This window comes from Silurus aristotelis (assembly GCF_946808225.1).
Source record: "Silurus aristotelis genome assembly, chromosome: 8".
NCBI classification, from domain to species: domain Eukaryota; kingdom Metazoa; phylum Chordata; class Actinopteri; order Siluriformes; family Siluridae; genus Silurus; species Silurus aristotelis.
This window is the reverse complement of record NC_139581.1, coordinates 5,697,649-5,830,148: the sequence shown is the minus strand read 5'-3', so window position 1 is coordinate 5,830,148 and position 132,500 is coordinate 5,697,649. Positions and strand designations below refer to the sequence as shown.

The following is a 132,500-nucleotide window of genomic DNA, read 5'->3' as shown; positions in this document are numbered from 1 at the left end:
AAAAGGTAAAAAAACACATGAAATAGACAGTGAATGTGTGGAAGGAGGTTCTGTGGAGTCAAAATGTGACACTTTTTGTTCAAACTGGAGAACTTATGTGAGACAGATATCAGGTAAGATGTTGTGATCAGACTGCCTCACTCCCACAGTTAAACAGTAGCTTGTGGAAGCTTAATGGATTGAGGTTGTTTTGGAGCAAGGAACGTTGGAGACTTTTTCCAGAAAGTGAAAGGAATCCTGAACCAACATGGCCACCATTCCATACTTCAACACCATGCAATTTCGTCTGAACTGCAGCTCATTGGAACCAACTTCAACCATACAACAAGTCAGTTAGTTGAAGCGTACGTCCGAGTTATTTAGAGAACAAACAGTTGGCTGGAGTGATATCTATCATGGAATGGCCTGCCCAGTCACTGCACCTAAATACTGTTAAACTGCTCTGGGATGAACTGGATCACAAGGTCAGAGAGAAATCGCTAACTACCAGAGGTGGGAAGTAACGAAGTACAAATACTTTGTTACTGTACTTAAATAGATTTTTCTGGTATCAGTACTTTACTCCACTATTTATTTTTTAGACAACTTTTTACTTTTACTCATTACATTTTTACACCAATATCTGTACTTTTTACTTCTTACATTTTTAAAACCGGCTCGTTACTTTAGTTTTAATCCATTGATTTGGTGAAATATATATTTTTATTTTCACTGCACGCCGATTTCAGCCGAACAACCGATTTCCTGTTACTGCGCGTCTTTTTCACTCCGCTGGTGTATAAAGTCCTGACTCTCAATCTTTACGAAGATAAGAATCAGCAGGCAAACGGCAGTAAGAAATTTGGGTTAACGTGGATGAGACAGAGGGAGTCAGTGATGACTGAGAACAGACACATTTATGATCATCATCATCTTTTCTCTGCTTGTGTTCTATATGTGGATCTTCAGTCTGAAAACATTCATTCGGTAACAACATTTTTAATTAGTTTTGCATTAATATATATATATATATATATATATATATATATATATATATATATATATATATATATATATATATATATATATTTGTCTGTCAAAATTAAAATTATTGTAAACGGCACTAAATGTTATTAACGCGCTATCAATTCAGTGCGCATTTCTGTTTTTAACATTTTTATAAAAAAATGTAATTACATAAATAAATAACTAAATATAAAAGATGCGAAATTAAAACCTCCAGCATACCATACACTTATTAACGACGTCCTTTCTTTACTTAGATATAAAATAAATAAATAAACTCCAGATAAAAATTATTTTAAACAGAAAACTTTTGTTTTATTTCTGCCCCAAGTCTCAAATCAAACACCAAATCCGCCATGTTTTACACAATTTACCCTCTGGGTGGCGTTTTGTGGGTTTTTCCCTCATAATGGCGAAACGAACCTAAATGACTGTCTTTATTGATCGTACAGATAAAAACAATACATCATTCAAATTGTGGATGTGAAGAGGTGCACTTTCTCCGGTATCACCTCATTAACTGTCCGTGTGGAAACATAGCAAAGGCTCTTAATGATGTCCACACATCTCTGCACTGTTATAGCCTTTATATTTAATCACTGTACATATGCTTACATATATATCACATGCTGTACATATGATACATATTTATCTGCACTATTTGCACGATTGCTACTTTTTGCACTTCTGGTAGATGCCAAACTGCATTTCGTTGCTGTGTACCTGTACTATGCAATGACAATAACGTTATTTCTATCTATCTATCTATCTATCTATCTATCTATCTATCTATCTATCTATCTATCTGTCTGTCTGTCTGTCTGTCTGTCTGTCTGTCTGTCTGTCTGTCTGTCTGTCTGTCTGTCTGTCTGTCTATCTATCTATCTATCTATCTATCTATCTATCTATCTATCTATCTATCTATCTATCTATCTAATATTAATATGATGTGAGGTCCAGTTAACAGCTAAAACATGTAGAAGTAATAACTACTTTTTACTTAAGTACATGTCAGAGCCAAGACTTCTTTACTTTCACTTAAGTAAAAAGGTATAACCAGTACTTTAACTTTTACCCGAGTATTTTAAAACATGAGTATCTGTACTTCTACTTAAGTAATGGATGTGTGTACTTTTGCCACCTCTGCTAACTAGTGAAAAACATCTTTGGCAAATTTTACAAGAGGCATGGCAATATATTTTAGCCAAATGTTTGAAGAAACAAACTTTCCCGATGCCAGTTTTGTGTAAAGCTGTTATTCATGTTATTCAATAAAATGAGTGTAACATCTGCAAATGCATTTGTCTCTCAAAAACATTGAGAAAACAATCTTTTTTCTCCCTGTAAATGGACTCTCATAGAAAATAGAAATCAAGTCTTTCCATCCCATTCCATGGAAAATGTCTTTCCTCCCACACCAGAGACAATCTTGATAAAATCTTATTTGGTTGTTTGTTTTTTCCACTCAAAGGATTTTAAGCATCTATAACTTCACCAGATAAGGAAATTGCATGTTTGTCACTGCAAGTCATTTACTGCTAGTAAATGCTAGTGAACATTTACAGTTTATAGGCATGGATGTTGAACTCATTCTAAAAAACAAAACACCTTAGGAATAGTAATAGAAAAATAGACAACATTAAGATATAATTTTTTTTAATATATTTATAGTTATATTTATTGCTGTAGTTCCTGTTATCATTTACAATATACTGTAGTAGGTGGTAGTATTAGTTTTCTTTTTTCTCACTTAAAGTTAAATAGACAAAAAAAAAAACCAACAACTCCTAATTGACTAAAAAACAACAACATTTAGGTTTTTACATCTTTTGATTTTACGTAAAAGTGTTACCTGCAATTTACAAGTTTCATGACCAAACACTGTAGACCAGAGTCATGACCCAGTCCCGGACTGTGGAAGAGGTGCTATTGTGAATTAATACTCTGAACGTTCGCAAAAATGTTCTGTCATTTACATTATAGCAGATACTGTATACACATTTCTTCTCTCTTGATGTTAATAAATAACAAATGCAGCTTGTCATGAAAAACCACAAAGCTCAAATTCTTTTATCCTGACCACCATACTTCTGACTCTACCTATTTGTATTTTTTATACAGGTAGATCAAATTTTACATTTATTTTTACCACAACTTTTAACATAAACTTTATATAATCATATCAGACTAACAAGTTAGAAGGAGTGCATTAATATATCCGTGTGATTCGCCTTGTCGACAGAACTAATGCCAGATTCACTTGCTGGTATAGAAAATGTATCAACATCTGACTAATCTAAATAAAAGATTTACCAGTAATGTAAAACTACATAATATATTACCTGACTCTATACTTATTATTTCATGAATATAAAAGTATGTTAGGACAGACAGTGTTAAACTAGCAGCCTTTTTGTCTTAAATTTTAGTTTTTTCATGATTTTACTTCTGCTTTTGTCATGGCATTAATTACCTGCAATTTCAACACAGTCTCACAGCATTTCCTGATACAGTCAAAAACTTAAATCTATTGATTTGTGTTCATAGACACGCATTTCCCTCTTTTTAGTGTCACTCAGCACTACTGCCTCCGTCTGGATGAGGATCATGGGAAATGCTGACAAAAGTGCCAATGGTGATCTTTTCCCCCAATTTATCAATGGATGATGCACAAAACAATATACGATTAGTGTTAGAGTAAGGGTTATACTGTAATAAATGTGTATGTCTCTCATTAACGCAGTCTCCAGGAGAATATATTTACTGTATTTTGACTGGAAGGAACCACTGACAATGGTTTATAATAGGGAGTAGATTACTGAATATACAGTAAAGCAATAAAAACAAGGATAAAATCTCCTGCTTAAATGTTGAGTAATAGTGCTTGAAAAAAAATCTATAAAAAAATGAGAAATAAACAATATCTCGTCTGTGATATCCAGTGGCAGAAAGAAGACTTTGGTGGAGGCACCAAAAATACTTGCGACTGATATACTGTACATTAGATAGAAAGTCATAGAAAAAGAGGGAAATTTATGTCTATGAACACAAATCAATAGATTGCATTTCGTGACTATATCAAGAAATGCCTTGAGACTGGGCAGGCAGTATGTAATAACAAGATTGTTAAAAATGAACTGCAATGTTGTCTACAGCATGCTTGTTTAAAAACGAATTTAGAGCTCAGCTTTTCCAACATGGAAATTACAACCTCTTTGCTGGTTGTAGCAATGCTGCGATGTGCAAATGTTGTGACAGTCAGTCCTGTGTTGTCTGCATTTTCTTTAAGCACCCACTTAAAACCCAGCTGGACAGAAGCTATAATTACGAGTGCTGCCAGCATGCGGTAAACAAGATAAATTTAGATGCTAAAAATAGTCTCACAACTGGTTGGGGGTTGGTCGTGTTGAACATTCTCACACTTCTTGGTGTCTGGTGGCTCTCAAAGTGTGTATATATATATATATATATATATATATATATATATATATATATATATATATATATATATATATATATATATGTATATATATATATATATATATATATATATATATACACACTTTGAGAGCCACCAGACACCAAGAATAATATAAATATATACTATATATATATATATATATATATATATATATATATATATGGTATATATTTATATATATATATGGTATATATTTATATATAAATTATAAAATCTATATCTGAGTAAAGAATGCATGTTGTGAATAAATGTGTAATTTTTTTTTTTTAACTCGTGATTAATGCAGAACGCTTTCCTCTTTAACCATTTTTACTAAAAATATGAATAAATAAAGATAAAAGAGGTGAAATTAAAACCAACCCAACAGTTTATCAGTGTATCAGAGAAGTATGTGAGGGTGATGCAGGATATGTATGAGGACAGTGTGACAGCAGTGTAGTGTGCAGTAGGAACGACAGACTGGATCAAGGTGGAGGTTGGACTGCATCAGGTTCGGCTCTGAGCCCTTTCCTGTTTGCAGTGGTGATAAACAGGTGAACTGACGAGGTCAGACAGGAGTCTTCATGGACTATGATGTTTGCCGATGATATTATGATTTATGGTGAGAGTAGGGAGCAGGTTGAGAAGAGCCTGGAGAGGTGGAGATATGCGCTGGAGAGAAGGGGAATGAGAGTCAGTAGGAGTAAGACAGAGAACATGTGTGAATGAGAGGGAGGGCAGTGGAGTGGTGCGGTTGCAGGGAGAAGAGGTGGAGAAGGTGGAGGAGTTCAGGTACCTGGGGTCAACAGTGCAAAGTAATGGAGAGTGTGTTAGAGAAGTGAAGAAAGGAGTGCAGGCAGGGTGGAGTGGGTGGAGAAGAGTGACAGGAGTGATTCCCACCTCGTGAAGATTATGGACCTATGGATGATCATGGAGAAGTAGATGCCGAGTGTTTAAAGGCCCTGGCATGGAGAAGCTGATGCTGTATCTATGATGATCACAAATTGTTCTGTATTGTTGAAAGATTTATGATCAAACTCTTGATGTCACCCATATGAGGATGGGTTCCCCTTTGAGTCTGGTTTCTCTCAAGGTTTCTTCCTCATATCATCTAAGGGAGTTTTTCCTTGCCACTGTCGCCACGGCTTGCTCATCAGGGACAAACGCACACCATTCACCTTCACTGTTGTTTTCTGTAAAGCTGCTTTTAGACAATGTCTGTTGTGAAAAGCGCTATACAAATAAACTTGACTTGACTTGACTTGACTTGATTTGTGATAGTAGAGTATCTGCAAGAATGAAAGGAAAAGTTTATAGGACTGCGGTGAGACCTGCGATGTTGTATGGTTTAGAGACAGTGGCATTGAGTAAAAGACATTGAGGTTTTCGTTGGGAGTGATGACGATGGACAGGATTAGAAATTAGTTTATTAGAGGGACAGCGCATGTAGGACGTTTTGGAGACAAGGTGAGGAAAGCAAGATTAAGATGGTTTGGACATGTGCAGAGGAGGGACATGGGAGAACGCTGAGGATGGAGCCAACAGGAATGAGGAAAAAGGAAAAACCAAGGAGGAGGTTCATGGATGTGGTAAAGGAAGACATTCATGTAGTTGGGTTGAAAGAGGCAGATGTAGAGGACAGAGTATTGTGGAGACGGATGATCCGCTGTGGCGCCCCCTAATGGAAGCAGCCAAAAGAAGAAGAAGAAGAAGAAGAAGAAGAAGAAGAAGAAGAAGAAGAAGCTAATGCATTAAAGCATGAGTCTTTTGTAGACATCAAGCAGAATTTTCAATAAGTACTGAATTTTCACAGGAACCAAAAACGTCAGCATTACCTGTTTAATAGCGTATTTTCAATCTGTGATAATTGGCAGTGGGTCATGCATATAACCATGATAATTTTTATTGCATTTGGTTTGTAGGAATGTTGTTGTTTTAATTGAAATAATAAATCAATAAATAAATCAATAAATAAATCAATAATGAAAAAAGTATACATAAACCAATGAAAAATTATTTGCAATCTGTCTGAACATGGAGTTGTGGAGTCCAAAGTGTAATTTATTTTCTGCTTGATAACCAACAACTCCTTTTTGGGGGTCCTCAGAAATCTCTTTTTGTTCTTGCCATGATGCACTTTCACATTTTGGACATATTGCGATATGCAAAGAAAGAATTTCCCTTCGCTGTAAAGTACATACAGTATGACAAGTGTAAAGATTTTCTTTCCTTTTCTTTTCTTTTCTTTTCTTTTCTTTTCTTTTCTTTTCTTTTCATAACATCCAATTAATAGACTCCAATTTGAATTTTAAAATCATTCCTAGAGGTTTACACAGTTTTGCCACTCATAGATATTGGTAAGTTTCACTAAATATTGATGACCATGTATTATATTTTTGTCTTATATGTCTGACTGGGTTTACTTTCTATACTCATAAATTTGATGAGGTTTTGGGTCAGATTCTTGTAGAAATATTGAATAAATCTTAAGGTTTTTTTATTGTGGTAAATGTTGTTAAATTTATTATCTGTTTATTACATTATCTTTAATAACCACTCTATTCTATGTACAGTATACTTTGCCATCCTTGAAAGTGTTTGTAACTTAAATACAATGTATTTTCCTGTTGGTCGTATTGAATAAAAAATTTAAGCCGCGTTAAGTATGTTTCTGTTGTTCGTCTTACTGGAAAAACTGCACACAGCCTTAATTTACATGTCTGGATTTAAACCGTGTTTACGTTCAGATCAAAACATCCTTTTCCAACAGCTCCTGCCAAACTCTACCCTTGAAGTCGTGACAGCAGCTGAAAGGAATGGTGATGTTGAGAATGAGAAGCATTTCACCAACGAACCATCACCAACAAAGGAGCTTATAACAGTGAAAATCTGGAGCTCAGCCCGGACACCATGTAAACTTTTCTCCCTATTAGGTTATCTATCCTGTCCTTATCAAAGCTTCGCCTATCATGGGAACACAAATGAACCCTTCGGTGATGTTGGATTTTTTGTTATTTCTTTCAGAGCTCATGGCTCTGGTGGAGCTGCCACATCGTTTACTTTGGAAAACAATACATTCCATTCATGTTATTTATGTATCTCTTTTACCAACAGCATAATACACACACACACACACACACACACACACACACACACACACACACACACACACACACACACACACACACACATTATGTTGTTAATATTTGCTTGCTTGGTTATTTTAGGAATTATTTCTGAATAAATCTTTCTTGTACTGTATATCATGTGCAATGAAGATCATGATGATGGTGGTACAAATAGTATCTTGAACAATGCAAACAAAAATGGGTTTTTCATCACAATTAAATGTATTCATTCTCAGAACGTCAGTAGCTCAGGTATGCAAACAGAGTTTTATTGCGAATGATAAATAAGTCATGTTTAATTCATGTACAAGCATTAATACACCCCACAAGGGCACAGATTTAAACTCAGTGTGTGTGTGTTTTGCAAATGTACACCTTGCCCTTTGTACATGTCTCTAGTGTCTCCCTGTTCCACCCAGACCTACAGTACAGAATTTAAAGCCAGTCTGTTTTCCTTTGGCTTAGTTGACCTTGTTAAAGATTTCAAATTGGCAAATATTTTTACACTAAAACGGCACTTTCTGTTTTATTTAAAGATCCAAGGAATCCCTACTTGTTTAAAGAAACAGAAAGTGCTGTTTTCAAATATCGGTGTTTTACCTTTGCTATAACTCATAGCTATTTGCATATAGACTTATAGACCTGTTTATTTCCTTCCATCTCAAAACAACAAAACACACACACACATACACACACACACACACACACACACACACACACACACACACACACACACATATATGTATGTATATGTGTGTGTGTGTGTGTGTGTGTGTGTGTGTGTGTGTGTTTTGTTGTTTTGAGATGGAAGGAAATAAACAGGTACAGGCTTTATGGGCTGCACTCAAGGCACTCTGCACTGAGACACACAAATGGACATGTAATTGTTATAGAAGCTGTTTGGTGGATAACTACCAAAAGATCTTTTACAAAAGTTGCATTTCCAGAACTATAGCACAGAGAACAAGTTATCATCATACAAACAGAATCTCTAGTTTGCAGGTTGAGAAATACTAACTAGCATTATGTAATATTGTGCAAAACACTAGTCAGCTAGTTAAATGTAGCCAATGAAAACGAAGGGAGGAAATACCACCGGACAGATCATGTCACAGACAATGTGTGTAGTGCAGCAGGTTTTATATTTACAGCACTGCGGTGTGACACATGACTATTAACTTTAAATAAAGCAAATGAGAAGCTGATGAAAAGTGTCGTTTATTTTCTTTCTTTGAACAAATACGTATGCAACAGCGAGGACATCATTCGTAAGGTTTACTTACTTGTCCACCTCTGATTTTTTTTAACAATGATCTTGTAGCAGCAATCTGTTTTGTGGGTTCCTCATTACTCACTTGTGTAATAAATAAATAAATTAGCGTAACAAATTGGTAACTCATATGCTTATGTTTTCTTGTATAAATCATGTTGTCTTGACTAAATCTACAATCTGTAAATAATAATGTCCCTACATGTCTAGTCAAAGCACAGACCTGAATCACAGGTAACTACAAGTGAGAATAATTTTTTTATCAGTGACGTTTTTTTGAAAGGTACTTTAGGTCATTAAAATAATGAAAGTGCTTATTACCACCACTATAAAAATGCAAATCTGCTCATCAAGTGCTCCCAAAGTCACCTGCCCACGCCGTCTATGGAAAGAATGCCATGAAATGTGATACAGAGGTGCTCACATCTGCGGCAGGAGGACAGGTAAGCTCCAGCCTCCCTCTGAAAATAATGTGTCAGAGTCTATAAATAGAGTCGGACTGGCCAGGCACACAGACATGTTCTTTCATGTATTCGCTATTTTGATGTATTTTTGACCAGTCTGTAAGATATAATACAGATTGGGAAAACCCTGAAAAGGAACTGAAGACCCCTGGTTATTATGGAGCATGTTCGAATGTATACTATTATACTGAAGTGTCTGAATTTTACATTGAGTGATGTGCTGTATGTAGAGAGCTCTACACATCTGAACAAGGATGGTTGTTGTAAATGAGATAGCATGGCTAAGCTACCTTGACATTCATAATACATTCTTCTTATTATTCTATTATTATTGTTTTGTTCTTGGCATCCGCTATCTTATTATTTGCTGTTAACCAGCTTTAGAAACTGAATGTTGTTATGTAATTAACTGGGGGCAGATGCAAGTACAGCTATTTTATTAAAAAAATTGCAAACATTAATCAATAATATAAAAAAAAACCAACAAACCACAAACTAATATAGAAATAATACCCTGAGCATGAACAATATTCATTCCTGAATGTGTGAGACTAAACACAAGTTCTAATTGATAGATAAGGTGATTAAGGTGCAGGCAGACATGTGAAATAAAACCTGAAAGTGCAGTGGCTAATAGGAAGCATACAGTAACCCAGAGTCTCCCTCAGCATATCCCTGAGAAGTACAGCACGGCACAGACAGGGCTAAGAAGAGAAAGTGTTAGATTCCCACCTTGACTAGGTCTATGGGTGAGTAGAAACAATAACAACAAGAGGTTGGAGTGGTTATTGATTTAATGGTCAAGTGTAAAGGTGGTTGACACAAAGAATGGTAGAACACACAGTTTAAGGATGACAGGAGGACTAGATTAGAAATGAACATAAAAGTTTACTTAACTAACGAATAGCAACAATCTATCTGACTACACAAGGCTTTGTGATTCAAAAATATACAATGGGTTGCACCTGCCCTCTAACCTAGGGTGTCTAAACAATGATGAGACCTACATGGTGGAACGTAGCTTCACGCACATTTGTACCTGTTCTCAAACCAAGTATGCTAGTATGACAGCAAAACTAGCAAAACTAGCAACTCTTCTCTCTCTCCTGCTACTTTCTCCAGGACAGGGTTTTAGGTTACTGCTTTTAAACCTTCGGTTCTGACTCCTCTGGTCAGGTTTTTGCTCTTCATTGGTCCTCTTCTTTCCAGCCACCATGTAATTTTGATTGACAGGTGACTCCACCTATAAATGACAGCAGAGAATCAGAGCTAGAGCAAACACAAGTGCATAGATGCATAAATAAAAAAGTGTTAAATATTAATAATGGGACAGACTTTTCTTCTGTTCCATTTTCAATAATAAATTATTAAATATTTATTAAAGGCTTTACTATTCAGACAAATTACCTTCCTTCCAACCTTATACGTTTCTAGTTAAGGAACAAGAGACTGTTGACTGTGGAGGTGGTAGCTTAATAATTAAAGCATTGGATTCTGGCTCAAAAAGAATAAGAGTTCAAATCCCAGCTACACCATACTGCCACAACTGGAGCCTGTCTCTTCTTTGACTTATTTGGAAAAATTTCTTTCAGAAACTACTTATAAAGCAACATTTCCAAGATATATGTCTAATAAATAAAGTCAGATTGATGACTTGTTTGTACAATGAGCGGAGGAACAGCAGAAGAAAAAGAAGCTCATATTCACATTTAGTAAATTTCACTTGTTTAGGCTCGATATTGTAATGAGAGGTTTGATCTTTTGGATATTGAAATTATTGATACATTAGGATCCATCCACTAGTCCATAGTGCATACTGAATTTGCTTTCATTTTGCCTGATGCGAAACACTTCCTTCCTAAAATGAGCTCTGATGATTAAAAAGGTCAATGTTTCTGTTAATTTTATATATTGGCATACTAGTCATTTATTTTTTATACTGACCTGCATAATTCATTGTAGTGGATTTATTTATTTACAAAATATACATAGATGAATTGTTTTGATGCACTACACACTCATGTACATTAAACACTATATAGTTAAAGATTTGTGGACACTTGAACAGAAGATTTGTACATCCATTTTTTAAACATCCTATTCCACATTTATCAAAGTATAATAGTATAATCTAATAACCACTAGATTTTGGAGTGTGCTTGTGGAAATTTGTGCTCTTTCAGCCACAATGGTGATAGTAAAGTCCTGGGGTGCAGTCAGCGTTCCAGTTCGTCCCAAAAGTGTTCAATACGGTTGAAGTGCTCTGTAGCAGGAGCTTTTCCACTCCAAACCATGTAAATCATATGTTCATGGAACTGGCTTTGTGAACAGGAGCATTGTCCTGCTGAAACTGGTTTGGCCCTACTAGTTAAATAAAGTGCAAATGTAATGCATTTAAAGACATCCTGAACAATTGTCTACTTCAACCTTGCAGTAACAGTAAAAGGACAAACCACATGTGGCTGGAGAAGTTGGGTGTCCCAATACTTCAGTGTATCTTGCAATTTAATTGACACAGCAGTCTGTTTTTCCATGGCATCACAATTATTTCTTAGTTTGGGACACTATCTATCAGCTTTACAAACATCTCAATCTGTTGTCTGGCCTGAGTCCCATCCCATCTGCAATGAAAAAGCAAAGCACAGGCCTCCCATGAGTGAATATGTAAATCGAAACTCAGGGAGAATTTCAATTATTCCACATTGTGCACAGTGGCATGACAACCACAGCCATTTCTATACCAACCTTCTCCTGGCTTAATCAGTATGCATGTTGTTGTTGTTTTTTTTTAATTACATGGTACATTTTGGCTACTGGTGTGATTAAAGGATGAATGTGCATGTGTGAGACATGTGCTAAATATGGTGTTGTGATTGTAGAAAAACAGAGTTGACCTCTGTCATCACAATCGCAGATTTATTACAAATGTCAGAGCGGATTATGGACATTTCTCCTCATTGCCAGATTCACAAACCCGCAGCACTCTGAATCCGGTCACTGTGTAAATATTATCTGCAGCAAGGTTTATATAAAGCGTTGCACATCGGTTTGCTTACACAACATTCGCTCGGGAGTTTCATGCTCCCTGTCTGTCAGCATCGTGAATCACTGCATCAGAAAGAAAAATGACACCACATTAATGCCATCCTTAATACTTTGAAACCAGTACAAATTTAGGTATAGTGATACCCAGAAAGAACTGACATTCCTTACTTAGGTGCAGGGGAACCTAAGTAAGAGGGCAGTGGTAGCCCAGGGGTGAAGGTTCTGGGATCAGAAGGTCAGGGGTTCAAGCCCAAGACAAGCTGCCACTCTTGGACCCCTGAGCAAAGGCATTAACCCTCTGTGCTCCATGGGCTCCGTATCATGGCCGACTCTGCGCTCTGACCCCAGCTTCTGAGCAAGCAGTGATGTGCGAAAAAAGAATTTCATTGTGCTGTAATTTATATGTGACAAATAAAGGGTGGATCTACTGGGGTGGCACAAGGTGGCAAGTGCCACCCCTAAAAAAGCATTGACACCCCCAGCACTTGTATCCCAATGTATAAAATATACATTTAATGCCGGTTTACAGCAGAGTCGCTTAAAAATGAGGACATAAAACCTGTGAAAAATCTTATTTTTATTAAAGCATAGTCCAAACAAATGACCCGTATGAACTGCTTAATTTTAGTTAATCAAACACATCCAATGCAACCAGCCTGACCACAAATAAATGAATCCCTCCAGCTCTGTAAAAGAAGTGAAGAATTTGTATAAGTACATGCATGTAAGTACCGTATTTTTCGGACTATAAGCCGCTACTTTTTCCCACGTTTTGAACCCCGCGGCTAAAACAACGAAGCGGCTTATTTATGGATTTTTCCTGGGTTTTTCCCGTTTTTACAAACTTCAAGCCAAAAAACTGAGCGACATAACATTAGACCAATGAAATTTCCAAACGGAAACGAAAAAACACACCTCACCTGTGTTCTGAGCTGCACGGCATCGGGAGAAAACACGTTTTTTTTTTTAAACGCGCGGCGATGCCAAAAGATAAACTCTCGAGAGAAATAGTTGTGAAAGGAAGGAGGAAGACAGTAAACAATGACTTTCTTGATAGGCTACTGTTTAGACACAAGCCGTTGTAGCGCGGTGAGTCTGGGTGAAGGGAGAGCTCACTAACAGGTTTCCTAAACGCGTGCTTTTTTATTATTCTTGGCAACAGCGTTACGGGTTAGTCAAAGAAACTTAGAAAAAAGCATCAGAAAATAATAAGGACATATTCCTCGGTCTTGCACACATGCAGTAATACCGGGAAAATGCGGCGGCAGGCTATTCCCAAAATACCGCTATGCTCCTTAAGGAGCCACAACATATTTCACATGTTACACTGTGTTACAGACACTGTCTTTCGTTAAAGCCTGTGTAAAGTTCATTAGTTTCAGTGTAGACAGGTGTTGCTTATTTATGTTTAGTATTAAACTCATGGGTGCGCTTTATAGTCCAGAAATTACGGTACTTCTATTCTACGAGTGTGTGTTTGGTGGTCTGTTATAGACTGTTATGTCCTGTGACAAGCTCCAGATCTACAGTACAGTTATTGAACGTCAGTAAGTGTGTAAGATAAAAAGGCCTTTTATTGGTATTTATTTGTAATACCAATAACAAGTAAGTTTTCCATTTCACAAGTTTCTGTTTATATTTGGAGAACATGCTAGTTTACGGTATACACATTGTTTAAATATAGGTTAAATAATAAAAGAAATACTGAACCAACATGGCATAATTGGAAAGAACTGCATCATACAACAAGACAATGACACAAAGAATCCGTCCAAGCTCTGTACACATTATTTAAAAAGCAAACAGTGGGCTGGAGTGATATCTATCATGGAATGGCCTGCTCAGTCACCACACCTAAATCTTATAAAACTGCTCTGGGATGAACTGGATCGCAAGAAATCTCGAATTACTGTAGAACAACTTTGGCAATGTATTTGAGCTGAATATTGAAATAAATTAATTGTACATATGCCAAAAGTGTTCTAGGCTGTTATTATGTTATTATTATATGCTAGGGGAGGATTTGTTTTCAACGAAAATAAAGTGGAACCTCTGTACACGTATATATTTGTTTGGTCAAAGTAAACCTTCATACTGTTACATTACCTAGTTTGTTGCATAGAATTGAAAAGAACATGCATGTGTTTCTCAAAAAAACTATAAAAGACTTCCTGGAATTTCCAAACATTTAACAGACTTCTGTAAGTAAAATATGTGACATTTCTATATTTAAACCTATTTATTAGTACTGATATAACATTTCCTGGCTTCTAGATTGATAAATTCAGAAAATTCAGAAGCTGAAATTGATGCTACCTGTTCTCTCACACTCTTTTCAGTCTCAGTGTGGTTTGTAAAGTCTTGCCTCATGACACTTTTATTTATTATTTCACTATTCACAAGCAAGGCAAGAACCATGTAACCAGGGTAATCCAGTTACTCTCCATGTTCTCAATTTAGATGATGCCTGAAAAGATCCTTTACATCTTATTCACAACTCCATTTCAAACCGTCACCTTTTATTCAGCATTTTAAAGCTGTAGCTTTTCACAGTCTTTAAGTGATTTTTGTGATATGTCATATTCATGTAGCAGAAGTCCTTTAGAAACATTTTAGCTGGAAAAAATTGATCTACATATCAAATATGGGTCACAAATTATTGGACATTTTCTAAATAACAAAAGTATACAGCATCTACTAATAATTATATTTACCGATGCAATCATTTAAAAAATGATGCATTGCAATACAAATACCATGTTGTATATGGTGCACACTTTTTAAAATCATTTCAATCCATTTTTTTCTATCTTCTCCCGCTTATCCGTAATTCGGGTCGCGGGGGCAGCAGTCTAAGCAGATTCCCCAGACACTTCTCCGTGTCCAGGGATCGGGCTGTCAAGGCCCCCGCCTTCGACTGCTGCCCAATCCTCTCAGTACCGGTCCCTTACGGTCCCTCCTGCAGGTGGTGAGCCTACGGGAAGGCGGCCCCACGTCGCTCCGACGTCACGGTCCTTGATTTATTTTTCTCGTAAGGGTCCCCTGGAGCATAGAGGGTTAAGGGCCTTGCTCAAGGGCCCAAGAGTGGCAGCTTGGCGATACCGGGGCTTGAACCCCCGACCTTCCGATTGGTAACCCAGCGCCTTAACCGCTGGAGCCACCACTCCCCCCCACTTTTTTAAATCGATGCATCAAATCGTTAACTTTTATGCCAATGTTCGACCTCAATGCTAATGTGTCTATGATTCATTAAAAAGATTTCTTTTCATGTCTACTGATAATAACTGCCTGAAAACATCTTCAACAAGCAGCCATACAGTAGTTCCTTTGTAATGCTACCCCATAGTTGTGTTAGCTAGCTACCATTAGCGGACAGCTTAGAGGTTTCTTTCAGGAACAAGTATTGCTAACATTAGCAAAACATTAGCACTTGTGGTCAAGAGCTGGGACATTTTGTTCCTCTGCCATTTCAAATAACAAACTTTAATGTGACACAGTATAGTAGAGAATCAGTTCATTTAGCATTAATGAACCAGAAGGACAACGCAATGCTTAAGGTAAAACAACTGCTCTGAACATTTGTGTCCGAAATCTCATTTATTATTGAACATGTAATCCTCTGGACTGCAACCATTGTGTTGTTTTTAGCTTATCTTGTAGCTTGTTAAAGACTGTAAGGGGATAATATTGTGTAACCTCTTAGGATTGCACTTATCAATTAATCAGATTTTAGTTGCTAGGTAACTCTGGACTTTACAAAGACATTACAAGCACTCACATTGTGTGGTACACAACATAAAATAAAGCTTGCTCCCCCCCTATGCTTGTTCATTTAAAAAAAAAAAATAATAAATAAAAACCTTTTTAAACTATTAGTAGTGAGAATCAAAGCATATAAAGGGCTAAAATAGCCTTTCGCTGAGTCAGTTCATTGGGATCAGTTCAAAGTAAATATTTCAAAGTGTAATTAATTTGTTTCTTTTATTTTAAATGCCCCATGGGTCCTTAAGTACACTGTGTGTACACCTGACCATCAAACCCATGTGTGTTTGCTAATCAAACTGTTGCTACACAAAATTTACGTGTAACTTCACAAAATTCCCTTCACTGGTACTAAAAAGACTAAAGCTGAACCAGCATAATAATGTCTTGGTGCACAAAGTGAGCTACATGAAGATATGATGTGTTAAGATTACCGAGTTGCTCTGTAACTTCATGGATCTTTAGGCTGTCGATGTGCAACCATCCCCAGCTGCACAGAGTGGTTTCCACTTGAGGAGAACTCCATCCAGATGTACGGTGTCGGGATGAATAAATTCTTGTCTCATCTACTTTATCTGGGAATATAATTTTATCCATAAGCTTTACATTGTTTTTAAGATTAAATGCTATAAAACAGGTATTTTTCTTTTATTATATCAACTAAATAAACCAAATGCCAAAGAATAAAACAAAAAGTAATATTTTTTTAGTGCAAATCTCATTTCAAAACTCCTTCAGTTTCTAACACTCTTACACTACCTCGTCATGACTAATCCACCAGCAAACATGCTCTACCTAAGACAACTCGTCAGATTTTCATTGTAGTTCCATGGCTCACAGCTGAGACACACAGAAAAGGTCCACTGCAAAAGAGAAATGCTACAAAAAATCAACATGCGTAATTACGACACTGCATAGATTTTTATTTATTTTAAATAAAGATTTTTTGGATAAGAATGATTACCTTCCACTATCTGCAGTAGGCTGCGTTTTGCAGATATTGTGCATGAGAAGAAAGATTTGTTACCAAATCTAATCAAAAGCAATTAAACACGTCTCACATTTTATTTGATTAATACAATTTCCCACTGGATATTCAAACACAGTTCCACTCCCATTTGATCCTGATGGGAGTTGGATCGATATTTGATTTTCATTTAAATGTTCTAATTTACAAAAAAAATTCTCCCACTGACTTCCTAAGCGAGGGGAACCCAGCCGAGCTGATTAATGAGCTAACTGTAATTATGCTTTGAGACAATGTCCATGGTTAAAGGAGCTATACAAATAAAAATGAACAAAAAAAGAACTGCAGGACCGAGTTCTGACAGATTTCTAGCAAGAACACACACACAGACATGGTCTACACACTTGCAAAGCTAACATGAAGGGCTGCAAATGCTATAGTAACGAAGCAATTAGAAAAATAAATGTAATGGACACACAAGCCACTTACTACTACGTGTAGTAACACCACGCTAGCATCCATTTTTTATATCTGTAAAATTAAAAATTAAAAAACACCGCTTGTATATTGTGTCATAAATGACCATGACAGCTGAAGCGAGAAGAGAGAATCAAAGAGAGGCCAAAAATCATCATCTGCCAGCAAGGAACAACACAGGAAGCTGGTCATTGGTGATTTACATGTTAAATGCTATAACGTGAGCTGCACACCTTGTACTGTTTATTTAAATAACACTGATGTATATAGAGTAATGCTTCTATCAGGTGTCACCAAGAACAGGATAAATTTTCTTCAGAGACTCGTTCCTTTCGAGAATTTTACCTCACAACTACTTCGATGTCTCTGTTTTCTTCATTAGGGGTTTCTGAAAAGCTGCTTTCTGACAACATTGTTAACCTGCTATACAAAAAAAAGACTTGGAATGAATTAAAGCTAACAGCAGCAGCGAAGCGGGAAAGCACAATCGCCTCGCACTTTCACGTATTTGATTTCCTACACGCCGTCATGCAGTTCAGCTGAAGCAAACAACGAGCACACGCTTCTTTTAAAGCACAAGCTGTTTTTTTACCAGGAGTCAGAACAGGAGCAGGAACATACTGTGTACAAACGGAGTAGACTTTCTTTTCCTCCACATTTGTGTTTAAAATTCTCCAGATTGCACACAGACAGTTAAATAAAACATGGTGCTTTGATCTCAGGAGAAATTTGCATCACAAACGCCAGACACCAAAAAAAGAAACAGATTTGAAAGTGAACTAGTTGATTTAAATAATCTAGAAAAAGAGTGTGAAATGGAGTTGTTTGATTTTCAATGCCTTTTTGTATAAACACTACTGTACTACAACCAAAGCAGGACCTTTGCTTCCTGCTCATCAATTATAATGGCAAATAGTTACTGGTCGTTCATAAACCATTTGTTTATTCTGAACGGGTTTTTAATGTGATTCAGAAGAACTAGTAGTCTCAAAGAGCGATTTGTTTTCTATTTTCTACTGGATGCGTATGAGCAAATCATCGCAAAATCTACATGATTTATGGACAGGAAACAGAATTATGTAGTTCATCGCTCGACTCTTCTTTATCACGTGACTCCCATAGACACTACACAATGCAATAAATCAGTTTTTTTTTTTTTCAGAATCTGTACATTATAATTACAGAAACTATAGTCTATAGTCAGTGTTTGTAGACATTCTGCTTATTGAAAATTTTACATTTTATTTTATTTGTGATCAAAGGAATGAAATTACTAATTGCTTAAAAAAAAGATTTGTTCATTTTCATGAACCAAGTCACTAAAATGATTCGATTTTCCAACCATTAATGGCAGTGGAACTCGTTTACACCCAGTGTCTGCTGGAGTCCTTAAGTTCATACTATACTGTAGCTGAGAATGCTTGCAAAGCTCCCATTAATAATGTACGATTGTTTGCTTTGTCTGTACTTATATAAATATCTGTAATTTCTATTTTTTTTATATCCAGTTACCAGCGTGACACTAAAACAGTTTTTACCTACAGTAAGTACATGTCAAAGCCCAAACTTCTTTACTTTAACTTGAGTAAAAAAGTATAGTCAGAACTTTAACTTTTACCAAAATCTTTAAAAACATGAGTATCTGTACTTCTACTTAAGTGAAGGATGTGTGTACTTTTGCCATCTTTGAACATAATTGAATGCAAACAGTGCTATCAGAGCGAAGATTTGTTTGATTTCGAAACTGTTCCATGCTTTGTTGACATCTAATAACCAGATACATTCACGAGGCACTGAAAAGCTCTGCTACTTCCTCTTGAACTTTATTTTCCTTTGTAATGTTTCCACAAAATGATTTCTATATGTGCATGGAAACATTGCAAAGAAAAATAAAGCAGACATTTTTGAGTCTAAGAGCAGAAGTTATATAAGATGAGGAACAGGAGTGAAGATGATAGCAGACTTCCTCACACCCACACATGGAGCTGGAAGCTTAATGGTTTGGGGTTGTTTTGGAGCAGGGAAGGTTGCAGACTTATTCTGTTTAAAAGGAAAACTGAACCAACATAACTCCTATTCCATACTGCAGCACAATTCACCTTCCTTCAGAATACAAGGAAAAATCAAGCTATTTATCATGCCCAGGCACTGTGTGATATATATATATATATATTTATTATTTTTTTTATATATAGATATTCTTAAAGCAGTAAGTGATTAAAACAATTGTACTTTCATGATTCAGTGGCATTTGCAACGTATGAGTGGTGCAAGTTTTTCCTTTGTCAAATCTTTGAATGTCTGCAGGTATTGTTAAGGTAAATATAACAACAGAACAGAATTTCAGTTCTAATTTCAAAGACAAACCAAAGAAAATTGCCCAAAGTTCTGAAAATGTGGAAAATAATAGATACAAAAAAAAAACCCACATCCACTAAAACACATATATAATAGAAATCCAACAGCTCGACACTATTACTCCTCATCCTAAGCACATGCACAATGAGCCAGCAACTGGGATAAGGACAGCTGTGACAGGTGCTGCTCCTAAACCTGATGGATGTCCTGTATCTATTTTCTGCTCTTGTGTTGTACCTAAAAATCAATAAAGACCAACTAATCCATTAACAACAAAGATATTTAGAGTAAAGAGGCCAATTCTCACCCATAGGCTTTGTAGAAATCATGCAACGGCCTTATAACATACTTTTAAATTAAATGTTTTTTACAACCAGGATATACATTTCATATTATATTATTGTAGCCGATCAATTATGCATTCTCATGTGAGAAAAGGCAATCAACTTGTTTTATGGATGTTCTTTCACAACACAATCAATTATAGTAATGGATATATTATAACAGCAATGAATAGAAAAATAGTATATGCGCTTTAATAAAACAATGTTATAATTGTTGGTACTTTACAATGACAGGATGAATAAAAGCACACATTGTAATATGGTGCTTATAACACTATATACTGATAAAGTAAACAAGTGTAGTAAATTTCTCTGTTTAGCCTCCAATGATGAATTTGGAGTGGAATCTGAGGTGACTCTTGTACTCCTAATTTGAACTGGTGTCAGTTCTGTAATGCTTTTTTGCTCACCAAGGTTGTAAAGAGTGATGATGTAATTTAGAGTAAATGATAAATAATATATAAATAGATATAGAAAGAATTGCATATTATCTAGAATTAATATTATTTATTAGATATAAGATTGGACTTAGTTGCCAGATGTCTAAAAATCAATCATGTTTAAAAGACATGAGAAAGTTTTGAGTCACATGGGCTGCTACTACTACTGTTGTGCTTGCAGCATAGACAACATATTGTACTTGGATAAAACATAATGTGTTTTTAGCAGCCGAATTAGTGTGGGGCAGCGCCGACTTTAATTAGCCCTTAACGTTGAAATAGGTCTGCTGTAAGAAAGCCAGGCTCTTCCAGTAATGAACTTTCCAATTTGATTATGGCACAACTTGATTTCCTGGAAAAAGATCAGCCTGGATGGCAACTTACTGACAATGAAATTCTAGTAAGATGTCATGGTTTCAGGACAGATGCATTTTATGAGCGTTCTGTAAATATACTCAATCATATTTTGTCTATTTTTTTTTAAAGCCATAGAACGTTTTTATAGAACCTTCTTCCAGAACTTTGCACACAAATTACATCCAAGTTGTCAGGATTTATTAGCCGCTTGTTTTTGAGTTGATTGGATTAAACCTCAACTCAATTTAGTTTGAGGAGAACGCAAGGATAAATAGAATCATTTTGAAAATTGCAGTTTTTGATTCCTACGACTCTAACTATATAAAAATATAAATAAATTATTATTATAACCTCTTTGCTCTACTGATCTCGCATTATGGTTGTCTAAGGTCATGTTTTTGTACTTTCGGTGTTGCTTTAACTTTGTTCGCTGGGCGCTAAAGTCTTTTTTGGTACTAAAATGCTATATAAATTAAACTATAAATTATATACATTTTACTGTAACTGCGGAATCCATTAGATTTTAGAGCATGACATATTTGTCATATTAAAGCAGAAATTTGTGATCAATCAGATACATAAGCATGACTGAGATCAGGCACTTATGTGAGGAGGTCATGGCAGGACATATGATTTCTTACACACCAGCATCAGCTAACCATGTTCATGTGTTACACACTGTCAAACAGCTCCAGTAAAGCAACATTGTAATTCTATACACCAGCTAATATACTTGTGGTGAAATATATATATATATATATATATATATATTATTAAGAAATATATATAATATAATATAATATCAATAAAATAGAATAATATAAAATATATGTGTATATTTTATATTATTATATTTTATTTATATTATATTATAAAATAATATAAAATGTAATAATATAAAATATGTGTGTATATTTGTTAATTCTTTTAGGTGTATACCATTTTGGGAGGATGGCAAATACATGATAAATGAATCAGTGCCATAAGATCTGTGTTTCATGGAGGAAGTTCATTACCCAAAGTAGTAGAATCCTGTTTATTTAAGCAAAGCCCCTGAGATAAGATGAGATGAGATGGGACCACTTGAAATGTGTGCAATGCAACTCAAGAAGCATGTACTTTGGTGACCTAATTTAATTCATAAATACTGTATGAGAGCAATATTCATGTTTGGATGAACTGTGTGTGTGTGTGTGTGTGTGTGTGTGTGTGTGTGTGTGTGTGTGTGTGTGTGTGTGTGTGTGTGTGTGTGTGTGTGTGTGTGTGTTAATGGCATCATCCTGTCCATGAAAGACACAAGACGCGTCAACAAGTCTCCACTCCAAACTGTATTAACAGAATGGGTGTGTTATTTCCGTGCCTCTTGCGCTGCTGCGTTTTAAACAGAGCATCCGCACTCTTCCTCCTCCTCCTCTCCTCTTCCTCCTCATCCTCTTCCTCCTCCTGTCCGTTTCTCAGATGCTCATGATACCGGGCTGACCGGGTGCAATGGCGCAGCTCTACTACGGCGAAGGCGGCGGCGGGAGAGGAGGCGGCGGCGTCGGCAGCGGGCGCGGCGTGTTCGCCTCGCGCCGCGACCGCATCCGTTTGCGCGTGGTGCGCGCCGAGCCGGAGCTCTCGGCGCTGGAGAAGGCGTACCTGAGCGCCGTGGAGAAGGGCGACTATGGCAGCGTGAGGCGCGCGCTGCGCGAAGCCGAGATCTACTTCAAGATCAACGTGAACTGCGTGGACCCGCTCGGGCGCACCGCGCTGCTCATCGCCATCGAGAACGAGAACATGGAGATGGTCGAACTCCTGTTGGCGCACGAGGTGCACGTCGGGGACGCGCTGCTCCACGCCATCCGCAAGGAGGTAGTAGGGGCCGTGGAGTTGCTGCTCAACCACAAAAAGCCCAGCGGAGAGAAACAGGTGAGGAGCTTCATTCCATCTCACCTGAGTGATCGTTCTTTTACTTTTAAAGCACAATGATATCCAAGCCATCCAAAACTTATTATACCACACTTTTTCTTCACTCTGGCATCTTTTTTTTATCTATCTGTAAACTTTATCACATGTACTATAGTCAACTTTTCAAGTTAAAACTATGAACTAAAGTTACAAAACTTGTAGCATTACAATTGTACAATATCTACTGTTTCAAGAGACACACATACTGTATGTGTTTGTGTATCCTTAATTTTAAAAGGGGAACCACATATTGGTGTGCGGTTTTGCTAGAAACAGATGGTCAGTTGTCCACATACTTTTGCTAGAAACAGACACTTATCCCTTTTGCTCACATGCTCGGCAAAAAAAGTTTTTGAAAGCACATTTTCTTTTCACTTTGAAGTCATTCCAGGAAAATAGTTGAATCTATGGGGTATGATGATGTCTTTGTTTTTCAAAAGTTTTTATGAAGCATTAAAAACACAAACAAACACACACTTCTATCTATCTATCTATCTATCTATCTATCTATCTATCTATCTATCTATCTATCTATCTATCTATCTATCTATCTATCTATCTATCTATCTATCTATCTATCTATCTATCTATCTATCTATCTATCTATCTATCTATCTATCTATGGTGTTTTATTAGTAATTAATACCAAATGTGGTAATGTTTTCTTTTGAATACTCAATGCCAATGTGCTGGTGGTTTGTGTTGACGCTGCTTTGTGACACTGGGATGGAAATTTCACAAATTTTTTTATTTAAATATCACAATGCTGATTAACAAAACAATTCAAAACTAAATTAAATCAAACTGTTTATATTCCAACATTTACTGTAACCTCATGGATCAGGTCATGGTCATCAAGAGGCTGCTTGGTAGGGGTGTCAGGGATTAATATTAGTCTGATTAAAACACACGCTAGATAACGTTAACTAGAATATATTTTCTCGACAATGGTGGGATTTGAACTCCAAATCTTCCCAATAGAAGTCTGAAATATTAACAAGTGAGCTTTCACTATTCATGTACAGTAACAGTTTTCTGCACTTTCAAGTTCAACTTTCACACAGAATTGTTACCTAGACAATGTGTTGTTCATGACACAAAAAAATGTCATCCTCTTTATGAAGCCTTAAAATATAAAGACAAATTGAATATAAGTAAAAGTAAAATACAATAACACTAAACAGACAAAACCAGATTCAAAGCAAGAAGCGATGAGTATTTTTAATGGTTTGGTCCAGAGCACGAATCAGACAAAGCAACCCCACAAAATATGGAACCAGGATTGCATAACAATTAAATGTTCCAAGGAAGGTGAATAGCCTGATTCAGCAATATAAATATAATAATATAAAAATAGATGATTGTGCCTAAAATCTCTGTATTTAAAAAAGGTTACTCCCTAACTAAAGACTAATCTTGCAAGTTCTCCAGTTGTAAATTTATTGTTACTGTGGTAAAGTAACATGTGCAGATGGACAGTTATTTGTAAAAGTTATAAAAATGTTGTAGGGCTTCTAATGGCTGTGTTTTAGGGCTGGAAAAAAAAGCTGTGATGAACTCTTTTGACATAATAACACAACAGCTTTGCGATCTTTCATTTCAGTAAGTACAAACCACTAATGGCAACACCATCACCATCACCACCACCACCACCACCACAAAATCCAGCACTATCTGTTATCAGCTACACATCTAAAGTACCAAATGTGTCCATTTCCTCACCGAGAAACTCTCAGCTCACTCTCAATGTCTTAGATTAAAAGATTAAATGGCAGTGAGAGGCTTCACTGATGTACCACAGCTCAGGAAGCATTGTTTTTTCAGGCTTAATTCCTTCCATTATCATTCACGGTTATTTAGTCCAATTTAGTGCGACTTCTCTGGAGGTTAGACGAAAGCAGAGTGGGTGATTCTGAGAAATGGACAGGAAGGAAGGGAAGGGAGGACCACTAAACCACTGGTCATTTAGAAAGACTGCAGATGTGATGTGTGGTTCTCCAGCCATGTGTGTCAATCGAATCCCATTCCACTGCTATTCTTGTGACCTTTTGATATGCAAATAGACTAAATTAACATGTCAATAAATCACAAGCAGGCAAATCAGTAGATGGGAGCAGGGTTTTTTAAAAATATATTTTACTTTTAATTTCCATTAGTGGACAGATACAGATGATCATAAATCATAAATATACTACTTCCTCAGTAAAACATATAATTCATAAAAATATACATTATTACAAAATAATCAATTGACCCAGTTTGTTACTAAATTCAATTCAATGAGCTTTGCAAATTTACAGAAATAAATTCCTATTCTTACTTCAAATCTCCTCTCAGTGATGATTAACATACTCTGGGTTATTGGTTGAGGGTTCAAGCCCCAGTATCACCAAGCTGCCACCATTGGGCCCCTGAGGGCCCCTCCAGGGTTGCTGTATCATGGCTGGCCGTGTGCCCTAACCCCATCTTGTTGTATCTGTTTAAACCAGACTGTTATGTTTATTTCATATTTATATTTAATTCTATATTTTACAACGATATGCTAAATTCAATTTTAATATGTAGCAGTTTATTCTTTTTTTTTTAGGAGGCATTTCCTATTACCTAAAAGGCCTTATTTTCATTTATAACTTTTGGCAGACAGCCTTATAAATCACCTTATTAATACAACTAAACAATTAAGGGCCTTGCTCAAGGGCCCAGTAGATTTGAACACCCAACCTTTGAATCAGTAGTCTTATGTCATAATCACTGCTTAAATTTTACCATTAATATAATTTTTTGCCATGCCGGTCTGGATGGAGTCATCATTATATTATGCTTTTGCCTGATAGCTTGTCCTCATCTCTCTGGGAGTTTCACAGCTTCTGCTCCAGGATGGATATTGCAAAGAGACGTGCTAATCACCCCATCCTCTAATCACCACTTGCCTCTCAAATTCACAGTCATGCTCTCTTGGGGGTTCTGACATGCACAAGCATTCATAACATTTTCTCCCCCACACATTTCCCAACCTATTCTGTTCATCAGACTCCTCTATTGTGTTTTCTTTTTTTTTTCTTACAGTATATTTATAGGATCTCTTTTGCTTCATCTATATGTCTCTCAAAAAAGTTTTTTTTTCAGCAGTGACAAAGTGCAACTTTGTTATTTCATTGTTAACATTGTTATATAGTTGTTATTTCATAGCATAACATTGTTATTTCTATGATCATATATGTATATATTATTAGATTTTTTGTTTGTTCATAGACAGGCAAAAATCCTTTCCATAATATGTGTTTTTGTATATAAAGCATGTGAAACGCAGAATTCTATGTCTATATATTTGAAAGCTTTGCCATATTGCCTATTGAGATGCTTTCTCAGACTTTGTAGATAAAAATACTGTCATGCTAGAGATTGAAAGAAATTACTCCAGCTGTTACAGGGTGCTTATAGGGTGCTTATATTCGCTCTGCTCTTTTTTTAATTTAACCTTTTCAATTATTATTTATTTAGTGTCAAGACCCACTTACTAGCTAGTTCTCTGCAAGAACATAACTTTAATACATTTGGCTATCCAATTGACATGACCTACATCTGAGAAAGGATATACATGAGCAGCTGATAGTTAAAGGTCTTGGTCAAGGATCCAGCAGGGGGCTGGATAGGAAGGGCTGTCAATGTAGAAGGAACAGTGCTTTCCCCTAAGACTCTGAGTCTTTTAGACTTCATTTTAGGTCATGCTGTATGGTAGATGAAAACACCTGCATTAGATTTCGAATTGTTTGTGTTATATACAGTCATGGTTCCTGCCCATCTTGGAAAAGAATGGAATTTGATTTGAGTGATTTCCAGGTCTGGATTAGATAATGGAAAAAACAACACTGTGTATTGAAAAATGTGTTTCCATACTATTGCCCTATTCGGTTTTCTAAAACATAGGGTTGTATAATGAGGTGGTAGATTACTGTTTAAAGCATTTGGCATTCAATTGGATGGTCACAAGTTCAAATCCCATCACCACCAAGATACCACTGCTGGGCTCCTGTGCAAGGCCCTTAACCCTTAGCTATTTTATGAGTTGCTTAGTAGATCCTGGTTCCATAATCTCAAATTACTGTATAAGCCTATAGAAAAGACATTACTCATAATCACACACTCCAGTGCTCATGTTAGTTTTCACTCTCCAGTGTTCTGTATTATTTAAAGACTATAATCACACTCTTGATGTCACCCACATGAGGATGGGTTCCCTTTTTGAGTCTGGTTCCTCTCAAGGTTTCTTCCTCATAACATCTAAAGGAGTTTTTCCTTGCCACAGTTGCCACGGCTGCTCATCAGGGATAAATACACATCGTTTACCTTAATTGTTCAATTCTGTAAAGCTGCTTTGAGACAATGTCTGTTGTGAAAAACGCTATAGAAATCACGTGTTTTCAAATGATCCCGTATTAGTGTGAACATGGCCAAAAGATGTTTTTTGTGGCATTAGGAGCAACCACTCAAGACAAAAGTTCGGCACTACATTGGATCTGCACAGCTCTGTGATTGGTTGTTATGTTGTGAGGTAGCAGTTCAGTACAGCGCCCCCAACTGTGCGACTAAACACATGGAAAACATCAGAGATTCTGACTCTGACATACATCAGAGATTGTAACGTAACACATATTATAGTTGAAATTCAAGACCAGATGTTAAATATGGTCTTAATAATCTTTAGAAAAGTCAGGAAAAGTATAGAATTTTGAAATGAAAAATAGGAACCCTTCACATTACATAAGAGAGTGATGGCAAATGGCTAGTGTTTTATAAATGACTTATTGTCCAGAAACCACAGTAAATATCTCTTGACCACTAGGTTGCATGTCACATCTGAATTTTATGTGTTAAATTAAAGGATCTGGCTCCATTCTTTCAGCATACCTGCAAAGCTTAGCATAACTGTCCTTCACTGATGGAGATTAATATCTTCGAACTTTGTGCACGTCTTGAATCTGCAGAACGTTTTTTGGAAACTTTAAAGTGCAGTTAAGTGAGAGCATTTCAACATAAATTTGTGTCAATCGTTACACCTCTGAAGGTTGTCCAAAAAACCTTGAACCTGAAACATTCAGATCACTGTTGGTGACTATCTGAGGGAATGGTGTCGTTAGATATTATAAGCATATGTATGATATGATTTACTCACTCTTCTGAGAGACTTTCAAAACAGATAGTCGGTAGCTAAAGTCAAGGGTGAAATAAATGCCTAAAAAAGATTTTGAGCTCAGCACTGCAAGCCTGATTTGTAGTTAAGGAGTGTGCATATCTCAACCACTATTTCATCAGCCTGCTTGAGGGTTTCACTCGAGTTGTTTAGAAGAATAGGCAAATATTTACCATCTCAGCTTTCACCCAGTGCTGATCCGTGCGCATGCGAAACGGTATTTTAACAAGCACTCCAGAGGTAACATCAAAACTGTGACCGTATTTTACCTCCTTGTATTTGATATAGAAATCTGATTCATGGGGAGGTCAGCAGTCACCTGTGTGAGGAGATTTATAAGTGTGAAAAGAAATATAGTGACTACATGCAGTCTCGTGAAAGATCAGCAGGTCCTCTTTTGGATGGCGGTGAGACTGATAGCTTTTTGGTGTCTTAAATATAAATAGTAGATTAGAAAGAAAGCTTGTGGTCCCCTAGACGGGACCAGGAAGTTGTTGTGTCTTAGATGGGAGAAGGAATAGACAGAAACACTATTTGGACCAAAGTATTAGGACAAGAGACCTTTCCTGCAATATGTAGATCTTTTTTAAACTGTTACCACAGAACTGGAGGCACACAATCGTATAAGACGTCTTTGGATGTGGTGAAATTTCTGTTTTACATCAGCAATAAAAAAAGAAATGTGCAAATATATAAAAGAAAAGTAGAAACACCATAAAACTATATACATTACAGTTTATAAATACACAAAAAAAAAGACCACCAATAAGTAGTTACACTTTCAAACATATTGCACATTATTGTTTTAAATTAGTTTTATTGTACATTTATTGAATAAAAAAACTTTGTTTTTGTTATTATTGAACAGTTAAACACAATACTAGTGTGTATTATGGTGACTGGTTCACTGGGAGCAGCTCTGATTGTAAAGTCTAATAGCAGCAGGGAGAAAAGACCTTCTGTATCACTCTTTCAGACACTTAGGAGGTAACATCAAATCAAATCAAATCAAATTTTATTCATCACATACACATACATACAGGGTACGACATGTAGTGAAATGTTTTGTACGATGGTCCGGCTTGAGGGAATAGGATGGGGGAAGAAAAGGAGGCAGATAAATAACTATAAGGTATAAGAAAGGCTATTAAAATAAAATAAAATAAAATAAAATAAAATAAAATAAATAAATAAAATAAAATAAAAGAATATAAGGTATAAAGATATATAGATATATAACAGGATAATGTATGAGCAAATATACATATAAACAGTAAACAGTGTGTAGTGAAAGATGTAAACAAAATAGAAATGTAAAAAAATGTAAACAATATGTAAACAATAGGCAATTGTGGTGGGTTGTCCATAAAGTGTCCGTGTGCGGTATGGTGTGGTGTAAAGGTCCGTAAAGTGTCCATGTGCAATATGGTGCAATATGGTCCATGTGGTATGAATAAAATAAAAGTCCAGAGTTTAAAGTGTCGTGGTGCGAACGGTGAGATATGTTTTAAAGTGACGTGGTGCGAAGGTGAATATATGTACAGAGAAGTGTGATGATGATGGTGGAGAGAGTGGGCCAGTTCTAGATCCTGGGTGTTTCCTGGTTTAAACACCAGATGGCCTGCGGGAAGAAGCTCCTCCTCATTCTCTCTGTGTTCGCTTTCAGGGAGCGGAAGCGTTTTCCTGAACGCAACAGAGAAAAGAGTCCATTGTTGGGATGGCTGAGGTCCTTCATAATCTTCCTGGCTCTGGTCCTGCACCGCGTGCTATAGATATCCTGCAGGTTAGGGAGCTCAGTGTGGATGGTACGTTCAGCTGAACGCACCACCCTCTGGAGGGCTCGTCTGTCCTGCATGGTGCTGTTCCCGAACCAGGAAGTGATGCTACCCGTCAGGACGCTCTCAATGGTGCAAGTGTAGAAAGAAACATGTAGTCTGTTACTGAAGGAGCTGCTCAGAGAAGAAACTGTTTCATACAGGGGGTGAGAGTCGTTCTTCAGTTAAGATAATAGTTTAGCTACCATCCTTCTTTCTGCCACCTCCTGTACAGTGTCCAGCGGAATCCCCAGGACTGTGCTGGCCTCCCTGATCAGCTTGTCCAGTCTCTTCTTGTCTGCAGTAGGGATGCTGCTGCACCAGCAGACCACACCATAAAAGATTCCACTCTCACAATGTCCTTTGCCTGAATGTTCACTGGTGGTAATGAATTTTGTTTGTGTCTATGGAAATCCACAACCAGTTCTTTGGTTTTCCACGTGTTTATTTGGAGGCAGCTCCATTGGCACCAGTCCACAAAGTTCTGGATCAGTCCTCTGTACTCCCTGTCATCATCATCATCTATGATCTGGCCGACAATGGCAGAGTCATTAGAGAACTTCTGCAGGTGACAGGTGGCTGAGCTAAACATGAAGTCTGCAGTGTAGATGGTGAAGAGGAACAGGGTCTGAACTGTTCCCTGCGGTGCTCCAGTGTTGCAGACAACCATGTGTAACTTACAGTCACAAGAACCCGAACCTGTTCCAGCATGACAAAGCCCCTGTGCAGAAAGAGAGCTTCATGAAGATATGGTTTATATGGTTTGAAGTGGAAGATCTTGAGTGGCTTGCTATAGAGCTCTGATCTCATCCCTACTGAACACCTTTGGGATGAATTGGAACACTGACTGCACACCAGGCCTCTTCACCCTATATATATATACACTGTATATACCTGACCCTTGTGGCTGATAAACACAAATGTCTACAAGCACACTTCAAAATCTAGTGAAACATCTTTCCAGAAGAGTTATGAGAGCAAATTGGGACTAAATCGTGGAATGCAATGTTAAAAAAGCACATACCGTACTTAATCATGTCTGCAAACTTTTTTAGATAGAGTAGATCGAGTAGAGATAGAGATAGATTGACAGATCAATCAATAGATCAATAAATAGATTGAAAAATTAATAATTAGATTGATCGAGCAGGACCATGTGGTCCTCTGGAAGGAAGAAGGCCATTATGGTCCCCTGAATGACTGGAAGTACCTGTAAAAAGAGAGCAGAACCATGTTCCACTATAAATGAAAGGAATAACATGTAAGTCTTTGGTTTAAGGGTGGGAGATTTTGGAAACAGGACCTTTAGATAGGAGGAGGATACAATCAGTAAAATACTGTTCCCTTGGAGAAGAAGCTTGCAGTTCCCTGGATGGAAGGTAGAACTTGTTGGCCCTTTTATAGAGAAGGAGCCTATAGTCCCCCTGCATTGTGGCTAAAACTTGTAGTTCTCTGGATTTTAGAAGGCCATAAGGGGTCATTAATATAATATGCATGATTCTTCAGGACTATGAATGTGACTAATCGTGTGCATTTTTATTCAGTCTCTGATACTGACCAGGTGACAGAAGAGATCAGTGTGAGGGTGAATTGCTTTCTAAAGGTTTCAGATTTACAAAGAAGTCATGTAGTCTGAGAGAAGGGATACAAAACTATAGAGATCTGACTGTACAGTTCATATTTCTTCAGTATGTGGCATCCTGTGGGAGTCACTGGCTCAGTCAAATCATTGCACTTGAAGTGATGACTGCAGACTCTCATATTAGAAGTAATAAAAAGCTGGTACTGTGAATACATTTTTTGTCATCTATAGAGAATTGATCAAAACTAAGTACAAAATGAAACCTTGAAGCAGTAATGCGATGATGCACCTCCACACCATAAGGGATTTAAAGCTTCTTAAGCTCATTAGTAAAATGTTTTTTGAATATAATATACGTAAATGCTAATATATACTTAGGAAATGTATAGAAAGTGTATATTTTATTGGAGTTTATTAAACCTGTTACTTTTGGTACTTTTTATGGGTGCAGAAGCTTGAGTTCCTTAATGGAAACAGTACTGTGCTGAATATCCAGAGTTGTGTTCAAATGTTAATGGAAATTCTAGGCTTTAGTGTCATAACTGAACAAACTGAAAATTATAAATGGGCTCAGAGGCACAGATTGACAAATAACAGACAGCTTGAACCACAGTTTAAAGGTAGTTACTTTTTTGTGGGAAGAAAAGGAAAAAAAAAGGCCCTTGTTTAAATTCATTGCATTGCATTAATTGAAATTTTACTGTATATATCAGGGGTCCACGCGCTTTTTCAGCATGCAAACTACTTATAAAATGAACAGGTCAAAATGATCTACCTACTATAAAAATGCATAAATAGATATCTATTTTTTAATGTCATGCAATCTACCCACACTACCTTTGCGATTGACCAGTAAACGTATTGGGCCCCCCTGGTACATATAAGCATACAAAATATCAATGGTGTTAGGCTGGAGCATTGATTAAGCCTATTTTGTTATGTTATTTCTTTTACAATTTGATAGCAAATAATTAGTCAATGTTCCAACAACATGTAACCGAGGTTAATTTCCAGCTAGCTTAATATCTGAATTTAAACATGCTAATCAGTTTTCCCTGGTGGTCTAGTGTTTAGGATGCGGTGCTCTCACTGCTGCGGCCCAGGTTCGATACCCGGTCAGGGAACCAACCCCAGCCACTCTAAGTGTCCCAAGCCCGGATAAATGGGGAGGGTTGTGTTAGGAAGGGCATCCAGCGTAAAAACATGAGCCAAATCAAACATGCGGATGATCCGCTGTGGCGCCCCCTAATGGAAGAAGCCAAAAGAAAGTTTAAACATGCTAATCAGTTTTGAGTTTTACTACAGAAAATGGCAGAGGAAATTACTATTAATTCAGTAAAAGAGTTAGGAACATGCTGGCCTTCAGTGGGATAACTTAAAAGGTCTGACTGTATTACCGAAATAGAATCAGAAACTATTTTGATATTAGTATTTCAGCAGTAATTAATGTTTATATTGACATTGTACAAAATGTTCTAGTCCATATTATTGCACCTAAATAAATCAGCTCTCATCCTTCAGCTGTTTTCACATATTCAATGTTTCTTCTCATTTATTACCAGGTGCCTCCGATCCTGCTGGACAAACAGTTCTCCGAATTCACCCCAGACCTTACGCCCATCATCCTCGCTGCCCACACGAACAATTACGAGATTATTAAGATGCTGGTGCAGAAAGGTGTGTCAGTGCCTCAGCCCCATGAGGTGCGCTGCAACTGTTCCGAGTGCGTATCCAGCTCGGATGTGGACAGTCTCCGCCACTCACGCTCACGCCTTAACATCTACAGGGCCCTGGCAAGCCCATCACTCATTGCGTTGTCGAGCGAGGACCCGTTCCTGACCGCCTTCCAGCTCAGCTGGGAGCTCCAGGAGCTCAGCAAGGTGGAGAACGAGTTTAAGGCTGAGTACGAGGAGCTATCTTTTCAGTGTAAGCGCTTTGCAAAGGACCTTCTGGACCAGACACGTTCCTCACGCGAACTGGAGCTTATCCTCAACTTCCGTGATGACCTTAGCCTTGTAGAGGAGGAAAGCAACAACGAGCTGGCTCGGCTTAAACTGGCCATCAAATACAGACAGAAAGAGGTGAGATCATTCTTTTAGGAATATCTGTTTTCTGGTATATTATCGCTTTTTGTAATATTTTATAACAGTTAGTTTGCAAGAAATGGGGATTTATTGATGCTTTTCTAATAAGAAAAAAGGCTGAAAATGAAGTTTTTAATAACACCAAAGAGGTCATCTGCAGTATCACTATAAACCAAAATATACATCAGCCCAAAAAGTGAGCAAAATCATGCCAAAAACTGTTTTTCACAAAATTCCTCGAGGATAATTTAATGATCAGTGGCCTTGAAAAATAGCAACAATTCAAAATTTTACTAATAAAATTGGTAATGCAAACAAGCTAAATAAGAAAAATACAGAACACGAAGTAAAAGCCTGGAATTAGGCATGATTAACTGAATCTTAACTTAATGTTTTTGACATATATGTGTTGTTGAAGCCAAATCTTTTTAAATGAGTGCAATAAAAAAAATAAAAAAATAAAAAAAGATACATAGATTAAAAATGGGAAGCCAAACCTGTTATTGCTTTGCCTCTCAGTGAACTTCTCAATGAATACTTTCAATATAATAATCCTACCCCAAAGGATTTGCTAGCAGGTTTCTAAGCAGTAAAGCAAATCCAGGTTATTATAATTTATCTGAAAACTTTATACACAGCAATACAACAAGATACAGAAGCTGACAAAAAACAAGTAGAAAAACAAAACAAGACATTTGTGTATTTTAGCTTCGATAGTGGGAAACTAATATTAGAGAGTTTTGTGAAAGATGTGTTTTGATTTATAAAATGTTTTCAATTATTTATTGCTTAGTAAATAATTGATTATTAATTACTTATTTTATCAAATATATTTATTGACTTATGTACGTATTTAATTTAGATTTGCATTATATGTGATTGACACCTGTGACCGAATGTCTTTTATATCTATGCAATGAAAGCAGAATCTCTGGCTGCTAATGAAATTTGCAGCTCTTTCATTTGTACTAATTTAATTTGGGAATAAGTGTGAGCAGCGCTTACTGTTCTTTTCTTTACCAATAGTTTGGTCATAATAACCCTCAGTGGCCTAGAGATCCCATAATGGGCAGTTGTTCCCATCAGTCTCTTCGGACTTATTACTGCATGACCTACTGCTGTGAAACCTGACCCCACTGCAGGGTCTGAATCAATGTGTGGTCATGCAAGGGTCTTTGCAGGACACTTTTTTTTAACTCATGTTTATAGATTTTAGTGTTCAATGGGTAAAGGAGCTATTATTGCATCTTCGAGAAGCAAGAGTCTATTTTTACTTGTTTGTTACTACAAATTATGAAGAACATGAAAAAAGATGCTGAAGCAACAACATCATTAGCAGAAGTGTATAATGTCGTTTAGTAAACCCATTTGGAGAGCTGCATTATGGGTTGTAGTGTTTGCAAACAGCTTTGGTCCTGTAGGCAAACAATACCGTGCTTATAAACAAATGCCTAAAATAAAGCTTAATGACCAGAAACACAGTTAAATTAGAATCAGTCTTTGATAAAGGTTTACACACTTTATATATATATATATATATATATATGGCCAGCAAATTAATAAAATATTTAATCACGAAACTGGGAGTAAAATACGTCTTTTATTGGTCTAACATTTAAAACACAAGAGAGCTAGAGATGAGACTGTAGCAGATGGCAAACTTTACTGAGTGCTTCCTACGAAGTGTAGTCAGGAGCATGGAAGCACAGGAAACAAGAGCGGTAGGAAGTCCGGGTGATCTATGGTCGTAACTGGTAGATCGGACGGTGAGTGAAGGCAAATAGGGACCTTGTAAAGGGTAAACAGAAGACAGGTGTAGATGATTTGTAGGAGGGAGCGGCTGAGCGTGTGTTGAGTGAAGGAGGGAGGTGTGGCTGGTGGTTCTCTGATTAACTCGTGATTAATTGCAACTTATTCACACATTTTAATTTTTTCTAAATGTACCTTGAATACATTTTAAGTTTTTAATTCTTTAATCAACAAATATACAATATAGATGCTTTATGCTAAAGTATGTTTATTATCAGTGAAACCAAACTCAACATAGAGCATGAAGACAAAATATATTTTTGTAAATGTTTTAAAGTAATTATTGTGTTTAATCCTCCTCTTATGTTTTATGCTTTATGTGACTATCTCTTATGTTAACCGTTCGGTTTTGACCCGTGTCTTAAATCAGCCATAAAATAATCTCAAAACAATTATTAATCACCCAATGTGTTTCTTAATTCTTGGTCACCTTTTTATATTTTCTTATCCATAAAAAATTGGTTTTAATATTTTTGGTGTGTCCCCCTGGCCCTTTCTTTTGACAGCATGCCTCTCATTTTAAAAAAGAAATTGTAAATTGAACCTCAAGAGAATGATATAAATAAATAAAAGGTTGTTATGTTACCTGACTATTACTAAGGGGTATTAAAACACATCTCTTAAATAAATGTATTTTTTAATTGTAATATTATTAACTATAGTAACAGCTATGGTGTTACGGGTCAATTTCCACTCAAATATTTTTACTTGTAAAAAAGACAAAAAAGTATTTTTAGAATTAAAATATAACTTTAATACAAATTGAAAAGCAGAACAAGTTATAATACAAAATGTAGATTTGCAGAGTCAAACAAACAACAACCAATCAAGCAAATGTGTCAGCAAAGTGACCATTTTAGTGTGTTCCTTACAGAGATATTTTTTTGGCAGTAGAAGCACAATATATTGGTCTTTTTGTCGTTATCGCTAGGACAGACGGACACCTCTTTCTTTTAGAATCAGGTTGCTTTAGTCAGGTTGTGGCTGTGGCTGTGCTGGTTGATGTTGAGGCAGGGCTGGCTGAGGAGGATGCTGGTGCTGATGCTCTTTGTGTTGCTGATAGCATAGATGGAGTGCTAGGTAACCTCTGCAGCTCTCTGACCAAGGCCGCGGCGGTTGGATCTCGGGGCACCCGTTCCCTTCGCTCAAATTGTGCCTTGACAAGGGTACTTGCTATCTCCTCCTCCGCTTGTTTTTTTAGTTGAGTTCCATCTCAGGTGAATGGTGGTCCAAAACACAATGCAAACACATCTAGTATGTTATAAAACAATTGGCCATGTCCTGGTCATTCGCTAGCAAGTGTAGGTGGCAGTCATCTTGTCCAGGTTGTCCACTCCTTCTTTGTTTTTATTATAGTTCAGGATAAGTATGGACTTTTTCTCACCTTATGATGATAGCTACATCTTTGTGAAAAGTGGACATAAGTACAGTAATCCCCGTTTATCGTAGTGGTTACGTTTCAAAACCGCCCGCGATAAACAAAATAAAAAAAACAGCAATAAACAGAAGCCACCCCAAAAATGCTATTTTTTGAATACAGTACTGTATTAACATTTGACCCTATTTCATAATAATACTTATATTTTTATTATTAAATTTCATTATTTCAACATAAAACTCCATAAAACCAATTCCCTATACGTTTTTTGGTGCTATCCACGAGAGACTGGGAAAACCATCTAAACAAATGAGTGAGTTATGTGGCAAATTCAATTCCGCAGTAAACCAGGGGTGTGAGATTTGAACCTACTATTACACTATTACTGTGCCACATTTTATTTTTTTGGATAATATGAAACAACAGTAAAAGCTAATTTTGAGGAAAGTGGAGCCCTGTCCTTCACCTGCAAAATTTCAGCAGGCAGCTCAGGTTTATTTATTTTTTATTGTGCCCACCATGGTAAGTTTCCTTCTTAGAAGTTCTTGTCCAAGGTCCTAGCTGGTAAAAAATTGTCACACGTGATATTGTAACCCCATAGTCCAGTAGTCATTTCGAGAGGTACACGTTTTCCTTGTTTTTTTCTTAGGGATGCCACTCGCAGGTTTGCCTGTGTAAATCTGTAGATTCCATGCATAGCTGTTTTTTGCATCACAGGCTGCACAGCTTTTTATGCCGTATTTGCCATCTTACTGGGCATGTATTACCAGAAGGAGCATTTTTTTCACGGAAAGGGAAAAAAAAATTCATCTACTGTCACCTCTGGCCCTGGGTTGAACATCAGTGGAAGAAGCTGCCACCATCTCTCCCAGACAGGGTTGGGAGAGGAGCTGGCTGTCAGTGGGCTGCTGTCTGACAACGCTGTCAGCCAGCTCCTCTCCCAACCCTGTCTGGGTGAAAACCCTAGTGAGCTGACAGTGTGTTTAGGATTTAAGTTTTGAGTTTTGGCACTAAATATTGTTTTTTATATTCTTATATTATAACTAGGTAAAAACCGGCCCTAACAACACAAAGGTCATAATATTCACCAGAGCATTTTATAATTTAGTGAAATAGATTGATTTTTATTTTTATTTTCCTTAAATAGATGTTCCTGACAAAGTCAAAAAGCCTTGATGCAATAAACTAATTTATGTGGTACTTTTATGCATTTAAAACCTAAAAATGGGTCTGACCCTAACAAAAGAGGAAAGTTAAATTGCGTAAAACGGAACATTTGCTATGTTTTCACTCGGACGGTTTTAATTGGCGGATGTGCGCATCATGGCGGATTCTGTTGGTTGAATTGAGACTTGCAGCATCAGTAAAACGAATGTTTAGTGGTTTTAAATAGTTTATATATATTTTTTTATATCTGAGTAAAGAAGGAGGTTGTGAATAAATGTGTGTTGTGTTTAAGGCTTTAATTTGACTGCTTTTTTTTTCTGACCATGCTTATAAAAAAATACAGGGTGAATTTTTGCATGTTTGTAATTGTCAGGGATCACCCTGCTTCTTCTGCCCTGCCCGGAGCACTTCGCCATCATACTGATTCCACACACCTGTTCCTCATCACCCTCACAGCTATTTAAACGCCTCACTCACACCACTCCGTTGTCCGTTATTGTTTGTGTTTGGACTCTGAGTGTGTTCTATGTTTTCTACGTTTTCTACCGGCCTAGATGCTCTTGGGACCCCTGTGACATCCTGAAGTGGAGTCCCCGCTGTAAGGCACACTGCCTCTCACATCTCCCCACGCGAACCCCTGGAGCCGTGATCGGAGCCACTCGTGTGGAGGAAGCCACAACCGCAACCCCTGTGGAGATCCCGAGAGAGTATAGGTCGTATGGTGATGTGTTCAGCACGCAGGCCCCCACCCGTCTCCCTCCTCACCGGCCTTGGGACTGCTGTATCGACCTGCTGCCCAGGGCAAAGCTACCCAAGGGTCGTGTGTATCCCCTGTCCGTTCCTGAGCGCCAAGCCATGGAGGAGTACGTGCAACAGGCGCTTCGTCAGGGGTTCATCACGCACTCTTCCTCCCCTGCTGCGTCAAACTTTTTCTTCGTGGGAAAGAAGGATGGAGGTCTGCGGCCCTCCTCGCTCACTTACGCTTACACTTACACTTACGTTTTTCATCTCCCTCCTCTCCGGGAGAGCGCTGGCATGGGCACAATCGCTGTGGGAAGCGGCCGGCCCGGTGACGCACTCATACGCCCGGTTCACCGAACACTTCCTGGAAGTCTTCTGCGCCGCCTCCGGGACTTTCACCACAGCCGACCAGCTGCTCAGGTTACGTCAGGGAAACAAAAGCATCACCGATTACAGCCTCCGTTTTCGCACCCTGGCGGCATCTAGTGGCTGGAACGAGTCAGCGTTCCTTTTTCTTCGTGGGAAAGAAGGATGGAGGTCTGCGGCCCGCCTCGCTCACTTACGCCTGACAGAATAACGGACCGAAGGAAAGAAAGAGAGAAAAGGAAGGAGAACCTCGAGATCTTTGCCCCGCGCTTACCTCGCGATGGAGGATCAGGCAGTCGCTGAGTCTTCGCCGATACAAGATCTCATCGCCGCGCTCCAAGCCGCCTTCCCATCCGCGGCGGCTCAGCAAAACCCCCCCGCGCTCACCAGCAGCCCCATGGCGCTTCCGGCTGCGTTTTCCGGAAAGGCATCAGAATGCCGCGGCTTCCTGTTACAGGTGAATCTCTACATCGAGATGCAACCACAGCGTTTTCCTACGGAGCGGTCGAAGGTGGCATTTTTCATCTCCCTCCTCTCCGGGAGAGCGCTGGCATGGGCACAATCGCTGTGGGAAGCGGCCGGCCCGGTGACGCACTCATACGCCCGGTTCACCGAACACTTCCTGGAAGTCTTCTGCGGCGCCTCCGGGACTTTCACCACAGCCGACCAGCTGCTCAGGTTACGTCAGGGAAACGAAAGCATCACCGATTACAGCCTCCGTATTCGCACCCTGGCGGCATCTAGTGGCTGGAACGAGTCAGCGCTACTGGGAGTGTATCGGATGGGTTTGAAACCGGAGATACAGCAGGCAATGGCCATTCATGAGGATTCGGTGGGGTTGGAGAGCTTCATCCAGAAATCGATCGGGCTCTCTCAGCGCCTAGCGGTGGAGGATCTCACTCCACACCCACCGAGCTCTCCACAAGGCACATCTGCTGCCCCAGAGGGCGAGCCGATGCAGCTAGGATCACAAAGGCTGTCCAGAAGGGAGAGGAATCGCCGGCTCGCAGCCGCAGGATGCTTGTACTGCAGAACGGGGCATTCCATCTCGCAGTGCCCCACACGCCCTGCTCGTGCCGCGGTGAGTACTGTCGAGTTACCAACCGACATCTCCTCTCTCCCTAAACTCGCAGTGTCTCTCATAACCCCCACTCTCTCCATCTCTGTGCATGCTCTAGTCGATTCCGGCTCAGCGGGGAACTTCATCTCCCAGGCCTGCCTCGACCGACTACGCCTCCTCCGAGAACGGGGTTTCCAGGATCTAGCCATCCAAACCATCCAGGGAAGGCCGCTGGGTGAGGGGTGGGTGAAGTACTGCACGCCGGAGGTGACTCTACAAGTGGGGCTATTCCATCGAGAGGTGATCCGGTTCCTGGTCTTGGAAAGATCCACAGTCAGTGTGATCCTGGGGAGGCCCTGGCTGCAGAAACACCGGCCTAGATGCTCTTGGGACCCCTGTGACATCCTGGAGTGGAGTCCCCGCTGTAAGGCACACTGCCTCTCACATCTCCCCACGCAAACCCCTGGAGCCGTGATCGGAGCCACTCGTGTGGAGGAAGCCACAACCGCAACCCCTGTGGAGATCCCGAGAGAGTATAGGTCGTATGGTGATGTGTTCAGCACGCAGGCCCCCACCCGTCTCCCTCCTCACCGGCCTTGGGACTGCTGTATCGACCTGCTGCCCGGGGCAAAGCTACCCAAGGGTCGTGTGTATCCCCTGTCCGTTCCTGAGCGCCAAGCCATGGAGGAGTACATGCAACAGGCGCTTCGTCAGGGGTTCATCACGCACTTTTCCTCCCCTGCTGCGTCAAACTTTTTCTTCGTGGGAAAGAAGGATGGAGGTCTGCGGCCCTGCATTGACTACCGCCAGCTAAACTCGCAGATCGCACCTCTTCCTTACCCCCTGCCACTCGTGCCCGCAGCTCTGGAGGACTCAAGGGAGGCGCGGGTGTTCTCCAAGCTTGACCTCCGGAGCGCCTACAACCTGGTGCGCATCAGGAAGGGGGATGAGTGGAAAACAGCCTTCATCACCCCCTCGGGCCACTATGAGTACCGGGTCATGCCATACGGCCTCTCCATCTCTCCCACCGTCTTCCAGGGGTTCATGAACGAAGTATTCCGGCCTTTCCTCCAGAGATTCGTCATGGTCTACATCCACGATATACTGATCTATTCCCGGGATCTGGAGGAACACCGGCGGCACGTGCGAGCGGTGCTTGAAGTACTTTGTTCCCAGCATCTCTACCTGAACCTCTCGAAGTGCGAGTTCCACCGCCCTACCATCCACTTCTTGGGCTACATCATCAGTGCGGAGGGTATCCAGATGGAGAGTCGAAAGGTAAGGGCAGTGAAGGAGTGGCCGGTTCCGGAATCTATCAGGGAGCTCCAGCGCTTTCTAGGGTTCGCCAACTTCTATCGCCGGTTCATCCAGGGCTACAGCAGGATCACTGCCCCACTCACCTCGCTCCTCAGGGGAAAGGCCCGCACCTTGAGGTGGAGCCACGAGGCTCAGGAGGCCTTCGACGAGCTTCGGCGCCGTTTCTGTTGCGAGGCCGACGCCCTTTCCCGGATATACGGCCGGACGAGCCTGGCGAGCCTGAGCCCATCCTCCCCCCCGCACTCATCCTGGGGCCAATCGTCTGGGAGGTCGACCAAGAGATCGCCTCCGCTGCTCGCCGGGCGGCGGTTCCGGCCGGGTGCCCAGCTGGATGCACCTTCGTTCCTGCCTCGTGCCGGCACCGTCTCTAGATCTGTTCACGAGGGACCAGGCACCGGCCATCCAGGGGAGAAGCGGACCATCCAGATCCTCCAGACTAAGTACTGGTGGCCCGGCCTGACCCGAGAAGTAAGGCGCCTCGTGGAGAAATGTCCGACCTGCGCAATGTCCAAGGTCCCACGCCACCTGCCGGTGGGAAAGCTGATGCCACTCCCCATCCCTCAGCGTCCCTGGTCACACCTGGGGATTGACTTCGTGACGGATCTCCCCCGGTCAGAGGGCCACACCTGCATTCTGGTGGTGGTAGATCGCTTCTCTAAGGCCTGCCGATTCATCCCCATGAAGGGGCTCCCCACTGCACTCGAGACAGCGGAGGCTTTGTTCCATCACGTCTTCCGGAACTTCGGTCTCCCGGAGGAGGTCGTGTCGGACCGGGGCCCACAGTTCACGTCTCGGGTCTGGAGGGCTTTCTTCTGACTCCTGGGCATCTCGGTAAACCTCACTTCAGGATACCACCCCCAATCCAACGGCCTGGCGGAGCGAAAGATCCAGGAGTTGAGTCGCTACCTGAGAACCTATTGCGGCCAGGATCAAGAGGACTGGAGTAGGTTCCTGCCCTGGGCCGAATACGCCCAGAACTCGCTACGTCAGGACTCCACGGGGCTCACCCCGTTCCAGTGCGTGCTGGGGTTTCAGCCACCCCTGTTCCCTTGGTCGGACGAGCCCAGCAGCGTACCCTCCGTCGACTACTGGTTCCGGGAGAGCAGTCGAATCTGGGAGTCAGCGCACACCCAGCTGCGTCGAGCCCTCCGCAACACCCGCCGACACGCTGACGCACGGCGGCTGGACGCCCCCCGCTACCGTCCTGGGGACCTGGTGTGGCTGTCCACCAAGGACCTGAAACTCAAGCTGCCCTGTCGCATAATGAGCCCCCGGTTCATAGGGCCCTTCTGGATCACCGACCAGATCAGCGCAGTGTCCTACCGGCTCGCACTGCCGCCGAGGTATCGTATCCATCCCACATTCCACGTGTCCCTGTTGAAACCGTGTGCCTCTTCTGTCTCTCGCCCTCCAGGTGGCCCTGTAGCGCCCGACCAGCTGGAGATCGTGGACCAGCCCAGGGTCTACGTGGTCAGAGAGATCCTGGAGTCCAGACGGCGCCGGGGTCGCCTCGAGTATCTGGTGGACTGGGAGGGGTTTGGCCCGGAGGAACGGTCTTGGGTGGCCCGGCAGGACATTCTGGACCCGGCGTTGCTGGCGGAGTTCCACGCGGCTCATCCTCGTTGCCCGGCGCCTTGGTCTTCTTCTCCGGTGCGCGCTCCGCCCGCCCGGAGCGCTTCGCCATCATACTGATTCCACACACCTGTTCCTCATCACCCTCACAGCTATTTAAACGCCTCACTCACACCACTCCGTTGTCCGTTATTGTTTGTGTTTGGACTCTGAGTGTGTTCTATGTTTTCTACGTTTGCTTTTGTTTAGTGTGCATTAAAGTCTGTTTGCTGTGCCTCGGCTTCCGCCTCGCTCACTTACGCCTGACAGTAATCCAGTTTTAAAATGCTAAAACTGTGACCTTAAATAAAATGATTAGAAAATAGAAACAGATTAAAGACACATTATTAATTATCAGAATACTTTATTGATCCCACTTGGAAATTGTGGTAGTTGCTGTTTCTCACATTACAATTAAAATAAAATAAAGTAAATTAAAATATATTAAGTTATATATTAAGTATAGATTTATTAATTTCCTTAAGATATTCAAGCAGAAAATGTCAGACTACATTGATTGTGGTAGCTCAGTGGTTAAGGCTTTGGGATACAGATCAAAACATTGGAGGTTCAAGCCCCAGTATTGGCCAAGCTGCCACTTTGGAGCCCTTGAGCAACGCCCTTAAACCTCTGCGCTCCAGGGGTGCTGTTTCATGGCTGAACCCAGCTTTCAAACATCACGGGGATATGCGAAGAAAGAATTTCACTGTGCTGTAATGTACATGTGACAAGTATAAAGAGTTAATCTCTAATCTATAAAGAAGAAAGTGAGGGAATTAACCTCTTACCTCTATGCTTGAAAGTGTTACCATGATAATCCTTGGAAATGCTAATCCTTCATGATGTTCCTGGCTGGTTTCTGGGGGTGTGGCTTTGAGTTCAAAAAGGGATAAAGGAGGTCAAATAAATCATTTTTGTTGAACTTGTAATTTACTTCTGCAATCTTTACACATTTTGAGCAATCACATCCTTAAAGTACATATTTGGTTTTCAGAGAATGTTTTTCTGTATCCAGTTTAACCCCACAAAATGTTTAAGATTTACTATAAAGTTTTCTCAGAAGTGTACCGACCAGTGCAGATGTTTGGACTTTCTCGGAAGTCAAGGCTCATTAGTTCTAGTGCTTGAAGGCAGGACAGATGATTTTTATTTCTCCAATACCTATACCTATAAGTCTGGGAATTACCTAGTGAGTTGAATTGTGTGTATTTAAGCATTAAAGAGAATAAAGTAAGCTTGGATTTTTATCCCCCCAAGACTGGAATCGATGTTTCCTGGACTAAGCCACATGCTCTGCTGGTGAATGGCCCCTTAAGGGCAAAGTTAGCTGTTTGCACCATTGAATATAGACAGTGCTTTATTTGAGAACATTAGAAACAAAAAGGGAAAAAAACAGCACCTTTGGAAATAAAGGAAGTTATGTTGCCTCGATGCAAAGTAGTGATTGCCAGTTTGTGACAATGACAAATGGCTGCTATGTTGTGATTTATATTTTGTGTAAGCTTTATCTCTTGGTTATCTCCAAGAAGATTTAATGCTTCTAAAATGCTTTTAAACTTCAAATTAGAAAGCAAATGAGGGTTTACATCTAGAGTTCACACTAGCCACAAACAACAATGTTTCCAGACTAGTCCCCAGCAACCGATCTTGTAAAATCTGCAGAACAAACATTTAGGAGATGCTCTGGCTTAACTCAGGGCAACAGTGAGAACTTGGCTCAATGCATCCTGGAACCCTTGGCTTAATCCATCATGTGTCCATATCTGTAAAATACACAGGCTTGAAATTATACTTTCCCTGGGAGTGCAACATTCTCCCGCCCGCATCCTGTGTAGTTATTCCTGAATGAATGACCGATGTGAACTTAAATGGGATTCCATACATCATAACCTGCAATGCTAAAATAAAGGGTAAAATCTATATAGGTTTCAAAATGAGTTATAAAGAAGCACTAAAAGTTGTAATCACCCATTTTAATGAATTATTTCTGATGCTAAAAGTTTCAGGAGTCACATAAATAGTTGCATTTACATTTACATTTGCGACATTTAGCAGACGCCCTTATCCAGAGCGACGTACAAAAGTGCTTTGAGTCTCTAGTAATGAATAAATCTACACTGGTACGCAAGATTACAAACTTAATATAAATATAACTCTTGAATTCTACAAACTTGGAAAGTGCTAATTTAGGTATTTCAGGAAGAGGTAGGTCTTCATTCGTCTCTTGAAGATAGTCAGGGACTCTGCTGTATGGACATCTAGGGAAAGTTCATTCGACCACCTCGGTGCCAGAACAGAGAAGAACCTTGAAGTGTACTTACCTCTCATTCTGAGAGAAGGTGGCACCAGTCGAGCAGTGCTGGAGGATCTCAGACAGCGTGGTGCAGTGCAAGTTGTGATGAGGTCACTGAGGTAAGATGGTGCTAGTCCATTTTTGGCCTTGTAGGCAAGCATCAGTGTTTCGAATCTGATACGTGCAGCTACTGAAAGCCAGTGAGGGGAGCGCAGCAGTGGGGTGGTGTGGGAAAACTTGGGCTGATTGAACACAAGTCATGCCGCTGCGTTTTGGATCATTTGCAGTGGACAAATAGCGTTCAGGGGAAGACCTGCAAGCAGAGAGTTGCAGTAGTCGAGTCTTGAAATGACAAGAGACTGAACAAGCACCTGGGCAGCCTGTATGGACAGAAATTGTCGAATCCTTCGGATGTTATAGAGAAGAAATCGACAAGAACGAGCAACATTAGCAAAATGTGGGAAAAAAGACAGTTCATTGTCCATAGTTACCCCAAGGTTACGAGCAGTGGCTTAAGGGGAGAGCAGAGAGTCATGAAGTGTTATTTGGAGATCTTGACCTGGAGATGAATCACCTGGGATGATCAGCAGTTCTGTTTTGCTGGGGTTGAGTTTTAGTTGGTGAGCACACATCCATAAAGATATGTCTGACAAGCATGCTGAGATCCGAGCGGATGGAGTTGTTGGATGGAGTCCACAAAGTGCTTTGATTGTTAGAATCCCCTCATTGGTTTCACCCTAAGAATAGTTTTTTTCATGTAGTGAATCATAGTTGTTGGACTGTACCATTATTTTGTGGCGGTTGATTTTCAGTATACAATATATAACATGTAGACAAGTGGTGGTAGCTAAGTGGTTACGGCATTGGGCTTGAAGATCACAAGTTTAAAATCCCATGGGCCTTTCACAAACTTCTGCTACATGTTATAACCACACAATTGTCTTTCCCTTACTGGAAATAAACAGTCCAAAAAAGAGTTTCATCAAAGAATCTCCCTGTACTCAAAGCATGGTCCATAAAGACATAATTCACCTACGTTCTCGTTGAAGAATCCGAGAGCCATGACCTGAATCCCACTGAGCACCTTCTGCAAAACTCTTTCTGACTTCTGATTCTAGATGAAAGCCTATTCTGGTCAGCAAGAACATTGAGATTGGTGGAGTTATCCCTTCCAGCAGGACAGACATTTATCTCTTGCCTCAAAATAAAGCACAGCTCTCCAGTTCCCTCTCTTCAGCCTGACAGCGCTTGAGAAATGATTGCCAAGAAAAAAATCTAAAAAATATACCAGCATCCAGATACAGTATGCAAAGCTGATTGAGACAAATCCCAACTGCTACTGCAACCCAAATAGCTCCAACCTAGTATTGCCCCAGGGGTGAATACTTATGCAATACTCATGCAAGGCACTGCATACTTTAAAATGGCAACCCAAAAAATGTCAACAAACATGGATGTATCTCATGTAATTCCGGTGCTAAAGTTAAACAAGCTGGAAATAGAAATGGATCAGATTGTGTGTGTCCTTAGCAGTAGAATGAGTAAAGCTATTTGAGGAACTACAAGTTCAGCTGTTTACTGTAGTGTTGTCAAGTGTGTTATGATAGATTCATTGGCTAATTGGAATCTACTTCATCCTACAAGAAGACATTGAGCTGAACTGTACGTTGAAGCTCTGTAAGATTTATCAATGGAAAAAACAAGGCAAAAGGAAAAAACACACAATAATTTAACAGTGAATAACTGAAAAAAAAGATCTGTGGACAAATGGATGCAATTTTGACATTTCTGGCTGTAACAGAAAAATGTATGCACTGTAAAACATACAAAAAAGTTCAGGACAGAAGATCTTAGTAAACATGGAGGTGGAAGCTTAATGGTTTGGGGTTGTTTTGTAGCAGGGAAGGTTGGAGACCTATTCCAGGTGAAAGGAATACTAAACCAACATGGCTACCATTCCATACTTCAACAATATGCAATTCTGGCTGTACTGTGGCTAATTGGAGCCAACTTCACCATACAACAAAAGAATGACCCAAAGCATACATCCAAGCTCTGTAAGCATGAGGGAGCAAACATTTAGCTGGAGTGTTCTCTATAATGGAATGGTCTGCCCAGTCACCACACCAAAATCTTATTAAACTTCTCTGGGATGAACTAAATGAAGGTCAAAAAGAAATCGCCAACTGGTAAATAAGACCTTTGGCAAGTTTTACAAAATGCATGGCAAAGTATTTCAACTGAATGTTTGGAGAAACAAACTGTGCAGATGCCAAGAGTGTTTAAAGCTGTTATTCATGTAAAGGGAGGATTTTTTTTTTTACAAAAATATAGTGGAACATCTGTACACAGGCATTTGTTTGGTCAAAATAAATCTTAGATCTTTACATAACCTAGTTTGTTGCATAGAAACAAAATGAACATGCACCTGTCTTTCAAAAAACATAAAAGACTATAAGTTGACAGACACATATATATAAAACATTTAAAATGTTTCCTTAACCACACAGTAAATTTGCCAGAGTAAAATTGACTCAATTCGAAGAAAATTTTACTCTATTCCATATAACATAAGAGTAAAATTTACTCTTTTGATAGAGTCATTTTTCCAGAGTCAATTATGCTCCATGTAGTGTTAATATTTTACTCTTTCAAGTGATATTTGACTCCATTTAGTGTGTTTTCAAATTAACTCTTGTACTATTTTACACAGTTCTGAGCTACTTGAAATTGGCTCTGCTACTTTTTAACTCTATTCAGAGGTACTTTGACTTTACTCTGCAACAATTTCCTTCCCTTCCAGAGTTGTTTATCCTCAATTCTAAGTGACCTCTGAATAACTTACTGTATTCAAATTATTCTTCTGAATTACACCATTCATGTTTACCCATTAAAAGGACCTAAATGAAAAACCTGCTTTTTAGTCTTAAAAGAAAAATGAACAAACTATATACTCATGTCTCACAAATTTAATTTTTTAAGCTTACTTTGAAAAAATAAAAATAATAAAAACATAATGATTCTGATATGACAAACAGGACGAATTACATGTAACTATATAGTACAATAAACAAATCAGAATCACAACCATAAGACATCAGAATGTCAAACAGTTTGTGGTGCAAGATATCCTTAACATCCAAAACACAAGGTGCTTCTATGGTATGTGCAACATTGTAAGCATGAATATGTTCAGCTAAACAAACAGTTTTCAGTGCAGTTGTTATTAAAAGGACATGTTTATCTTTGACAACAATATTCTGGATTACATGAAATACAGGCTTGTCATTTTGAACCGGAACACAAACTGCTAACCCTGACCCATATATATTTCCACAGTACTTGACCCATTTCACATTTAGGACCTTAGTCCACATGGGCACAATAAGTTTCTCAGCCATCTCAGTGCCAACTTTCATTTTATTCAAAGGGACCATTTTCCCAGGACCTAATTTCAAGTGATTTGGATCATATGTTTGCCAAATGTAAGCCATTTGGCACTGGTGTTTCTTTGCTAATGTTTTCGTTATGTTTTTAAAGCTTTTCAGCTGCTTTATAAAAATGTTATGCTTTGCTTTATAACGCATGCACCAACAATGTAGCAGTGGTCCAATTTTCTGCATACAACTAGGGTAATGCACAATAAAATGATGCTTTGGCAACTATTTCTTCAGGGAACAAATGCTTAAACAAACTGTGGTGCTCTGCAATCAGGTGTTTCAAATAAATGGTAATACCAGGGGATATAAATGAAGAAAACACTATACTGACTATCTGAAAGAATAAAATTAACAAATACCAGTGCTGATTATTAGGACACACAATATCTGCAAAAATAATGGGCAGATAACGAAGTAAACACCAACTCTGAGTGGCATTTTAGCCCAAGTCATTGGAACCCTCTCTTAATTCTACACCAGGAGGTTTGTTGTTTTTTTCCATAAAGCCATAGTTAAAACTCTGAATTATTCTGTGCACTTCTGCTGATGTGGTGTAATTGCCAATCAGGTGCTGAATGAGTAATTTCATCTCATATTGTGCATAATATCAACTGAAAAATTTGCAGTGGTGTGAAAATATTGCAAAGAATTTAAAAGGCAAGACTTTTTTACTCCCATTACATAAGGAAGACTGGGATTGCTCTGCATTTTCTGGCAGTGTTCTGCATGAAGTTCTTTAGTTCGCATTGGCATCCTTGGACTATCTTCACTGAACACTGTCTGAAAGTCCTCTTTCTCTAGTAGGCAAAAGTGGCAACAGTACCTAGCACTAAACGATTCCACAAAACCAAATATGGAATGACACCAAGGTTGTCACCAGTAACTTGGACAATGGTTCCATAAACTGTATGATCAAATAAAGGAATCTGAATTCCATTGGTTTCCAATGTTGAGGTATCATGGACAAGCGGCTCTAGTATTTTATCAAACCCGTGTATTTTGATATCTTGTGCATGAAATAAAGTGACTAAATGGATATTTAGTAAACTGGAGTTGTATTTAGGAGAAATATTTCTAAGGGTAAAATAGATAGCTCCTAACTTATGTATTCCTCGTTTTGATCCAAGGGGGTTTACACATTAAAATTCATCCAAAAAAAAGTTGGATCTGAACTGCATGCCTTTGTTTTGAGAAGAGTTCATAATTCTTAAAGAACTCTCCATCGTGTATGGCATAAATCTGGTTTTTGTTGTGAGTCTCTCGCCATCATATCTTTAATTTTAGGGTGCTTATAAATAGACTGTAACGTCTCTAGAATTGGTCTACATATTTATCCTTAACAATGGTTTGGGCAAAGGTTCCAGTTGTTCTGTTCTACCTTGTAGCAAATCTTGTTCCGAGAACAAATTAAACAGGATCTATTTTTCCCCATTTCTCTGAAAAGTAATGCATTCTCTTGCTCTCAGTGTTCATTGCCACAAAAGTATTTAGCATTTTATTAAAACACTGGTCAATTTGTGACTCAACAATACTTTTTATGGGCTCCTCTAAAGATAAGCTGTTTTTCACAGATTCTTGAGTTTCACAGATTCTTGAGTTTCACTATGAATGTCTCCAATCACTTCTTCTAAAGCACTAACAACATAGTTAATAATTGTCTCTGCGACACCAGCAACTTTAAGTTCAGCTACCACTGTTGCACAACTGTCTACTATATTTGTTTTTAGGGGTACAGACTCACAGTTTGAATTTGTGTTTGGTAAATCACCTACATTCCCTAATAAAATGGAGTTGGCAGTGGATGAGCTTTCACCAAAATCGAGGCATGAACTGTCAATTGCACAACATTTGCTGAGATGCTTTCGTAATCCAGAAAAACTATGGTAAACATGTGAACAACCTCTTTGAGCATATTTTAACATAAGTCTTTTCCCTGAACAAAGGCCATGGACTAACTTATAGTGCCTTATAAGGGAATTGGCATCGGCATGCCCCCTTTTACAAATATAACAAATCATCTGGTTACTGGAGCATTCTAACTCTCAACTCAGCCACTCTGGGATTCACCTTGGTGACTTCAACATCTAGATCATAAACAGTGGTTTGCAGAAAGCTATACACATTGGTCAATTGCTGACAGTATGAGGTGCCAAAGACAAAGTGAGCTTGAAAAACACAGGCCAGTGAATTAGAGGCCTTGCATGGTAGAGCATGTTGGTCAATTATAATAAACCAACTCTGGATCCTACTTTTCTTTGGTCCGACAGCAAGTAAATACGGCTGGAGACTTTCTCCAATTCCGTCCAGGTGCTCTTGGATACTGGTACCAGTCTGTGAAAGAATGAAAACATATTCGAGCCAACGTGGCCCAACTGTTAATGTCAATATGCATCATGAATAAAGATGCATTGATGTCTTCCACTGAAGTTTCTGTACATACTTCCAAGAGATTTCAATAGATTGTTACTAAGTTTGTGTGAAGTAGAAAAGAATAAAAGAATTTGGAGGACAGATGATCTTCAAGGACCTGTCTGAGAAATAAGCAAGTTCAAGGTTACACAGTAAAGGAACAGTATAAAAAGTGTCAATCGATCTGCTTTATTCACCTTGATGAATTTCACAAGACTATCACATGCTTGTATAGCTGAGATGTATTTCCCGGTCTTTTGCGGCCTTGACTTGAAGGTGGCAAAAGGTGAACCAGAATCAGAATTGATGCCATGTCGCTGTCCCAACCTGGAGACATGGAAAACAAAGTGATTTCTTTTAAAGGCCTGTAATTTTGGTTTTTAGCTAGAAGGTGTTGAACATACTATCCTACTTAGTTTCACTTGACTTAACATTACTTGGAAGATGAGCCTGTATAAATACATTAACTAGTATTACAGTATTGACTAATTATGAACAGTCTTGACTACAGGTGTACGATGTCATACAGTATGCTGACAGTATGCCAGTAAGACATAAACCATGCTTTTGTTATTCAGAGCTCCAAATAAAAACTATTTCAGATTGTAAATCTGCAACTCCTGTATGTGGCCCTTGTGCATAAAATGGTAGATCAGGGTAGAAATGTTAGAGCAACAAGTGATTTTCATAAAGTTTACCCATTACAAGTTGGAATGAAACATTCATGTCTAATGGGTAAAGTTGTGACCACATGTAAAACTTTTGCCATGAATGCTTAATCGCATCTTAGTTAACTTAAGCTATAGCTTCAACTTCATTGGCTTTAGCATTTTGGATGAGGTCTTGGAGCTCACAAGTCTGTGTGAGGCCACGGCTCTGGGCAATAACCTTTGGTTTTATGTTGGTGCACCACTTCTCCAACTTTGCAGAGGTTGCATCACCAAATAAAAGTCTAAAGTCTTGATCAGTCTGCCAAAGATAATAAAAGTCAGTACCACAGTAGGAACTAAGTTTGTTTACCGAACAAGTGTGTTACGGCAGAACAATAGAAATTGATTTTATCTTTATAATTTCTTACATACCAAGCCTGGTATATCCTGGAATTGTGGGAAAATTGATAGAATATCAGTTGACTCTTTAGGGTCGTGAAGCAGCTTCTGGCGATAGGCCAGCGTTAACCTCATCTTTTCCTTTACCACTGCCTCGTCAGCTGTATGCTTCATCAGGGCAATTGCTTCCTGACACTGAAATTCATCGTTTTACAAACTATCTCCTTTGCGGGGATACCTTTTAGCAGTTGGCCCTCTTAAAATTGTTTAGGACAATATGAAAACCACATTTGTAATTCTTTTTATTTTTAGAGCACAACACGTTAACACCAAAGAAGATAAATGACAAAAAATAACATGGAAAACATTCATATATACCCCAGAATGACATTTAAATTTGCCAACCGTTAGAAAATATGAGAAACATGTTCACATATAAAAAGAAAAGCAATTATATTTTGTAGCGATACTATAACATATGACCTCATTCTCACTATAGAACAAATTAATACTTCAAATAAAAGACACAAATGTTAAGCTGAGTAAAATAATTCAATAATGCAAACGTTGCATATTCATTTAAAAAATAAATAAATAAAATGTTAGTCAAGCCTTGCAGCCAAGCACTGATTAAACATCAAATCTTTCACCTGTTTGTGGTTGCCATGGGCGTTTCTTCCGACCCTCCGATGCTTCTTTTTGCAGAGTTTTAATTCTCCATGCCAAAAATCCACTTCCATCTTCTGCATTGTAATAATGCTCCTATGACCATACCAAACAGACCTAAAGGTTATACATTACTAGACTACGAAAATAAATACCAATCAATTATACTGTAAATAATATTTATTTTGCAAGATGCAGTAAATCCTCCTTCTGTAAATCAAATAGATTGAGAGGCAACAGCTACTAACATAGCCAAGTTTGCTCCTGGGGTCAGCCAAATTTGGGAAGATAGAGATGATTCCCTTTGCATATTGTTCCTTTAAGTGTTGCGAAGGCCTTGTTCTACACACACACAAACAGAAACCAATTACAACCCATAACATCAGAAACATTAATTTACAAGGTACTGTATAAACCACCTACCCATGTTCATTTGTCAAATGTGCTACCAAGATTTTCACCATGGCACGTCGTCGGCTATCTGACAGACATTAGTGCGAGGGTATTCACTTGCAATCTTTTCACCTCCAGGGCTGGTCTTTAGGATATCTTCGATCATCTGAAAGAGGGGATGATATAATATTGAGCAAAGATGATAAAATAACAACTGGCAACTGTATATAGTTCCAAATATCTTTAATTTTTAAGTAGTTCCATATAGATGTAATTCAGAGACAAGATTGGTGATCCTTACTTGAGCAAGATGTTCCTCTGCTTGATTTTTTTTTAGGAGGACTTCTAATCAAAATTGCTGTGTCATCAGACTCTGATGTGTAACTGTTCATACTATATTTATATCATGGTATACAGCTATTGAGAATTAGTACAATAGACATATTAGTCTATGCAAAAATTGCTGAAAATAAACACAAAAATGTATAAGCATGTAAAACATTTTACCATCAAAACATTCTTTGCCTAGGATCAAAATTTCTAGGACACCAAGGTCTGGTCGTGTCAGCAGGTTTTCAAATGCTTCCTCATCAACCTCTGTCTTAGAGTCATCAAAGACTTTTACACTTTTACAACAAAAACCAGCAATGCCAAAGGAAGTTAGAGTTATTTTTATACCCCATAAGATACAACTGTAAACTTAGTTTAATACTATTAAAATGTTTAGAAGGAAACGTAATAATGATATTAACAATGTTAACGTTTCTTCTCTTACCACATTCCAAAAACGTTTGAAACGTAAAAGGTTTTGAAGAAAAAATATATTTTTTACTATCTTTGAACTTCACTCTGACAACGTTGTTGGTTTGCATCCTGAAGGAAACAAAAAGATGAACACAAGGCAATATTACTCACTGTCAGATGAAGATGACATTCAACATGAATTCTTTTTTCTTCACTGGTGTGTTTTTAATTTGTAATAACTGTTCAACAGTTTATGCATGGTGCTAGCATGAATGCTAGCCGAATTCAGACCATTTTTCTTATGGATGTTTGAAAATATAATCCAAATGGCACCTCAGTGCATTCAGATGGCGTTTTTATTGACGATTTAGGAGCAGGTTTTGTACGAATAAAAGTGTCTATATAAAAAAGAGCAAGGTCATTGCACGGTGTTCCACAATAATGGCGCAATCGCACATGTGCTGAGGAGTATGCAAATTCAGTGTGAGCGCCCCAACACTCGCAAAAATAGTCTTTAATTAATGATCAAAAGCCCAACAACGAGCTTGTGAATGAAAGGGTACAACATTCTGGATTCAGACGCCAAAAAAAATAACAAATAGCCCCTGTAAATATTGATAATACCTTACATTACCGTGAGAAATTTGAGTCTGAATAGGGCTAATGCACATCAAAATGGCCTCCAGCAATCCAGTCAAGGTTTCAGTTTAACTCTTTGCCGAGTCAAGTACATGTGGTGCACAACTTGATCCTCGCCACAATAATTTAGCTTTCAAACATGTAATAAACAGTTGGCAATTTCAGTGGTGTCATTTAACGTTCGTTACATTTGTAATCTATATATTAACTATTTGCTTCTAAATTAAGCAAGGTTCTCAATCGATCCGGATATTGATATGAGCTCAAAACAGAGGCTCAAAACTAAAATAAATAATTAGACTTAAAAATGTAGTCACTTACATCTAGTGCGCCTTCTCTTCTGATTGCACAAGCTGCACCGCTGGATGAACGTGTAGAGTACCGCAAATTAATTCAACTTTGTGAGGAGATAATGGGGAGGAGTCACAGTTGTTACTCTGTAATTTTGCTCTCACTCTACTGACATATTTCACTCTGTACACTCAAAATATAGAGCAAAAACAACTATTTTTGAGGAAAAGAATATTGTCTCTGGAAAAATTACTCTGCCATTTTTCCTGTGCATGTTCTGGCAAGATCTTTTGTAGTTATGTAGGTATGTTATTTGGAGTGACTTAAACCCTGTTCACACCTAGGAGTAATCCACCATTATTGATCCAATCACAAGTAGACGACTGAAATGTGGGGTTGTTATACCTGCTTACACCAATCTAGCAATAATGATGTATTTTTCATTCTGGGCAATGAAGACATGGATTAGGTGGCACTTGTTGTTGTCTGGAAGGCACTAAGGTGATTTTGCTTTCACACTACAAATGTTAGTAGTCACAAAAATCTATCACTGCACACTTCAACAGTGTTGGAAAGTAATGAATGGTAAGTTGGTGCCACCAAGAAGAAGATGGGTGTCCTTATAAGTCTGGCTCCTCTCAAAGTTTTTTTTCTAATGCCATCCTAGGGAATTTTTCCTTGACACAGTCACCATTTTGTTGCTCATTAGGGACAAATTATAATTATAAGGAACAAATTTATAGGCACTAAATTTATACACTCTTTTATACAACTTTATATCTGCTTTATCTCTTTAAAGCTGCTTTTAAACAATTCCTATTGTTAAAAGTGCTATACAAATAAAAATGTATTGAATTGAATTGAATATAACTCTGGTTGGCGGTTTGAATGATTGGACCGCAATGCATTTATGAAGCACATCCGAGCCTTTTTACAACTGACCTTATGTTAAGATCAGCCATGTTTATGTTTACTAATCTCAAGTGTGAATAGGGCTTTACTGCTTTAGTGTTAGACACGATTATGGAACCTCAAAGAAGCTTGTGCAGCATTAAACAGTTTGTTTCATGCTTAAGAACAACCTTACTGGTAATAAATTCAGTGTAATGCTTGAGTTTGAGTTTTTATTGTGTTGCTAAATATCACCAGGTCAGCAATAATTTGTATGAAAGGAGCCTCTATTTAAAAAAAGCTTTCATATTCAATGTGAACCATTGTAATGGATCAACAATGCTTCGGTTTTACAGCTGGTGGCTTTTTGTGAAAATGAACAACAACATTGTACAGTACCAAGTCATTTCAACCCAACATTTGAGTGCCTCTGTCGGTTTATTAATGTGGTGATGGAAGATATGCAGGTAGATGTTTTAAAAGAGGCAGATGTAGAGGACAAGGTGAACATTTTGTCCTTAAAGTCAATGTGTTAGAAGCAAGAGAAATGGGCAAGTGTAAGGATTCAAGTGAGTTTACCAAGCTCCAAATTATGATTGCTGGGCGACTGGGTCAGAGCATTTTCAAAACTGCAGCTCTTGTGGTGTGTTAATGGTCTGCAGTGGTCAGTATATATCAAAGGGGGTCCATTGAAGGAACAGTGGTGAACCGGCAATAGGGTGATGGGCAGCTGAAGCTCATTGATGCACGTTGGCAGTGAAGGCTGGTCCCTGTGTTCTGATCCAACAGATGAGCTCCTGTAGCTCAAATTGCAAAATAAGGTAATGCTATTAATACTTGACAGGTCAGGACTGTTTTGGCAGCAAAAGGGGACCAACACAATATTAGGCAGGCAGCCATTATGTTATGCCTGATTGGTGGCCATAAATATATGCCTGGTTGATGTATCTTTAGCTATAGAAAGATTTTTCAATAGGAAGCATATCCAAAGTGAACACAGAAATGTGCTTTTCTAAGACAGGATGCAGGATTTAAATCTGACGTTCTCTTTACAATATTAGATCTACAATCTAATATTGATCATTCACTAGTTTTTGGTGATAACAGTAAACCTATGAACCTCTATTTTAGCCCCCATCTTGTCATTGTAATTGTTATTCTCTTGAGAAACAAACTCTTTTTTTTATCGGGCTTGTTAGAACCCATCTCCTGCTCCATGTGTTAATTAGATTTCTGAGATTAGCAGCCCTAATAAAGTTAGCTTGAATGAGATTGTGTGGCTCATATTAGATTAAAAGAAAATCATTCTTTGCGATTCAATCAGTATCATGACAATTTTGACACCTATAACATGTCACACAACCTGGTGTAAATGTCATTGGTTTTATGCTGGACCTGGTCCTTCTTAAGACTGCAACTGATTCATCAATATGGCCTATAATCAGATGTTTTATTATTTCTTCAATACACTCTTTAAAATGTATTTATTTATTTATAAAATTGTATTAGTTTGTTGGAGCCTTATGAATGTTTGATTAAGTCAGAATATTGTCAAAATTGCATCAGAAGATGTTATTCTTGTATGAGAACACAATCCTACAGTGTGACATGCAATATCAGACAGATCCGAAGTTGCACAACCATTCTATACACATGCTTATTGGTACATTTCCAGTTTTCATTTCAAAAACTTTATATCGATTCATTCACCATAGTCTCTTATTTAGAATGAGTCAAACAACTGTAAACCAAATCACATCTGTGTTGTTCAAATAAGCTTTTTATAAATGTTTCTGTAGATTTGTGCACGGTATAAGGAAGAGACGGGTTTGAATGCAGGCTGGTCAATAAATCCAAATTAAACAATAAATATTTTAATGCATGCAGTTTGTTCATTCAGCAGAGTAATGATGTTTTACTGGATTGTCAGAGCTGTAAGTATATTTTTCCTGTGAAGGTGCTTTTAATTATGGTTGAGAGGAAAAAAACAAAACCTTAAAGTAGTCCATAATTCTAGATGCAAAACACACTATATGTACAATATTATTGGAAAACCAAACTTTTCCAGCCATAATAATTTTGTCCCAAATTTGCTCCCACAAAGTTGGAGACACAAAATTGTGTATAAGGTATACTGTATATGTCCTGGGTTGATGTTCACCTATACTTGGAGTGTACTTGTAGAGATTTGTGCTCATTCATCCACAAGGGTGTTAGTAAAGGCAGGTACTGATGTAGGTGAGGATTCCTGGGGTGCAGTCAGCATCCCAATTCATCCCAAAGGTGTTCAGTAGGGTTGAGGTCTGAGCTCTATAGCAGGCCACTCAAGATCTTCCTCTCCAAACCATTTAAAGCATATCCTCATAGATCTGGCTTTGTGTAAAGGAACATTGTCATGCTGGTTTGGGTGTCTTAGTTTAAGTGAAGAGAAAATCTAATGCATGCTGTGTTTTTTTTGGGTGGTCATGGCCATGTTTGTATCTTATACAATTGTTAAGTTGGGCGTTTGTAGGTCAGGGGCTGACTGTACTTTTCTCCTTATAGTGTAAATGATTATAGACAGTCCTAAAATGTAAACACCATTTAGGATGCATTCAAAAAACGTTTTTAATTGACCTATTATAATATTTGCTTGCAAATTTGTAATGTCAAAACACAAAGGAAATAATACGTTTTTCATAAATATCCATATACTTGTGGACTGGGGCTTCAGTTAATGCACCAGAGATAAATTGATTAAAAAGACCATTTATGTAACACAACTATTCAGTGTTTGGTATTTATTGTGCAGCGTCTTGACTTTTGCTTCCTGACTACAAAGTTATTTCACTGAAATAACAGAATCAGTAGTTTCAAAGTGGTAAAAAAAATTGTAAACATAATTTGGTTTTCTTTTAGGAATAATGTTAGCATTTAATGTAATTTTTGTTTTGATGTTGTGTCGCATTTATTAACATTTGAATTAGTAAAATGGGATCTTAAATATTTAATATATCTGTAGTTGAAATAAAGAAATTCTTAGAGATTAACAGAAATTTTGGTAATTATGAATTTCTTTGTATTTAAATCCATAAAGACATAACATTATAACATTATGAGTGTTGAAGTGAACAACACTGATTATCTCTTCATCATGGCACCTGTTAGTGGGTGGGAAATATTAGGCAGCCAGTGAACATTTTCTCCTCAAAGTTGACGTGTTAGAAACAGGAGAAATGGGCAAACCCAAGGATTCGAGCGAGTTTAACAAGCGCCAAATTGAGATGTCTAGACGACTGGATCAGTGCTCTGAAACTATCAAAAGTGGTCCAAGAAGGGAACAGTGATAAACCCGCATCAGGGTCATAGATGGACAAGGCTCATTTATGCACGTGGGGAGTGAAGGCTGGCCCGTGTGGTCCGATCAAACAGAAAAGCTTCTGTAGCTCAAATTGCTGAAGAGGTTCATGCTGGTAATGACCAACACAATATTAGGCAGGTGGTCATGATGTTATGAGTAATCAGTGGCCAGAAAGCTATGCCTGATCAGTGTATATATATATACTGTTGATACATACGAATTGACTGTAAATGACTATGAGCGTTCAAATTAACTGATTTATACAAAGCTCACGGAAAAAAAAGACTGACGAAAGAGTGTCGTATTTTCCAGTATTGCGGCTCAGCCATTGCTACTGTCATCTACTATATACATAAACTGACTATTTTTTGTTCATACAGTGCCATTACTTTTGCTCTAATGCAATGATAATTTTTTTGTCTCCAGTTATAAATAATTTCTTTCAAGTTATCAATATGAAACCCACAAGTTTCACACAAAAATGTGTCATCTGTATATAAAATTGTGTTTTTTGTCCTAAACCATCTTCCTGCCAGCCGGTCCTTGTATCAAAGTTTCCCATATTCAGCCCTTTCATCCATCCTTCTATTTAACCATTCCTCCATCCATCAGTGCATCCATCATTCAATAATCCATCAGCCCTTCCATCTTTCTGTCCTTTCTTGCTGCTCTCATTCGTTCCCTCCTTCGTTCATTCCTTAATTTTTCATCAAATGTTTGTGTTCAAGATTTTATTTAAATTCAGAAACTCTCATAGGAAAGAAAGGTTTTTTCTAATGAGCCCAATTTCCATAAGTTATTGTTTAAATAATTATTAATTACCCAAGGTTTAGTACAATGGTTTTAAAAGATTTGTCTAATGGTTTCAAAGAGCTCTTGGCTGAGAAGGAGATTATGATTATGAATATTTTTTGTATCCCTTATTACACTTTCAAATCCATCACTCAGTAATAAAGAACCCTTACACTGTGCACCAGTCTCGCTTTTGTTGATAGACACTTGATGAAATTACATTCTAGACCAAAAACCCCCCACAAACCCACATCCGTGTACTCTCTCTGAGGAAGTAGCCGAGATGACGTAAGGAAATGTTTATTTCCGAATCGGTCCCATGAGTCCAGGCCCACGTCATCTAGCAGTAATCAGAGCTGATGAAGAACACTTAAAAGCGTGTTAGCTTTGACCCCATTACCCAGAGAACAACTGGCTCAGGTCTAACGAGGAATCATTCGATGTAATTTACTTAGACTCCAATTCACTTCTTCTCGGCCGAGCAGCAGCTCAGTTAATGACTAGAGACAAATCTCAATGGAAACATTGGGAATAAAGACGCCCAAAATGAATGACATTTTTTAAAAGATTAAGCTTAGTTTCGGAGGAAAAAAGCCCCGCGGTTTCTTTTTCAGCGGCGCATTTAATGCACTCACTCCTTTAAAATGTCATTTGAAGGTGGACGTGAGAGGGCAAGGCAACTCCGGCAGAATGTCAGCCGTGATCGCGGCGGCTCAGCAGGGTTGAAGGGTAAAATGAATCAGAGAAGGACTGCAGCAGACAGACAGACCTCCTGCCTACTCGTCCATTACCACTTCATCACTCAGCTTATCTAACATTATTATGCACAGGCCATGCTGTTCCTGAACAATCATGTTTAAGAAAGAAAACAATTTTACCACATGAGATATCCATTGTTTTTACAGATGTGAGCCAAGCAGCAATAAGAAATATGGCATGTGCATTTCGGTGTGTTCACGTGTCTATTTTCGTCAGTCCGAATGAATTTAATCTGACACCTGATTCCAAAAATGTTTTAACAAACACTGAAGATTGCAATCGGAATCAAATATTTGTTAACGCAAGCGTGGAGTGTCAGTGCATGCGTGCAAGTGTAGGTGTATTTTTCAATCAGATGATTTTAGGTCACTAACACCAAATTCTATTCGGATCAGGTTTAATCAGATCGCTCCAGGTGTTTACAGATCGCTTTAGGTGTTTACATAACTTTTTTTACTCCTGTTAATACCAGATTACAGGCAGTCCCTGAGTTACAATGGTTCTACTTACGATTTTGTTGAACAACAAAATTTTCTTTTAAATACTTTTGCACGGCATTGTCATTTTTGTAGGATACACTGGGATGCTGCCAGGATATATGCATCTCCCCCATTGTGAGATGCCTTACTCTCGCTAGTGGTTACCAGATTTCAGTGTAAAGTTTATACATTTTGGTACTACAAATTGCTCTGATTTGCTAAATTATGTACTGTAATTCGTTGAACAACAATTACAGTATACTATACTACTATACTGATCACCATTCTTCAATATAACTGGGTAGAATAGGCCATGTCTCTACCCTACGATTGGGCTACGATGGATATCACAACACATCTCTATTGTATCGCAACATATCTCTATTAGGACGGGGACTATCTCTATTTGGTTGCAATGAACGTACCTATTGAGGCAGAAGTCTTGACTAAACATTTAGGTGATATTTTTCCCAAAATTTAAAGGGACATCAATTGGTGTCTTTTGTTCTCAGTGCTAAAAGGAACGTTTTTCAGTGGTTCAGACCAACCTCACATAAGCAAGAGTGCAGTAATGCTGTATACTGGAAACAATGTGATTTGGCATAGACACGAGGCCTGGAGCGTTTTTATTGAATGTGCTTCCAGTAAAATCAGCATCCCTTCTTCCTTTTTCATCTTCATCTTAATTTGTGGTGTATAATTACTCTTTATAGTACATACTGCATCATTTACACCACACGGCACATTCGAAAAGCCACTAGCATTGCAGCTGACCATACACACCTCACACCCGCTCTTTACCTACCTGCCACCTGGAAGGGGTACTAAAGCATCAAGCCTTTTAACTTCCCAGTACAAAGGGACTGAACTGACACACCACAACCACACAGAAGAAATAACTGCTGTTGAACCACCAAAGTTTACATGTGCAAGATTTATGATTATATGGACAATTTATTGATTATATCCTTTGCAATTGTTGCTTGTCAGACTGTACGAACATGATCCCCATGCCACACTGTAGGATGTCAGTTGTCATAATGTCAGACTGTACGACAGAACACGAGAAAAACACTTGTGCGAAGTTTTACAACGTTAATCTGTGACACGTTCAGACACTCGTTCTCTCGCTAAGGGTACCTAAAAGCAAACAAAAACAATCTGTAGCGTTCATTTGGTTCATGGCATGCCTCTATAATGAAAAACGTCAGACAAACACTCAAACATTTTCCATTCATAACTCAATAAATCTGTTGTTTTACTTTGGTCCTGGAGGAACATTTATCTTTTCACTGTGTATTGATTTGTATTTGGCTGAAATGACAATAAAAATCACCTGACATCTGGTGAACTTTAATTCCTGAAAATTAATGCTTGCCATGTCCACTGAAGTGGTCATAAGCACTACTGAGGAAACTCTTCTTTGGTGTTGAGGACCATCTGGAGAACTTGCCACCATCCAAAAAGTAAATTATTATAATGATACTCAATTATAGCCATTTTATTTTCATGCCATTTATCGTTGTACCCAAGCATGTTATGCAGTATATTTGTGTTTTAACCATTTCATTCAAAAGTAGACATTTCAGTGTTTGTATAGACATATAACTTATGTCTGTGCAACAATTATACATTAAGCTTCAGGCTTCATTTTTGTAATGTGCTCCTGATAAAAGTCCACAGAGATAAAGGAAGTAGAAACTGCATTCTGTATGTTTTTCGTAATTTATCCGGTGCAATTTAGAATGATGTAATTTTCTTGCTCAGTGGTTAAGGCTCTCGGTTACTTCTTGATAAGTTCAGCAGTCAAGCTTCAGTATCGCCAAGCTGCCACTGTTGAGTCTTTGAGGGCCATTGAGCAGGTCCCTTAATTTTTTCTGCTCCAGGGCCGCTGTATCACGACTGACCCTGCCCTCTGATTCTGGCTTCCTAACAAACTAAACTGAGATATTTGAAGAAATAAATTTTCTGTGCTTTAATATTATTGTGACAAGTAAAAGCCTCTTTCTTATCAGACAAGGAACTAGGTACAGGTCTAGTCCTAAAACCCTAGCTCAGAAAGGAAAGAATCTATAAAGACTTTTACAGATTTAATCAAACTGTGTGTTCAATTTCATTAAAATTTAATCCGCCACAGTTTTGGATTACATTTCCTCAAATTTGCCCAGAATTCCTCATCTGTTCAGAGTTATGGCACTAATCAAATTCGGTAACATCGATCAAGTGTGTGAAAGAAAACAAAGCCAAAAGGCAATCACTTAATGGTATGTTTGTAAATGAGGGATTTTATGTAAATTTATTTTTTTCACTTCTAAACTTTGGAATATACAATTGTACAGGTTTATCAACAGGTGTATCATTCATATTCCAATTAATTTCCATTATGACCATTATCCTTTCTAAAAAGCAGAAAAGGCCAGTTTTTAGATGTCCATCTGTATCATCATTACAAAACACAATGCTATGACTAAACCATAGATGCCCTAGTAGTACACTTGCTAGTAGTATGCTTTTTTTTTTGGTTCTCACTGCTGCTTTCGGTTGGCTACATGCTATGTATATTATTATTAAGTAATATTAATGTGATATTATGGTTATTTAGCTCATGCATTGCATGGGTCATGAGAATTTTAACAGGTACAAGGTGATAAATTGCTATCATACCATTTATTGCTACATCAGCACTGTGATGTTTTTAAAAGACTGACACTTAAATAAAATCTTTACACAGATAAAAGTACAATTACAATTCAAAAACAGATCAAGCTTTCAAAGTAGAAATTCAAATTCATCACAAACTCAAGTTAAAAAAAATTACATTTGAAAAGATTCTTAAAAGAAAATGTGGTTTGCCTGCTAATTACGCACACTATAGCCCCTTAGAATGTAACCCATGAAAGAAGCACTAATATAAAAAACTGATTTAGTAAAGGAATTCTCATACAAAAAAAATTAAATCCAATACAATTTTTATTTCAATACATTTTAAACTACTTCAGACTAATTATAAATAAATAAACAAATAGATAGATATTTTAAAAACTAACACATAAAAAAATGAATACATTAATAAATAATAAGAAAAATGTGAAAAAGACAAAGAAATAGAATAAGAAAAAAAGGAGAAGAAGCACAATCATCCGCAGCAGCAGCATCATAAACTACCACTTTTAAAAAAGAAAAACCTTTTAAAATTAATACCAAAAGTAATTTTATTATTATTATTAGGTCAACAGTGGAGAGTGTGTTACAGAAGTAAAGAAAAGGGTGCAGGCAGGGTGGAGTGGGTGGAGAAGAGTGATAGCAAGAGTGATTTGTAATAGAAGAGTATCTGTGAGAGTGAAAGGGAAAGTTTATAGGACTGTGGTGAGACCTGAGATGTTGTATGGTTTAGAGACAGTGGCATTGAGTAAAAGACAGGAGGTGGAGCTGGAGGTAGCAGAGCTGAAGATGTTGAGGTTTTCATTGGGAGTGACGACGATGGACAGGATTAGAAATGAGTTTATTAGAGGGACAGCACATGTAGGACGTTTTGATGACAAGGTGAGGGAGGCGAGATTGAGATGGTTTGGACATGTGCAGAGGAGGGACATGGGGTATATCGTTAGGAGAATGCTGAGGATGGAACCACTAAGAGGGCGGAAAAGAGGAAGGCCAAGGAGAAGGTTTTTGGATGTGGTGAGGGAAGACAAGCAGGTGGTTGGGTTGAAAGAGGCAGATGTAGAGGACAGTGGTGTATGGAGATGGATGATCCGCTTTGGCAACCCCTAATGGGAGCAGCCGAAAAAAGAATACGAAAAAGAAGACTAAAAACCCTTAAAGAAACCACATATACCTCATAGGTGCAAGTGAGGCTGGTGGCGAGGATGGTACAGATCGATCTTCCCCACAGCAATAAATATATAAAGTGTAGGTAAGCAAGCTGCGCTTCTCCTCTGCTTATGTTTTCAGTTTGTAGCCCAGCCGAACTGTCAGCAGCTCTTGGCTTCACGCTGGTATGATGAGTTCCCAGGCTGGAGGAGGCGCCACTGGGCAGGCAAGCTCATCACGTGTATCTTCATCGGCTTCCTCTTCCCGCTCTTCTCTGTCTGCTACCTTGTGGCTCCCAAAAGCCGCATCGGCCTCTTCATCCGCAAGCCCTTCATCAAGTTCATTTGCCATACGTCATCTTACCTGACCTTCCTCTTCCTCCTCCTGCTGGCCTCGCAGGGTATCGTTACCACCAACTCCTGCCGTCAAGGCCCAGAGCCCACCACGGTGGAGTGGATGATCCTGCCCTGGGTTTTAGGTAAAGCTTCATTCTAGGCAAAGCTGTATTAATCTTATTTAGGTTTGGAATTCAGCAAACCAAAATGATTCCAGATGTGAAGTTAGTTTGGTAAAATGGCCTGGAATTAAAACGTGTTCTGTGTGGAGACATTTAGTAAAATTTCTTTGGAAGGAGTCTCCAGTGCCAGTGCTAAAAACATGAATGTTTTGTCTTATCTATTTTAAGAAAGACAACCAGTAAGGAAACTGCTTTTTAGCTCCTATAAGTTAAAGGATAACAATACCCATAACTATACAAAACTATAAAAGAAAATAAACTATATAGTCAAAATTATTGTGACCCCTGACTTTTTCAGTTATATGTGGTTCTTTCGCAAACGATTACCACAACCTTACCACTTGAACCATTAGACCTAAACCTGTTCCAGGATGGCAGTTTCCCCTATGCACAAAGCCAGCTCCATAAATATATGGTTTACATGGTTTGGAGTGGAAGATATTGAGTAACCCGCTATAGAGCTCGAACCTCAAACCCTATTGAACACATTTTGGAATTAATTGGAACGCTGACTGCACCCCAGACCTCCTCAACTTACATACATCAGTACCTAATTTTACTAACACCTATCTGTATCTACCACAAATCTCCACAATCACATTCCAAAATCCAGTTGAACATCTTTCCAGAAAAGTGATGGTTATTGCATTTAATGCTTTGCTTGGCTCCTTCAACAGGTTTCATATGGACAGAGATTAAGCAGATGTGGGATGGTGGATTACAGGAATACATCCACGACTGGTGGAACCTCATGGACTTTGTTATGAACTCCCTCTACTTGGCAACTATTTCACTAAAGATAGTTGCATATGTAAAGGTATGTTGTGTCACAACAATCATAGCAAATGCTGGGAAGACTAGTGATTAATCTTTTCAAGAAAGCAAATTATTGATGACCTTTTTGGTGCCCCAGATTTACACCAGACATACCATGATCATCTGGCATATATCTAGCCAGGAGCGCATCAGAATCACAATGCTAGGATACAACCACAGTTCGCCCACAAGTAATGAAATAGATCTGGATTGATTTTGGTCTCATTTAGAATGCTATATTTGAAGCAAGATACAGATTTCATATTGCCCTGGGTAACACTTTTAACTAAGGTTAACTTTAACTGACATCATGTGAACAAACCACCAACCTTTGCATGAATAATCTAAAAGTACAACCATAATAATAAAAAGAAATGGGAACACTTGTGTAAAATTGAAAGTAATGAATTAAAAAAACATTTTTACTCAAAAGTAGTATTTAAATCTGTAATTTTACTTTTATTTACTTCATAGTTTGAAGTGTTGTACTTCACATGTTTTAAATCATATCCATTACGGAGTAAAAAAGAAAAAAATGAAGAAAAAATGTAAGATGGAGATGGAAAAGACAGAATCGTGCTAAAGTGCATAACTCACATTAGACTCAAGTCATAGACCTTTTTTTGTGTATTTTCTTTTTTATTATTATTTATTTTTCTTTTTTGTTATTGTGCTAAATATGTTCCTTCAATTAAAAACAACTAGTTTAAGATTTATATCCCCTTTTCCTTTTTGAACACTTATGCTACAATCCCCACCCCATCCCCACTGATAAAAAAATTAACTCTGTAAATTTTACTTTAGTAAATTTTAAATGAGCTTCTTTTTACTTTTACTTAAGAAGATTTTTAGACTGGTAAGTTTTCTTGTACTTAAGTATAATTTCATTAAAGTAACAGTACTTTTACTTGTGTAGAATATTTTGAAATGCAAATAAAATCAGAATGAATTGAATGCATGAAGGTTTACATTTCAGTAAAATATAGAAAACATATCAAAAGTTTATCCTGAAGAAATGTACCTTTTTAAGGCGAAAATAAGGTAATTTTGAATTTGATGGCTGCAACAGGTCACAAAAAAGTTGGTACAAGGCCATGTTTTCCACTGGGCTGCTTCATGCCTTCTGTCTGTATACGTATGGGAACTCATGGACCAGTTTTTGAAGTTTTGCAGAAGGAATGATGTCCTATATGTGTCTGATACAGGATTCTTGGATTGTAGCAATAGGTCTATTAGTGAGCAACTGCATGAAATTATGTTTTTATAAAGGATTCATTATTATTGATTCTGATACTGATATTGGATACTACTCCAATACTAACGTAGATTTCTCCATCAACAACGTCTAACACCATATGATAGGTAGTGAACAAACAATACAAAATGATAGTGACTTAGATGTGAAGAAAGCTTTATTTACACTTCTTTACAAAAATATCCAGAGGAGGAACTACAGCACCTATCGATATCTACAGATTATTCTAGTTTCAGGGAAACAGCTAATTCAGAGTATATTATTCTTAATAAAGCAATCAGCTATTGTCTGTCTTTAACAATGAGGGATGGCATATTGAACACAATATTTCACTCTGTACATGTTTCTGAAATCAAATATGGTTAATATTATAAAGTGTGGGAGTGTGAAATATTCTGTGACTTGTTACATGAATGACTAATGCCAAATGGATTACTTATCCTGGTATTGGTATTGTCATTAACAAGTGGCAAAAATATTTGCATGTATTTAATCTAGAAAAATAAATATATTATTGGTATTAATGCAATAAACAACATGAGTAGTAATAATTTGAATAAGATAGAGAAGTAAAGAAGAATTCAGGAAGCTATGAAAAAATTGGTTTTTTAATATTCATTTACAGTGTATTTAGACTTCAGCCAATACAAGGTTATTTTATATATTATTGTTTACACAAATTTCAATTAATAGGTCAAAATTGTATTTAGTAGTTCATTATCTTTGCTAATGATTTAATGTTGCCGATGTTTGTGACATAAATAATGCAGTAAAGTATGTGGAGGCAAAATGTAGAAATCCATATTTATTATGGCATTATGTCCATTATCTCTTTTCATTCAACCATTATCATATCATAAATGTAGTTGTGTGGTGAAATCAATTTCAACAATTTCCCTATAGGATCAATAAGGTACTCTGATTCTCATTCTCATTTAAAGAGTACATAACTCATTCTCAGAACTGTATTTTGGTAACCTCATTAGAACAGATTTTTGGATTAGAAGTTTCCAGGTCTGCTGATTCATTTTTTTACATGAATATAAAATATAAAGAAACATGAATATTGTATCAGGATTTTTAATCTTTATTTTATTTTACATTTTTTTCTCAACAACACTTGAACAAATTGTATTGCAAATTGAACAAAGTGCATCTGTGGTTCAATGTGGGATAAAAAGGAACCAAAAATCATCTCTAGGTTATGTATATAACCAACGCTTTGGAAACGCTTCCACATTGTCCAAGCTCTAAATCAAGTGTGTAATCAGTCCAATGGAAAGCTCGGTGTCATTGGCAGGGTGACGTCACGATCAGAAATAAAAAAAACACATGGAGTGAAGCCGGCGCTAGCTTCTGAAAAGATAAGGAAGCGCTACATGGATGTTGGCAGTGTGGCATGGACACGCAGCGTTTCGCTCCATTGGGGAACCATGGTTACATACGTAACCTGAAGATGTTCCCTTCAGGAACTCGAGCTGCGTCAACAATGCTTTGGGAACGAGTCTAATAATGCCAGACTGACCAGACCCTGAATTGTGTGGAAGAGCACAGCTAGGTCGACAGAGGGGCCAGGAATGGCACCGAGGTGGAGGTTATAAAAAAACCTGACAAACATCAACAGGGTGGACCAGCAAGCAGCGTTGCAAATGTCTTGGAGAGAGACTCCATGGAACCAAGCCTTAGAGGCTGCGACACTCTGGGTCGAGTGAGCTCTGACCCTGAAACGAACGGGGCGACCAGATGACTCAGAGGAGAATGGAATAGCATCCAGAATGCATCCTCTGAGCGTCTGCTTGTTCGCAGGAAGACCTTTCTTTGGAGGGCCATAGCAGATGAACAATCTCACACAAGACATAGTCAGTTTAGTTTTTCCTGATCTGGGGCCTGGAAGGGAGGAGGAAAGAATGCCTAAAGAATAACAGGTCATGGGAAGACCATGGGTACATTGGGAACCTAACCTGATCTAAGGTGAAAAAAGGCACTGGCTATGCCTGGAAAAAACTCTATGAACGAGGGGGTCACTGAAAGGGCCTGAAATTTGCCAATCTCCTGAGAGAGAAAATTACCAGGAGGAACGCAGTCTTAACTGCGAGAAATCTCCAAGGCACCTCGGTCAACAGCTCCAAGGGAGGTTTTGATAAGTCCCACCAAGGCACGCTAGGTTTTAACGCAGAGGAAACGTATTACCAACGGGTTTTTACCCAGTGACCGCCCCGTAAGGGGGGCATGGTAGCCACAATACCGGACATATAGACATTCAGGGTGGAAGGAGCCAACCCTTTGGCGAACTGTTCCTGAAGGAATTCCAGCACTGGGCCGACTGGGCAGTTAACTGGATACAAATGGTGCTGGTACAGATGCCATCTCATGGTGTACAATGTCCTCATAAAGGAAACTCTGGATTGAAGAATAGACTTTCTGGAGAGACCAGAGGCTAGAAGTCATGCCTCCTCAGGGGCCACAGCCACAGTCTCCACAGCTCTGGGTGGGGATGGACTAGTGTGCCCTCTGCCTGAGAGAGAAGATCTCTCCTGAGATTCATTTACAAGGAGGGTGTTCAAAAAGGGCTACCATGTCCACGAACCAAGGTCTGCCTGGCCACCATGGGGCCACTAGGAGGAGATGAACTTTGTCAGCTTGGCAGTGCTAGGGCTTGTACCCCTGACTGTATGATCAGTAACTCAGAGCCTTAACCACTGGACCACCACTGCCCTAAGTAGAAAGCCAGTGTTACCGCTTGTAGGCACTGGACTGTAAGTGGCAAACAAACCATTCCCAGGCTGAGGCAAACTTTAGGGTTGGCTGACCTCTCCTCACGATGTCTAGCTTTTCTTGGAAATTTATTTTTAAGTATGTCCGAGACCAAATAAATTTTTTCCTACTCCATCAGCCATTGTGGGTGTATAAAAGTCTAAATCAGATGTATTAATGTGTGCAGATCGCTACAGACATGTTTTGCTAGTCGAACTTGGCTGTAACAGTTTTCCTCTGACCAAACAAACAGAACGGAAAAAAGGCTGACGCTATTCTGGGTCAGCTAGCTGGCCCTGTTAGGCGAATTTTAAATCTGATTGGTTAAAGAAACAGACCCATTGCTAATACAGTGGAACCTCGGAGCTTGCAGCCTCAGCGCTCGCCACCTCGCATGCTCGTGACTTTCATTCCGACCGGCGACTCTCATTCAGATCGGCTCGTGAGCAACCGCGAGCTGCTCAAAGCGCTAGTTTTAACATTTCTAATCAAGGTTTATCTCATTAAAATTGTCTAATAATTAAGTGTTATGGAGTGAAATAGTGTTATTTACTCATTTAAATCGATTTCGTATAGTGTTATTTGGGTTTTTACTGGGTTGGAAGGGGCGTATCAAAAGGTCCCGAAAATTCCGAGGTTCCACTGTATAGTCTAAGGTACAACGGCCAGCCCTACTGATTCTGAAGGCGTGGGCAGATTAGATTGAAATTGCAGCAAATAGAGGCTAAAATCTGATTGGCAAAAAATCTAACATACACATACACATACTGAAAGCAGTAAGCCAAGAGAAATGCTACAAAATAAAGAGAATAAACTGTTGGGAATAAAATAATACAATTTCATGAAACAAATATAAAAATTTAGGTTGTAAATGTAGGTCAGTGCTTCTGATAGTGTTTAGGCTAGCAGAGAAGGCTTTGCTGGCCCTGACCGCCCACCACTGCCCTAACTCCCTTACCAAAAACAGGGAAGAAACCCACACCCAGTCTAAAACACCAGAGTTGGACAGTAAATGACTGGTAGAAGGTTATGTGGGTAATGAATCCAACGTTGACATTTCTGGCTCTAACAGAAAAACATATAGGTTAGACAAAGAATAAGACAGAGGATGTTAGCAAGCATGGAGGTGAAGGCTTCATGTTTTGGGGTTGTTTTGGAGCAGGGAAGGTTGGAGATTTAATCCCAGTGAAAGGAATACTAACCCAACATGTCGGCCATTCCATACTTCAGCGTTGAGCAATTCTATCTGGGATAAACTGGATCACAAGGTCAGAAAGAAATCACTGAATAGCCAAGGACATCTTCGGAATGTTTTACTGGATGCATGGCAAAGTATTTTACCTGAATGTTTGGGGAAACAGTGTACAGTATTAGTGTGCGAAGATGCTAATTCATGCTAAGAGATAATTATTCAATGAAAATAAAGTGAAGCATCTGTACATTTATATATTTGTTTGGTCGAAGACAATCTAAGGATTGAGGAATTCCTAATAAGGAACAAAAAAACAAAAAGGTGCTTCCAAACTTTTGACAGGCAGGTTACCGTATTTTTCAGACTATAAGCCGCTACTTTTTTCGCCCACGTAAACCCTGCGGCAAATGAGCTGCAGGGCATCGGGAGTAAAAACTTCCACCGGTGTTGATTTTTAAACGCACAACGATGCCAAAAGATAAACTCCCCAGAGAAATACAGTGGTACCTTGACCTACGAGTTTAATTCGTTCCGTGGACGAGCTCGTATCTCAATTTGCTCGCACATCAAATCAGTTTTCCATATTGAAAATACTTAAAATAGCATTAATCCGTTCCAACCCTCAAAATGACACCCTGTTTTTATGTTTCATGTTATTAAATTGGAAAATACATTTCTAAATAACAACTCTTGTATAAAAACATAATAGAAAGTGTATGTAAATACATAATAAGGTTTTATTCAGTGTATTTTCCTTGGAGATGAGACAACTTGAGCTAACGAAAACGCCGGTGGGGTGTGTGTGTGTGTGTGTGTGTGTGTGTGTGTGTGTGTGTGTGTGTGTGTGTGTGTGTGTGTGTGTGTGTGGAGGGGGGGTAGAGGCGATAAGTGGAGGCGGAGGGAAAACTTGTTCTTTACTATCACTCCTGTACACTACGTATCCCTAAACTTTAAAAATGTTACTTTTTTTTCTTTGCTTATCTTAATTTTCGCCACAGTCTTCGCTTTCTGGCTTCGCTTCGCCATCTAGCAGCGGCGTCTCAAGCTTGTACCTACATTTTTTGCTCGCGTAAGCAAAAAAAATCGACTGAGTGACTGCTCGTACCTCGGAAAACTCGTACATTAATGCACTCGTAGGTCAAGGTACCACTATAGTTGTGAAAGGAAGGAGGAAAACAGTGAACAATGACTTTCTTGGTCGGCTACTGTTAGGTACAAGCCGTTGTAGTGAGTTGAGTTAGGGTGAAGGGAGAGCTCACTAACTCCAGTTGCAACACAAATCATATAAGCACAGACAGGTTTCCAAATCTCGTGCTTTTTTATTTTTCTTGGCAACAGCGTTACGGGTTAGTCAAAGAAACTTAAAAATGAGCATCAGAAAATAATAAGGACATAATCCTCAGTCTCACACACACACACGCAGTAATACCGGCAGAATGCAGTGACATGCTATTCCCAAAATGGCGCTCTGCTCTTAAAGGAGCCACAACATATTTCACCCGTTACACCATGTAACAGACACTATCTTTCGGTAAAGCCTATGTAAAGTTCATTAGTTTCAGTGTAGACACCTGTGGCTTTTACACAGGTGCAGCTTATTTATGTTAAAAATCAAAATATTTGTAAAATATTAGGCTTATATAAGGGTGGCTTTATAGTCCAGAAATTATGGTACTGGTAAACTATTGATATGACATAGATATGTTGAAAGTAACACATGTAAATATTAAAATAAACAAAGTCATCTCCAGATATACATGTTGCATATACAGTATTTAAAAGTAATTTTGATCTGTTAAATGTTTGCACCTTAAATCTCAAAGGTATACTACATTTCACACTATTAGGTCAAAGATACATATTAAAACATATAAAAGAGGAACAGAAACCACCTAAGCAACAAGAAAAAGTACAGTTTTTTCTGAGTCTGTGTTGAATACTGAAAACACATTTATACACAATGGAAGTTAAACTATGTATATTTTAGTTACTGCAAATACTAATCATGGTAATGAAGCAAGCTTTTCTCTTTCATGACAGTACAGTGAGAGTAAACCCAGGGAGAACTGGGAAATGTGGCACCCCACGCTGGTGGCCGAGGCTGTGTTTGCCATCGCTAACATCTTCAGCTCCCTGCGCCTCATTTCCCTCTTCACGGCCAATTCTCACCTTGGCCCTCTGCAAATCTCACTGGGCCGAATGCTTTTAGACATCCTCAAGTTCCTTTTCATCTACTGCCTGGTGCTGGTGGCTTTTGCCAATGGCCTCAACCAACTCTACTTCTACTACGAGACCGATGGCATCGATAACTGCAAGGGCATCCGCTGCGAAAAGCAGAACAACGCTTTCTCAACGTTCGTTTGTGTATTCAATGCCAATAAATATGCTGGAGTTGGTGGTAACACTTTATTTTAATGAACACATAGTAGATGTTCTTGTTCTGTGTTATGTTCTTGTTCTTGGTCTAGTAAAGTCCAAATCAGACGTAGGCATGTACATGTCCTGTATGCGCCTTATTCATTATTGAAATTGGTAATATTAAATCCGTGTTTAGTGCTTTTGACATGGTAAGTAGTGATAATTTCAATTCTACTTTTTTCTACACAAAAAAACACATTTTAGTATAAATCAGACTAATGTGTTGCACTTATATTTTAAGTTGTGAATTTAATAGATAGATAGATAGATAGATAGATAGATAGATAGATAGATAGATAGATAGATAGATAGATAGATAGATAGATAGATAGATAGATAGATAGATAGATAGATCAAAATACTTAGACACTTGACTTTCCCAAACTTTGACCACATAGTTGGAGACACAAAATCGTATAGGATGCCTATGAATGCAGTAGTATAAAATGTTTCCCCTCACTCTAACTAGGAGACCCAAACCTGTTCCAGCATGACAATGCCCTTTTGCCCAAAGCCAGCTTCATGAGAATATGGTTTACATGGGTTGCTATAGAGCTTAATTTGAGATGAATTGAAATGCTGACTGCAACCCAGGCCTCCTCAACTCACCTACATCAGTACTTAACTTTAATGATGCCCTTGTGGCTAAATGAATCTAAGACAAATCTCAACAATTGCACTTCAATATCTAGTGGTACATCTTCACAGAAGAGTAGAGTTTATTATAACAGCTAATCAGAACTAAATGTGTAATGGGATGTCCAAAAAGCACATACCAATTATATGGTAGTAACAGGTGTCTAGAACCAAAAGAAAAAAAAAAAAGACATACCCATTACTTATATGAAATAACCACATTGCCTCTCTTAAAGCCATCTTTGCCAACATGATAAAAAAAAAATCATGTTAAAGTAAATTTAACAAATTGCTAACAATAACTAGCTACATGTAACCAGGTTAGCTTGTTTTCCTTGCTAATCCTAGTTAGACTAGCATAGAATCCCAGAAGTCAAATTCAAGATAATGGATTATTTGCATTATATATTATTAAATCTGATGTATTCATTAGCAGATTGTGTAGCATTAATCATGCCTATGATCAGCAAAAAAAGTAAACAGAGACAGAATGTTATTTTTTAGTTACTTTTTACATCAAACAATAACTAAGTTAATTCAATCTACAGTTTTTAAGCAAAAAGTGTTAAAGACTGAGTCAAGGTATTTAGTAATCTGGGGAATGACAATTATGTTTGTAGTGAGGGAGTGTTGTAGTCCTCGGCAGCCATGATTGCATTGTGTTTTGGTTATTGTAGTTTAAATCTCATATCAAAGTTTGTCCTAATGGATACATATGTGTTCCTTTTAATAAAGTGTTAACAATTTGCTTGATTGTAATCATTTTTCTACTCATTTCAACAGGTTGTTTGAAACGTTACAGTCTTTATTCTGGTCCATATTTGGTCTGATCAGTTTATACGTGACCAACGTTAAACCCGACCACAAATTCACCGAGTTTGTAGGCGCCACGATGTTCGGGACGTATAACATCATCTCCCTGGTGGTGCTCCTCAATATGCTCATCGCCATGATGAACAACTCGTATCAGCACATTGCAGTAAGAGCTATAGCAGGCCCTGTCTCCAATACTGACTTCATTGCTTTGAATTATTACTGCCTTCCATTGAATGAGCTGAGTTCGTATTAAATGCACATTCTCCAGCATGATTTACTGCAGGTCCTTTATTTGCTATAGGATCATGCTGACATTGAGTGGAAATTTGCCAGGACGAAGTTGTGGATGAGCTATTTTGAAGAGGGAGGTACACTGCCACCACCATTTAACATCATCCCCAGTCCCAAATCCATGTGGTACCTCATTAATTGGATTAAGATTCACATTTTCAGAAGAAGGTTGAGGAGTACAGAAACTTTTGGAGCATTAGGGGTGAGCTGAATATCTTTATTTATTTATTAATATTGTAATTATTATAATTAATTTTATTATAATTGTAACTGGAATATCTTAGATATAGTGTTTTTGTATATTGAACTATTCAGTAATTTAGCTATGTAACAGAAGAACTTATATAATACAGAGAACCAGAGAGAAGATGTTAGCTGACTGTTTCACACATACAGTCAAACATTGAGGTGCAAGCTTGAGGTTGTTTTGGAGCAGGGAAAGTTGAAGACTTATTTTGGAAAGTGCAAAGAATACTGAACTAACATGGCAAACATCCTAAGCAACACCATGCAATTTCGTCTTGACTGCGGCTGATTGGAACCAACAGTTGGTTGGAGTGTTATCTATCATATAACACTGCCCATTCACCACATGTAAATCCTTTAGAACTGTTCTGGGATGAATTGGATCACAAGAAAGAAATCTCCAACTATTATAGAACACATTTGGCATGTTTTACAAGAGGCATGGCAGAAGTATTTCAGCTGAATGTTTGGAAAAAAGAACTGTCCAGATACCAAGAAAGTGTAATGCTGTATTCATGCTAAGGGAGGACATTTCAATGAATATAAAGTTTGACATCTGTATATTTATATACTTTTTTGGTGAACAATTTGTATTCACACTGTTAAATTACCTAATTAGTTGCATATAAATAAAAGGAACATGCATGTCTCTCAAAATCCATAAAAGTCTAGGTGTTTCCAAACTTTTGACAAGCACTGTATAATCTTACATTTCATACAGATTTGATCATTTCATTCTCTACTGCATCTAAGCATCTGACTTTGCATATGTACATTTGCATTTTCTGCTTCTTTCCACAAAACAACAAACAAACACCAGACAAATCACTTTTTATGCAGACGTTCAAACTGAAAAATGGTCGAGAGCTGGACTGTGACTTCTCTTCATAAGCAAAACGCTGGTGTGAGCCGATTGTAAATAACAGCTTGTCAGTTTCTGTCAGGAGTGATGAACACCTTTTAATAAATGCTCCAGCTTCCAATTTTCAGTCTCTAAGAGATAAGAGATTTATGCACTAAATAAATAGTGATTTTTGTTTCTTTTTAGAGAAGAGCTGCCGAAAAAGTAAGACTCAGCCACCAATATCAGGTTTGTTAAAACACTACTTGAAAGCTCAAATTTGTCAGATTAATTTGGCTGTGAATTTGTTTTTTTTTATCCATGTTTCTGGCTTTGTTTCTGCAGGGGGTTTTGAGAAACCTGGTAAAAAGATATGTAGCAGCTATGATCAGAGATGCCAAAAAAGAAGAAGGACTTACAGAAGAAAACTTCAAGGTAATAAAAGTATTTTTATTAGGAATGATCGGTTCCAGTGTAAAAATGTGTGTGTGGCAACATGGAAAAACGTGCATGGTAAAACTTAATGCTTATTAAAAAATTTTTTTTCTGGAAAAGGTTTTTTATTTTTTAAATTACATTAAGGTTAAAAGCAACAAGGGACAAAACTGCATTACTGACTGAAATGCAGAATCATTTTGGATATTTTGAGAGATAATATGTATAGTATTAAGCTATGCGACAACTTTATAAAAGTGAGACATTTACAGTGTTAGGAAATTACACTTAGCTGGCAACATTGGAACTTTATAATCGTGTGCAAGACTAAAAAGTAAATGTAAGCATTTTTAGCATTAATGAAATAAAGTCTCAAAGTCTTATAGTCTTATAAACTAAAAAAGGTGTGCCATATGCTAGGGCTCATCAACTAGCAGACAGGTTGTCCAGACAGTTGTCCAGGTAAAAATCCACCAAGTATTTCATCAAATCGAACCAGAAATACTGTATCAAATATATAAAACAATAGAAATAACTTGGCGTAGCTCAATGGCAAACCGAGGTGTGTAGGAGATCTAGTCATCCAGACATCATAATTCGGCTCTAGTCGAACTCACTTAAATCCTTACACTTGTCCATTGTTCCTGTTTGTAACACACCAAATTTGAGGATAAAATGTTTACATTTGTCGCCTAATATTTGCCGATCAATTTATATTGTCAATCCACACACACACACATATATATATATATATATATATATATATATATATATATATATATATAAATATATATATAGCATAATTTCTTGCTGTAATGTGGATTTGTACAGTAGTTGTAGTAACACTAATAGGCCTATGAATTAAATTGCAAAATATTAAAAAATGTCACATATGAATTGCAAGTGTTATCGCCTGTAGATTCTCACTAAGAACATTTAAACCATCAAAAAATAGTTTAAAAGTTGTTTTATTTCCCTGCAGGAGTTGAAGCAGGACATCTCCAGTTTCCGCTATGAAGTACTGGAAATGCTGAAGGGCAATCGGACATCTCTGCGTAAGCCAAAAACAGTTTCTGGAACATCAGCCTCTTCACATCCGGGCTGTTTACACCAGTTCAAGATCAAGCCAGGTACATGTGAGGCGAGCTTGGACCATGTGCTAGAGCCTCGGAGCAGCCTCCTCAATGGCTCGGTCATGTCCCTGCCTGAAACGTCTGCCAGAGAAAAGGAGAAGAATGACAATTCCAGTGACTTTGGTCTGTTCCAATGCTCTACTCTAAGTCACTGTTCCAACACAAATACTTACTCGGTTTTTGAAGAGGACCGTGAATCAGAGATTGAACGATCTGACTGTGCAAAGGAGCACGAATGTGAGCATTCACTGACCCAGAGACATATAGATTGCGGGAATGAGTCGAAGTCTAAGGAGGGAGAGGAAAAAGAGCCAGCTCTATCCGAGACTGCAGATAAGATCTGCTCTCTTTCACCAACAGACACATAACTTGAAAACAAGTTGAGGCGAGATGATGAGCAAAATCACCTTTTAAGGTCAGAATTGGGTCGCTTCTCGAGCTCGTGTGCCGACGCAAGGTTCAGCTTGAACTGGCACACATCCGAGAATAGACGTCCTTCTAATCTAAAGTCTCAGGGAAAGGCCAAAGCCTGTGGCATTTTTCAGCGATCCTGTAGGAAGAGAGAATATTGAGCATATTTCATTTCAAGACCGACACTTTGCCATTACATGCTGTGTATCTTGATGGAAAATGCTCACTCAAGTACAACAAATAGCCAGGAACAATACCATGTACTTCATTGTTTGTCTTTTTATCATCAATCTCTTTTCACCCCTGAGCACTAGTTAACTTGATAAACAGTGTCAATGCTTTGAGGCAATAACAGTGAAGTGTTTTGAACCATTTCTCCTGTCATTCAGTTTAGCATCATTTCTCTGACGTCATCCAACGACAACTCTACACGGCCACTTCTTCGCGACCTACTCGCTTTTTTTGCACAATAACCTTTAAATAATATAAAAACCATTGACACCAAACAAACTTGATGCATAGTTAAAGCTGTATTCTGAGTTGACCTCAAAAGATTCATGCCTGGAGGGTTGCCAGGGTGTTTTTTTTTATTTTTTGTACTAAGCATATATGGCACTTTTCTCTGTTGTGTGTAGATCACTCCCTTTAAAAGAAGCACTCAGCTTTAAAATGGGTTTCGAAATGTGATGCAGTGATAAAGAGAGTTTCAACATATACATTAATACACATATGAGATAAAAGGAAAAAGATACATTTGATAGCATTCCATTTGCATATACACTCTACACTGGGAAACTGTGCTTAACTGGCTAGACAACATGATCTTTATTTTAAATAAATTATTATTATTATAAATAAACAATAATTCATTATAATTTTGGGGGGATTTCCTAGAGACTCTAAATGAGTCATATAGAAACTCAGTTAGGTCAATAATTCTTTTATATTCAATAATCAATCAATAACTCAATTATTCTTTATTTTTTACTGTTTTCAGAGACAATGTCATGGATTTTTCCAGACCACCATGGAAATTGTGATAATAATCTTTGCCCTTGTCATGCCTTGCCATCTTTTCCTTAAATTTGCTTCCAACTATTGTAATTGCTAACTAGAAAAAAAAAAACTTAGATGCCACACTCCAAAAAAAACGACATTTTAGAAGTGGAAGTATCTTGAATAAAGATATATTTCTCTTTTGTTTTCTATTCTGCAGTTACAACCTAATATGAGTATTAAACTTGTTTCAAGCCTGCTGATTTCAAGCTTGTTTCAAAATAATAGTTATTGTAAGCAATTATTTCAGAAAAGAAGCAAAGTGATCCGTCAACAAACTAGAAAACAAACCTGAAGTGAGTCAAAATGTCCAGAAATATGTCTCATAATTGGGTTATTGTAATAAGAAATACTATATAGAGTTGAGAATATTCAAACATATAGTCAAACCTCTATTTTCAAACATATGGGTGGTAGCTTAGTGATTAATGCATGGGACTTTGGCTCAGAAGATCACAAGTTCAAATTCCAAACACACCTAGCTGCTACTACCGGGCCCTTGAGCAAGGCCCTTAACCCCATTTAAATTTAGCAGACGCCCATTTCCAGAGCAAAATAGCTGCTCATAGCTGCTCAGTTGTATGAACGAGGTAAATGTAAAAGTTTCAGTTGCTAAAATAATTTTTTGCGATGATGTATTTAGAAATAAGTAAACAAATATATAATAATCAAACAAATAAAATAAGGTGAATAAACAAAGCTCAGTTTAATGCATCACTACTATAAAAAATATTCTACTTCATTTTAATTATATGTCCCTGATACATCCTTATAACAAAATTCATGGATTGAAATTCTGCATCTGCTGCTGGCATGTTGCAAAAATGCATACAATTATTTAATCTTCTGATTTGCACTATTATATTTCTAACGTAATGCAATTTAAATGCAATGGTTTTTTTGTGCATTGTACAAAACTCAGCTTTCGAAGTAAACAAACTATTGACACTAGATTTGTTCAGTGCCTCTATTTTAGGTAGAATATACTAAGCTCTGAATCCTCACTTCATGTGCATAACCCTGAATACAGCCCTCAGTGTGAAATAATGGGTTTTATCTAGACTGAATATATCAAGCTCATTTTCCTGTGCCCTTAAATGATTATGCTTATGTTTCCTAAGCAGTTGTAGCACTGTGTAACACCTGGAAGTTAGTCTACACAGTACTATTTAGCATTATGGACTATACCTGGGTTCAGTATGTTATGCATTACATATTATACTCAATGGAAACGAATAAACATTGCATAATGTAATACAGTGAGTTGTATATATTTAAATCTGTTTTCTTCTCTTTTTTAGGGTCTACAATTTTACACATAATAGTTTTCCTACATCTCTTACAAAAGATCCATATTTGGCAACGCAGCCTTTTACAGTCTCTAACTTTAATAGTTTTGCTGGGTTAGTTTAGTTCTTATTGCCTTTTTAGGGTAAATAGCATTCAGGTGCTCCAGATGTTAAACAGTTTATCTTTCTGCTTAAACATGTGGTATTACAGTGACATTTTGGGTGAGGATGTTTCTTCATACCACTTTGTTACTCTAAATAATTATCCAGTTGAGGTGTTTTAAGTTCATTTCTAAACCCTGTAAGACATTTCAGTGTACTCACATCTAAACTATTTTTTGGTACTTTCCAAAAATTATAAACCAGTACCAAAGTTTTTGCCACACACTTACAGTGTTAATGCCTTGAATTTTCTAGAGTATAAAAGGCATTAGATATTTGTTTTCTCAAATGTTGGAAAAATGCATCAAATCTTTCATCAATCCAGAAAAATCCCCAAAACAATACAACTGATGGTTTAGCTTCTTCTAATTATACAGATTTACTACCACCTGGTGGAAGTTCTTGAGTTTCTCAAGAAGGGGTTCTGTGATAGGAGTTGCATTGCATTATGTGATTGATGTACAGTTAAAGTGTAGGACCACCACTTCTATCTGCTGCCAAAAGAATTCTGATGAAGAATCTCTCCTGTAATATCAAAAAGTTAGCCATTTTTGTTGGGTTTTGTTTTTTTTATCCCTCTTAAAATGTGACCAATCTCACTTTCTCCAGAATGAATTTTGACCAGTTCTACTAAGTTTGACCTATAACTCTCATTTACATTGATTAATCTCATCCACAGACATACAAACTAATCCACTCTACATTTTTGAGCAACCTCTCTCACTCACACTAAGGACATCTGCTCACTGTTACTTAAGTTTAATGCATATTGCTTGCTCCTTAAGGAAATCTTAAAAATCTCAAGTGCTGCCAAATAAATCAGAAGAACATGGCTCTCTTAAAGAGTCTGACCAATATCCACCACTAATCATAAGCAATCATGCAGAAATTTGTATGAATTCTGTCTCTCCTTCAGAAAGTATGGCCAATAACATTTTATCTTCAGGAAGTTGTACCAATCCTGCCTCTCCTTTAGAAAGTTGACCAATCCTACTTTTCCTTCATATAGGTTTACCAATCCAATCTTACCTTCAGACACTTCAATCTCACCTCTCCTTAAGAAATTTTAACCAATGCCCATTTCCTTTGAAAAGTTTAACCAATCTCAGTTCTCCTTTAGAAAGTGTAACCGATCCAATCTTACCTTTAAAAAGTGTAACCAATCCCATTTTACATTCAGAAATTGTAACCAATCCCATCGTATCTTCAGAAAGTGTAACCAATCCCATTTTACCTTCAGAAAATGTAACCAATCCCATGTTACCTTCAGAAAGTGTAACTAATCCCATCTTATCTTCAGAAATTGTAACCAATTCCATCTTACCTTTAGAAAGTGTAACTAATGCCATCTTATCTTCAGAAATAGTTAACTATTTCCACTTTTCCTTCCAAAAGTTTAACCAATCGAATTTTACCTTCAAATTCTAATTCTAATTCTCCTTCTAAAAGTTTAAACAATTCCACTGCTTATTCAAAAAGTTTATCTAATCCTGCCTTCAGGCTAAACTACATTATTCAGAAAACGTAACCAATCGCACTTTTCCTTTAGAACGTTTGACCAGTCCTGCTTCCCCTTCAATATGTTTCACCGATACCACTTTTTTTCTTCAGAAAGTTTTACCAGTCTCAGCTCTTCTTTGCAAAATTCCAAACAATCCCCCACATTCTTTCAGAATTTTTTATCAATACCATCTTCTTCAGAAATTTACCCAAACAAACTCTCTCCTTCAGAAAGATGAAGGCCCCAAAAATGCTTAGAACAGTCATTTATTCTTATCCTTGTAGGGACATTTGGCGCTGGCTAAGATATCTGTTCATTACCTTCATTAAAGCATTCGTGTTGTATTCTAGTCAAGTTCTGTAAAACAGTGCTGCTAAAACCACCTCACGAGCACCACATAAACATTTCTATATCAAGCATGAACACTTTTTAACCTTGATTTGCGTCTCTAAACCTTTTCCTATGGAGGAATATCATGAAAAGGTATATCAGATACCAAACTTGTCTATATTATTGCTCCTTTCACCCATCTTCAGAGCAGAAATCCACATTTTCATGCACAGTTCAGAAAGGAAAAGCATAATTGTGAACATTGTGCATTTTTTACCCACTGTAAGATTTATACCCTCATTCATTCTGTGCACGTTTTTGCATTTAAGTCAAACAAAAGGATCTTGCAAGAGCTTATTTTTATCTAGCAGTTGGTCTCATGTAGCTATTACCTACCAGGGCCTTTATGGACTCCCCCTGACATGGACTATAACACTGGATAAGCTCTGCATTCCAGTCCAACAGCCATAAAATCAAAGAGTACAAGGGAGGAAAGGAGAGATAAAAAAAGGATAAAAGAAAAAAAGGGAAAGCTCCAGAGTTGCGAATGATTGAGCAACTGTGCATTTGTGTTTAAACACGTATACATTTCGAAGTGACAGATAACCACAAATATTCAATAAGTTACCTTTTTCAAGCCTATCATTTAGCACTAAGACAGATACATTCATCAGGATTCTTCAAGCAGCTGCACTGATTTGCTGGCAACGTTCCTCTAAAGGTTCTCTCGTGTCAAACTACGGCTTAACAAACACATCCATGCATTACATACTTTATATGGTATAAAATGTATAGGGTTTTTTCTTGGTATTGTATTCTTTAGAGGAGGAAATGTTCATACATTACATACATACATTAGTGAGGCATCTCGCACTCCAATTCAGTGAATTATATATATATATATATATATATATATATATATATATATATATATATATATATATATATATATATATATATATATATATATATATATATATATATATATATACACACACACACTGTATATATAGAATTATATATATTTAGTGCTTTAGAAATAGACATTGTTTTAAAGTAGGAACTAAGTACATTTGTTTAATATATAAGTTTGATCTATAAGTTTATCCCCAATAGGTATTAGTAATAATAGTGGTATGACAAAGAAACATTAAGAGGAACCAGACTTAAAACAGAACCCATCCTCATCTGGGTGACAACAAATGTCCATTTATTATAGTACTATTTTTGTTAACTGTTCAACTCTTTATATTCATCCATTCTCATGGTTATTGAGTTGTACTTAATAATCACACAAACAAACTTAATTTGAAATATGAATGAAATATGAATATAAATTTCAATTTGTGTAAAACAAAAAAGTGTGGAAAAATTACATGTGAGAAAAAAAGCATATACCCTGTATCAGAAAATATACATAACATATACAAAAAATTATATTGTAAAAAAATGTGAAAATTAGAAATATATGCTGTATATATTACAATTTAACATACAAAACATTAATGTCATCTATTTAACATACAAAACATTATATGTGTAAGAATTAAAAAATAACGAACTAGCCGTTATATCCTAATATGTGAAAATAAAATAAATAGTATCAAAACGTGCAAAAACTATCGCAAACACATTTAAAGGTGGAAATTAAGGATTTGTTGTTTGAAGTTATGTGAAAAATGTATTTAAAAAAAATTATAAAACAAATAGATAAAAATGAAATTGCATACAATAAATTAAAATGTTAAGGAAAAAAAATACAAAAACAAGATATCTAATACTCGTGAAAGTTCATAATAATGTGGAATATATTATAAGCTCGAAAACATGTACTTTATGGTTTGATCATTCTTTCCTTCATGGCTCATGCGTGTGGTTTGAAACCTTATCAAAACTTTGCCACAAGAGGGAGCGAGTCTTCAAGCTTCTCAGGATCCAAGCCAATCTCAAACTCCTCTGTCCATTTCATATTGACATCTGGTAAGCAGATTTTGATCTTATGCAAGGATTTCTTGCAGGGTCCTCAACACTGCATTGACATTACAGGAGTCATCCTGGTTCTTCTGGAAAATGTACATGGTGTGTTTTAATACGGTGCGAAAAGTACAGAAAAAAAAAAAAAATTCATCTATTTTTCTGTCAAAAAAAAAAGGAACAGTGTGAGCATGCCAAGTTACCAAGCAGATTGAGAAAGCAGCCACATAATGACTGATGGAGCACAAACAGTTCCTAATATGTAATTTTGAATATCCGTTTGCATTTCATTGGCACGATCGTCGGTTTGAAAACTTTAATTATGAGCCATCATTTCCAGAGAATAAAGTAAACTGAGATCTAAACTACAAATTCTACTTAGAAGAAAATACACTCTGAAATACATCTCATTTTATTCATCTATCTAATGCAATTTGGTTCAATGTATTAATAAAACAACTAACAAAAACTATTCATTTCCCCAAGGCACACAGATTTGTTGGCTAAACTACATCAAAATGGTGACAACCTCCACCCCTGTTCTCATTCTTCTCAGCCCTCTCCCCCCGGGGCACAACATCATATAAACTCATAGGTAAGCATGAGCTCCAAAAGGCTCACAGGAGAACAGGGGAGGCTGGTGGAGTCACTCTGAGCCAGACTATATAAGCGTGTCTCCTGCCGGCTCAAAGCACTTCTCTCTCTGAGCTCCCTCTAAAGGAGGTGTCAGGATGAAGCTCCTCTTTGCAGCTGCCTTTGCACTCTTTGCGCTTTTGACCTTCGATCAGGTCGATTCCTCTGCTTATGATAAAATCGTGAGCCACAGCCGCATAAGAGCAAAGAAAGAAGGGTAAGAAGTGATTATTATTATTATTATTATTATTATTATTATTATTATTATTATTACTATTATTATTATTATTATTATTATTATTATTATTATTATTATTATTATTATTATTATTATTAAGTTTGCTTTTTTAATGCAATGTATGTGGAATTCGTTCAGTAAATCTCAGGAGTTTTAAATAAAGGAAATGCATTCATTTTTCATGTACATTAATAAATAAAAAATTATGAATATAAATTTCACAGGATCATACCAATATTAATAATACATTGCTATTTATAAGCCTGTAATTTTAATACAGTACTCTATAATAAAAATAATATATATATATTTTTTTAAAAAGACCATTTATTATGCATGTAGTATATTGGTCTGACTCAATATTTCATTTTTCCCTTGCCATTCCCACTCAGCCCAAACGTATGCGCTCTCCAGCATGTGTTGGGAACCAAGAAGAAGTACTTCAGTACTTGCCGTAATTGGTACCAAGGAACTATCTGTGGAAAGAAAGCGTAAGTGGAACTTTTTTCCTTGGGCCTGTAAAAGAGGGGTCTGATGGGATTTCCCAAGAGTCAGGGGTCAAATTTTCCAGCAGACTAGTCATTTGGAAACTGCAATAAATTATTGGTTGTTCAAGGACATTAATGAGTTTTCAACAAAGCAAAAAGGAAGCCATTTTTATTGCTTTTTATAACCTGATGAAAAGCAATTTTTGGACTGATTTCGAATGAATGCTTTAATTTGCATCATTCACTAGAAAGGATGTGCATGCAATGCAATGAATAAGTCTTAATTAGTGTAAAGTGCAGAGGAATGAGAGCAGGACCGACTGCTAATGATTAAACCAAACCGCACACTTGGCTTGGAGCACTGGGACTCTGTTCTAACAGATCACCTTAAATTCCCGCCCACAGGCAAGGCACACATCTGGTCGCTAGATGTGAACATGACCTTAAAGTTGGTTCGGGTGTTTTCAAGTAGGTGTTACGAAGCATCTCAGATACAGACAAGCTGATAGAGCAGGTCCTCGAAAAAAAAACAAAAAGCATCCAAAACACTGACTGTAGCAAAATGGTGTAAATTAAACGGATCATCAAATTCATTATTGCAGAAACAGTCATCATTATTTTCTCATCATGACTCTTTGATCGCTTCGGGTTTTCAGCCCACAAATGTCAGGTCGTGTCGAGTCTGTGATGCTTCTGGTTTCCATTTGTTTTTCCGCGGTTGGAAAAGAGGACGAGGTTTGGAGATGAGTGAGAGGGGGTTGGTTATGGGTTCCAAAAAAAAAAAGACAGCCTCACGTGCTATGAGGCACACTGGCCACAAAGAAGCAGTATTCCAGCTCCCTCCAGCGCTCTGGGTCCTGCCTCGGCGCCTCTCCTCAAACATGGAGCTGAGCCAGACCAGACTTTCTCATCAGCTTCAGATGTTCTACAGCTTCTATGCTGATCGTTTTTTGTAGACTCAGCAAACCTTCTTTTAACAGCGGAAATAACCGCATGTGTGTCCACGAGCTGATTATGAATATTCTTCTTATGTGTCCATGTAAAGCAGTGGTAGAACACTTAGTGGTTTCCATCATCCAGCTTGCTCTAACATCTACAGGGGTCTAGTTTAATATCATCCTTCATTTCACTTACTTTGCTAATTAGGGTCAATGCTGATATGTTGGATCGGATTTTAAAGTTAGACCAAAGTTTCCTCCTAGATCTCCAAAGCATAGGTTAATTAGTCTGAGCAAATCCTTTAAAGGTTTGATGTAGAACCCTACGACATCTTCTTCACGGTTCAGAAAAAAAAGTGATTATTTCAAAATGCTAGTAATTCATTGAAACCATAAGGATATAATTAAAAGAATTGTACAAAAATTAGAAATAAAATAAAAGTCACTCTGGATAATTGCATCTGCCAAATACCATTACTGTTAATCTTTTGTTAAAGGAACCCATTTTACAATGTCTAGGAAGGTCCTCTCTAGTAGGAGAATTGGTGACCATTATTAAAACATATTTCTCACTGGATCAGTTTTTGAAAGATGGAAAGTAGAACCCTAAAATACAGATGTTTTCTTTAAAAATATTTTACTTTGGACTTTTTTTGTGGAAAAGAAAAGCACTTGGAGGAACCTTTAAGGAACCTGATAATTGTACGAAGGTACTTTCTAATAGGTGGGTTGTTAACCACTAAAATATAACAAAGAAGAAGAGGGGGAAAGAAATAGACCCCTAATGGTTATTTTTTTATGTTACTTAATGGTACTCTTTAGGGCTCTATGTAATGCTTTACCATTGTTTCTCTACCTGAAAGGCTAGTAACCCTTAACTATTCAATTAATCTAATGAGCCTTAATGAAGACATGAAAATCCCCATTTCTAAGAATGCACCAAAAGCCAAGGGCATTTAGCTACATTTTTAAAGAGTAGGCAACAGTAGGACACAGCCAAAACAACTCACCGTATTTAATAGTTCTTTAAAGGATTTTTAACCAATTAGGATTCTTGCCTTCCATTCTGGCCATCCTTTGATCTTAATTGAAGTTGAAGATACTTTAATCACCAACCATCTTGATAGATAGAACTTTCCTACATGGAATAATCTACTCGGTTTTAGAATATAGTGAGGGTTCCAGTGAACCAAGGCACTAACCATCTGAATTTGGGTTTGTCTTAAATATTTTGACATGTGCCTCGAATATTTCACTTTAATACTTTCTGTAATTAAATGAAGAATAACCACAAGTTCCATTACTGACAAAAAAAAAAAAAAAATAGATTAAAATACATTAGGAAACTCTTAACTGTAGCTGTGGCAGGAATCCAACAAGTTACCAAAATAAGAGCGTCAGGCCTTCCTCTATGCATGGGAGAAATGTTTGAAACAATCTTGTTTTGTTTTGGCTAGCTGCCTAGAAGTGTAATAGATATTGCTTCCTCCCTGAGCTTTGCACTTCAAAGCTCTTGCCACATTCGAGGCTGGTACTGTGTAATGACCTAAATGCTCATGTTCCCAAACAAACAAAAAAAATGTTGCCCAAATTCTGTCTGCTGCCTCTGGTTCTTTAGTCTGCTGACTAATTTCTCTTTAACTAATTATTTGTGTACTTCACAAAGGTAGCCCTTGGTTTTGACTTTTTCTTTTAAGACTCAGAACAAAAGCTTTTTTCAAGGTTGATTTGTAGACTTCCGTCTAGCCAGGTGTTCCAACAGACAGGCTGAAAAAACAACAAAACCCCCAAAAAACATATGGAATCATTTACAGTTGTGGGGGTTTTCCAGAACTGCAGCCCACTAAACCTGACCTCCTACAACCCCCATGTGTGAAAACACACATACACTCACACATGTAATACTCCCCAAGTTAATTTTTCTGTTCTATTTGTGCTTTTTGGGTTCTGTGTAACATAAGCTGTTTTTTATCTATCTATCTATCTATCTATCTATCTATCTATCTATCTATCTATCTATCTATCTATCTATCTATCTATCTATCTATCTATCTATCTATCTATCTATCTATCTATCTATCTATCTATCTATCTATCAGAGATAGAGTATATATAGTGCATACTGCATTAGATATTGTCATAATAAGATTAAAATCATATATACAATATTATAATTATTTTCAAATAATGCTATTTGTAATATATTGCAATATTCTATGCTAAAAACCAAGGCTTTTGTCCGATATTAGTTCCTTTTTCCTATTTTATGGCATTTAACCTACTGTAGCAATTTAATGTTTATATTTGGTTGGAAATTAGATTTTTAAAAATACAATTGCAAGGGATAAAATAAATAATACTAAAATTATATAAATTCCCCAGCTGATAACCACATGTCCTAAAATGCTAGAATGGGTCAATTTTTCCCCCAAAGAACAACTAGGAATGTTGCGGGAATGTAATGCTAGTGTGGCTAACTATCTCTAACCACAAAGCCACATGTCATGTTTGTGTAATTATATAGGTTATGAAAGCTAAACTCATGAAACATGCCAAAGCATCTATAAAGCTTGGTCAGCTAGATTATAAAGTCTGTAATTGAATGGGAACACCGATCTGTGCTTTTTGCTGTTGTATGATTGATGTACAGGATGAAGGTTAAATGTCTATTGAGAAAACATTCTATGTCTATTGAGAGATCTTTCTTTTTTTTTGTAGTACTGTTGTTTATGAATGCTGTCCAGGATACATGAGGCTGGACGGTATGCTAGGCTGTCCTGCTGGTGAGTAGTTTCAGTTGATTTAAACATAAAATAGACTTTAATAATATGGCTTATGACATTGTTTAGTTCTTGAAACTGATTGGTTTAACTGCTAGTTGTAATAAAAAACAATATAATATATAATATATATAATAAAAATTATAATAAAAAACAGCTGGAACCAAATTCCTTGTGTGTGTCAACACACTTGGCCAATAAACTTGATTCTGATTTTGATTATGGAAGGATTATTGATATCAGTGCATTGTATATGCCAATAGGTTTTCCATCAGAGAACACAGTTGTTTTCTCCCAGATGTTTCTCAACATTAAATGTAACAGTACAATGCGTTGTATACTATTGGGAAAATTTTATGTATTTACTTCACATCCAAGTGATTTTCCTATAACAGTAGGTTGCCACCTGTATATGCATTAATTGGGGGAGCTTCTAAATGTACAACCACTTACTGCTTATATACTGGTGGATTTTATGTCATTTCCTGTTTTTCTAAAGTGGTCAATTACAAAGTCGCAATTAATTTGGCAAGTCCAGTGGAAAGACTGACAAATGTGAAGAACACTACTTATAATAGTGTTGTAATGGTTATACTGTCTTTTTCCTCTACAGTGGCTCCCATTGACAATGTGTACGGAACACTTGGCCTGGTGAATGCAGTCACCACCCAGCAGTACTCGGCCTTGTCCAAGCTGAAAGAGGAGATTGAAGGAGCAGGATCTTACACATTCTTTGCCCCTAGTAATGAAGCTTGGGATCTTTTAGATGTGGTAAATATCCCTCTTTACTAACTCTTGTTTAAACCCACCCTTTTTAAAGCAGAACTAACTCTATATCTGTTCCCTTCAGTTATCAACCTGATATTCCCTGAATTAAATCATCCATTTACATTAAACTGATCTTTAAGTCGACCAGTCGGTTGGGTTGATAAATAATAAATGGTTATTAATATGCTTCCCTAAAAATTATGCATTTTAATGCATTCCAGGAAATACGAGGTGCTTTGGTGAGCAACGTCAACATTGAGCTGTACAATGCTCTGCATTACCACATGGCTAACAAGCGTCTTCTCACTAAAGACCTGAAGAATGGACTCACCATCAGGTCCATGTACAACGACCTTACGCTCTTTATCAACCACTATTCCAATGGGGTAAGTATTTTGAAAGCTCTTAAAAAGGTTTCTTGAGATATGATGAAGCAAGTTTATTCATTTATTTATTTGTATATTGAGTTTAAAGTGTTTTTTTTCTCCACTGTTGTTCAGGTTGTCACTGTCAACTGTGCCAGGATCATTCATGGGAACCAGGTGGCTACCAACGGAGTAGTGCATGTTATTGATCGTGTTATCACTGCTGTGGGAAACACTATTCAGGATGTGCTTGACATTGATGACGATCTGTCTTCTCTGAACGTAAGTAACAATGAGCAGAAAAGTCTATATATTCTTTTAGAAAAGACGGGGTTTTTAGATGGATTGATAACATTCTTCATCAAAGTCTTTCCCAATTTCTTTCCCATAGGGAACGCTTCGATTACTGTCTATTTAAATGTCTCTTAAGGCAGAGATCTAAATATACTGTATGAAATTGCATTTTTTTATTTTATTTTAAAGAATAATATGTTCGAATGAGTAAAATGTTTGTCTTTGCTCTTGTTTCAGAATGTGGCAACTAATGCTGGTCTGTTGGAGCTGTTGGGCAAACCTGGCCACTACACCCTGTTTGCTCCTACCAATGATGCTTTTTCTAAGCTAGACAAGGAAGTGCTAGATAGGCTTATGGGAAACAAAGTTGCCCTCCAAGGTAAATTGGTAAATTCAAGTCACGAGTGCTTTTACATCTTTGGAAATATTTTCTCAAACAAAGCTTGGACATCCAAAGGCAAAATGTTGAGCCTACATATAGATGGCAGCCTTTAAGCAATGTGGTACTTTTTAATAAAGTGCAAGTCCAAGGAAAACCGCATGACGTCTCACACAGGACATGTTTGCTGATTCGAGTGAACCAAGAGTGCTGATGTTACATCTATCTTTTTTTCATCCCCATTCAAAACAGATGGTGACACTGATCTGCTCTCTGCAGTGGGAATTCTCAGACAGTTTGAGAACAGCATTAAAACCAGACTTAAGTCTGCAATGACAATTAGTTTGAGTTACTGTTTTATTTGAAACACCTTGGTAAAAAATGAAGTCATACACAGTTACTTATTTGAGTTGGACTTCAGAACTATTATTTTAGCTGTTGATCATGCAAAGCAATCTTTGCATTTTATATACTAATCTCCTAATATATTGCATGTGCAATGAAGCGACTGTCCAAAGAAACGCTCTTTGCCCAAGTGGTGCAACATAGTTCCAATGTAAACTGTAGGCCTGTAAGTTGCAAAGTGAGCAAAGCACGATGCCAAGTGCAATGAAGCGGGAAACAGCTGTCGGTTTTACAATCCATCAAATTTGGCAGGGTCTGAATTCTTGCATTTTAAATGGTCCCACATCAGTCACTTGACAACCCTTTGAAATTGTCCTCCACTCGAAGGCGAATGGTGAGTGGGTTGTTGACAGGCATATTCTCAAGGGGTCTAAGGGTTCCTAAGGAGACTCTGGTTTATTATATGGTGCATTTACTACCTGGCACAGACATACAGCTTACATAATAGTGCGTTTTGGTGGTTTGTGTTTGGAAGACAGACAACTATCTAGAAGACAACTACTAGAAACAGTCCATGATGTTATATATTTAACCACAAATGAAGAGTGAAGGGGAAAATCACTGGAAACAAGACAGAATGTAGAATTTCAACACTGTATTCATAGTGTATGAATTCTGGACTGACACTTCGTCATCCTCAATTGCATCACTCAAGTCCACGATTAGTCTCAACTAAATATGTGCTTGAGAAATGTGACTGGTTCCCTTGTGGTCCCAATAAAGCACAAACCTCATGCAAGTCATGCATGTTTGATTTTCTCTGAATGTCCTAGGAAAACCTGTCCATCATTAGGTTCTTAATATCAATTATTTGGTATTACAGCAATAACACAACACCAAACATGTCTTCAAACGCATTTCCATTCTTTTTCACAGCCCTGTTCAATTATCACCTCTTGGACTCAGTCCAGTGCTCAGAAGCCATCATGAGCGGCACCTCATACGAGACCATGGAGGGCAGCAACATTGAAATTGGCTGTGATGGAGAGAGCCTCACCGTTAATGGGGTTAAGATGGTGCTCAAGAAGGACATTGTCACCAGTAATGGAGTTATTCACCTGATTGACCAGGTGCTCATTCCAAACTCAGGTTAGCTGCATCTTATTTGTCTTGTTCAAAATTTGTCATTTTTAAATAAGTAAACCAACCGGGAAACTGGATGTCATAAACACAACATGTCATAAAAATCCTGGTTGGGACTTTTTCCTACAAGCTAAGCAGGTGATGGAGCTGGTTGGCCAGTCACAGTCCACCTTCGGCGACATGGTGTCAGAACTGGGTCTGTCAGCAGCCATGAGAGGGGAAGCCGAGTACACGCTGCTGGCTCCCCCCAACGTCGTCTTCAGTGGTATGTTCCTCCAAATAAATTCCTTAAGTCACTTTTGGCCGGATTTGAACGTGTCATCTGTGTTTTCTCACTGACTTATTAGTTTAATGTTCTTCTTAAATCTTCTAATTCTTGGCCCACTGAATTTTATTCATTCACTCCAATTGCTGCAACTCATACAAAATAAAGTGTGTACATTTTTATTTCGGCAGGGATTTGGAAAACGTTCTGAATCAGAATGATGATTTTGTTGATGGTATAAGGTTGTATAATGAGAAGTTCTCAAAGTCAAATTGGCAATATTTATTTTTTTGTTCTGGGTAGTGTTTTTTCAATATTATTCTACATTGATTTACTGGTATTAAAATGAATTGGAGAAGAAGAACTAATAATGCATGTTGAACGTTTATTCTTTATCATTTAGACCATTATTTGAAATCAAATCACATGCTTTTGGATATCACTAAAAGGATTTAAGGATGCCCAAAATCAGCCAAGTGAAAACAAATGGACATAATTAGTAATCTCAAATATGATACATTTTTGGTTGTTTATAGTGAGATTTTATATTACACAATGTCTTTCCCTCAGAATAAACCTATAGACCTCCCAAATGGTGCTGTATACTTTATGCCTGTGGTTAAGTTCAGCTCTTTCTTAGGAATGTACAGGATATCTGATTATGAATGTGTAGAAACATTGCTGCATGTCCTAAAATGGCAACGTATCTCGTTAATGGAGGAGATAAATAAAAAGGATGAGGCTCCATGCAACAGATAAGGTACAATTCTTGCTGATGCTTACCATAGATGAGATCATGGCAATGGACCAGGATGACATGAGAGTTCTATTGGAAAACCACATCCTAAAGAACAAGATTGTGTTGAGTCAGCTGTTTAATGGCCAACGTCTGGAGACCCTTGGAGGAAAGTTCCTCCGGGTGTTCGTCTACCGCACAGTGAGTTTCTAAACCAACCACAGCACAGTAATGGAGAAAATGTTAAAAACATTTCTCACTTTTAATATGCTTTAGCAGATATAATACCTTGAGGATTGTATTGAATTCATTGTTGTATTTAGTACTTGTAAAAAAAAAAATCCATCTTAGACCTGGTCAACCTATTTGCATATTCTGATTTAACTTCATTATAAATCTAAACCATTATGTTCTTTATAAAATAAATAATAATCTGCAATTAAACTTAATATTTTAATTAACTAGAACAAGCAACCAGTCATATCTCAAATAGTACTTTATTAAATGCATAAGCAATCAATTCAACAAACTTCAGAATTGTATTATATAACCATGTGCCTATATTCCATGTTTTTTGCATTTTGTATTTTGAAAGGCTGTCTGCATTGAGAATTCCTGCATGATTCGAGGAAGCAAAGAGGGAATTAACGGTGCTCTCCATCTCATAAGGACTCTGATCAAACCAGCTGAATTCAACATGTACAAAGTGCTGAGTGGAAATGGAAACTTCAAGTAAGAGACATATAAATAAATGAGATACTTTTACTAGTTAAGGATTTGAATTAATCTCTAAACAGAGACTCTAAAAAATATTTACACATAGGCAACCATCGCAACCCTGGTCAGAGTTTTTCATCCCAAATGGAGTTGGATTTGGAATGAGATTGTTGGTGTTAAAAGAATTTTAATGGATGGCGGTTTATTGAGCTAGTTAAAAAATTGTCCAGACCACCAAGGTCTCGTTTCGAAACAAAGTAAATGGAATAAAGTCTAATACATTTCAACAAGTGGAGGGAAACAATGGGGAATATAGACAGCATCTGCAATGGTGGAAGGTTTAAGTATTTTGCAAAGATTGTAAAACGCAAAAGTGATTATGAACTGTTCTACCTGGTGAAATGAAAACCGCAAAGAAATGCATGCTTACCATTTTTCATTCATTAGATGAGAAAAAGTGTGAACATGCATTTTATTTTTCCAATACCAATATTTAAGGGGAAGTTTCTGGTAATAAATTGTATCCAGAACGCATTAATCGTGAAATAATATACCAAGTAAGTGGGACAGAAAGTAAACACATCAAGAAGGTGCCCACTGTGTTCATAGCTTCAACAAGATTACTTTAAAAAAAAATTCTACTCTTCCTGGCTAAAATAGTAAAAAAAATAAAACAGCAAAAATTAAGACAAGAATTCATAAACTGGTATTTTTTAATAACATGTCCTCAATGAGAACTGTCAGGTGCTGTATAGCATTTTGGTATTTAAACCCCTAGTGGGTTTCATGTCAGTCAGGATGTTTTAATATGATATGGTTCTTGTTATAATCTGACAGCTTTCAGAAAAATATCTGCCCGGAGGAAAATTACTGTGATATGCGTAGCCTCAGGGGCTCTAAATTGTAAAGGAAAAAAATGACGTGAGACAATAAAGGGTCTATACTTGCTCGTCTGCCATGTTGAATGTCAGTCCTTATCTCGGATTGAATTTCAGAAAGTGCTCAGACTGAGGCAGTTTTAGAAGTGTCTTTGGTGGTTACACTAGGGGGTGCTATACAGTTTTAAAAATGGGCGTTTCGAATGTATATTAAAATGAATAATTCTCCAAATGAAGCAATTTATACAATTGAGATAGTGAGGATTCTTATCTAGGATTTTATCTAGATTCAAAGTGGTGACCTCAATGCTTGCAGGATCTTTTTGAATCTGATGGAAGCAGCTGGTCTGACTGAATTGCTGACGCAGGAGGGCGAATTCACTCTGTTTGTGCCAAGTGATGAGGCTCTTGCTGGTCTCACTGAGAGAGATATCAACATTCTGAAGAGTAAGTCTTAGAAGTTTTCTCTTGTGCATGATATCTATATTTCAATGGTTTCCAATGATTGATCTGCAGGACCTGCAATGCATCTGGTGTGTCAATTATCTTAAAATAAGTACGACAGAACCATAGTACATACCATACTCATCACTTCTCTTTTCTTTTCTTTGTTCAGGTGATCCTAATGCCCTCAGAGCCCTCCTGCTCTACCACTTCAGCAAAGGCATTTTCATTGGTGGAGGTTTGGAGTCCGGAGTCACTAATCTGCTCAAATCTCTCCAAGGCAGTAACCTCAAAGTCTTGCATGTAAGTGTTTAAAAAACGTTGACAGTTTTCTCTTCACAGGTTCGTTCTTTCCAAGTCCGGCTTTTCAGACCTTTATGTAAATCCGGTGTCAATCACATTTTAAAGCATCGCCTGTTTTTATTTCTGCAGGCTTTACTGAAGGCGTATGAATAGATTTATTTGAAATGAATGAGGTTCAAAAGTTTACCAAGTCTGTATGTTTTATGGGTGGGAGACAAGTGCTTGACCTTACATGCCAACACTACTTCACACAACATGCCACTTTAGACTGCTGTTTCTACTTGCTTAGCTTTGTGTCCTTTCCCTGGGTTACAAAAGAATGAAAGCCTACAATATGTCGCATTAGTTTAAACAATGGATCTATTCAAATAATCGGGAATTCCTTTTAAAACAAAGTGCAAATATCTTTTCTAGTTTCACATTTAACAGCTTTTAAGATTTTTCCAGGAAAAAAATGGTATGGATTATTCCATTGCACTGATTTAATTTATACTCATTTCCAGGGGGCTGACGGAATGCGGGTGGACTCTGTGCAAATTCCAGAATCTGACCTCATGGCTTCAAATGGAGTCATTCATGTCACCAAGAGCCTTCTGTACCCTGCAGGTGTGGACTCCAATACTACAGGCTACATAATACTAAATACAGTAGCATTTAAAAATTAACCAAGGCTTCAGAAGCTTATAATAAACAATCTTTAAACTAAAACCTCATTCCATCTAAACCACTTTTTGCAGATGTTCCAGTTGGAAACCAGGAATTCCTTTCCCTCCTGAGACGGTTCATCAGGTACATCCAGATCAAGGTATCAAATTATATTGGGTGAAACTAAAATATATGACAATAAATCATTAGTTATTGTGTGGTTATAGGAAAATAATCAACAAATGGAGTGGTGTGATATGGACCAATTGTCATCACAGCTAAATAATTCTCAATAAGAGCAAAAAGTGTGTTATTAATCTTACACTATAGCAATGTTCAAACAATTGTAAGGGAAATTAAGTAGAAATGTGTGTATTTTCCATTTGTACTAAGTTTTAATGCACACCCACAAATCCAATCAGTTTGTGTTACCACTCATGAATAACAGCAATAAGTATATCTCTAATTGCCATTAATATAAAATGTTTGCGTATCATATTAAAGGAAAGAAGGTCACAGCTTTACATTTGCTATTTGCAAAAATATTGACACTTTGTAAAAAAAAATACTAAATACATCATTTTAAAGTAAACTTTATTACATTGACAATCAGAATGTATGCTCCAATTATAAATACAGTAGATATTCTGCAGGGTATGTAGAGCAATACATTGTATATGCGTTTATTATGTGTTATAAAACATACATTAGAATTTATAAAGCCTAAACATGAATATGGATCTAGACTGTAGCAATTATACACAGTTTTAACTAATATAAACTGTCATTAATAGTTTTGCATTCAATTACCCATCAGTGAACAGTTGAGATCCTCAACAATGATGGAACTATAATGAATGAATATTTACCCAATTAAGGATGGGTTCACTATTGAGTCTGGTTCCTCTTAAGGTTTCACCAGATTCTTCCCTGAGATGGTATAAGGAGTTTCTCAAATTGTTATGTTCATTGTTGGAAATTAGATATCACCAAGCGGCAATCAAAACAAGGTCAAAACAAAGAGTGTGCTTTACTCTGATTGGTGGCTTTTTTCATGTTTGACTAGTTAACTTTTTACTGTTTTATAAATAAATAAAAAAAAGGTTTGATACAATTCGATTCAATTTTGTCATTGCACGTGTTGTGGTACAAGGCAAAACAAATACAGTTAGCATCTAACCAGAAGTGCATTGGTAGCAGTGTGATATATTTACATATGGAAAGGAACGACTGATGAAGAGGAAGATATTTGACTTTGAAATATAGTGAAGTTAAAGTAAAAGTTTCCCCAAATGGAAATACTTCAGTAAAGTACAAATACGTGAAAAAAACTAATTATGAGCAGTAACGAATTAAATTTTCCTCGTTACTGTCCACCGCTGTTACATTATTATAACACTGCTATTATTATACCACTGCTCTGTTTTGATGTTTAGCATCAAGTATTTAAATGCAAAGCAATAAAAAACTTTATAGATTGATTGATTGCAGTGTGATTACACATGAATATATTCTTTCTTTTGACACAGTTTGTATCAGGCTACAAATTTCAGGAGATTCCACTGACATTCATGAGTAAGTTTTATTATACAAATTTCACATTGTATTAAAATTTTGGTTAATATGGTAATATGGTGATTTGATGCCTTACTTTGATTCTTTTTCAGAGAGAATCGTCACAGGTATTGAACACTGCTGATCATCATTCAAGCATGAATTAATGCAAAGTATGCATTAGATGGAAAGTTTTTATTTGTGTCACTTACACAAATGCCTTTGCAGTTCATGGACAACCCTCGGTATCTACAGTTACCCGTTTCGTCGAAGGAGACCCAAGACAGACCCACATCACCAGCTATAGCGAAGGTGACCCGACCCTTACCAAGGTTACAAGAGTCATTCAGGGAGGCCCAACCGTAACCAAGTTCACAAAGGTTGTTCAGGGACAGCCAGCCCTAACCAAGGTTACAAGGGTCATCGAAGGGGACCCAAGTTTTACCAAGGTCACAAGAGTCATCGAAGGTGACCCAAGTCTCACTAAAGTCACAAGGGTTATTCAGGGAGACCCGAGCATCACCAAGGTTACACGGGTAATTGAAGGGATTCCATCTCTTACCAAAGTGACCAGAGTTATGGAAGGTAATATTCCTTTTTTTCTTGTTTAAAGATTTTTTTTTTTCATCAAATTAACAAATAATCAAAACGAGAATTACAAGGTTTAAACAATCATTGTATTCATGTATGTACAGTATGTTGATTCATCACTTTTTATTTTATGCTGTTTAACAAAGTTCGTTGCTGTTTTATAATTGCAGACATTCAGAAATATGCAGGCAAGACAAAGTTCACAATGAGATGGAAATTTTTTAATAATGACTAGATGTTGAAAATGCGCAAATGTAGCATGTGGCAAATCTTTCACTAATGCAACTCAAGTCATTGCAGCTTGACGGCTATGCTTATGTAACATTAACTTCGTTTTTGTAGTGTACAACTCTATGGCTATTCCTATTTGTATTCTTTTATAGATGATTTGAATTGTTTTACTCCTGCCAGGTTTAAACAGTACCTAAATAGCTGAATTAATAAATCAAATTATTAAATTAATCAGTCAATGATTATTTAAACTTGTAAGGTGTAATATTGTGTTATCAGTTTATAAAACTAGAGTGACTGCCAAATATGTCTTAAAAAAAAATATATACATTTCTGCAAACTCATGAGCACGTATAGGATGCAAACGTTTTAAATAATTCGATTTGGATGAATAATACACGCCCTCATTTTAACTCTATCCAGTGTGATAAATATGGCCTTTGGGTAATATTCATATAACATAGATTAAAATGGAAAAATGGTAAATCAAATAATCCGACCCCTTTTCATAATGGTCCAAAATGCCGAAATTGTTCTTATGCTCTCATATAACTATTCAAACTGTCGATCAGACGCAAGTTATAACATAACATTCAAAACTCAACTCAAGACTTTATACTTTTGCTGCATCAGCATTCAGCGTGCTTTTGGTGTTCTATGGGAACGTGGAAACAATTAACCATGCTTAAATGTTCTGCATCAACAGGTCCTGAGATCTTTTTCAGCAACATTGGCGAAATGGAGCAGAATGGTAGTGCGCTATACTGAGCAAAACCTTTTTGATGCATGCATTTAGTGGGGTTAGAGCTACAAATATAAAGAAATATCCAATCTTTCTGCTGTTTCCCTCTTATAAACCTTTACCACCACCCCCTTAAAATCCCAGCATACAGATTTACCATTTTGCCTTAAATCTGTAATGACATACTTTCCTAAGTGTTATTACAGTTATTAAATATGACCAATATTATATATATATATATATATATATATATATATATATATATATATATATATATATATATATATATATATATATATATATATATTTACACACACACATACACTACAACGTGATAGTATGCTGTGTGGTCAATGGATAATAAGCTGAGACTTTAAGGGGTTAAACAACTTTATTATTTCTTTAGACTCCTCCTGCACAACCTGGTGTTCAATTCATAGTTATTACAGTATAAGAAGAGAATTTGTTTCAATCCAAAAAAAAGAGCAGCAAATTTGTGCTACTATGACCTGAATCCCAAATCTTAACCATTCATAAATATTAAATTTCCTATGAATTGAACTCCTGATTTTTTTATTTTTTTTTATTTTTGGGTTCCGAACTAAAAACAAATGAATGGATGCAGTGTACCAAGATTTCTCCCTTCTTTCCTTTCTCAGATTCTCTTAAAGTCCCTTTTACTTTGAAATCTTCTAACCTGCAGGGAAGTGGTAGCTCAGTGGTTAAGACCCTCGGATGGTCTTCTTTTCAGAGTATTAGGGGTTCTAATTCCACCACCACCACCACCAATCTACCACTGTTGGGCCCCTGAGCAAGGCCCTTAACCCTCAACTGCTCAGTGTATAGCTGTGATTATTGTGAGCCTGGATAAGGGTGTCTTCCGAAAAGTTTCCTTTAAGTTCCTTTAAGTCCATAAGTTCATGTTTAACAACTCTGAATTATTCCTTACAGGGCAACAGACAGAATACTACAATGTGGACACGGACGCTGAGAAATTTACCCAAACTATTCAAGGTAAGATTCGAATAAACCCTCCTGGTTTTCCACAATATGTCACAAATTTCTGTAACAAACCATAATATTCGATTTATTTCATTACAGAAGGAAGACGAGTGCCAGGAAGGCGTGTGCCAGGTAAGGCCTTTGACTCTATAGTTTTACTAGATCTTGTATTTAAAGACATTGGAGAGCCTCATGTTCTGACAAGCCTTATGTCCTGAGTGTAGTGATTATGGTAACTTTTAAAAATAATGGAAAAAACTTATGCCAGTTTAATGAATGGCAGGTTAAATGTATTCACCATTTGGCTTTTTATGTCTACTGGTGAACAAGGTCTATGAATCATATTAAATATCAATGCCACCAATATATTGTTTTAAGCTAAGCATGCACACACACACACACACACACACACACACACACACACACACACACACACACACACACACACACACACACACACACACACACACACACACACTTATGTCATTTCCTCCCTCTGTGTTTTCCAGCTGGAATCAGAAGGAGAACCAGGATGACCAGCCAGCCCAAGACTCAGTGAGATGGAAAAAAAACAAATGGACCCTTCAATGCTTAAAAGAAATCAGGGGTTCAAGTGGGGAAAAGTGGTCTCTCTTTGTAAGAGCCTTGTGGATGAGTCCAACTAGAGCTTGGTTTTTAACCAAAAAGAGATAAATTTACATTGACAATCAGTGTTTTTGTTTTGTTCATTAGCACATCCAGAGAGGAATTTCAAAATTAAACTGTCCCTTTGTATGTACATATTTTTTTTTATAGTTTTTTTTTTATCATTTTGATTTTGTAGAGGCTTACATTAGGAACAGACTGTTACTGAAAAAGTCCAGTGGGGAAAAAAAATGTCAAGGCAACATGTGGAAATTGCACACATCTGCATATTTTTTTTAAACATTAAATTCCATTCAGTAGATCTGTTTCGGAGAATATATCAGAGCGTATGGTTAACTCCTTAAACCAAGAAGAAACATGAATTCAGATTTTGTTTTAGGGTTGAGGTTGTACTTCTGCATGGCGAAAGATTTCATGGTGCTCATGTTCAGTATTTGTTTCTTTCGAAAAATAATAAAAGACTGCAAGATTTTGGTTAAAAAAAAAAGCCTCCATGGATTTTTTTTTTTTTTTACATCACAACTTAGTAGTTTAATATTTACTCTTCTCGGTTATATCATCTAAATAAGACTTATGTACAGAGGTGTGAAAAGTTTAGACACCCCTGTTAAAATTGCCTTGAATGAAACAAAGGTAAAATCATGCCAGATCTTTGCAAGTTGGATAAAGGACCTAGTAACCATATTCAAATGAAAAACATATAAACATGTTTTATATAATGGGGGGATATGGGGAGGGGGGTGGTGAAGTGTTGGTTACTCCATAACTGACCCTTAAAAGCTTCCAGATTGTTCATGATTTTGTCACTTTAATTCCACACTTCTATGCATAACCCTCTTCAAATTAGGTAGGTTTTTGCCAGAATTTTGATTTTTGACAGGTTTCCACATTTTTGATGATTTATTAGCCATTGATTTCTATGCTTGGATTTGTACATTGGGCTGCTCTCATCCAGAAACATAAAACTTATCTTCACCTTCAGCTGTCTAACAAAAACCAGCATTTGCCAAAAAGATTTATTTTTGTAAAAATTAATTATTCTATCTACACTATATTGCCAAAAGTATTGGGTCACCTGGTCATAAGTATGGTATGTGATTTTTGAACATACGAAAGTTAAGTGATGTGGAGGTCTGGGGTGCAGTCAGTGTTCCAATTCATTCCAAATGTGTTCAGTAGGGATGAGATCAGAGCCCTATAGCTGGCCACTCAAGATTTTCCTCTCCAAAGCATGTAAACCAGATCTTCAAAGAGCTCACTTTGTGCACAGGGGCATCGCCATGCTGGAACAGGTTTCAAGTAAAGTTAATGTAAATGCAAAATTGTATTATAGCGCATCTAAAGAAAATTAAAATTTAGTGCCTTCAGATTTGTGGTAACAGTTTGGAAAATAACCACATATAGCAGGAAAGGTCAGGTGTCCCAATACTTTTGAAAATATAGTGTCTCTAGACTACAGTCCTAATCCCAGCTGAGAAGAAGTAGCATGATTCTGATACCACCCTGCTTTGGATAGCGTGTTATTTGGCTGATAATTGTCTTGTTTTTTTTGTCTTTTAGATTTATTTTTGAGGCATTTAAGATTTATGCTTTAAAAAATGTACTTTCATAAGGAAACACAACCCATTTAGGCGTTGATACATGCAGAGAGTAGCCAGTGTCTGCTTCTTGACTGCCTCTTGACAGCCTTGACATCCTCCGCCTTACTTGTTTTTGTTTGTTTTGTTTTTTCATCAGTTTTAAAAGAATGAATCAGTTCCCACATGATTTACCATTTATTCATTTTTAGATAGACATTTTAAAATTGGTAAATAAACACGCAATCAAACAAAAACTATTTAATGATGATTTATGGATGAATGATGTGGGGAGATTTATGCATTTAATTGTCTGGATAATAAAAATAAATTAGCATTCTTTTAATCTTAAATGTTTTTATATCTAATATTAATTTGAAATTCCTGGGTTGCTTTTCTCTATTCTTCACATTTACACTGACATCTTCCTAAAAATGTAAGCACTGCTCTAGGCTAAAGCTCATGATGATCAATTAGTTCTTTGATCACTCAACAGATGATAAAAAAAACCAAAAAACACACTACAAGATTGGAATATCTTGAAGCAAAACGACATGAAGCTGCAAAACTCTTGGCACTGAAACTGAATATTTCTGTCAACAGGTTATTCTATAGTGCCTTTCCTCTTATCTCATCTCTTATGATGAGACCTCAGGCTAGAAGACTCATGACATTTATGACAGTCGTGGTTGTCAAGGTAGTAAAGAGTAGGATATTTTTTTTAAGGCTGTCATTCAGTAGTGTGACCAGCTATCATGGCATTTACAAAAGCTTGTGTAAGGACCCTGGAACTTTGGAACGCAGGGTCCCCGGGTCAGACCTTTAAGGATTTTGTATAGAAACTCTGCATTTTAACACTTTCCCTGAACAATATGCAATTTTTTTCTAATATCTCACCACCTCAGCCCCCACCTCATGCACCCAAACACCAAAAAACAACAACAGATAAGACAATCTGAATATAAATATGGAATGACTGACAGTGGTCAATGTATTTTAAACCCCCTGTAAACCCACCCCAGTCAGTGTGGTTGAATTGACAGAAAATATTAAATATTAATATTAAAACATAATAAAACAATAATATTATTGAAGGGTACATTTCTGTTAGTGGTCAGCACCTAGTTTAACTTAGCATCATATATTATTGCATTATCATGTATTATTTATTTTTTTGCATTAGCATCAACATAACACAATCCATAGCTTTAACATAATTTATCAGGGTCTGTCTTTGTCATTCTTCCTAGTTGTGTTTTACAATTCTTCTGTGTATTCATCTAGCTCATACATGGGTGTCTTTTAGTGTCCTGGAGTGTCCTTTGTTAAATACTATCCATGTATGTTTCCTCCCACCTCCCTAAATCATTGCATACGGTGGACTAACTACACTAAATTACCCCTAATTCTGAAAGAATGTGTGAATGTGTGAGTTTACGGTGCCCTGAGGTGGACCAACATCTTATCCAGGCTGTTTTTTTTGGCTCACTGCCAGTGTTTTTGGGAAAGGATCTGGATCTATCATAACCCTAAACAGGAAGAAGTACTTACTGAAGATAAATTGGTGAACAACTGTGTTATTCTTATGTGTTTCTTGCACTGGTTCTCGAAATAGAGGCTGTACAGCATAACCTGGGGGTCTGTCAAGTTTGTCAGGTCACATTGTTGGAACGGACACTCGGGTATTATCAAATTAATTGCAATTATTATTGAGTGCTTATAGATATTAACCAATAAAACGAACCACTTTAATTAAATGGGTTTAGTCCAAAATGCAATAACATTGCTGTTCTGAAAATGAAGCTGCATCAGCCAAGTTCACTTCTATGCTAGATTTTTTTCATGTGGTCACATCTGCACCACACACTAATCAGAGAGGGGGGTTTTCTTTTCTTTTTTTCTTTTTTTTTTTATGAATACTTTATTGATCCCACAGGGAAATTATATCTTCGCATATTCCAGTGATGTAGGAAGCTGGGGTCAGATTTCAGGGTCCGCCATGTTACGGCACCCCTGGAACATAGAGGTTTAAGGGCCTTGTTTAAGGACCCCAAAAAATGGCAGCATGGTGACACTGGGGTTTAAACCCCTGACCTACCAATCAGTCACCCAGAGGCTTAAGCACTAAGCTACAGTACCATTCCCAACTACCACTGATTTTCCATTAAAAAAAAGATTTGCATGATTGCATTTTAGAGACTAACCAGTCTCCTCAATAAAATTAGACGTTGCTGCATTAATTAATAAATAACAAAAAGGGCTGATTTAGTAAACAGAATACTGTGCAGACTTTGCCAATTGGTAAAATCACATAAATAACCCAAAATTCTCCACTTGGATATGGAAGTGCACTGCACATGGAATGAACCATTTAGCCTTTACACCATATGTAGTGCACCACAATGAGTGGTCTGGGATTTAACCTTTGCTTTATGTGGTTGTCGTTAACCTTGTATGAACAGCTGCATTAGCGTCATGCTGACAGATGTGGCTTTTCATGCTGGAATGAAGATGGTGTTGTGGTAATGTTGAACATAGTAAAAGAAGAGTTGGGTAGTTTCATATTTCTTTCTTATCTGTTGCACTTTGCTTTAAATTGTGGTCATTGCTAAATTCCATTCGCTGCCTAGTTTAGCCTTTTTGTTTAATAGCTACAAGTAAGGAAATGTCAAGGCTGGCATGTGCTTCCTTTGATGGAGAAGACTCACTAAAGAATCCAGTCAACCCATGCTTTCTGTTGCTCATATATCACACAACAGCTGAACAAATGGCCTGCATATACGATAAGGGTGTAAAATCGGTGGGAACTTTACTGACAGCAACTGACTTTACAACTCAGGAATCACCAAGGTCCAAGCTGGGGTTTATGGACGTGGTGGCTCAGTGTTTTTCCAGTGAAATTGATCAGCAGGTCTTTAGGTCAGATTTCAGTACCATTAAGGATTGTTACCCTCAACCTTTCAGCTGTTTTGAAAATTAAGGTAAACCTGTCTGGATAAGTACCAAATGTTGTAAATATAAAGAAGTTAGATCAGCGGTCCCCAACCTTTTTTGCGCCACAGACCGGTTTAATGTCAGACAATATTTTCACAGACGGGCTTTTAAGGTGTGGTGGATAAATACAACAAAATAAAATGATACGACCGGCTTAAAAACATGAATCGACTATGTTGTTTTTTGTTCATTTTGCTAGCTTGGGGGTTTCAATTTAGCTGTAATGTATTATGTGTTAGCGGCCGGAGCAGCCCCTTTAAGAAGGTAGCGGATGGAGGTAAGTCATGTGACTGAGGCAAACAACTTGACATGCATCAAGAGTGAGTCATAGACAGATGTGGTGGAGAAAATCCAGGAATTTTCCAAAATAAAACCGTTCAGAATCGGAAAATAAATAAAACGGAAATAATTTAAATTACTGTATGTATTCTTTCTGTGCAGCCCGGTACCAATCATTCCTTTTTATTTCTAAATGGATAAAAACTCAACTGGTCAATTACGCAGCAAGCCACCAATCAGGGTAGAGCGCGCGCTCTGTTTTAAACTTGTTTTGATTCCCGCTTGGCAGTAGCGGATTTAGATGACGATATTTATACATGAAAAAGTCTGCTCTGAGAATATGTCTTACTCATCCAGTGATGGTAGCTGAAGCAGAGAGGGCATTTTCAAAGCTGAAACGTATTAATGGGGAGACGTTGGGTCATGGCGTGGTTCATTCAGGGCTTTATTCAAGCTAGAACCGGCATTGCCGAATGGTGGTATCTACTTAGCATGAACATACAGTTCAGCGTCAGTTCAACATCAAGCAGAAAATTTAGAGAGGAATAAATGATGGAAGAAACTCCTGACTCCAACTTGCCACAACATCCATGGGAATATTTGCGCGAATAGTTGAAAAGAAGGTTTTGGGCTCATGATAATTTATTAGATATTAGTGTTCTATTAATAGATTGGTGTAGAGTAACATTAATGAGTTTATTTACATAAACCGAGTTGATTAAGCAAAGAGTCTTGTTACAAAAAAATTATCATAGGGACATTATAGCCATAATACATTAGTACTTTGGATACTTAAGTACATTTAAAGGCAAATACTTTTGTACTTTTACTCAAGTGAAAGTTTAAAGGGACACTTTTACTGGGATAATATTTTACTTCCTGTATCTTTACTTTTACTCAAGCACATGCTTTGTGTACTTGGTCCACCAGTCTACATAAGTAATACTGCACATAATCACAAACACATTTGTGATTATTGATAATTGTCAGTGAGTCGGGTGTGTGACTGGAGACTGTATTAGAGGACCCAAATGCAGGATTCTACAGGGGTATGAAGAAAACAGGCTTTCATATAAAAAGGTAGCAAGCAGAGTAATGAAACAAAGGAAATAACAAAGTCCAACAAACAATCCAGGGTCTTAACACAGGCAAACAGGGCAATGCAGGCAGAGACAAAACCAAATCCAGAAACAGTCCAAGATTCATAGAGCCGGCAAACAGAGCAACATAGGCAGAGCAAAAACACAAAAGCTAAAACAGTCTAGAGTTTAAACCACAAAACAGAGTCAGAGCAGGGGTCAGGATCAGGATCAAGAACAGGAACAGGGGCAGGAACAGGATCATGGGCAGGAACAGGGTTAGGGTCAGGAACAGGAACAGAAAAGGGGGGCAAGAATATTCTCAAGGACTAAGGAAGCCGGTGAAATAAACTAGCCCCAAGCTAAACTCTAGATGTCCTTGTATACTGGGAGGCGCGGGGAAAAAACAGCAAGATGGCCGCCAACCCGGAAGTGCGCCCCACAAAACAGGAAGTGCGCGCCGTGTGCCTGAAATATCCCGACATATAATGCAGTATGTTTATTTATTTAATTTATTACTTATTGATATGATTCATAGGTTCATGTAGAACAAGAAGCTTTTTCCGAATTACATATTCATAAACCTGGATGTTTAACAGCGTCAAAAGTGGAGTAATGTTTGTTAACTCTCAACTAATGGCTTCTTTGACTTACTGCCATTTCATTTAATGACTCAATGCTTGAAAAGTTTTTGACCCCACATCTTATTTGTTATGTAAATAAATTCAACTAAATACGAATATAATACTATAAGTAGTTACTTACTCCCATTAATAACAAGGAGCTACATTCTGCTGACAAATGCCTTCTTTTCTTCCTTTGCTTGTACTTTACACATTATTTGCTTATTTGGACCATGCCTTGGTTGTGGCTGCTCAGACACAATACAGCTGGTGTTCATTTGCAGTAGGCAAGAATGGTTACAGATTTTATTACACTTCTGAAGTTGTGCACAAACTCCCCAGTGTGCAAAATTACCGAAGTAATTATTCAAAATTTCTAGTATTAAGTTTCTGGAAGTGCTTTATCCAAACTGTAACAGCAGGCTCTGATTCCACAACAGACCATCTAGTTCCTGCACTATTAGTTTATACACAAGTCAGAAGGGCTTATAGCTTTTCCACGGCTTGGATTCAGGAGTGTACTTTTTTTTTCTTTCAATTATTTTTTTCCACAAGCAATGCAAATGGTTCAAGGATGCCGATGCTAATTAGCCAGTTTACTGCAGTAGAATCCAAATGTTTATATGATATTTTTATATGATACTTGTTCAGACAAAATACATTTCCAAATTTCCCAACACATTTACCTACACACATTTTTATAATATTCAGAAGAAGAACAACATCAAAGGACAAACTATTAGAAGGATAAATTATTTATTCACCACTCTGGGTGAATCCTTACTTTTGTGTTAGCTGTGCATACACATCATTTGTTTGTAATGGACAAATTGCATAGCTTCTGTATCGGGCACTACCCAATACCCTTTGCTGAGGGGTATGGTTGGTACCACCCTTCGACTCATTACATTACATTACAATAGTGCCCCATTCTTCTCCTCCAAATGGTTTGTTCTTTTAAAAGAATAAATAAATCGACAATGTTAGTCCCGAGTTACAGAAAATAATTGTTCCAAGTAAATCAATTGTTCATGAATGACAGCTGTTTAGCTGTTGTAGCCGATCAGCTTCTAGATTGAAGGTTTGAGGCTTTTTTTTATAAACACGTTCCAGACATGATGATCCTCATATCAGAGCAACTACATGCTTAAAAATAATATTTAAAAAATAGCAAAAATATAACGTTCAATATATATATATATATATATATATATATATATATATATATATATATATATTGAATATAAGCAAATATAAATTGTGTTATCTGTACAGAATCTATTCGATTTCCATTTAATTCTATGATTATTATTATTTTTTTATTTTTTTTTATTTTTTTTGTATAGCGCTTTTAACAATGGCCATTTTCTCAAAGCAGCTTTACACAGATAATGTGGTAATAAAGAGTGAATAAAATTTTTCTCTATAAGCTTATGTTTGTCCCTATGCAGGGTGCAGACTTTTTGTGTGTGACTGTCTGTGTTCAAGGTAGAAATGTCCATGTTCTGCCAGCTTTCTTTGTTTAAAGGTTGAAAGTATTCTCCGTTCTGAGATGCTTTTCTACTTACCATGGTTGTAACGAGTGGTTCCTTATAATTGTACGTTAATTCCTAATGTGCGGACCAGTGGCCACTGTGGCAGGGAAAATCTCCCTGAGGTAGCATGAGGAAGAAACATTTAGAGGAACCAGACTCAACAGGAACTCAAAGTAGATCCTGAGGAAGGGTGTCGAGATGAATCCAGCAGATCCGAAGAGAAGAAAATGAACACTGGTCACTGAAACCTCAGGAGCATGTCCATATCTTTGTTCCACAGATTCTATCAGATTCGTATGCACCCCAGTGTTTCAATGGGATAAGATAACTTATTCACAAAGCTTGTAATTGTATTTGTAACAGTAGACATTGATATCTCAAATAACAAACGTGCAGCCATTAAAGATATACATTCTTTTATACAACTTTATAACCTCTTAATCTCTGTAAAGCTGCTTTGAGACAATGTCCATTGATAAAAGCGCTATATAAGCAAAAATTAATTACACTTAAATGAACCTAAGCCACAATTTCCCCAAAAAAGGGTCTTCTGGTGTAAAAGCTTTAATTAAAAAACATATGTGAAATAATATAATTTAGGGAACACACTTTGGTGATTAGATTTTTAAATGTATTTAATAGGTCATGCGATATGTTGGTAAGAATCTGCTCTCCAGAGCATGTTAGATGTAAAACAATGAGTAACACATTTTATTTAAATGAGGGGTTTCTACTAAAACATTTTAATGAGATGTGTAATCATGTTGGGTCTGCGAGTCAGCAAATCTATTGATTATTTACGTGACTGGTGTAAGAGACTCGATATTGTTTAGCAGTGTTTTCTGACAACAGGAAAAAAAAAGGGGGGGTTCTGTCCAACATCTGTTTGATCTGCATTGATTATAAATGATAAGTCAGCCATCTGGTGTTTAGTAACTGATGACAATTATTTGCTCTTCAAGATGAGCCAGGACCAAAAGAAGATTCACATCATCGCCACGTGGTTGAAACAGACCTTAGCAGGCCTTTCCTGGCTATTTTCTCCATTCTACCTACATGTGCATGGAAAAAGAATCCAGAAGTTTGTAATTAATTATTGAAAACCTGCAGGTGCTGCTAATGTTTCTTGTTTGAGGAAAAACAACCATAGTTAGTGTGAAAAACAATCAATGTGTCATTTGATTATAAGAGAACTCCTCACACACAGGTTTGGTCGGCTAATCAATTTAGTATGTCCTCCATCGATTTAATAACCCAGTCCAGACTTTAAGCCAGCCACACTATCTGGACTATTGAAGCAGACAAATTGGACAATTGAAAATTGGAAAAAAATAAAAAAATTAACAACAATAAAACAGAGGTTTTTCCAATTTTTCCAGAGCCCATAACCTGTGGTACCTCAGATTCCACTTCTACTGACTACTATAGCCCATGTTCTTCATGATGTGTTTTCTGTTCAGAGATGCTTTACTGCTCATCATGGTTGCCAAGTCAAGTCAAGTCAAGAAGCTGTTATAGTCATTTCAACCATACATGATGATGCAGTACACAGTAACAAAAAACTTTCCTCCAAGCTCCTGGTGCTACATAAAACAACATAGAGCAACATCACACAACACAGAGCTAAGGACTAAAAGTAAGTTGTCCTAGCCACAATATAATGCAAACAGTGCAAGACGAAAAACAGTGTAGACAGACAATATAAAACAATACAGGACAGATACACAAAACACACAAAAAAGAGCCGACCAGTATACATTCTGTTTAATATGTTATACAGTAAAGAGTGGTTAAATGAGTTACCACAAACTATTGTGTTAACTATTGTGGATTAAAAAAGCTTAATATATGCTTAATATTATTGCAGTATGCCTGTTTCATTGGTGAGCAGAAAAGCAGCTCAGAATAGAAAAGACTAAATAGTCAGAACCTCTGATCTGCAGATGAGTAAGGGGAGGTGGTAGCTCAGTGGTTAAGGTTCTGGGTTACTGAATGGTGGGTTCAAGCCCCTAAGCTTCCACTCTTGGGGCCCTTAAGCATGGCTCTTGAACCTCTGTGCTCCAAGGGAACTGTAACATGGCTGCACTTGTGCTCTAACCCCAGCATCCTATAGTATAAAGTATAAAGCACCATTCTTTCTTTTAGCATGGCTGGCTGATTGTACATCTATGTTGTATGTACATCATTAGAACATAATAATCTTCTTTAATTCAACTTATAGTGTTTACTGTTCACAAAAAATGTGATGTCACTTGCCATTTTACATGTATTATGGGGTTCACACAAGGATTTACCCTCATCAACGGCTTGCTAAGTCAGGAAGCATGTCCTTAGGCTAAAGGTTTTCAGCACTTACTGAGCAATACATTTTAGAAAACCCCCCAAAAAAAGTTCAACACTATATTTCTGTCATCGGGAAAGATCACCTCTGTAGGCACTCTGATATAGATGCATCACCTGAAGTGATATACTGTATGATTTGGAAAGTACTGTATGTTTTGAAGCTGGAGCCAAATTGAATCCCAATTCGATTTGAGAAAGTAATTGTGTTGAGTTCTTTTAAATACTTTACCATTCTATGTACTTATTACAAGTAGCATGCCCCTAATATAGAGGAAAGAGTTGTGTGCCAGCAGGAACAGGATCATGGGCAGGAACAGGGTTAGGGTCAGGAACAGGAACAGAAAAGGGGGGCAAGAATATTCTCAAGGACTAAGGAAGCCGGTGAAATAAACTAGCCCCAAGCTAAACTCTAGATGTCCTTGTATACTGGGAGGCGCGGGGAAAAAACAGCAAGATGGCCGCCAACCCGGAAGTGCGCCCCACAAAACAGGAAGTGCGCGCCGTGTGCCTGAAATATCCCGACATATAATGCAGTATGTTTATTTATTTAATTTATTACTTATTGATATGATTCATAGGTTCATGTAGAACAAGAAGCTTTTTCCGAATTACATATTCATAAACCTGGATGTTTAACAGCGTCAAAAGTGGAGTAATGTTTGTTAACTCTCAACTAATGGCTTCTTTGACTTACTGCCATTTCATTTAATGACTCAATGCTTGAAAAGTTTTTGACCCCACATCTTATTTGTTATGTAAATAAATTCAACTAAATACGAATATAATACTATAAGTAGTTACTTACTCCCATTAATAACAAGGAGCTACATTCTGCTGACAAATGCCTTCTTTTCTTCCTTTGCTTGTACTTTACACATTATTTGCTTATTTGGACCATGCCTTGGTTGTGGCTGCTCAGACACAATACAGCTGGTGTTCATTTGCAGTAGGCAAGAATGGTTACAGATTTTATTACACTTCTGAAGTTGTGCACAAACTCCCCAGTGTGCAAAATTACCGAAGTAATTATTCAAAATTTCTAGTATTAAGTTTCTGGAAGTGCTTTATCCAAACTGTAACAGCAGGCTCTGATTCCACAACAGACCATCTAGTTCCTGCACTATTAGTTTATACACAAGTCAGAAGGGCTTATAGCTTTTCCACGGCTTGGATTCAGGAGTGTACTTTTTTTTTCTTTCAATTATTTTTTTCCACAAGCAATGCAAATGGTTCAAGGATGCCGATGCTAATTAGCCAGTTTACTGCAGTAGAATCCAAATGTTTATATGATATTTTTATATGATACTTGTTCAGACAAAATACATTTCCAAATTTCCCAACACATTTACCTACACACATTTTTATAATATTCAGAAGAAGAACAACATCAAAGGACAAACTATTAGAAGGATAAATTATTTATTCACCACTCTGGGTGAATCCTTACTTTTGTGTTAGCTGTGCATACACATCATTTGTTTGTAATGGACAAATTGCATAGCTTCTGTATCGGGCACTACCCAATACCCTTTGCTGAGGGGTATGGTTGGTACCACCCTTCGACTCATTACATTACATTACAATAGTGCCCCATTCTTCTCCTCCAAATGGTTTGTTCTTTTAAAAGAATAAATAAATCGACAATGTTAGTCCCGAGTTACAGAAAATAATTGTTCCAAGTAAATCAATTGTTCATGAATGACAGCTGTTTAGCTGTTGTAGCCGATCAGCTTCTAGATTGAAGGTTTGAGGCTTTTTTTTATAAACACGTTCCAGACATGATGATCCTCATATCAGAGCAACTACATGCTTAAAAATAATATTTAAAAAATAGCAAAAATATAACGTTCAATATATATATATATATATATATATATATATATATATATATATATATATATATTGAATATAAGCAAATATAAATTGTGTTATCTGTACAGAATCTATTCGATTTCCATTTAATTCTATGATTATTATTATTTTTTTATTTTTTTTTATTTTTTTTGTATAGCGCTTTTAACAATGGCCATTTTCTCAAAGCAGCTTTACACAGATAATGTGGTAATAAAGAGTGAATAAAATTTTTCTCTATAAGCTTATGTTTGTCCCTATGCAGGGTGCAGACTTTTTGTGTGTGACTGTCTGTGTTCAAGGTAGAAATGTCCATGTTCTGCCAGCTTTCTTTGTTTAAAGGTTGAAAGTATTCTCCGTTCTGAGATGCTTTTCTACTTACCATGGTTGTAACGAGTGGTTCCTTATAATTGTACGTTAATTCCTAATGTGCGGACCAGTGGCCACTGTGGCAGGGAAAATCTCCCTGAGGTAGCATGAGGAAGAAACATTTAGAGGAACCAGACTCAACAGGAACTCAAAGTAGATCCTGAGGAAGGGTGTCGAGATGAATCCAGCAGATCCGAAGAGAAGAAAATGAACACTGGTCACTGAAACCTCAGGAGCATGTCCATATCTTTGTTCCACAGATTCTATCAGATTCGTATGCACCCCAGTGTTTCAATGGGATAAGATAACTTATTCACAAAGCTTGTAATTGTATTTGTAACAGTAGACATTGATATCTCAAATAACAAACGTGCAGCCATTAAAGATATACATTCTTTTATACAACTTTATAACCTCTTAATCTCTGTAAAGCTGCTTTGAGACAATGTCCATTGATAAAAGCGCTATATAAGCAAAAATTAATTACACTTAAATGAACCTAAGCCACAATTTCCCCAAAAAAGGGTCTTCTGGTGTAAAAGCTTTAATTAAAAAACATATGTGAAATAATATAATTTAGGGAACACACTTTGGTGATTAGATTTTTAAATGTATTTAATAGGTCATGCGATATGTTGGTAAGAATCTGCTCTCCAGAGCATGTTAGATGTAAAACAATGAGTAACACATTTTATTTAAATGAGGGGTTTCTACTAAAACATTTTAATGAGATGTGTAATCATGTTGGGTCTGCGAGTCAGCAAATCTATTGATTATTTACGTGACTGGTGTAAGAGACTCGATATTGTTTAGCAGTGTTTTCTGACAACAGGAAAAAAAAAGGGGGGGTTCTGTCCAACATCTGTTTGATCTGCATTGATTATAAATGATAAGTCAGCCATCTGGTGTTTAGTAACTGATGACAATTATTTGCTCTTCAAGATGAGCCAGGACCAAAAGAAGATTCACATCATCGCCACGTGGTTGAAACAGACCTTAGCAGGCCTTTCCTGGCTATTTTCTCCATTCTACCTACATGTGCATGGAAAAAGAATCCAGAAGTTTGTAATTAATTATTGAAAACCTGCAGGTGCTGCTAATGTTTCTTGTTTGAGGAAAAACAACCATAGTTAGTGTGAAAAACAATCAATGTGTCATTTGATTATAAGAGAACTCCTCACACACAGGTTTGGTCGGCTAATCAATTTAGTATGTCCTCCATCGATTTAATAACCCAGTCCAGACTTTAAGCCAGCCACACTATCTGGACTATTGAAGCAGACAAATTGGACAATTGAAAATTGGAAAAAAATAAAAAAATTAACAACAATAAAACAGAGGTTTTTCCAATTTTTCCAGAGCCCATAACCTGTGGTACCTCAGATTCCACTTCTACTGACTACTATAGCCCATGTTCTTCATGATGTGTTTTCTGTTCAGAGATGCTTTACTGCTCATCATGGTTGCCAAGTCAAGTCAAGTCAAGAAGCTGTTATAGTCATTTCAACCATACATGATGATGCAGTACACAGTAACAAAAAACTTTCCTCCAAGCTCCTGGTGCTACATAAAACAACATAGAGCAACATCACACAACACAGAGCTAAGGACTAAAAGTAAGTTGTCCTAGCCACAATATAATGCAAACAGTGCAAGACGAAAAACAGTGTAGACAGACAATATAAAACAATACAGGACAGATACACAAAACACACAAAAAAGAGCCGACCAGTATACATTCTGTTTAATATGTTATACAGTAAAGAGTGGTTAAATGAGTTACCACAAACTATTGTGTTAACTATTGTGGATTAAAAAAGCTTAATATATGCTTAATATTATTGCAGTATGCCTGTTTCATTGGTGAGCAGAAAAGCAGCTCAGAATAGAAAAGACTAAATAGTCAGAACCTCTGATCTGCAGATGAGTAAGGGGAGGTGGTAGCTCAGTGGTTAAGGTTCTGGGTTACTGAATGGTGGGTTCAAGCCCCTAAGCTTCCACTCTTGGGGCCCTTAAGCATGGCTCTTGAACCTCTGTGCTCCAAGGGAACTGTAACATGGCTGCACTTGTGCTCTAACCCCAGCATCCTATAGTATAAAGTATAAAGCACCATTCTTTCTTTTAGCATGGCTGGCTGATTGTACATCTATGTTGTATGTACATCATTAGAACATAATAATCTTCTTTAATTCAACTTATAGTGTTTACTGTTCACAAAAAATGTGATGTCACTTGCCATTTTACATGTATTATGGGGTTCACACAAGGATTTACCCTCATCAACGGCTTGCTAAGTCAGGAAGCATGTCCTTAGGCTAAAGGTTTTCAGCACTTACTGAGCAATACATTTTAGAAAACCCCCCAAAAAAAGTTCAACACTATATTTCTGTCATCGGGAAAGATCACCTCTGTAGGCACTCTGATATAGATGCATCACCTGAAGTGATATACTGTATGATTTGGAAAGTACTGTATGTTTTGAAGCTGGAGCCAAATTGAATCCCAATTCGATTTGAGAAAGTAATTGTGTTGAGTTCTTTTAAATACTTTACCATTCTATGTACTTATTACAAGTAGCATGCCCCTAATATAGAGGAAAGAGTTGTGTGCCAGCGGTGAGCAAGTGGAGGGTGGAGCCGGACAGATCGAGCGATAAAAAAACACCTGCAGCTGTTGAGACTAATCAGTGCACTCTGTTTCAGTCTGGCGACGCCAATACAGAGGGGCAAGGCACCAGCCTCAGGGAAAGAGCCACCAAGCAGAGACAGGCGGAAGGGCGTCGGGTGCACCCGGAAAAAGAGGAAAACCAGGTAAACTCGGGCGGGCACTAAAGAGAGAAAGCGAGCCAATCTGCAAGTAAGATGGCGGACGCCGGATCTGTGAGTGTGTGGGTGAGACCTGGCATAAGTACTGGATAGGAAACCGCCAGGGGGAAAACGAATGTAAATGAAGAAAGCTCTGTTCAAACTTTTGCCTGTCTCTCTTTTTTCCAGCGTGGAACCAAAGCCTTTGCTACAGTGGTGCCGAAACCCTGTGGTGCAAGAGAGGTATGGCGGCAGGGAGGAGCGAGACACCTACTTCGGGGAGAGAGCCACCAAGCAGAGACGGGTGGAAGCATTGCCGAACGGTGACTGAGCACGGGCCGGAGCACAGGAAAAGGTACACGGGAAAACCCGGGTGGGCGCAAAACAGAGAGCGTGCTGATCCGCTAGTGAGACGGGCGGACGACGGAGGAAGGCAGGCCGAACCGCGAGTTGCCACCGGCAGACGTCAAGATGGAAAGGTGTCCCGAACTGCGAGTGTGTGGTTGAGCCCTGGCGTGAGTACTGGAAAGGAAAGCGCCGGGGTAAAAATGAAAGTAAATAAAGAAAGTTATGCTTTTTGAACGTTTGGTCTCTCTTTCTTTCAGCGTGGAACCAGTGAGTTTGGTACAAGCTGGTTTCATAAAATATAAATATCAGCAAACTTATAATTTATATTCTTACAAATTTATATTTAAATTATATATTATTGATCTAATTGGTAGTTATTGACAGCACAATAATGTCAGAAGGATTTCTTTGCTGCCTTAAATACAATGGTTTTACAGTACTCAGATTACTGCTCTCCAGTTTTCTCCCACCTTCCCAAAACAAGAAAGAGCTTTCTTATGGTAAATTGCCCCCAGGCACCGTATGAATGAGTGCGTAAATGTGTTCCGGCATGGTGTTCTGTTATAGACAGGCATCTCACCCAGGTTGTATTTCCAGAACAATGGACCCGTAGTATGTTTAAATGTGTCCCTGAATAAGTACATTTACATATTTAATGAAAGTAAGATGCATCTTTTTTGCATTGTGTATCAAATTGTTAAAATGTAACATATCAACTGTTCTTTAGGGTTTACTGTAGAAATTTGAAATTGAGGCTTCTCAGTCATTAGTCCTTTTACAGAAAACGGTCATTTATTCATTAAATTTTTTTTAGTAAACATATTATCCGGGACAGAGTCCATTAGTTTCTAGGAACATTGGGTGCTAGGAAAGCATACACCATGGATTGGATGACTTCATTTGCAGCTTGATGCACACATTTCATGTTTTTGGGCGGTTGACGTGAAACCAGAGATTTGAGAAAAAAAAACAAGAACATTCTGAACCTTTTTTGTTTTCACCTGATTAATTGCTGTTGATTATTCTTCAAAATCAGATTGGCACTTGTTTGGTAGATCACAAGCTCTTATATAATAAGTCATGATAGATAATCTATTTAACTAATTTAACAAGTCAGAGATTCCACCTGTGAAGTTTCGAACATTGTGTTAATCTGTGTACGATGTTCCTTCGGATCTCTTTTTTATTCCAGGGCACTGCTTGGTGACACACCAAGCTCTGGAAGTTCTTTAGAAATAACATCCATTTCAATTGTCGTACACTGATATATGGAGGTCCAAATGTGTTTTTGCACCAAATCTGCCAGTGAGTACGCTAGTATTCATTTCAGTGTGTATTCTGGAGTATGTTTTGTTCATCCTTACTTGGAAGAACACTCATTTTCTTTTGGAAGAATACATTCCCTGTCTTGGATGCATTACTGAGCTATGAAGACATAGACATTTATCATTTTGCACAGATGCTTCGGGTTATAGTTTTATCGCAGATAAATGGCGACAATTCTAGGGCTTTATTTTACTATATACGGTTCCCTATAAGTAATCAATCAGTCATTCTATCTGGAAGTAAATATAATGTTTATACTTATAACTTTTACGCCTGAAACTCACTCTAATTGCACTTTTTCCAGGTTTTGATTTGGCAATGTATTTAAAGTATATTATAAAATCTAAGTAAATTTGCAGGCCATGTACTTCTTGGACCTCGTTGATGCGTCAGAATAATAATCATATGGATATGATTTTTATTTATAGGCATGTTTTTAAGAGCGTTCAGAGGAGCTCACTGCCAGAGATATAACCACTTTTGAACTGAACTAGAGTGCTGATAAAAGAGAATTATGAGTTTTTCATACCAGAGTCAATTTGAAAAGGCGTTTGGTTATTTTTATATTTGGCTGATTAGGAGTTGCATGATATGGAATTGTAGATAAAGATAATTGCATTGTTAAAACGGCAGTACAGTCTTTTATTTTTATGTGCATCAGGTTCGAGGCAAGAACGCTAATGAGGCACTGAAAACAAAAGTCTGCAAAAGACATTAAATGTGGTTTCATTGACATTTTTGCGACTTAATTGGTGAATTTGGTGCTGATTTGGCTCATTTGTCTACTCTTGATGAGTTAGAGGTTGTCTGTAAAACTGTTATAATTAACGATAAAAAAAAAAAAAAGACAAAAACAAATAATTCATACATAAGAGAAGGATAAATGAGGCAGATGTGCTGCTTTGAGCTTTCTGAGCTTCTTTTGTCACTGAGAAATTTCCGAAAACATTCAACACCATAGTAATGTGAAATTCATCATAGGAAACATTAAGACAGCGAATGTTAGACTTAAAATTCCAGAAAGCAATGCAGATATGTGGCACTAAGTAACAACAGAGACTCAGGCAAGCAGGAAGTCAAACAGCATTATGAGGAACCTGTTTAGCAAAGTAAACTATGTATATGCATAAGCATCAATGGTAAATAAGGTTAAAAAATCTTGAACACTACTAAATAAATGTAGACGATTCATATGCAAGTGGGTTTGGGGGTAAATTTTCTTACAATACAAGGTTAGTTTTTTACACTACTCCTACTTTTCCATATAGCATTCCCCTTTAACAATCCCAAAGGTTTCTTTCTTGGCTTGATGTTAGATGCAGGTATGGAAACTTACACTAATCAAATAAAAACACATCAATAAAACAACATACAACCTCATGGAAAAATCTTTACTCTCTATTCTTATTTCAGGGCACTTTTGTGTATGTATAAGCTGATGTGCTTAGACACACACTCTGATGGTCTCACCATCAAAAAAAACAAGCAAACAAAAAAAAAAAACGACTTTACTGCAGCTCCCAACTGCAGAAGTTTATCACTGAATAGCTTGGCAGTCTTTAAAAGAAAGAGGAAGAAAAAAACCTGGAGTGGGTTTCCTGTGTATTTCTCATAAACGACAAGGCGTTAAGTTTTCTCGTACTGTGCACTCTGATTCATTTTGTTGTTGTTGGTCTTGGCTGTCAGCTCACTGTTGTTGAGAAATGTGGCCACACACATGGTCTGTATAAAGCATGCATTTCCTTTGATCACTGAAATGCAGTTTTCCCACACCTCTGAAAAAAAGCAGGAATTTCAGATCCCAAAGAAAAAGAAAAAAAAAAACCCACACATTTAAAAGAAAATAAATAATTAGAACATATTTTATGTTTAAAATATTATACTTACTATATTATACATAGTATTTTTGTCAAACCAATAAAAAAAAAAATTAGTATTAATGAAAATGACCTTTTCAACAGACTCAAGTCTCTGAGTAAGTAACAGGAAAATGTTTTCTTCGGTTCTTTTACATGGACCATTTTATTTTTAATTGTGCATTTATTTTTATTTTTAGATATACTGTCAAATTGAGAATTTTGACAGGTACCTCTGTGTTAAATTAACACCTACAGTCTACAACTGGTCACAAATGAAAGTTAGAACAACACTGTATTTGTTAATGTAACACTGAGGATTTTGTATACTAAAAAATGAGGGGATGTAAGGATTTGCACTCATTCGTTTCTAGTTTGTATACAGTATATTTTATATTCACTCATGTTAAAACAGTTAATACTATCCTGTGCACTAATAAAACCATATTTTAGAGTGTCTTTAACTCTGATTTATTAGACATGTTAAGCAGGTGACATATACATTTGTATGATTGTATTCAATCATACAAATAAGACTGTAGAAAAAACATTACTTATAATCTTATACTCTAGTACTTATGTTAGTTCTCAATCTCCAGTGTTCTGTATTGTTGAAAGATTTATGATCAAACTCTTGATGTGACCCAAATGAGGATGGGTTCCCCTTTTGAGTCTGGTTCCTCTCAAGGTTTCTTCCTCATTACATCTAAGGGAGTTTTTGCTTGTCACAGTCGCCATGGCTGCTCATCAGGGATAAATACACACCATTCACCTTCACTGTTACATTCTGTAAAGCTGCCTTGAGACAATGTCTTTTGTGAAAAGCGCTATAAAAATAAACTTGTCTTGAATTGACTTGAATTTACTATTTGTCGATTATCTACAGAAAATCATTTCCATGTTGAGTGTCTGTGTATGCACTTTAAAACTATTTAAGGATTATATTTAACAATGTCAATGATAACATATTAAATAAATATATAAAGCCATTTTTCCCACTCCACATTTGTTTTTCGGGAACAACGTAATTTGAAAAAGATAACTGCAGTAGGACGACTGGAACATTTATCAGGATTTATAAAATTTTAGTTTGTGTACATGTTTTTTGGCCAAACTGAATGCAAACTCAAAGCATACAGTAATGAATGCCAGTAATGAGTACCTAAAACAGATTTAATCCATGAAAGAATGATTATGAAACCTCAGAGTCTATCACTGTAAGGTTTTAAAAATAGATAAATCATCATGCGATCCTCACAGTCTTTGCATTGAGTCTAATGAGACTCTTATTACATAGAAAAAGCCAATCAAATAGAGTTCACAATAACTGTAAACGTACACAAACTGAAGGATTCTCAGTAACACTCTTGCAAGCAGCTTGAGAGTGAATATGTTTGTATCCAGCATAAGGACACATGAGGCCTATAAAGTTGAAAAAAAAAAAAAAAAAAGAATGTTGTTTAAGGAAAGGAAAAAAGAAAAAGAAGAGCAAGTCCATTACTCAAGCTGTGTTCCAATCCAGGTGTGAGGTGATGCGAGGTCGACTTTGCCAAATAGCACTGTGGCGATATTCGCCAAAAAGCATTACACCGGATCGTTTTGTCTTTGTAAATATTTCACGAGCATGATTTACATAAGAACTTTATCAAAAACATTTTGAGAACTGTGAACGAGAAACTTTGAAAAAGGCAGTGAAATACAACTGAGAACCATTTCATACACTAACAGAATAGAAACCAGTGTCTGAATCTGAGAGTCTTCTCTGCACAAGACAGAAAAAATTATCCTTTTTATGATCTCTGTCCTCCCTCTATGAGTTATGAAAGTGTTTAACAGGAATTCTGTTGTAGTGCGAGTGAAGGGAGTTTCGTCAAGGATTAAATAAATTAACAAAATGAGTTAACAGGAGATACTCAAAAAGCAACACATATACTGTATGAATATGGAGTTCTTTTTCTATGCAGCAGGCTATCTTCTGTCTGCTTCCCACTTACAAAGTTCAACCACTATCTGAATACTGCACACACACACACACACACACACACACACACACACACACACACGCACACAGAGCTTTTGTGGGGTGGATTGTATGCATCAACTCCTGCTTGGAAGTAAGGGATTTCCGGCCCTGACATGCCATTAAACGAGAGTTCTTGTTTGCCTTGGGTCCTAAGGATTATGTAAGTATTTTGGGGGCCAAAAAAAGGGCAGAAGAAATACAGCAAAGGGTTGCAGATTGGGGATGGGGTCTGGTTTAAGCAACCGATATTATATATTTGTATCATATAATTTTATTAGTAAAAGAATTAGCAATAATTAGTTGTCTCTTTATAGCATACAAACATTTATTACAATTTACACTCTCAATGTCTTTTACAGACAATAAACTTCATAAATCAGAATGGGTTTTATTGGCAATAACTATTTTCTTGGTGACAGAAACCTCAAGATACAGTGTATACGTTGAAAAGAAAAATTGTATGTGTAGAAGATACAACCAGGTTACATGAATGCATCTGATTGTTTGTATACATCAAACATATTTATTTATTTATTTATATATAGATGCGCTGCACTTTTATTTTTTAATAAGTGACCAATAATTTGTGACCAATATTTGATATGCAGATTGATTTCTTCTCACATGTTTCTCAAGCGACTTCTCTCAGCACCACTGCAACTACGTGAATATGACGTATCACAACACTACGGAGAACGAGGCATGTCCTGAGAGTCACATAGAACAGTGGTCCTCAACCCCAGGGTTAATTTGTACCGAGGCCCACAGAAAGAATACATAACTTACATTATTTCCATTTTATCTATCATCTGATTCTGAACTATGTTTTATTTTGGAAAATTACCGGATTCTTTCCACCACATCTGTCTATGACTCACCCTTGATGCATGTCATGATGCCTCAGTCAATAAATATAATATATATAATAATAATATTGAAGTATAAGTCATAGATAAAATCTTGACATGACTGATTGGAGACAAGTTGCCGTTTAACGCATAACCATTACTGATTAGTTTGTCGTTAATCAGACTTTTGTGTTTTGCACTTCGACTTGCATCATCGACTCTGAACAGATGAAGCATCTGTTTTGAATTTGATGCAGGGAGAATCCAATCATCTTTAGGCACTTTGTTTTAGGCCTTGGCTGTTCTTAAAACAATCCATGTTGCCAGCTAGGAGGCTACTTAAAAATGAACAAAAAAAAAAAAAACACTCCAACGTCTTAAACAATACATTTTTTGACATAACGTTTCAATTTCCGTGGTTTAATGATCTGTCATCAGTTAAATAATTGGCTAATAATCTGCTATAGATGCTGAATGTGTTTTCTTTTTTAAATATAATGGTGAATTTTTGTTTTCTTTAAATCTTATTTGAGTACTTTTTATTCTGTTTCTGAAGATTCTTTTTGATCAACCAAAATATTTCACAGTGTCTGCAGTCCTTTTAGTAAACATCAGGACTATAGTATATATATATATATATATATATATATATATATATATATATATATATATATATATATATATATATATATATATATATATATATATATATATATATATAAATAAAGGTCTATCATAATCCACATCCAAAGTTATTGGCAGATTAAACAAATATTACATATTATTTATTTATATCAAATATTAATTTGTATTTATTTTACATAACAAATGCAGTGTCTTCAAACAGGTTTACACGCTACACATTTTTCAGCTACTGTATAACATTTTTGCAAGTTTTGCTCAACATATTTGAATCATCATATTTGCTTCCAATTAGTCTTGACGTTTCAGACATGCTGTAACATAGAATTTAAATCAGATTTTTTTAAAATCAACAAAAGACCTATTGCATTATCCATTGCAATGTTACCATTCTGATGCTGGTCAATCTGCTGAAGAAACACAGGACTATCTATTTTACAGATTTCAGTATGGTTGTTGCACCGCTTGTGGGTAAACTTGACCAAATTCTCATAATGACCATGCTTAGTGTATTGTATTAATGGAAGTCAAAGGCCACTTCTCTGGGTTCTCTGTGTGTGGTCCTGGCTGACAGCAAACTTAAAACTTATTGCCAAGACCACAGACCTACTGTATAGACCCTGGAGTTGGAGGAACAACGTCCATAGAGCCCACTTGCCAGAGTCCACAGAGTCAATCTTCCTAGTATTCTAACACACAACTTTATATGCACTGGCTTCCTGTAGTTACTATTCTGGTTTTAATGCATATTAGATGATGGGTGTGCGGAGTCAAGAGATACCGCAGTGTGTTTCATTGGAAAATACTTCCCAGGTTCTCAGGAAACGTCCTATAAAACAGCATATTGGTTATGCAGATACAATGACCTTACAATTAGATGTATGCCTGTGTATGATACCACAGACTAATGTTTTCAAACAATTTGGAAACTCCTAGTCTTCTATCAATTTCTTTTTATCATTTGCAACAACCATGGTAAAAGGTAAAAGCAGACATGGTTTGTACAGTGAATGACTGGAAAAAGGTTCTGGGAAAAGCGAACAAAGAGTTAGCAGACTGCCTCATCCCCACAGTTAACCATGGAAGTGGAAGCTTAAAAGTTTGGGCTTGTTTTGGAGCAGGGAATGTTGGAGACTTATTCTGGAATGTGAAAGGAATCCTGAACCAACATGGCCACTATTCCATACTTCAACACCATGCAATTCCATCTCGTCCAAGCTCTGTAAGCATTATTTAAAGAGCAAACAGTCATCTGGAATATTATATATTAAGGAATGGCCTGCCCAGTCACGCACCTAAATCCTATTGATCTGCTATGGGATAAACTGGATCCCAAGGTCGGATAGAAATGTTCAACTAGTGAAGAAATGCTTTGGAAAGTTTTCCACGAGGGATGGAAAAGAATTTTAGCTGAATGTTAGGAGAAATTAAATGTCCGGATGCCAAAAGTGTGTAAAGCTGATATTCATGCTAAGGGATATTCATGCATCTGTACATTTATAGATTTGTTTGATTAAAGTAAATCTTTATATTGTTAAATTACCTAGTTTGTTGCATAGAAACAAAAAAAATGCATGTGTCTTTAAAAAAAACAAAATACTAGGTGTTTTAGACTATATACATATGCATAATGTATGTAATGTTCATTTTCAATGAATTTCTTGTTACTCTATCTCTGCAAATGTGTAATAAAAAGAAGGGTAAAAATAAGATCTTAAAGTGATAACCCTTTATTCCTTCACCTTTATTGTTATCTATATTCAGAAGTAAGGTAAAAATACAGTTATTAATATTCAGCAAAGGTCTCTCATAACTCACATCCAAAACCAGTGGCAGATGGTAAAACCGGAAGAGTTAGTCACTGGGAATAAAACAAATAGAAAACTTCATTCAAGACTCGAATAAGCAGTTACAAGTCAAACATGAGACTAATTATAAAACAGACACAAACAATCTGTTGATTAGCATTAAATATTTCACTATTTGCACGCCATTGCAGCTGTTGGCAAATCCATCAAAGCTCAATAAATTTGCCTGTGTGCTTTGTCATAAACACTATAACCATGCTATGCCAGTGGGAAAGAGTAATAAAGGAGAGTCACACAGATGCTTAGCAGGAATGGCAGAATCGACAAATCCCTGGATAAGCATGTATCAAGTAACACTTTAAAAATGTGTTTTTAATAATAAAACAAATCTACAATACATATTCTCGCAGATAATACTTATTCTTTTCAAACAGCCTACAAATCCAGATTTCCAAGATGATTGTCCTTTCCACGATAACAGCTTCTCATTTACAGTAACGTCTGTTTCTTTCATCTGTCCAAAAACATGAATTACTCTGAGCTGTAGTGTCTCGTAACACATGGCAAAGAGATTATGTACAATTCTGCATGTTGCAGGTCTTTTTTGAGGCCTAGTCCTATGGTGAGAATCATTTCACAAACCCAGGAAAGTTTTTAAGACAATTTTATTACATAAAAAACAGTACTGAATCATGAAAATATGCTAAATTAACAAATCTAAATATATTTTTGAATAAATATAATGAATAAATTATACATATAATAAAGCACTCTTTGTGCAGTGTGCAGTAAAAAGGGTAAAAACAAACAGCACGTGGCGTCAGTGATTCACCGCCTTCGTAATGACAGGGGGCCTTCTCATTCACTCACGCAACAGACGTAACCCGGAAAAACTATCGGTATGGATTTTTGCAGATAGCCGATAGTTTCAACATTCAACTATCAGTGCAGATTGATCGGCAAAACCGAGGAATCGGTCAACCTTTACGCTTTTTTTTGTATCTGTATTTTTAGGTCAATTGCCCCAAATGCTGTATCTGTAGTGTATTATTATGTATTTCATTCTAAAGTAGGTGTAGCCTTAATTGAATTGCGTTATCATTTATCATAAAGATAGCAAACTTAATTTGGAAAACAGACAAATTCTATTATATAAAAAAAAAATACAGTTTAACTCATATCTTAAAAAAACATGCATTTATTAGCTCCAGGTTAGATTATTGTAATGCATTGTACATTGATCTCCCACAATCAACCCTGAACAGGTTACAGTTGGTTCAAAATGCTGCTGCTCGTCTTTTGACTACTGCTGGTAGGTGAAAACATGTTTTGGCATTGCTGCACTGGCTTCCAATTTGTTTCAGGGTTGATTTTAAAGTTTTAATGTTAAAACTTACATGCCTATAAAGATTTAAATAATTCAGCTTCCAAATACCTTGTTGACTTACCACAGCTGCATTCTTCATCATGCTCAATTACAGTAGATCCTGCCATCAGCTTCTTTTACATGTAACAAGGACTAAGTACAAAAGCAGAGGTGATCGAGCTTTTGCTGTGGCTGCTCCTAAGCTGTGAAATAAATAGCCTTTTTATAAAAGGTCATTATCAAAACTGGCTACTTTAAAATCTTTAACCAGGCATTTCTTATTTTCTTTTGTGTTTCTCTTTCTTTTGATTTCAATGATTAAGTATAATTCTTACCACTTTACTTCTGGAAACCCTGGAAAACACCAGGGGAAAAATAGAGTTCAGAGCAGTTACTACAGTATGGATGCTTTTTCTTCAAGTCTTATTTGTGTCTGTTTAGAAGACATGCTTATTCTGAATAATGCAGTGACAATGTAAATTTAATTAGTTGCTTTTCTTAAGAAGTATATGTATTTGACTGAAGTATTTTCATTTGGGGAGATCTTTACGTCAACTTCACTACATTTTAAAATCAAATATATAACTTTTTACTCAACTACATTTTGTGAAATCAGTCATTCTTTTTTCTTTATGAGTGGATTAACTTAACCAGTCAAGCACACAGCAAGCCACCAATCAGGGTAAAGCTTTTGAACTTGTTTTGATTGATAATCAGTGTTCGACTCATTAATATCATTCTATTTAATAGATTAGTGTGCTGAGAGTAAAATTAGTGTCTTTTTACATAAACTAATTTAAACTTGCTTAAAGTTGATTAAACAATAGCCTTGTGAGAAAAATGATGATAGGACATAATATGCCATAACACATTTGAAGGCAATTTTGTACTTTTATGCAAGTGAAAGTTTAAAGGGAGCACCTTTACTGGAGAATGTTTATACACACATATATATATATATATATATATATATATATATATATATATATATATATATATATATATATATATATATATATATATATATATATTCTAGTGTATCTCTGCTTTTACTCAAGTACATGGTTTGTGTACTTTGTCCACCACTGCAATAATGTAGTGATATTTTGTGATATTTGTGCAGTTTAGCTGGGAAAACCTGACCCTGTCTGGGGTTTGCAGACCCAGAATTTGCAGACTGACATGGTAAAAGGAGCAAAGTTTGTGTAGCCTGGCAAACTGACAGAAGGTATTTTTGAACAAGTACTTGTGTCTATTTTTACTGTTACTTCGTGGGCCAGAAATAACGGTTTGTGTTATGCTTTATGCCCTTGTGGATTAATTATTTTATCTTTGTTATTTTTCTCTGCATGTTCAGTGACCAGGTTTAATTTTAAACTCCATTTGTTGCTATTGTTTTTTGCTTGATTTATTGGAGTCTGGACCAAAGTTTGTTAATTTCACTTTAAATGGATTGACTTTCATCATTTGGAGTTACATATCCCATCTGTAAAGATATTGGAACATATTGTAGGTATTTTGGACTTGCTGTATATTGTGGAAATGTAACTGGATCAGTTGCAGTATACCAGTTGCATGCAAAAGTAGATCTGCCAGAAACAAGATGGTAGTTCTGTCTCAAAAGGACAAGGTAGCGAGCAGGCACCTGAATTGCCTCAGTAGATGGAAATGATTCAATTTAGTTTGAAATAAGAGTTTAAGCAGGGCTAAGATGGAACAGATAAATTATTTCTAACTAAATCTTACACTTTTATACCGTGGGGGAAATAATTATTTGATCCCCTGCTGATTTTGTGTGTTTACCCCCTCACAAAGAAACTAACAGTCTAGAATTTTTATGGTAGGTTTATTTTAACAATGACAGACAGAATATAAAAAAATCCATAAAAAAACATTAAAGAAAGGTTAGAAATTTATTTGGTTTTGATAGAGTAAAATAAGTATTTGAACCCGTACCAAATTAGGAAGAATTCTGACTGCAACAACCCAAATGTTTTTGTCCCTTTAGGAAAGTACTAATTATATCAACTTGTTATTTGTATAAAATACACCAGTTCCAGAATCAATCTCTTCCATTCAAACCTTCCCACCAAAATGTTTTGGCTTATGCCAGAAGGTTCTTATCCAAGATTCTAGAGTGCATGGCCTCGTTTATGTGATAAAGTCTTCCTGTACCCTTAGCAGAGAAACAGCCCCAAAGCAGAATGTTTCCTCCTCCATGTTTGACAGTGGGGATGGTGTTCTTGGGGTCATATTTAGTATTTCTCTGCCTTCAAACATGCAGAGTCTGACCACATTACATTCTTCCAAGTCTTCTCTGAATCATTCAGGTGTTAATTGGCAAACTTCAGATGGGCCTGTTCATGTGCATTCTTGAGCCGAAGGACCTTGGTGTGTTACCAATGGTTTTCTTGGTGACTGTGGTTCCAGCTCCCTTAAGATTATTAACAAGCTCCTCCTGTGTTGTTTATGCTGATCCCTTACCTTTCTCAGAATCATCCTTACCCAATGAGGTGAGATTTTGCATGAAGCTCCAGAGCGAGGGTGACTGACTTATCTTGTATTTCGTCTATTTTGGATTTTTGTATTTCGTGCCAACAGTGGTCTCTTTCTCACCAAGCTTCTTGCCGATGGTCTTGTAGCCTATTGTGGCCTTGTGCAGGTCTACAATCTTGTCCCTAACAGTTTTTGACAGCTCTGTGGTCTCGCCCATGGTGGTGAAAAGGTTTGAATGGAAGAGGTTGATTCTGTGACTGGTGTCTTTTGTACACAATAAGCTGATTTTAGGAGTTTTTTTCTCAGCATACAAGGACTGATTTAGGTGTGTGGGAGTCAGAATTCTTGCTGGTTGGTAGGGGAACAAATACTTATTTCACTCGAACAAAAATTTAATTCATTTATATATATATCATTAATTTATAATCATTTTTCTGGATCTCTTTCTGTTTAAATAAACCTACCATAAAATTCTAAACTGTTCATTTCTTTGTTAGGGGTCAATTTACTAAATCAGCAGGGGATCAAATAATTATTTCCCCTACTGGATAACTGGAGAGAAGGAGAATGAAAGTCAGTAGGAGTAAGACAGAGAACATGTGTGTGAATGAGACAGAGGGCAATGGAGTGGTGTGGTTGCAGGGAGAAGAGGTGGAGAAGTAGGAGGAATTCAGGTACCTGGGGTCAACAGTGCAGAGTAATGGAGAGTGTGTTAGAGAAGTGAAGAAAAGAGTGCAGGCAGGGTGGAGTGGGTGGAGAAGAGTGATAACAGGAGTGATTTGTGATAGAAGGGTATCTGCAAGAGTGAAAGGGAAAGTTGATAGGACTGTGGTGAGACCTGCGATGTTGTATGGTTTAGAGACAGTGGCATTGAGTTAAAGACAGGAGGTGGAGCTGGAGGTAGCAGATCTGAAGATGTTGAGGTTTTCGTTGGGAGTGACGAGGATGGACAGGATTTAAAACAAGTTTATCAGAGGGACAGCACATGTAGGACATTTTAGGGACAACATGAGAGAGGCCAGATTGTGATGGTTTGGACATATGCAGAGGAGGGACATGGGGTATATCGGTAGGAGAATGCTGAGGATGGAGCCACCAGGAAGGAGGAAAAGAGGAAGGCCAAGGAGAAGGTTTATGGATGTGGTGAGGGAAGACATGCAGGTATTTGGTTTAAAAGAGGCTGATGTAGATGACAGAGTAGTATGGAGACGGATGATCATCTGTGGCAACCCCTAATGGGATCAGCCAAAAGAAGAAGAAGACCATGCTCTTATTAAGACACTGACTTAATTTCTAAAGCAACAATATGAATGGAATTCAATAGAGCAAATTTTGTTATTGTAATAATTCAGTCAGTATTTAGAAGATTAGAAAATACACATTGCATTGCTTGATTTGTCACAGGAAAGAGTCTTTTTAGGTAACTGTGTAATTTATTTATCACACATTTTTGTCCTATTCTTAACAACACATAAGTCATGCCTGGCTTACTAATTCAGGAACATCTGTTAATAGAAAATACAATCGCATTTTTTACAGATTGTCCACAAATTGTGATTCAAACATTAGTGCACATTTATTCAAGCCAAATATTCAACACTTTTCAGAATAACAGTGATTTGTCTCTAATCCTTGGGAGCACATCGTTCTGCTAATCTAATTCATTTGTTAGAAGTAAACAAACGAGCAGTCTTGCGACACCGCTACAATATCTGTCAACTATGAAACTAATAAAAAAAGATCCAGCGATGCTAATAAGTAGTCAAGATATCCAGCACAGATGGTTGAAAGAGGATAGGTTATTTTTCTTTAAAGTCTTCAACTCGCAATGAAAGTTCAGTTTACTTTTAAAATGTGCAAAGTTATAGTATGCGTCACTGCTAAAAAGGCACCACGCCAAAATAAATACACTCCAGTAAATCTGTGTTTCGGAAGACTATACAAACCTCTAAAGTATATTAAACTAATGTTTCAATCAGATCCCAAGAGGAGCAGGA

At 37.3% G+C, this 132,500-nt stretch overlaps 2 protein-coding genes and 2 long non-coding RNA genes across 8 annotated transcripts; 3 read left to right on the top strand and 1 right to left on the bottom strand.

Annotated features, from left to right (window-relative positions):
- The first annotated feature begins 22,306 nt into the window (after positions 1-22,306).
- On the top strand, positions 22,307-81,211 carry trpc4b (transient receptor potential cation channel, subfamily C, member 4b). Its single transcript, XM_083547862.1, has 10 exons — positions 22,307-22,985; positions 33,174-33,692; positions 65,281-65,617; positions 66,334-66,473; positions 73,714-74,027; positions 75,511-75,706; positions 75,845-76,036; positions 77,129-77,170; positions 77,267-77,356; positions 78,339-81,211. Exons 1-10 carry the CDS (start codon positions 22,566-22,568, stop codon positions 78,855-78,857), a joined length of 2,769 nt encoding a protein of 922 aa, XP_083403988.1. The 5' UTR covers positions 22,307-22,565; the 3' UTR covers positions 78,858-81,211.
- Positions 51,515-53,769, bottom strand: LOC310729456. 2 transcript variants are annotated; one of them, XR_014534566.1, is made up of 3 exons: positions 53,250-53,769; positions 52,369-53,097; positions 51,515-51,613 (listed from the first exon to the last, which is right to left on the bottom strand). It is a non-coding gene; the product is annotated as an uncharacterized lncRNA (long non-coding RNA). The 2 variants fall into 2 exon arrangements; XR_014534567.1 differs by having other exon boundaries at positions 52,369-53,560; positions 53,696-53,769.
- On the top strand, positions 70,362-72,597 carry LOC310729760. Its single transcript, XR_014534661.1, has 2 exons — positions 70,362-70,662; positions 72,086-72,597. It is a non-coding gene; the product is annotated as an uncharacterized lncRNA (long non-coding RNA).
- Positions 81,212-85,828: 4,617 nt separating the features above from the next.
- Positions 85,829-102,823, top strand: postnb (periostin, osteoblast specific factor b). Of its 4 annotated transcripts, XM_083547864.1 has the most exons (22): positions 85,829-86,062; positions 86,476-86,574; positions 90,228-90,292; positions 90,903-91,060; positions 91,279-91,443; positions 91,558-91,704; positions 91,954-92,095; positions 93,377-93,589; positions 93,714-93,848; positions 94,637-94,785; positions 95,180-95,316; positions 96,496-96,626; positions 96,796-96,926; positions 97,430-97,532; positions 97,664-97,731; positions 99,101-99,146; positions 99,239-99,253; positions 99,354-99,710; positions 100,654-100,698; positions 101,641-101,703; positions 101,791-101,823; positions 102,201-102,823. In XM_083547864.1, the coding sequence occupies exons 1-22, from the start codon at positions 85,944-85,946 to the stop codon at positions 102,248-102,250; spliced, it is 2,571 nt and encodes an 856-aa protein (XP_083403990.1). In that variant the 5' UTR covers positions 85,829-85,943; the 3' UTR covers positions 102,251-102,823. The 4 variants fall into 4 exon arrangements, with proteins under 4 accessions (XP_083403990.1, XP_083403991.1, XP_083403992.1 ...); XM_083547865.1 differs by lacking the exon at positions 99,239-99,253; XM_083547866.1 differs by lacking the exon at positions 100,654-100,698 and having other exon boundaries at positions 85,830-86,062.
- The last annotated feature ends 29,677 nt before the right edge of the window (positions 102,824-132,500 follow it).

Excerpts from the sequence above, each read along its gene's own strand:
- postnb (XM_083547864.1), top strand. The coding sequence starts at position 85,944 with ATGAAGCTCCTCTTTGCAGCTGCCTTTGCACTCTTTGCGCTTTTGACC. Across the intron at positions 86,063-86,475 it reads ATAAGAGCAAAGAAAGAAGG|CCCAAACGTATGCGCTCTCC; the intron begins GTAAGAAGTGAT and ends ATTCCCACTCAG. Across the intron at positions 100,699-101,640 it reads TGGCGAAATGGAGCAGAATG|GGCAACAGACAGAATACTAC; the intron begins GTAGTGCGCTAT and ends TATTCCTTACAG.
- trpc4b (XM_083547862.1), top strand. The coding sequence starts at position 22,566 with ATGGCGCAGCTCTACTACGGCGAAGGCGGCGGCGGGAGAGGAGGCGGC. Across the intron at positions 66,474-73,713 it reads AGATAGTTGCATATGTAAAG|TACAGTGAGAGTAAACCCAG; the intron begins GTATGTTGTGTC and ends CTTTCATGACAG. Across the intron at positions 77,171-77,266 it reads GACTCAGCCACCAATATCAG|GGGGTTTTGAGAAACCTGGT; the intron begins GTTTGTTAAAAC and ends TTGTTTCTGCAG.